At 44.1% G+C, this 144,179-nt stretch overlaps 3 protein-coding genes across 11 annotated transcripts; 1 reads left to right on the top strand and 2 right to left on the bottom strand.

Annotated features, from left to right (window-relative positions):
- Positions 1-27,858: 27,858 nt before the first annotated feature.
- alad (aminolevulinate dehydratase) lies at positions 27,859-55,686 on the bottom strand. Of its 2 annotated transcripts, none has more exons than XM_063073875.1 (12): positions 55,620-55,686; positions 51,209-51,380; positions 50,935-50,985; positions 45,937-46,033; positions 44,625-44,760; positions 41,492-41,575; positions 38,844-38,932; positions 37,669-37,724; positions 36,864-36,951; positions 35,256-35,342; positions 34,523-34,652; positions 27,859-29,149 (listed from the first exon to the last, which is right to left on the bottom strand). In XM_063073875.1, the coding sequence occupies exons 2-12, from the start codon at positions 51,319-51,321 to the stop codon at positions 29,088-29,090; spliced, it is 993 nt and encodes a 330-aa protein (XP_062929945.1). In that variant the 5' UTR covers positions 51,322-51,380; positions 55,620-55,686; the 3' UTR covers positions 27,859-29,087. The 2 variants fall into 2 exon arrangements, with proteins under 2 accessions (XP_062929945.1, XP_062929946.1); XM_063073876.1 differs by having other exon boundaries at positions 51,209-51,351; positions 55,620-55,680.
- Positions 55,687-60,616: 4,930 nt separating this feature from the next.
- Positions 60,617-116,099, bottom strand: ndor1 (NADPH dependent diflavin oxidoreductase 1). 8 transcript variants are annotated; one of them, XM_063073870.1, is made up of 17 exons: positions 115,189-115,264; positions 114,214-114,326; positions 110,802-110,852; positions 103,270-103,404; positions 100,076-100,153; positions 98,854-98,951; positions 96,164-96,262; positions 95,063-95,164; positions 87,097-87,306; positions 85,288-85,409; positions 82,344-82,564; positions 81,091-81,198; positions 78,188-78,302; positions 72,842-72,988; positions 70,903-71,021; positions 67,400-67,494; positions 60,617-65,853 (listed from the first exon to the last, which is right to left on the bottom strand). In XM_063073870.1, the coding sequence occupies exons 3-17, from the start codon at positions 110,802-110,804 to the stop codon at positions 65,709-65,711; spliced, it is 1,797 nt and encodes a 598-aa protein (XP_062929940.1). In that variant the 5' UTR covers positions 110,805-110,852; positions 114,214-114,326; positions 115,189-115,264; the 3' UTR covers positions 60,617-65,708. The 8 variants fall into 8 exon arrangements, with proteins under 8 accessions (XP_062929940.1, XP_062929942.1, XP_062929941.1 ...); XM_063073872.1 differs by having other exon boundaries at positions 110,802-110,848; XM_063073871.1 differs by lacking the exon at positions 114,214-114,326 and having other exon boundaries at positions 115,189-115,993.
- A 49-nt stretch (positions 116,100-116,148) lies between these two features.
- On the top strand, positions 116,149-133,349 carry tmem203 (transmembrane protein 203). The gene is made up of 2 exons (XM_063073189.1): positions 116,149-116,301; positions 130,189-133,349. The coding sequence occupies exon 2, from the start codon at positions 130,302-130,304 to the stop codon at positions 130,710-130,712; it is 411 nt and encodes a 136-aa protein (XP_062929259.1). The 5' UTR covers positions 116,149-116,301; positions 130,189-130,301; the 3' UTR covers positions 130,713-133,349.
- Positions 133,350-144,179: the final 10,830 nt, after the last annotated feature.

Below are 144,179 nucleotides of genomic sequence, written 5' to 3'. Positions count from 1 at the left end.
TGCTTAAAAGAGACGGGGGAGCCCTAATATTGAAGAATGCGATGAGGACAGGAGAGGAGAATCTTAGCTCAAAAACTCAAAGTAGAGGCAGAATGGATAGAGTTAGGAACTAATTTGCTGGAGATACAGTATTACAAAGCTATCGATATTAATTTTAAATGACACTGTGGAAGTTGCAGTGAGGGCTAAGATAATTATATTCATTTGTTTTTATTTTTATTTTGGGATACATAGCAGAACAGGCCCCTCCTGACCTTTGAGCCACAACACCCGGCAAGCCCTGACCATCTCGATTTAACCATAACCTAACCACGGGACAATTTTCACAGTGACTAATTAATCTACCCGGTTGGTCTTTGGACTGTGGGAGGAAACTGGAGCACCCGAGGAAGACCCACACATTTCACGGAGAGGGTGTACTAAGATTTCTTACAGAGGATGCTGGGATGGAACTCCAAACTCCGATGTCCTGAACTGTAATATGATGATTATGATTATGAGGATACGCAGTCATCTTTTATTGTCATTTAGTAATGCATGCATTAAGAAATGATACAATGTTTTTCCAGAATGATATCACAGAAACACATGACAAACCAACTTAAAAACTAACAAAAACCACATAATTATAACGTAGTTACAACAGTGCAAAGCAATACTGTAATTTGATAAGAACAGACCATGGCACAGTAATAGTCTCAAAGTCTCTCGAAAGTCCCATCATCTCAGGCAGACGGTGAACCTCCAGCGCCACCAACTTGCCTATGCAGCATACTGGAAGCATCTGACCACAGTCTTACTCCGAGTCCGTCCGAAAACTCCGAGCCTCCGACCAGCTCTCCGACACCGAGCACCGAACACCATCTCTGCCGAGCGCTTCGACTCTGGCCCCGGCAATAGGCAATAGGCAAAGCCGAGGATTTGGGGCCTTCCCCTCCAGAGATTCTCAATTGCACAGTAGCAGCGGCAACGAAGCGGGCATTTCAGAAGTTTCTCCAGATGTTCCTCCATGCTTCTCACGGCTGTCTCCATCAAATCCAGATTGTGCACAGCCCCCTAGTTATACATACGATATTCATTCAGAACGGCCGCGTGCGCTGTGTCGTGCCACCATCTTCTCCTCCAAGTTCTCCTCCTTTAGTTTATAGCGTTGAAGAAACTGTTACACTACCAAGGTGCCCAGGAAAAGGTTGCTTACAGTTCACGTGCAGTCAACCCAAGCAAGGGAGGCTTCTTCAGAAACATCTTTGAAGATCATAGCTTCTCTTTGTACAACAGGGGACCGGAGCCTTTGGGCATACCAAGACAACGGTGCGGATGAAGGGTTCTAGTGTTTACAATTTACAATTGGTTAGTTACTTCCCTGGAATATTACAGTATTGACTCCTAATGTGGAGATTCTATTGGCCGTTAATACCTGTAATATTGTAGTGTGATTGTTGATTGAAGATGCAAATAAGGAATTTGAACACACACAAATTTACCAATTAGTCAATATATGTAGGTAGCTGATCAATTTCTGTATAAAAATGGCATTTCTTTGTTCAAACATCAGAACAGTTTGGTGACAGGGCTCCTTGTGCGCAAGTAAAAAAGGTGAGATTGAGGAATGAGTGTGAGTTTTCAGAGTCTAGTTAATCAGTGATGACAATGCATCACTCCACAACATTGGGTGAATCAGTCAATCATAGATTTGATGATTTCACCAGGTGTACGCACATAAGAACAAAACAGGCTGCCTTTGCTCCATAAATATTGATGCATTTCTCAGAGACAAAATTCTGCAGGAGCTCAACAGGTCAGGAAGCATCTATGGAGAGGAATAAACAAACAACATTTCAGGCTGAGATCCTTTATCAGGACTGAAAAGGAAGGGAGAAGAAGCCAGAATAGGGAAGTGAGGTAGTTCAAGTTTATTGTTATCTGCCTGTACATACATACAACCAAATGAAACAGTGTTCCTCCACAATACATATATCACACAGAGCACATAAAATAAAACATTACCACATAAAATATAACTCAAAATGCAGGTAAAGTGTGCAGCACAGATAAACAGTAAACAGCTCCTTGCCCTAGTGACGAGACCTCAGTGACGGGAGGGTGTTCGTTGTTCTCACAGTCTGAGGGAAGAAGTTATTACCCAGTCTGGCAGTTCTGGTCCTAATGCTCCTGTACCTCCTTCCTGATGGTAGCGGGTCAAAGAGATTGTGGGAAGGGTGGTGGGAAACCTCAACAATGCTTTGTGAAAGTCACCAACAGAGGGGAGGGAGTCCATGTTGATCCTCTTGCCATTTTATTTCTATCCTCTGTTGGGTCCAGGGCCAGATTAACCTAGTAGCAAAAGTAGCGTATGCTACGGGCCCCGCACTAAATGATGGGGAGCTGCAGTGTGGTGAAATCGGCATTTCACCGAATCCTCCTGACGATCTGGCAACGCTGTTGTTTTCATGTCGTGGGAACTGCCTGCTGCATGGTATGTGTGTGCAGGCGTGTATTGGCTCCTTGCCGTGTCGTGGTGACCCTTGCGCTATCTCCCACGCTCCCAAGCCGCTGCAGCGTGCACTGTTAGGCCGCTGGGAGGCGCGCCACTGACTTTGACTGTGCGCTATGTTTTGCCGTCTGGACTAGTTGAAAGATTTGTTAAGTTTTTGGATATGGAAGATCATAGTGCTGAACAGCTCGCTCAAAGTTTACATGACTTTTTAAAGGAAAGTTACATTGATATAAAAGACTGCCGTGGTCAAAGGTATGACAATGCCAGCAACATGAGTGGCAAGTATTGTGATTTACAAGCACGAATTAAAGAGCTGAATGAGTTTGCGGATTACATTCCATGTTTTGCATATTCACTACATTTGGCTGGAAAATGTGCTGCTGAATGTTGTCAAGAAGCATTAATTTTCTTTCGATTTGTAGAAAGCCTGTACACATTTTTTTTCTGCTTCTGCTTATCGGTGGGATCTCCTTTCTGCTGCGTTATCTGATGGTGGTGCTCATTTGCCCATTGTGAAAAGAATGTCAGATTCCGGTGGTCAGCTCATGCAGATGCAGCAAAAGCACTTTTACACAGCTTTTCTGCAATAAAACAAGTCTTGGATGACACTTCAAATAACAATGATTAGAAGGCAGAGTGTCGACAACAGGCTCGTGGACTACTTTCAACCATGATGAAGTTGGAAACAGGAATAATGGTCATATTGTGGGATCATGTATTACAGCGTTTTCAAATGACCAGTGCTTCTTTGCAATCTTCTAGCCAAGACTTGAACACAGCTAGTGCACTCTATGAATCCTTGCATGGATCTATTCCAGCTATGCGGTCTACTTTTTCCAGACATTGAGCAAAAAGCCAAGAATATGACTAAGTGTAGTAAATTTGTAAGTAAAGCTACTAGAACTTGATGTTTCAGTCCCTATGGTAAGTTGGCACTCTCGATGTTGGCAGTGGGCTTGGAGTGGTGACAAGGAGGGAGGGTAGGTACGTCATTGGGGTCATCAGGTGGGCACCCTCCTTCTTTGACGTTTCGTTGATAAGCCCACGACGTCTCCAGAGGGCTCAATGGTGCTACCTGGCGTCCCAGATACACCCCCCTCAGTTCCATACCCTCCTATCTTCATCTTGCAGCCCAGTTGTTGTCTTTCCTTTTAATCCAAATCCAATTGCTGCTTTCTTCTGCTGCATTTGACAAGGACTTGATTGCTTGTTGGAGGGAGTGACCCCTCACCCCCATCTTCTTCAATAGACTGGTCGTAGATGTAGCAACGAATTCCCTGCATCCCACTTCTACAGGGAAAATCTTAGTCTTCCAGCCATTCTGGGCAGCTTCAGTTGCCAGTTCAGAGTACTGTGAAGATTATCAACAGCAAACTCGAAGAAAACACAAGCAAAATCGCGCGTATGATGATTTCAGTGGTTCCAGCCCTCTTGATCCACTTGTTGAATCTCAAACGCCTTCTCAGAAGTTTAAAAGCCGAACATTTCTTGCCATTATTGACAGCTTGCTTTCTGCCCTGTCAAAAAGGCAGAAAGCTTATCTAAAGGTGAATGGTGTTTTTGGATTCCTTCATCAGTTACAGTCGTTTACACCTGAAGAGATCGTAAAGAGGTCATCAATCTTATTAAATCATATCCGGAAGATCTGGAAGAGAGTCTTGATGAAGAATTTGTGCAGTTTACTGAAGGCCCAAGAGGCCTGTTTCTGTGCTGTAATGTTCTATGGTTCTAACTGTTGAAGACTGATTTTGCTTCTCATATTGGCACCAAACAAGACCTTGTAGAGTTACAGTTGTACCGTTTGATAACTGACAATTCTTTGGAGTCATGTTTTCCAAATGTAGAAAATGCCTTACGCATCTATTTGTCACTCATGGTTACCAACTGCAGTGGAGAACGCTCATTTTCAAAACTGAAAAGGATTAAAAATAAACCAAGGAGCACCATGGGTCAAAACAGATTGAACAATCTCACTCTAATGAGCATCGAACATGAACTTCGGCGTGAAATAGACATTTCCAGTATCAACAAATTTGCTCATGCTAAATCTAGAAAATGTAACTTTTGTAGTTTTGTTACTTTTGACATTTGATACCTACATGTAAGTAATACTATTACTGAAGTGTCAGACATTTGTCGTATTATCTGGCTGTATAGCAAATGAAAACATTGAATTACTTTACTATGCAAGTAAATAATTTATGTTTTAATACTTATGTGCATTTTTTAAAAATTTAGGGCCCCTTTATAACATATGCTACAGGCCCTACACTAGCTTAATCTGGCCCTGACTGGGTCTGATGCCTTGCAGCTTCCGTACCACGCAATGATGCAGCCAGGTAAGGCACTCTCACTGGTGCTCCTGTAGAATGTTGCTAGAATAAGGGTGGGGAGCCTTGCGTGTCTCAACTGCCCCAGAAAGAGCAGTGAGGTGGTGTTGTGTGTCCAGGGTAGATCATCCGCTGTGTGCACTCCAAGGAACTTCGTGCTCTTCGCTCTCCACGGCTACGCCATCGATCTGCATGGAGAGCGGGCGACCTGCATCTTGATGAAGTCCACCATCATCTCTTTTCCGCGCTGAGACTCAGGTTGTTGATCTCACACCATTCGGCAAGCCTCTCTACCTCCTCTCTGCAGGCCGACTCGTCATTGTCGCTGATGAGGCCAACCAGTATTGTATCATCAGCGAGCTTGATGATGCGGTTTGAGTGGGATCTGGCAGTGCGGTCGTGAGTCAGCAGCGGACTGAGCACACGGTCCTGGGCGGGGGTCACCAGTGCTCTGTGTAATGGAGCTTGAGGTATTCCTGCCAACTAGGACTGACTGGGATCTTTCTGTCAAGAAGTCCAAGATCCAGTTACAGAGCGGGAGGTTGAGTCCCTACGAGGACAGTTTCCCCACCAGCCTCGAGGGATAGTTGTGTTGAACACCATCTGAAGTTCATGAACAGCACCCTGGTGTACGAGGTATCATTTTCTAAGTGGGACAGGGCGGAGTTGGAGCCCAAAGCTGTGACGTCATCAGTGGAGCAGTTTGAGTGGCGGGCGAACTGGAAAGGATCTCCCCACCCTTATTCTAGCTGGAAAGTGGGATTTTATACGATCCATTACCAGCTGTCAAAACACCTCCTTCAGTTAGTCCTGACGAAAGGTCTCGGCCTGAAACGTCGACTGCACCTCTTCCTAGAGATGCTGCCTGGCCTGCTGCGTTCACCAGCAACTTTGATGTGTGTTGTTTCATGATTGTTGGAGTCAGTGCCGCTGGGTGGTTATCATTTAGGCCAGTTACCACCGCTCTTCTGGGCACCGGAATGATGGGTTCTGCCTTGAAGCCAGCAGGGGACAGTGGATTGTTGCAAAGAGATGTTAAAGATGTCCATTAAAGACTTCTGTTAGCTGGGCCACACAGTCCCTCAACTCCTAACCAGGAATGCTGTCTGGCTCGCGGCTTTGTGTCAGTTTATCCTGGCTGGGAACCTCTTCACCTCGGCTGTGACCAGACAGAGTGCCTGCTCCTCTGGGGGAGAGAGGGGGCTTTCCTCGATGTCACATCATTCATTGCGTCAAATCGTACACAGAAGTGGGCGGGGGGGGTCGCTGTTGTCGACACACAGAGTGGACTTGTAATCTACTATGGTTTATACACCTTGCCACATGTTCTGTGTGTCCCTGGAGCCCCAAAAGTGGCTGCGAGTTTTCTGTTTTGTCCTCCTGATGGCATACGAGAGCTTCTTGGAGTTGCCTTACCTCCCACCCCCCGCGATCTGAAGGGCTGAAGGGAGCGTGCTGATCCCTAAGCAGTGCACGACCTTCTGCAGCCAGCCATGGTTGCTGATTCACCCTGGCAGTGCAGTGTTTAATCATGGTGACCAGTCACCCATCCCTCAGGTAGCTCAATGCCGGCGCAACGATTGTAGCTCGCCGCCTCCCTGAACCGCTCCAGTCCGTGCTTCAGAAACCGAGCAGAGGTCAGGTCCTGATCAAGTTGTCACGCTGGTAAAACGTTGGCAGGGCTGTTCTTAAGTTGGCACGACTGAAGTCGCCAGCAACAATAAAAAAAACATTGGGGTAAGTGACTTGGAGGTAGTAGAGCTCTTACAGCGCTTCTCCAGCACTAGCGCGGGGTGGGGGGGGCGCGGGGAGGTAAAAAAAAAGCAACAACCACAATGGCAGTGAGCTCCCTTGGTAAGTAGAGGACCCGCACTTCACCATTCACAACTCTACCTGTGGTGAGCAATGGGCCGATACTACCGAGGCGTCCGCACGCCAGGGGCAAATACCAAGGGGAAGAACAAGCTGGCAGGTGATAGATGGAGCCAGGCAGGGGGTAGGTGAGAAACTGCCAGGTGATAGGAGGGACACACACACAAGACGCTGGAGGAACTCAGCAGGCCAGGCAGCATCGATGGAAAAGCATACAATCGATGTTTCGGGCCGAAACCCTTTGGTAGAAACATGAGGAGCTGAAGAAGGGTGGACCATGGGAGAGAGAGAAGGAGGAGGGCCACCAGAGGGAGAGAATGGGCAGGTGAGAAGGGAAGATGGAACATAGAACATGGAAATCTACAGCACATTACAGGCCCTTCAATGTTGTGCTGACCATGTAATCTACTCTAGAGACTGCCTAGAATTTCCCTACCACATAGCCCTCTAAGCTCCATGTATCTATCTGAGAGTCTCTTAAAGACCCTGTTGTATCCACCTCTACCACTGTCACTGGCAGTGCATTCCATGCACCCGCCACTCTCTGTGTGGAAAACTTACCTCTGACATCCCCCTTGTACCTACTTCCAAGCACCTTAAAACTATGCCCCCTTGTGTCAGCCATTTCAGTCCTGGGAAAAAGCCTCTGGCTATCCACAAGATCAATGCCTCTCATCAAACTATACACCTCTATCAGGTCACCTCTCATCCCCCGAGGCTCTGAGGAGAAAAGGCCAAGTTGACTCTACCTATTCTCATAAGGCATGCTCTCCAATCCAGGCAACATCCTTGTAAATCTCCTCTGCACGCTCTCTATAGCTTCCACATCCACATCTTCCTGTAGTGAGGCGACCAGAGCTGAACACAGTACTCCAAGTGGGGTCTAACTAAGGTCGTATATAGCTGTAACATTACCTCACAGCTCCTGAACTCAATCCCATGGTTGATGAAGGCCAACACACCATATGCCTTCTTAGCAACACTGTCAAGATGTACAGCAGCATTGAGTGTCTTATGGACACGGACCCCAAGATCTCTCTGATCTTCCACACTGCCAAGAGTCTTACCATTAATATTATATTCTGTCTTCAAATTTGATCTACTGAAATGAACCACTTTACAGGTATCTGGGTTGAACTCCATCTGCCACTTCTCAGCCCAGTTCTGCATCCTATCGATGTCCTGCTGTAACTCCTGACAACCCTCCAGACTATCCACAACACCCCCAACTTTTGTGTCATCAGTAAACTTATTAACCAACCCTTCTACTTCCTCATCCAGGTCATTTATAAAAATCACAAAGAGGAGGGGTTCCAGGACAGATCGTTGTGGAACACCACTGGTCACCGACCTCCATGAAGAATATAAATCATCTACAACCACCCTTTTCCTTCTGTGGTCAAGCCAATTCTGGATCCACAAAGCAAGGTCTCCTTGGATCTTTCCTGAATGAGCCTCGCACAGGGAACCTTATCAAATGCCTTACTGAAATCCATATACACTACATCCACTGATCTACCTTCATCGATGTGTTTTGTTATATCCTCAAAGAATTCTATCAGGTTCGTAAGGCATGACCTGCACTTGACAAATCCATGCTGACTATCTCTAATCAGATTATATCTCTGTAACGGCCTTTGCCCCACTGACTCCTGTTGCCTAGGGTGAATAGCCGTCGACCCCGCCAAACAGTGCAATTGCTTTGGTGCGGATAAGGTGTGAGTCACCCAATGATCAGCCACGACACAAATATGAAACAATATACAAAGTGCGAGTAAAGAATTATACTTTATTGCAAATTTTGGTGATGGGTTAGTAGCAACAACTAAAAGAAAAGGTGCCACATAAGTAACTTATCAGTCTTGTGCACATAATATTTTAATACGTTGGAGCTCACACCTCCGATTCCATCCACAACGACCTTCCGAGACTCCGGCCACCCTCCGAACCCCCGAGGTCCGGTGTCCGCTGTCCTGGAACTGCCGTCCGTTCCTCACACGTCTGTCCTCTCTGCTCACCTCCCGAAAAGCCCGCGCTCCTCAACTCAGCACACATATACAAGATAACAGAACATGACTTCCGTTGGCTAACAAATGAATACAGTTTCCATTATCACATTGTATAACCCAAACATCGCTGTTACAGAGAACCCCTTGCTCAGCAGTTAACAGTACGAGAAGCCATTTTAATATAACACCTCAGAGAAGCCATTTTGGTAATAAGTGATTAACAGTTAGCAGTCCATCTAGTATTACTGAGAGCCCCACATCTCTCCAAATGCTCATAAATCTTGCCTTTCAGGATCTTCTCCGACAACTTGCCACCACTGAAGTAAGACTCACTGGTCTATAATTTCCTGGGTTATCTTTACTCCCTTTCTTGAACAAGGGAACAACGTTTGCAACCCTCCAATCCTCTGGCACCTCTCCTGTCCGTATTGATGATGCAAAGATCATCGCCAGAGGCTCAGCAATCTCCTCCCTCACTTCCCACAGTAGCCTGGGATATATCTTGGCCGGTCCCATGACTTATCTAACTCAATACCTTTCAAAAGTTCCAGCACATCCTCTTTTGTAATGTCTATACACTCAAATGTTTCAGTCTGCTGTAAGTCATCCCCACAATTGCCAAGGTCCTTTTCACTAGTGAATACTGAAGTAAAGTATTCATTAAGTACCTCTGCTACCTCCTCCGACTCCACGCACGTTTCCAATATCATTCCTGATTGGTCCTATTCTCACAAGGCTCATCCTCTTGCTCTTCACATACTTGCAGAATACCTTTGGGTTTTCCTTAATCCTATTTGCCATGGCCTTCTCATGTCCCCTTCTGGCTCTCCTAATTCCATTCTTGAGATGTTTCTTGACACCTTTGTAATTTTCTAGAGTTCTAACAATACCTAGTTTCTTGACCTTTTGTAAGCTTTTCTTTTCTTCTTAACTAGATTTTCTACATACATCGTACACCATGGTTCTTTTACCCTAAAATCCTTTCCCTGCCTCAATGAAACATACCTATGTAGAATGCCATGCAAATGTTCCCTGAACATTTGCCATATTTCTGCCATGCATTTCCCTAAGAATATTTGCTCCCAATTTATTTTCCCAAGTCCCTGCCTAATAGCATCTTATTTCCCCCACCCCAATTATTTTTTTCCCCAAATTGTCTGCTCCTATCCCTCTCCAGCACTATGGTAAAGGAGATACGAGTTGTGATCACTACCTCCCAAATGGTCTCCCAGTGAGAGATCTGACACCTGACCAGGTTCATTTTCCAATACCAGATCAAGTACAGCCTCTCCTCCAGTTGGTTTAGCTACATATTGTATCTGAACACCTTCCTGAACACACCTAACAGACTCCACCCCATCTAAACCCCTTGCTCTGAGAAGATACCAGTCAATATTAGGAAAGTTTAAATCTCCCATCACAACAACCCTATTATTATTGCACCGTTCCAGAATGTGCCTCCCTATCTGCTCCTCGATGTCTCTGCTACTACTGGGGGGTCTATAAAAAAACAGTAGAGCTATTGACCCCTTCCTGTTTCTGACTTCCACCCACATTGACTCAGTAGCCAATCCCTCCATGACTTCCTTCTTTTCTGCAGCTGTGACACTAACAGCAGTGCTATGCCCCCACTTCTTTTATCTCCCTCCCTGACCTTTTTGAAAAATCTAAATCCTGGCACGCTCAGCAGCCATTCCTGCCCCTGAGACATCCAAGTCTCTGTAATGGCTGCAACATCATAGTTCCACGTATTGATCCACACTCTAAGTTCATCTGCCTTGCTTATGATACTCCTTGCATTAAAATAGACATATCTCAAACCATCAGGCTGAGAGCTTCTTTGCTCAATCATCTGCCGATCCTTCCTCATAAACTCCCTACAAGCTGTCACTACTTGTGCGCCAACCCCCCCATCCTCTGCCTCTTCACTTCGGTTCCCACCCCCTGCAAATCTAGTTAAACCCTCTCCAACAGCATTAGCAAACATTCCTCCCAGGATATTGGTTCCCCTCTGGTTCAGGTGCAACCTGTCCCACTTGTACAGATCACCCCTTCCGCAGAAAAGGTCCCAATGATCCAAGAACTTGAAACCCTGTCCCTGTACCATCTCCTCAGCCACTCACTTACCTGTGCTATCTTCCTGTTCTGACCTTGCCTAGCTCGTGGCACTGGGAGTAATCTGGAGATTACTACTTTGAAGGTCCCGCCCTTCAGCCTCTTTCCTAACTCCCTAAACTTACAGCGCAGGACCTCTACCCCTCTCCTGCCTATGTTACTGGTACCAACATCTACCATGACCTCCAGCTGCTCACCCTCCCCTTCAAGGATATTCTGCAACCGCTCAGAGATATCCTAGCACCCAGGAGGCAACACACAATCCTGGTGTTTTGTTTGCTGCAACACAATCTCCAGTCTGTCTCCCTATTAAGTCCCCTATGACTGTTGCTCTGCCTGACTTCACCCTACCCTTCTGAGGCTCAGAGCTGACCACAGTGCTATTGGCCAGGCTGCTGCTGCCTTGCCCAGTTAGTGAATTGAATTGAATCGAATTGAATGATCTTTATTGTCATTACACATAGGTACAATGAAACGCTGGCTTCCTCGCAGGCAATTAAATAAAGCAGTAGATAAAAACAAGGCAGTAATAGAAAAACAGTATTAAATAGATAAGTAGCAGAAAATAAGTTGCAGCAGCACCAGAATATCACAGTAATGCACAAAGTGCCGGTAGTGCAAGTATTTTAGTCCCTGTGTGTTCTCACAGTTTCAGTCATTGTTCTGTGGGAGTGGTGTGATGGAGGTCACAGCTCTGGGACAGAAGCTGTTCCTCAGTCTATTTGTTCTGGCTTTTAGTGTCCTGAACCTTTTGCTGGAACGCAGCGGGTCAAACAGGGAGTGGCCGGGGTGTGTGGTGTCTCTGGTTATGCTGATTGCTTTCCTCCTGAGTCTGCTGGAGTAGATGGTGTCCAGTCCTGGGAGCTTAGGTCATCCCCCACAGCAGTATCCAAAGGGATTATACCTGTTGCTGAGGGGAATGGCCACAGGGGGACCCTGTACAGACTTCCTTCTCCCTTTACCTCTCTCGGTGTTCACCCATCTACTCCCCGAAATCTGCACTATGGGTGTAACCACCTGCTCAAAAGTCGTATCTATCAATTACTCGGCCTCCTGGGATGAGGGGTAAGAGGGGAGCCAGAATGAGGAATTGAAAAAGAGAGAAGGGGAGGGGGAAGAAGTTACCAGAGGTTTGGGAGATCGATGTTCATACCATCAGGGTGGAGGCTACCCAGACAGAATATGAGCTGTTGCTCCTCCAACCTGAGTGTGGCCTCATCGTGCCAGTAGAGGAAGCCATGGACTGACATGTCAGAATGAGAGTGGGAAGTAGAATTAAAATGGGTGGCCACCGGGAAATCCTGCCTGTTGTGGCAGACAGAGTGAAGGTGGTTGATGAAATGGACCCCTGATCGGGGACTTCCGGGTCATTAAGGGAATGGCGGCGTAAGGAAAAGGTCTCTCGACAAAAAAGAAGGGAAACTGCCCCAAAATCGAATTTAGACAAATACTTAATATTGCATAACTATATTAATAAAAGGGGCAAGGATGATGTCTAAGAACAAGAATAAAAAGTCCGCTTCGAAGGCTGATAAACACAAAGAGACGCAGCAAGGCAACGGGCCTAGCTCCCCCACGGCAAGCCAGGACGGAGATAATGAGGGGGAATCGGTGACTCTGTCTTTGATTCTCAAAGAGATTCGCGAGTTCCGACAAGATAACAGCAAACAGCTGGAAGATATTAAAGGAGAAATAGTAAAAACTAACTCGCGGATAGATGAAGCCGAAGCGAGGATTGTTGGAATTGAAGAGAAGCTACAAAATGCTGAGGAAGTGATAGCAGAAATGCTGAAGCTACAAGACCAGCTCCAGTGGAAACTAATAGATCAAGAAGGCCGCTCGAGAAGGGAAAATGTGAGGATCTACGGAGTTCCCGAAGGAACCGAAGGTAAACCCGGATTGATGATTCCCTTCGTGGAGAAGCTGCTTAGAGAGAACCTTGATATACCGGCCGCAAAAGACCTACAGATAGAAAGGGCTCACCGCGCGTTGGCACCACAGCCTCCGGCAGGCGCCCAGCCCAGATCGATTCTGATCAGATTTCTCAGTTACAGAACGAAGGAAGAGGTGCTTAAAAGAGCATGGCAAAAGAAAGGTTTCATGTGGAACAACTGCAAAATCAGTTTACACCACGACTACGCACCGGGGATTCTTGCCAGACGGAAGGAATATACGGAAACACGGAGAGTCCTGAAGGAAAACAACATCAGATTCCAGACCTTGTATCCAGCTCGGCTGAAAGTCTTTTACGACGAAGGGACAAAAACTTACGCTACGATGGAGGAGGCAACGTTGGACCTGGCGGACCGGGGACTACCTATTAAAGTTATCACCCAACCGGAGTCGCTACTGGAGAGGATTCGGCAGAAGTCGTGGCAGTTAGTGGGGCGAGGACGCTCCACTCGAACCAGAGTGTCAAACTACAAGGAAAAGCTGCAAATATTCAGACGCGAATGTACAGAGAATACAGATTAATTAAGAGAAATGACTGAAAAGAGTAAATCGGACTTAAAAGTAAAATGAAAACTGGTAACTGAAAATAAACTAGGCGGAATAACTTGAATGATAGCAATATGGTCGAGACATAAATAGGAGAAAATTCTCTATGATTATTCAAACTGCTGAGGGCCCTCTAACACAGGGTGAAGATAGAGGATATCCCTCTGAACTGAGGCGGGTCGGTGCTCAGGCCTCACTGTGGGAAGTCGGGAAAAATTTTCAAATGTTATACGTTCAGAAATGTCTAGGGTGTGGTTATATGTCTTGGTTTACTGTTGAGAAGGGATTGCTTACTGTTTGGTTAGAAAAGGAGAGTGCTTTTTTTCTACTAGAGAAAAATGCAAACTGAATTGGTAAAAATAATTTCCTATAATGTTAATGGGGTTTTGAATCCAATTAAAAGAAATAAGATTATGTCTAAATTGAAAAAAGAGAGGGCACAAATAGCTTTCCTCCAGGAAACACATATGAGCCAATCTGAACATGGAAAATTAAAAAGAATGGGCTTTAAGCATATATTTTATTCATCATATAAATTGAGTCACAAAAGAGGGGTAGCTACTTTAATATCAAGTACTCTTAATTATGAACATATTTCAGAGACTAGAGACAAAGAAGGACGGTTTGTAAAAATCACAGGAAGAATAGAAGGTACAGAAATAACATTGCTGAATGTTTATGCTCCTCCAGGTAGTGAATGGTCATTTTATAGACACATTTTTGACCTAATGGTCAGTTCTCGAGGGGTAGTAATTTGTGGAGGGGATTTTAATATTAGATTAAATCCTATATTAGATTCTTCAAGAATAGTTACTCAGAATAAACCTCTGACTCGGAAAGTGAATTCATTGATGGAGGAGTTGGGAATTATAGATGTCTGGAGGGAATTACACCCTACTAGTAAAGATTATACATATTACTCTTTCCCTCATTCAGCCTATTCAAGGATAGACTATTTCTTTATCTTTAATACAGATAGACTCAGGATAAAAAACTGTAATATTGCAACAATTGATCTGTCGGATCATAGCCCAGTCTCTATGTCTCTAATCCTGGAAAGGAAAATGAGGAAAACACTATGGAGGCTAAACTCACATATACTCAATAACCCGAAAGTAATGGAGAGATTAAGGGGAGAAATCAAAGAATATCTAGACCTTAATGACACGGGAGAAACATCACCAGTGATTTTATGGGATACATTGAAAGCTGTACTGAGAGGGAAAATTATTTCCATTACTACTCACATGAAAAAAATCAATGCACAAAAATTAGCAGACCTTCAAGGAAAATTAAAACAACTTCAAGTTGTAGATAGCAACAAAAGTAATTCAAATCGAAAACAGGAAATTAGGAAATTGCAAAGTGAAATTGATGATATTTATACGTTGGAAACTCAAAGAAATTTTCTTTACCTGAGACAAAAGAATTATGAAGTGGGAGGTAAATCAGCTAGATTATTAGCATATAAATTACGAAAACAACAAGCAGACAATACAATTCATAAAATAAAGAATCCAAAGACAAAGCTTGTGGAGAGTACAATAGGGAAAATTCAAGAGAGTTTTGAAACATATTATCGAGAGCTGTACTCCCAACCCCGGGCCCCCAATGAGCCCTATGTAGACAGTGTATTGAATTTTTTAGATCTACCTAAACTTACAGATTTACAAAATGAAAGTTTATTAGAACCAGTAACTGTCAAAGAACTGAATGTGGCCATCTCTAGGTTAAAGGCTGGAAAGTCCCCGGGTTCTGATGGGTTTACCTCAGAGTGGTACAAGTCCCTGAAGACACAGTTAGCCCCATTACTACTTAACACCTTTAATTGGATCTTGCAGAGAGGAGAAACTCCACCTTCCTGGAGAGAAGCGATTATTTCAGTTATTCCTAAAGAGGGTAAAGAAAAACTAGAATGTGGCAATTATCGGCCAATTAGTGTTCTTAATTTAGATTACAAACTATTTACATCTATATTAGCGCGCAGATTGGAAAAGCTTTTACCTGGCCTAATCCATTTAGACCAGACTGGATTTATTCAACAAAGACAAACACAGGACAACATAAGGAGAACTCTGCACATATTAGAACAGGTTAATAAGAACGAGACAGAGACAATGGTAGTAGGATTGGACGCTGAGAAAGCTTTTGATTCGGTTAGTTGGGCATTCCTATACAGAGTGTTAGGAAGATTCGACTTTCAAGAAAGGTTTACTAAAGTAATTCAGACTCTATATGACAGCCCTACAGCCCGAATTAAGATAAATGGGGACCTCTCTGACTCCTTCATTTTAGAGAGAGGCACTAGACAGGGATGCCCAATTTCTCCTCTCCTTTTTGCGCTATATATTGAACCACTTGCCCAACTAATAAGACAGAGCGAAATCGTAAAAGGTATCAAGGTGGCAGGGATTGAACAGAAAGTGGCGTTATTCGCAGATGATGTTTTGGTCTATCTGAGTGAACCAGAAAAATCATTTATAGGATTGTTTACACTGTTGGATGACTTTGGGAAAATATCAGGTTATAAAATAAATGTAAAGAAAATGCAGGTTATGTCCCTAAATTATACACCATCCAAAAAAATTGCAGGATACATACGATCTTAAGTGGGAAGCTAAATCATTAAAATATTTAGGAATAATCCTGCCGAAGGATCTTTCAACACTGTCACAGGTAAATTATGGGCCATTAATCTCAGAGATAAAAGCAGATATGCATAGATGGAATCTTATCCCCTTTTTAAGTTTAAATTCAAGGATAAATACTATAAAAATGAATATTCTTCCTCGGTTATTATATCTTTTCCGTACTTTACCAGTGGAGGTGGATGATAATCAATTCAGGGAATGGGACAAATGGATTTCCCACTTCATTTGGCAAGGAAGGAAACCTAGAGTTCGATATAACACCTTACAGTTAGGGAAGGAAGGAGGAGGTATGGTTCTTCCTTGCCTGAGAAATTATTTTTATGCCTCACAGATAACCCCTCTGTTATATTGGTGTAATAGGGAATATAAGGCTAGATGGAAGGAAATAGAATTTGGATTAGTTGACAGTTTTCCTCTTCAGGCCTCAATAGCTGACAAAGGATTGATGGCCCAGTTGGAAAAATTTAATAATGCTTGGATAAATCTTACATTAAAAGTATGGCAGAAGGTGGTTAATTCATGTGGAATTAATAACATGTTAAAACTCTTTAGATGGTGTGCATATGATACCGAATTCCTTCCCAACAGAGGAGATAAAAGATTTGAGCTATGGATAAAGAAAGGTCTTACAACCTACCTCTCATTTATAGATAAAAGAGTATTACAAAGTTTCCAAATCCTGCAGGACAAACATGGCCTAGAACATAATGACTTTGTTAGGTACCTTCAAATACGAAACTATGTTAACCAGAGTTGTAGATATACAGACCTATCAACAGTAGAATTAGAATTTTTCAAGATTCTGAATTCGGCTTGCAGTTCAATACCTAGTAAATCAGTTTCTCGCCTATATAATGCACTCTCCTATGCTAAAAATGTAAATACGCTGTATATTAAAGAGAAGTGGGAGAAAGAAGCGGGGTTGGTACTTTCAGAGGAGGCTTGGGGGAAAATCTGCAGCTTTCAATGGTCCTCAACTAATTCTTAGACTTGGAGAGAACATTGTTGGAAAAATATTATAAGATACTTCAAGACCCCATATCAGGAAAAATATAAAGATACAAATGTGATGTGTTGGAGAAGGTGCGGCTCCAAGGAGGCAAATCATTTTCATATTTTCTGGGATTGCCCTAAATTAAGTCTATTTTGGGAAGGTATTCATAGAATATTAGTTAAGGTACTTAGGTCCCAGATACCTCTGAACTTTGAGACGCTCTATTTGGGGCATGTATTGTTTCTTGAACAGAAGGAAGATATAAAGTTGCTGCAGGCCCTCTTAGCGGCAAGTAAGAAATCAATCACTAGAAAATGGCTAAATCCAATACCACCTACATTAGAAGATTGGTACGAAATTATCTTGGAAATATTTAAAATGGAAAAGTTGACTTACTCCCTGAGAACTCAGAAAGAAACATTTTATCAAATCTGGAATAAATGGATTGAATATATAACCCCAATGCGAGCAGACTTTAGATGACTCTCCTAATGATTTATATTGCTCTTCTCATCAACACAGTAATATTGCTAACGTAAGCACCCCTAGTCTAAATATTTGTTTTTTTTTTGGAAAATAGAGAATTAACACAAGTAAAGGGAAAGATTTGGGAAAGGGATAAAAAAAAATGAAAAAATTAAGTAAATAAGTACATAGGGATTGGATGATTATGTCTGCGGGCAGGAACAAGCACGAACAAATTGGGATATAAACACCTACAATGGTTGGTATATAGGCTTGTATGCAACATTTTGGACCAGTGGAAATGGTCCAGAAGGGTTGTAATGGAAACTATTATTACCATTTTTCTTAACAACTAATTTCATTACTTAGCCTAATAGGTTAGATTTACCACAGTACATAATTATCTATTTAAATGCTTATTTTCCTTTTATATCATCTCAATGTGTACTTAAGAATGTATAAATAATTGTAGTTTTATACATATAAAAAAATGGAAAAGGTTATATGTGTGAAAAAAGTACATGATAATAGTGAATTCCTTATCCAAATAAAAATAAAATAAAAAAAAAAGAAATGGACCCCAATCTATGTCGGGATTAACCAATGCACCAGAGCACCAGATACAGTAGATGACCATGACAGACTTGCGGAGGTGCAGTGTTGCCTCATGTGGAAAGGCTGTTTGGTGGTGAGGAGGGAGGTGTAGCACTTCTCCCACTTGCAGGGATAAGTGCCAGGAGGGAGATCAGTGCAGAGGGGTGGACGGACAAGGGAGTCACAGAGAAAGCGAAGGAAAAGCTAGGTTTAGTGGGAGGATCCTGTTGAAGATGGTGAAAGCTGCGGAGAATGGTGTGCTGGATGTGGAGGCTTCTACAGTGGAAGGTAAGGACAAGGGGAACTTTATCCTTGTCACGGTGACAGGAAGATGGGGTGAGGGTGGTAAATAAAGGGGAGCAAAGTTCAAAGTAAACTTATTATCAAAGTACACGTACTGTATATCGTGGGCACGTGGCCAAGTGGTTAAGGCATCGGACTAGCGACCTGAAGGTTGTGCGTTCGAGCCCCAGCCGAAGCAACATGTGTTGTGTCCTTGAGCAAGGGACTTAACCACACATTGCTCTGCGACGACACCGGTGCTAATGCCCTTCCCTTGGACAACATCGGTAGCATGGAGAGGGGAGACTTGTAGCATAGGCAACTGCTGGTCTTCCATACAACCTTGCCCAGGCCTGCGCCCTAAAGAGTGAAGACTTTCCAGGTGCAGATCCATGGTCTCGCAAGACTAACGGATGCCTTTAAAATTTAATTTAATTTAATACTGTATGTCACTATATACTACCTTGAGGTTCATTTTCTTAGAGGCATTCAGTAGCACACAATGAAACAATAAAAAAACTACACACACGACTGACAAACAACCAATGTGTAAAGGAAGACTGCGAAAATACAAACAAACAAATATATAAATAAATAATACAGAGAACATGAGTTGTAGACTCCTTGAAAATGAGTTCGCAGGTTGCGGAATCAGTTCAAAGTTGAGGTGAGTGAAGTTATCCTTGCTGGTGCAGGAGCCCGAGCTGAGGGGTAAAAACTGTTCCTGAACGTGGTGGTGTGGGACCTCAGACTCTTGTAGCTCCTTTCTGATGGCAGCAGTGAGAAGAGAGCATGGCCTGGGTGGTAGGGGTCCTGAGTGATGAATGCTGCTTGTCGACGAGCTCGGTGATGGGAAGGGGTTGCTGGTGATGAACTGGGTTGTGTCCACCAGATTCTGTAGGCTTTTCCATTCTTTGAGATTGTTGTTTCCATACCAGGTCATGATGCAACTGGTCAGAATATTTTCCACTGTGCACCTATGGAAGTCTGTCAGAGTTTTAGATGACATGCTGAATCTGTGCAAACTTGTAAGAAAGCAGAGGCTCTGCCGTGTGATGGCACTCACATGCTGGTCCCAGGACAGATCCTCTGACAACGCTAAGGGATTCAGAATTACTGACCCTCGCCACCTTCGATCCCCTGGGGGAGGCTCCCTGGCATCCAGTTTCTTCCTCCTGTGGTGAATGACGTTGAGTGAGAAGCTGGCGTGCACCATTCCACCAGGTTTTCAATCGCTCTCCTTTGATGTCATCACCACCTTTGATGAGGCTGATGACGGTGGTGGTGTCAGCAACCTTAAATATGGCATATATGGCATCGGAGCTGTGCGTAGCTTCACAGTCATAAGTATAAAGTGAGTAGAGCAGGGGGATAAGCACACAACCCTGTGCTGTTGGAAATTGTGGAGATGTCGTTGCCAATCCGAACTGACTGGGGTCTTCTAGTGAGGGAATTGAGGATCCGGCTGCACAAGGAGGTATTGATGCCAAGGTCTTTAAGATTAGCAATTAGTTTTGAGGGAATGATAGTGTTGAATGATGAGCTACAGAAAATGCAGAGCATCCTGATGTGTGCATCTTCACTGTCCAGATGTTCGAGAGCTGAGTGAAGAGCCAATGAGATGGCATCTGCTGTCGACCTGTTGTGACGGTAAGCAAACTGAAGCAGATCCAAGTCACTCCTCAGGCAGGAGTTGATATGATTCATGGCCAACCTCCCAGATCACTTTGTCACAGTGGATGTAAATGCTACTCGACAATAATCGGAGGTACTTTCCTCTTGGGCACTGGTAAAATTGAAGCCTGCTTGAAACAAGTGGGTACCCTCAGTTGATTAGCGTGGGTCTTCAGTACTTGGCCAGACATGCCATCTGGGCCAGATGCTTTCTGTGGGTTCACCCTCCTGAAGGAAGCTCTCATGCGGACTCAGCGGCTGAAATCACAGGGTTGTGGGAATTTGTGAAGGTGCCTCCCCGTGTCCTGTCAATCAAAACCAGCACAAAAGGCACTGACTCCATCTGGGAGTGAACCCTTGTTGTCATTTCCGTTACTTGGTTTTGCTTTGTAGGTGTTGATGGAATTCAAGCCCTGCCACACCTGCTGAGCATCCTTCTATGATTTAAGTTTAGTCTGGAATTGCCACTTCGCACGTAAGGTTTCTTTCTGGAGGTAATACTTGGATCTCTTGCACTCTCCTGAGTCGCCAGTCCTGAGCACCACCGATCTGGCCCTCAGCACATTAGTGCTTCTGTTTAGGGAAGACTGAACGATTTTGTGGGGTCACACTCTTCCACGAGTGACTTTATAAAGTCCATGACAACCATGGCGTATTCATTCAGTCCTCTGATGACTCTTTAAACATGGACCAGTCCACGGACTCAAAGTGATCCCAAAGCTGCTCCTCTGCCTTCTGTGATCACCTCTTCAGTGTCCTAACCTCTAGTGCCTTCCTCTTTAGCCCTGTTTGTATGCAGGTCAAAGGTGGACAGCCAGATGGTCAGAATTCCCAAATTGCGGTATCGGGATTCAATAGTAGGCATCCTTAATGGTAGTGTAGCAGTGGTCTAGTGTGTTGGGTCCTCTGGTGCTGTAGGTGATGTGCTGATGGTAATTAGGCAGAGATTTCTTCAAGTTAACCTAATTAAAGTCCTCGGCAAGATGTCATGGTAGGCTGTTTCTTGTTTGTTTATGTAATGAGCTTGCTTGACACCTGCCTTTGGTGGTATGTAAACTGTGGTCAGGATCACAGTAAAGGACTCTCTCAATAAATAGAACGGATGGTAGTTAATTATTAGATGTGCCAGGTCCGGTGAACAAGAGCACGATGTCTGAGCACCACAATGAGTTTATCTTGAAGCAGAGCCCTCCACCTCTCCCCTTCCTGTTAATGCAATTTGGTCCACTCGGTGGCTTGAGAACCCCTCTGGATGGAGCACCATGTCTGGAGTGTCGGGTATGAGCCATGTCTCCGTGAAACAGAGAACAGAGTAATGCCTCATTTCCCTCTGATAAAGCAATCTTGCCCTTAGGTTCTCTGTCTTGCTCGCCAGTACATTAGCCAGCAAAATGCTGGGGAGAGGTAGTCACGTACCCCATCCCTTTAGTCTGGTTGGAAGTCCGCGCTGGTACCTTCCATCGATGGCCGTCCATCGTCTGCTTCAGGGTGCTGTACCTGCATTGCTAAAAGTCAAGTTTTCCGAGTCCTTCAGGAGATTGCAAAAATGCTAGTATGTTCAAATGGTTCAAAGGTAAGTTTCTTAAAGAGAAATTACAAGCTGCAGATTGCAGCCATAGCAGTTCAAAGGATATGAAAATTTTGTGAGCTGCCTGGTAAATGTATATCGCCAGCGCCATCTCGAGGTTGATAAGTAGAATTGAAGTAGTGGTTCTTGAGATGCTGATGATGTTGGCACTGATGGCAGAGGAAGGGAAACTCTGTTTAAGAGATGATGCTTCCCAATGATTTCTGGCAGAATGTTGTACCCAAACTCTCCAAGTTTATTATAAGGGAAATAATGGCAACAAATAAGGGCAGAAAATTAAATTCCATTGTACCCAATTATATAGGAGGTTCTCTTCTAACTCAGAATTCAGTTATTTTGCCCAAAGAGTAACAAACTTCTTCCATACTTTCCCTCAATTCATTAGCATATGGACTATTTCATAACATTCCGAAATTATATTTCTTCTGTTCCCTCATCATTAACCATATAACAATTACAGCACGGAAACAGGCCATCTTGGCCCTTCTAGTCCGTGCCGACCACTTACTCTCACCTAGTCCCACCGACCTGCACTCAGCCCATAACCCTCCATTCCTTTCCTGTCCATATAGCTATCCAATTTAACTTTAAATGACAACATCGAACCTGCCTCAACCACTTCTGCTGGAAGCTCGTTCCACAGAGTTACCACTCTCTGAGTAAAGAAGTTCCCCCTCATATTACCCCTAAACCTTTGCCCTTTAACTCTCAACTCATGTCCTCTTGTTTGAATCTCCCCCACTCTCAATGGAAAAAGCCTATCTATGTCAACTCTATCTATCCCCCTCATAATTTTAAATACCTCTATCAAGTCCCCCCCTGTCAACCTTCTACGCTCCAAAGAATAAAGACCCAACTTGTTCAACCTTTCTCTGTAACTTAGGAGATGAAACCCAGGTAACATTCTAGCAAGTCTTCTCTGTACTCTCTCTATTTTGTTGACATCTTTCCTATAATTCGGTGACCAGAACTGTACACAATACTCCAAATTTGGCCTTACCAATGCCTTGTACAATTTCAACGTTACATCCCAACTCCTATACTCAATGCTCTGATTTATAAAGGCCAGCATACCAAAAGCTTTCTTCACCACCCTATCCACATGAGATTCCACCTTCAGGGAACTATGCACCATTATTCCTAGACCCCTCTGTTCTACTGCATTCTTCAATGCCCTACCATTTACCATGTATGTCCTATTTTGATTAGTCCTACTAAAATGTAGCACCTCACATTTATCAGCATTAAACTCCATCTGCCATCTTTCAGCCCACTGCTAACTGGCCTAAATCTCTCTGCAAGCTTTGAAAACCTACTTCATTATCCACAACTCCACCTATCTTAGTATCATCTGCATACTTACTAATCCAATTTACCACCCCATCATCCAGATCATTAATATATATGACAAACAACATTGGACCCAGTACAGATCCCTGAGGCACACCACTAGTCACTGGCCTCCAATCTGACAAATAGTTATCCACCACCACTCTCTGGTGTCTCCCATCCAGCCACTGCTGAATCCATTTTACTACTTCAATATTAATACCTAATGATTGAAAGTTCCCATCTAACCTTCCATGTGGAAACTTGTCAAAGGCCTTACTGAAGTCCATATAGGCAACATCCACCATTTTACCCTCGTCAATTTTCCGAGTAACCTCTTCAAAAAATTCAATATTTGTCAAACATGACTTTCCACGCACAAATCCATGTTGACTGTTCCTAATCAGACCCAGTCTATCCAGATACTTATTTATACCATCTCTAAGAATACTTTCCATCAATTTACCCACCACTGATTCAAACTCACAGGCCGATAATTGCTAGGTTTACTCTTAGAACCCTTTTTAAACAATGGAACAACATGAGCAATACGCCAATCCTCCGGCACCATCCCCGTTTCTAGTGACATTTGAAATATTTCTGTCAGAGCCCCTGCTATTTTCACACTAACTTCTCTCAAGGTCCTAGAGAATATCCTGTCAGGACCCAGAGACTTATCCACTTTTATATTCCTTAAAAACGCCAGTACTTGCTCTTCTTTAATCATCATAGTCTCCATAACTTCCCTATCTGTTTCCCTTACCTTACACAATTCAATATCCTTCTCCTTAATGAATACCGAAGAAATTGTTTAAAATCTCCCCCATCTCTTTTGGCTCCACACATAGCTGTCCACTCTGATTCTCTAAGGGACCAATTTGATCCCTCACTATCCTTTTGCTATTAATATAACTGTAGAAACCCTTTGCATTTATTTTCACCTTACTTGCCAAAGCAAACTCGTATCTTCTTTTAGCTTTTCTAATTTATTTCTTAAGATTCTTTTTACATTCTTTATATTCCTTGAGCACCTCATTTAGATTATGAAGACACGTAGTCCTCTTTTATTGTCATTTAGTAATGCATGCATTAAGAAATGATACATTATTTCCTCTGGTGTGATATCACAAAACACAGGACAGACCAAAACTGCAAAAAACTGACAAAACCACATAATTATAACATATAGTTACAACAGTGCACAATACCATAACTTGATGAAGAAGTCCATGAGCACAGTAAAGTTCAAAGTTTCTCAAATGTCCCACATCTCACGCAGACGGGAGAAGGAAAGAAAAACTCTCCCTGCCATGCCGACCACAATCCGACTCTGAGTCATCCGAAAACTTCGAGCTCTGATCAGCTCTCCGACACCGAGTACTGAGCGCCATCTTTGCCCGAGCGATTCGACCTCTTTCTCGGTTGTCAAAAGCAGGCAAGGCCAGGGATTTTGAGCCTACCCTCCGAAAGATTCCCGACCGCGCAGTAACGACAGCAATGAACCAGCATTTCAGAAATTTCTCCAGCTGTTCCTCTGTGCTTTCACATCCATTCTCCATCAAATCAGAATTGCCCACGGCCCCTATTTAACAGATACAACATCATTTTTCACCGGAGAGCTGCGCACGCATGGCGCGCTGCCATCTTCTCCTCCCGGCTAACTGTTCATTTACTCCATGCTGCCTATATTTATTGTAGATATCTCTCTTTTTCCGAACCAAATTTCCAATATCCCTTGAAAACCATGGCTCTCTCAAACTTTTAACCTCTCCCTTCAACCTAACAGGAACATAAAGATTCTATGCCCTCAAAATTTCACCTTTAAATGTCCTCCATATCTCTATTACATCCTTCCCATAAAACAGATTGTCCCAATCCACTCCTTCTAAATCCTTTTGCATCTCCTTAAAGTTAGCCTTTCTCCAATCAAAAATCTCAACCCTGGGTCCAGACCTATCCTTCTCCATAATTATATTGAAACTAATAGCATTGTGATCACTGGACCTGAAGTGCTCCCCAACACAAACCTCCGTCACCTGACCTATCTCATTCCCTAACAGGAGATCCAACACTGCCCCTTCTCTAGTTGGTACCTCTATGTATTGCTGCAAAAAAACTATCCTGCACACATTTTACAAACTCCAAACCATCCAGCCCTTTTATGGTATGGGCTTCCCAGTCTAAGTATGGAAAAATAAAATCTCCCACAATCACAACCTTGTGCTTACAACAAATATCTGCTATCTCCTTACAAATTTGCTCCTCCAATTCTCGCTCCCCATTTGGTGGTCTATAATACACCCCTATAAGTGTTACTACATCTTTCCCATTCTTCAATTCCACCCAAATAGCCTCCCTAGATGAGCCCTCTAAGCAATCCCGCCAGAGCACCACTGTAATATTTTCTCTGACAAGCAATGCAACACCTCCCCCTCTTGCCCCCCCCCCGATTCTATCACACCTGAAGAAATGAAGTCCAGGAATACTTAGTTGCCAATCACACCCCTCCTGCATCCATGTTTCACTAATAGCTACAACATCGTACTTCCAGGTGTCAATCCATGCTCTAAGCTCATCCACTTTTCTTACAATGCTCCTGGCATTGAAATAAATGCATTTAACAAATTTTCCAGCTCTTACTCTCTGTTTATCACTAATGGTGCAAGCAACTTTACCATCTCCTTTTTCTTCCTTCTCCCCTACATCTGTTTCTACACTCTGGTTCCCCTCCCCCCTTACACATGAGAAAAAGGACCAATAACCAAACCTGTGTCCCCACTGGTTGAAGTTCTGCCTCAATTCCACCATCTCACATTCCAAAATCCTTTGTACTTCTGCCTGGAAAATACTCAAGGCCACGACGTCTTGTGGCAGAGTGCTGCAGCTGGTGGAACCAGAACCTCACAGCACTGGAGATCCAGATTCAGCCCTGATCTTGGAAACAACCTGTCTGGTGTTTACACATTCTCTGTGACTGCACGGGTTACCTCTGTGTTCTCTGTTTACCTCCTACATCCCAAAGAACACAGGTTAGTATGTCAATTGCCAGTATAAATTGCCCCTAGAGTGTAGGTAAATGGCAGTTTCTATGGGAGAGTTGAAGAGAATGTAGGGTGAATAAAACGGGATGGACGCAGGATTAGTGTAAATGGGGAGTTGATGTTCAGAGTGGATTCAAAGGGTCAAAGGACCTGTTTCAGTCTACAACTCTAGGTGTAGAGACTTAAATGACAGAGAATGTCATGGTCTCAGCTGTCCCTCCCGTTTATTCCTCATGTTTTCCTAATTCCCTTTTCCCTGAGTTTTTCCTGCTCCCGGACTTCCTGATTGCGGCACACCTGAATCTCATCAAACCTGCAGCATAAATACCCCGGCTTTCCATCCACTCATCGCCAGTGTGGTAGTTCACGTTCTAGGCCGCTTCGAGCTGTGTATTCTAAGTTTTGTTTCGGCGCTGTTGTTTGCCTGTGTTAACTCTGTCTCTCCCGTGTCAACAGGAGCATTGCAGGCCGCCAGCCTTCCCGTTCATCCTCCTGCTGGTCGTTCTCCTCCAGCCACGCTCACACCCTTGTCTGCATCCCTGCTCTGCCTCGTTCCACCGCCCACCTACACTCTCCGCTGGCTCAGTGATTAAACGCCGCGCTCTCACCGCAGCGACCCGGGTTCATCCCCTGGTCAAGCCTTGCTCACTCCTGGGCTTTCCTCTGCCTAATCCTCACTCCCCTGCCTTCCCTGCAACCATTAATAAACACTCATCAGATTACTCTCCCTCCGTATCAGTGTCTTGCGTTTGGGTTCACCCGTTCCTCGCAATATAGAATCCTTCAAGTAAAAACATTTCTCAGTACGTTGACCATTCATCAATGGAACTAGGTTAGGAAACTCACTACGCAACTTTGCAGTTTGTCTTCTTTCGCTCATTGAATTGAATTGACATCCATCATATACATGAGGAGTAAAAATCTTTGATTGTTTGTCAGTCTTTGTAATTTTTCATTGTTTCTATTGTATTTCTTTGTTATACTGTGAATCCTGTGAGATAATGTATCTCAGGATAGTATATGGTGATATACAAGTACTTTGATAATAAATTCATTTTGAACTTTGATTTTACACTGAAACTTTAATTGCCAGTTCCGGTCCCAGCAGGTACAAAACACTGCCTCTGTGCTTAAGGTGTAGGAAGACACGAGACTTGCTACATCGTCTCTGGGATTACTCAGTATTCACTGTGAAACGATAGATCTGAGATTAGTGGTTTGTTTGCAGGAATTCACTGTAATGCACCTAGCTTGTGATGCAGCACCTCCGATCTGAGCACTCTCCTGCCCAGAGTCTGTCGTTGCCGCAGTGGCCTCATTACTCACCTCGGAAATCCACAAACTGAAGTGGAGTCGAGTCATCCCTGACCGCGGGGGAGACGCCCGAGGATCAATTGGAAGAGACTCTACAGGGATGCTGTCCAAGTTGCATGCCATCTTGGTCAATGTCTCCCATCCACTACATAATGTACTGGGTGGGCACAGGAGTACATTCAGCCAAAGACTGATTCCACCGAGATGCAACACAGAGCGTCATAGGAAGTCATTCCTGCCTGTGGCCATCAAACTTTACAACTCCTCCCTTGGAGGGTCAGATACCCTGAGCCAATAGGCTGGTCCTGGACTTATTTCCTGGCATAATTTACATATTACTATTTAATTATTTATGATTTTATTACTATTTAATTATTTATGGTGCAACTGTAACGAAAACCAATTTCCCCCGGGATCAATAAAGATGACTATGACTACTATGAGAGTGATCCATGATACAGCTGGCCTTCAGGTAGACATTGAGCAGCTGATAAAACCGAGTAAAAACAAAACAAATTTCACAGTATATATCAGTAATAACAAACCTGACTTTGATTCTGACTTGGTACACATCAATGGACACAAAATACACCAGCTAGCCAGAATGAGTGTTTAATCTATCATTTGTTATACCAGTTTATGAAACACTATACAATTTAAAGGAACAATTCTCTCTTGAGCTCCAAACAGAACATAATTTTTAGTGTTTGTTTTATTAAAACAGAGGATTCCATTTCATTCATTCACAGGGTTTCATGTACAGATTGTACTTCTAAGGCATGTACCCACAGAAGGGTCAAGTTCAGAAAGGCACCTGGGCAGCCGTTACACAGTACATTAACATGTCAGCCACATGATTTACTGACAAAACCTTCATACTTGTTCATTTTACAATCCCTGAGGTTCTGTATATTGAAATAATCACAGATCGTTTGCAAAATCAGATACCTGCAGTCTTTCAGACATCGCAACGCACACAAAATGCTGGAGGAACTCAGCAGGTCAGGCAGCATCTATGGAAATGATGAAAAAGTCGATGTTTCAGGCTGAGACCCTTCGTCAGTACCTGCTGAGAAACGTCGACTGTTTACTCATTTCCACAGATGCTGCCAGACCTGCTGAGTTACTCCAGCATTGTCCGTTGCTTTCTGACCTGTTGAGATCCTCCAGCATTTTGTGTCCGTTGCTTTCTGACCTGCTGAGTTCCTCCAGCATTTTGTATGTGTTGCTTTCTGACCTGCTGAGTTCCTCCAGCATTTTGTGTGTGTTGCTTTCTGACCTGCTGAGTTCCTCCAGCATTTTGTGTGTGTTGCTTTCTGACCTGCTGAGTTCCTCCAGCATTTTGTATGTGTTGCTTTCTGACCTGCTGAGTTCCTCCAGCATTTTGTGTGTGTTGCTTTCTGACCTGCTGAGTTCCTCCAGCATTTTGTGTGTGTTGCTTTGTGACCTGCTGAGTTCCTCCAGCATTTTGTGTGTTGCTTTCTGACCTGCTGAGTTCCTCCAGCATTTTGTGTGTGTTGCTTTGGATTTGCAGCATCTGCAGATTTTCTTGTGTCTGTAGGTTTTCAGACTTCAGTACTTGGCCCTTTTATATTTTCTCTCAGTTGGATTCACTCCAAAACATGATGCAAAGATCTGATAGGTGCTAAACATCTGTGAAAATATACCTTTGGTGAACACAAACGTTACAGTTTAAAAGTTGCCCCTCTCACTGTCAGGCAGAGGATCAGATAGACATTGGACCAGGTTAGCAGCTGTGGGATGAGGGTGAGTGAAAGAGCAGAGTAATATTTCTTCAAAACCCAGTCTGTTCTGTGCTCAGGAGGAGCAGCATCAAATGTCCTTCAGCCAGCTCAGGATTTGTGGCACGTAGTACGTGATGATGATGTCCGCACCTGCAAAATCCACACAGAAGAAACCACACATCAGAGAGAAAGCTACACCCAGCAGGAGCTGTTGTCCGTGCACACTTCCAGTGGACAGAGGGTGGGGTACCAATGGGACCATCTTTGGGTGAATGACCAGCGAACGTACACTGGAATCAGGGTAGCTTAATATGGACTTGCATTTAATTATGCACCAACACTTCAAGAACATTCAGGGCAGTCTCCACAGAGCCCCTTAACCAAAGCCAATCTCTCCCCTCAAACACCCAAGTTAAGGCAGCCCCCTACATGGAGTGCCCCACAACCCAGGGCTGTACTGCCCATAGGAAACCCATTCCAGGTGCAGCCTGGGGCAGTCCCCACTGAAAACCAATAGGAGACTGTTCCGTCAGGGCTTCCTACCGAATGAAGGTGGCCAATACCCAACATCAGCGGGGCCAATCATATTCAGACTGCTCCTCATACAGACCTCCAGATCGGTTCACCTTCAATCCACACCAGAATGTCCGATTGTAGCCATCCCTGACAAGTCACGCAGTCACCATAACAACCTGGAACGTCCGGATTGGGATGATCCCTACTGCAACGCTCTGACTAGAATGGCCTTTACAACAATGCAACACACACAAATGGCTTGGGGAACTCAGCAGGCCAGGCAGCACCTATGGAAAAGAGGACACAGTCGAGGTTTCAGGCCGAGACCTGTCCATCATCAGGACTGGAAAGAAACAGACGACTTCTCTTTCTTTCCAGTTCCGAAGAAGTCTCGTTTACTCTTTTCCACAGATGCTTCCTGGCCTGCTGACTTCCCCTAGCATTTTGTGTGTGTTGCTTTGGATTTCCAGCATCTGCAGACTTGCTCGTGTTTGGAGTCCACATCAATGGTCCACTGCACCAGTCCCCAGAAACCAGCAGAGGCGATAAGAGTGAAATAATTGATAAGGGTGACCAGCTTACGCCTTTGCACTGTTGGCGCAAAACAACAAATTTCACATCATACAGGACAGTAATTACAACCTGATTGTGTTTTAGTGCTTTCAGTCAGCAGTCACATCAGAGGAAGAAGTAGGATGGGGTGAATAGAGTTGGTTAACAATGGGGAACAGTGACTAACGGTGCACTGCTAGGGCACACGATCTGTCGAGGTGGTCGGCTGAGGTTTGAGAAGGATGCAGAGTGACTGGTGTGAAGTTGAGGTAGAGTTGGTGTAGATAGATAAACTGAACGGGCAAGCAGATAGTGAGGGATTGAAAGATGTTGATGTACAGGGGGACTTCAGTGTGTTAGTTTGCCCATGACTGAAAGTCTCACCAAGGAACAATCACCAGTAGACTGGTACACAAACAACTGAAAATTGGGTATCCCCACACAAAGAATAGAGACTGAAGTAAAATTTAAACAGAGTGATTCTGAAATGGCAGATAATTGCTGACAGGATGACCCATTTGAGGCATTCCCCAGACATAAGCCCAACTCAGGGCAATTCCCAGTAAAAAAAAACTCCACCTGGGGTAATCCCTATGGAATTCCCTTCTCACACATAGTGTAAGGCTCATACACTCCCCCACACACAGCGTCAGACTCGTCCCCTCCCCTCACACAGTGTCAGACTGGTCCCCTCCCCACACACACTGTCAGACTCGTCCCCTCCCCTCACACACAGTGTCAGACTGGTCCCCTCCCCTCACACAGTGTCAGACTGGTCCCCTCCCCACACACACTGTCAGACACGTCCCCTCCCCTCACACAGCGTCAGACACGTCCCCTCCCCCCACACACAGTGTCAGCCACATCCCCTCCCCTCACACACAGTGTCAGACACGTCCCCTCCCCCCACACACAGTGTCAGCCACGTCCCCTCCCCTCACATAGCGTCAGACACGTCCCCTCCCCTCACAGTGTCAGACTCGTCCCCTCCCCTCACACATTGTGAGACACGTCCCCTCCCCTCAGTGTCAGACACGTCCCCTCCCCTCACACTGTCAAACACATCCCCTCACCCACACAGTGTCAGACTCGTTCCCTCCCCCCACAAACTGTCAGACACATCCCCTCCCCACACACACTATCAGACACGTCCCTCCCCTCACATAGCATCAGACTCGTCCCCTCACACAGCGTCAGACTGTCAGACTCGTCCCCTCCCCCACACACGGTCAGATTTACCCCCTTCCCCACACACACTGTCAGACTCGTCCCCTCCCCACACACACGGTCAGCCACATCCCCTCCCCACACACTGCGTCAGACACGTCCCCTCCCCCACACACACTTTCAGACTCGTCCCCTCCCCCACACACAGTGTCAGACACGTCCCCTCCCCCACACACAGGGTCAGACTCGTCCCCTCCCCACACACAGTGTCAGACTCGTCCCCTCCCCCACACACAGTGTCAGACATGTCCCCTCTCCTCACACAGCGTCAGACTGGTCCCCTCCCCACACACACTGTCAGACACGTCCCCTCCCCTCACACAGCGTCAGACTCGTCCCCTCCCCCACACACAGTGTCAGACATGTCCCCTCTCCTCACACAGCGTCAGACAGTCCCCTCCCCTCAGTGTCAGACACGTCCCCTCCCCACACAGAGTGTGACTCGTGCCACAGAAGTGACAATTGACGAAGGTGTATAGGAAATCCAAAACCTTTCAATCACATTCCCACTACCCAGTCACCCACCATCAACAGAGGTTAATCATCAAATATGCTGGAAACATTTAGCAAGTCAGATTACAGCCGTACATGGACCAAAATAGTTTGTTTTGAGTCGAAGACTTTTCTCTCATATTTAAAACTAACTTGCTTTCTCTCTCTTTCCCAGTTCTGAATGGACTCAGAGCTGTAAGCCTAACTCTGTTTCTGTTCCCACTGATGCTTCCAGCATTTTTATTTTTTGTTTCAGACTGCAATCTGCAATCCTCTGATCTTCAGTCAACATCCTGGAGTTCACCACAAATGCAACTGGGCCAGCCACAGTGGTTACACTAGCAGATCAAAGGCTGGGTAGTCACCAGGCAGAAGGCGGTAGAGAACACTGCCACCTTGCCTGCATGGGAGCAGCTTCAGCAGTACAACTCGATGCCCATCCAGGACAAGGGCAGCTGGTGCACTGAACCATGCCCAGGGTGACACCCACAAAGCACCATCACCATCTGGAAATACGTGCGTGCCCTCCATTGTTGTTGGCTCTAAATCCAGAACTCTGTGCAACAGTGTCACAGGAGCCCCTTCATCACATGGACCAAAATCATGGCAACAGCTCACTGCCACTCTTCTGGGGGTGGGCCATAAATGCAGGCAACCTCCCGCCCCTGAAATGACTAAGGAAAGCACCCCTGAGGGGGTGACCTCCTGCAGAAGATGGTCACACCCAGGGTCAACCGCAGTGAAACAGTCTCCCTTGTTCCTTGGGGAAATCCAATGTTTGCTTCCTCCCCTGACCCTGCCAAATCATTCACCAAGTCTCTTCCCAAATCCCAGGACCATCCCTGCTCCCCTTCTGGGGTGAACACCCACAGAATTCTCCACAGCAAAATAAAGAGATTGAAAAGCTGCCCGGTGGAGATGGAGTGAGAGTTGCTTCTGTCTCCAAAAGCATCGAGCGTGTGATCGGGAAGAGGGCAGAGCTGCCCTGGCTCCTGATCTGGGTATAATTTCTCAGGCTATGGTTCAGTTTCATACACACTTGGCAAATCTCAGTTTCAAGAATCTGATTGGGAGTGTCTTCTTTCCAAATCATGTCCACGAACCTTGGTCATGAAATTGCCATCAGTGGTGGGTGTGGGCAGATTGGCCGTGTGTGTGTGATGACCCCATATCTATGTAACCAGTCACCACTGTTGTCCAAGTTCTCAGACAGAGTGACTGCTTTTCCTTTTCAGAGACACCAGACCGTGATCCAACAGCATTTGGTGTCTTCAGAGAGGGAACTGGAGATTTACATCAGTGGTGTGCAAGTGGAACAGGTCAAAAGCTTTAAGTTCCTCGGGGTCACTATCACAAATGATCTGACCTGGTCCAACCAAGCAGAGTTCACTGCCAAGAAGGCCCACCAGCACCTTTACTTCCTGAGAAAACTAAAGAAATTTGGCCTGTCCCCTAAAACCCTCACTAATTTTTATAGATGCACCGTAGAAAGCATTCTTCTAGGGTGCATCACAACCTGGTATGGAAGTTGTCCTGTCCAAGACCGAAAGAAGCTGCAGAAGATTGTGAACACAGCCCAGCACATCACACAAACCAATCTTCCGTCCTTGGACTCACTTTACACCGCACGCTGTCGGAGCAGTGCTGCCAGGATAATCAAGGACACGGCCCACCCAGCCAACGCACTTTTCGTCCCTCTTCCCGCCAGGAGAAGGCTCAGGAGCTTGAAGACTCGTACGGCCAGATTTGGGAACAGCTTCGTTCCAACTGTGATAAGGCTGTTGAACGGATCCTGACCCGGATCTGGGCCGTACCCTCCAAATATCCGGACCTGCCCCTCGGTTGTTTTGCACTACCTTACTTTCCCGTTTCTATTTTCTATTTATGATTTATAATTTAAATTTTTAATATTTACTATCGATTGGTACTCCAGGGAGCGCTAAGCGCAGAATCAAATATTGCTGTGATGATTGTACGCTCTAGTATCAATTGTTTGGCGACAATAAAGTAAAGATCTCAGGGCCACCCACCCAGAACTGTCCACCGTACAGCAGACAACTTTTACTTTGCACTGGAAAGTTAGTCTGACATCTACAGAAACGGTGCAGTAGGAACACCTCTGCCGTCGGATTTCTGAATGGTTCATGATTCGCTACCTCACTATTCCTTCTTCACACAATTTAGTTATTTTTTAAATCATAATTTATATAAATTTTTAATGTCTTGAACTGTACTGCCACCACAAAATAACAACTTTCATGAAATATGAGTGATTTTGAACCTGATTTCTGATTGTCCTTTTTAAAGAGCTACAGGTAATTAAAAAAAAAATCATTTCCAGTACAACCACAAGCAGCCAAGTAGCCTCCTGCATCACAAGTGATGTTGTTGTTCATCGAATACCCAGTCCCTCACACACCTCAGCAGACACCGAGCTTTCTCTCTCCAATGCCCTAGTTCACACACTGATGCAGAGTAGAGAAGGGGACCACATTGACTGCCCCACTACTGAAATGCTCCGTGTAAACTCACAACATGGTCAGATCCAGCAGCACACGTGTACAAATGGTGTCTGACCCGCCTGCCCAGGATTATCAAAGACAGGCTATTCTTGGGTATAATGGGCTTCATCATGATCACCGGTTGGTGCACGACATACTGATGCATTGCTGGGACCCTGCCTGGTGCCAGGTGCGAGACAATGGAAGAAGAGCTTAGTTAGGTGAAGAGTACTACCTGCCCTCCTGAAGCTGGTCAGCGCCTCCATCACGGCTGTCTTTAGATTGAAAGCTCCAGCTTGGGCACCATGCCACAGCATTGCAAACTCTCCAGAGACGTGGTAAATCGCTAGCGGGTGACAGGGGTACTGAAGGGAAGGTAGGAGAGAGAACAAGTGAGTGAGTGAGAGAGAGGATGAATAAATCATTGACAAGGGTTGCTCAGTTCAAACAAAAGTTATGTTCTAATACAAACTGCTATCAAACAAATGTTACATTCTAATACAACCTGCTATCTTCCCTCAGACTTTGTCTCACTAAGTTTCAGCTCTCTGCAGGCAACAAATAGACTATCAGAATGTACTTATTGTCAGTACCTGTAATAATTCTCAAGTGCAAAGATGGAACAAGTGGAAACAGCCGATGGGAACCTGGAATGAAAGTTGTGATGAATCTTCACAGTGATGGGGTGAATGAGCTGATATGACAGCCTACCTTTAAACCTACCTCCAGTGCTCCCACAACAGAGAGGAGAGGATTGCTCTGCACCAGTAGGAAAGCACACACGATCTCTCCGTCAACACAGTCACTTAGATCAAAGTCAGGTCTGCACACCTTATTCCAACTCAGTCATAAAGAGCTCACTGGCAGCAGCCACCCTCAGCTGCTTACTTTTTGCACAAAATTGCTCCCCCCCCCTCCCCCCCCACCTCTTCAAGCTCCATGGGTAGAGGGAACCTGAACCCACTTACTTTGTTCTTCACCTCTCGGACAACGTCCAGGTAAGGCATACCAGGCTTGACCATCAGCATGTCCGCTCCCTCACGCACATCACGGTCCTGCAGCAGGGTGGCAAAGTGTCACTTCAAGTCATCGTTTACAAGGAGCAGTCACACTTGTGACTATCAGCAGGCATTTGCTGTGCGCAATCTCCTGACTCTGAGAGCAAAAGAAGAACATGTCCTAGTCTGCACCAGAGATTACTGAGTATGATGAAATGGACCCTCAATCTCACAATGTGTCCCCTTATGACCTTGTTGCCTATTGTTTACCTGCACTGTACTTTCTGTGTAACACCGTTATTACTTTACCCTGTCCAACCTCAGTGCACTGTCGTAATGAATTGATTTGCATGGACGGAATTGCAAGGTAAGTTTTTCCACTGTGCCTTGCTAAGTGTGACAGTAATAACCAATTTACAATCCCAATCTGCCGGCAGGGAGAGGGAGTGCACCAGGCAATCAGAGCTGCCCTGAAAGACATGGTGGGCTCCTTGCCAGCTCAACTCATTATCATCATGGTCTTTCCACGACCAGGATGGTTCTTGGCAAATTTTTCTACAGAAGTGGTTTGCCATTGTCTTCTTCTGGGCAGTGTCTTTACAAGATGGGTGACCCCAGCCATTATCAATACTCTTCAGAGATTGTCTGCCTGGCATCATTGTCACTTAACCAGGGCTTGTGATACACACCAGTTGCTCATACGACCATCCACCACCTGATCCCATGGCTTCGCGTGACCCTGACTGGGGAGCTAAGCAGGTGCTACACCTAGCCCAAGGGTGACCTATAGGGTAGCAGAGGGAAGAAGCGCCTTACACCTCCTTTGGCAGAGAAGTATGTCCACCCCTCACCAACTACATTTGTGCAACGGAATAGTTAACCCACACCACATGGCAGCACAGTTCCTTCACTGGGGAAGGATGTACCCTGCACCTGACAACCCTCCCTACCGAAGCATACTACCGTACTCTGCAGTTAATTGTGACCGAGACCGGCACGGGCTGCGGTTTATTGCCTAACCTGTCATGAAGATGCTCCCAGTGTTTGCAGGATGCAGCAGATCTAAGTCTACATACTGTGGCTGTGGAAGAACTTAAGGCTATTTGGATATGTAGGGGTTAACCCAAGAGCTTGTGAATGCTCTTAAAATTCAGCTAAGGTCCTTGCTTTTAGAATTTAGCTGAAAGACCTTGATAATGTCTAAAGAAAAATGTTATAGCGCCGCATTTATACAATGCTGTTGTTTGTTGAAATTTAGGCCAAGTTCAAAGTCATGCTGTTTGTTACATTCTAGGCCCAAGTTTACAGTCAAGCAATATTATTGTTAAGTGCTTTTAGTCACGTACGCTGTGTCTATATAATGAAGCGTGTCTGAAAGCTAACCAGAGCCTCTGAACACCGCTTTTAGGAAAGGAGGCTCTCCGTGATATCGCATATAAATAAAGTCCTTTAGTGGGAAACAGTTCTCTGAGTCGGCCTAGTTTGTTCTGTCTGCTGCTCCCGAGATGCTTCCGCAACAGCGGCTCAGTGGAGGGTCCCAGCGTGCTGACTGCTCACACACTGCAGGCTTTCACTTACCACAGCTCGGATAGCGAGTCCCCTGGCGCCCGGAGGCAGCTGGTAGCACTTGCGATCTCCAAAAGCTGGCTTTGACTGGGCAGCGTCTCTGATGGGGGAAGGACACGAATCACACAACCACCAGTTCCAACCAGCACAAAAGGCCCATGTTCCTCTATCCTTTTTAATACATCCAGCTTACTTCACCCTCCGCTCCCCACCCCCCCAAAACGTGTCAAGCAATTGTTTCCCGCAGTCCCCATGGCACCAAACTCCACACCGATGGTTAAAGACAAGAACAGCCAACACTGGGAATTCGGGCAGCAGCTGTGCCAACATTCCTCACCTCATTGCTGCTGCTCAGTCTGCAGGGAGATTACTGCATTTCCTACTTTTGTTTCAGATTTGCAGAGTCTGCAGAATTTTTGGTCCAATTCCTCCTCAATTAGATCTTTGAACTGGCACCGTCCACCGTAACACTCACTCGCTCACCCTAAACACACAGGCTTTGCGGCATCGACACAGTTATCCACAGCACCACGTAAAACAGGGACAGGTTGGTGCTGAGTGGGCAAGTGTATCTATACTTTTTACGGAGGGTGGGGTTGGTGCAAGTGGGGGGGGAGGGTCGATGCCTCTGCTACTGCTTGCATGTGGGAGGGGTTGCATTGGGGATCTGATGCTTCTGACATTCATTCTTTGGGGCTTTTTTTGTTTTGTGGATGTCTGTGAAGAGTAAGAATTTCAGGTTGCATACTGTATACAGATTCCTGACATTAAATTGATGAATCTGGCTGATCAACCCTGTGCCAGTCAGTGAACTCACCGGAAAGGTCCATAAAAACAGGAAGCAAACTTTGCACTGTAGCTCATCACTGAAACCTGGTGGAAAGATTAAACTCAGGTTGAAAATCTGACAAAATTCAAGCACATTTTATTTCAAACTCCCATCACCTAGTTCCCAGCCCCACCCACCCCAATATAAAATCTCCACATTCCAATCACCACTTCCCCGTATCACCAGGGCAGCAAGGTTGGGCCCTCAATCTGTGTGGAACAATGTTGTTGCCTGGAATTGTCGGAGGGGTGTAGGCTGAGCTAGGCTGAGTACGTGAGAGTGGGGACAAACTAACAGGAAGTGCAGTTTCCAGTCGCTGAGTTAACTACTGTGGCAGGTCAACAGTGCAAGCTGTTGATTGTAAGGTGCAGCTCGGAGAGACGAGCCCCACGAATCTCCTGGCGACCGGCTGAGAACCCACAGCCAACTCGGTGAAGCAGTGCTGAATCTCGTATCTCAGCTCGATACAAGAGAGATTGCAGATGCTGGAAGTCTGGAGCAACACACACAAAAAACGGGGGAGCTCAGTGGGTCAGGCAGAACGCGTGGAGGGAAACGGACAGTTGATGTTTCGGGTTAAGAAACGCTGACGGTCCATTCCCCCCCCCCCATAGGTGCTGCCTAGCCCGCTAACCAGCAGGATGTGTGTTGTATCTCACTGACATGTTCAGAGCAGGTGGAGAGAGGAATCAACATTTCAGACCAACCAGTTTATACTCTAACGTTTGAATATTGCAAGAAAACAACTGCAGGAGGAAGTCAGTGGATCAAGTAACATCTGTAGAAGGAAGTGAACAGTCAACATTTCTATATTTTCCACTTGAAACACTGACTGTCTACTTCCCTCAAGAGGCGCTGTCTGACCCAGAGTTCCTCCACAGAGTTTGTTTTCATCCCAGACTCCAGCACCTGTGGTTTCATTTTAAGATTGTACCACCTGGACAGAGCTCTCAGAATGGCAGCTAGCCGTAAAGTGAACAAACAATTCAGGAAGTACCAGTATTCTGATGAAGGCCCTTTAACCTGTTTCCCCTTCCATAGCTGCTGCCTCAGCTGCTGAGCGTTTCCAGTACTGCCTACTTTTAGATCAGCTTTCCTGCACTGATCTTCATTGATAACTCTACACCAAGCTCCGAGCTGGCTCCAAAGTAAAACAGCTTTACCTTGTTTCCCAGATCATTGGAGGCGAGAGCCTGCTTTATGGATCCAACTCTGCCATCCATCATATCCGAGGGAGCTACAATATGGCATCCTGAAACGAGAGTGGCCATCATTTCTTAGAAACCCCTCGGGCATTTGGCAAAAAGGTTTTCCACACATCTAGGAATTTCACTGCTGCCTCCCCCACCCTCCCACAAGTTTGCTCTAACAGACAAAGGAATTCCTTCTGAGCATCGTGGTGAAATAACATAAAGTGCTCAAAGCTGCCTGGGCACTGAGGAAGGAATGTACATAGAGTCAGTGGATTAAATTCTAATCCAAGCTCATTCAATTAATTAACATGAGTGTTGCTGACTACGCATCTCTAAGCAACAGTTTAGTTAACACATTCCATAAATGATAGTACAATAGTTTTATTCTCATTGAGAATTGGATTAAGGCTGTCCAATTTCATGACATTTACTTGTCCAGTCTGGGTGAATTCATACCTGGCCCCGAGGACACTGTGTCAGCTTCCTGTGACAACTGGGAGACTTTTGGTCTCAAGTTGCCAGGGGTCAAGGCAGGGTTCTAGATGTATCAATCCTAATGCAAGAGGAGGAACTGAAATTCCATGAGCTGGTTGGATTGTTACAGGTGGATCTTTTATTTTCCTGTAACTTCCAACCATTTTCTCTACAATTTAAAGTTAAGGATATAATTACCACCAAACCCTTTTAACTGAATTACCAAATGACCACTGAATTTGGATGACTAATGTCAGAGTAGATTTCACACCGTGACAAGCAGTAATCTCCTTTACAAATTCAGTCCTAAATCTCCCATCAGTAATGTCTCAGAACTCACAATCTGTCACACACTATTTTTCTATAACCTATGGGGGGGGGGGGGGGTAAATTCTGAAACCGCCCCCCCCCTTACATCCTCTAATATGCTCTTTAAAAGCTCTCTCTGGATCTGGTTCTAATACAGTATCTCACTTCTCTTGTTGTCATATTGTGTTTGACCACATTCCTAGGGAGCAGCCAGTGGTGTTTCAGCTCGTGCAGGTATTTCTGCCCCTCCCAGTAACATCCCCACCCCACCCCAAGTTATTGGAAATATATGGCAGGTCAAGGCCTCTTTTTCAAAATAAGGGAGAGTTTCTTCCCCCGAGGCCAGTGAATATTTTGAATTTTCTACTCAAGGCAGCTGAACTGCTGTGATTAAGTAAATTCAGGGCCGAGACAGATTTTTGGTTAACTGACACAGAGAAAGGAAAAATAGGTAATTTTCAGGTTGGCAGATTGTAATCAGGACTGGAACATCAATTATTTACAATCTATATTAACAATTTAGACAGATGTACAATATTTCAGATGATACAGAATTAGGTAACAAAGGGAAGGATAAGGATACAGAACATGAACAAATTAATTGGGGAAAGCAATGTCAGATTTTATATAACAGAGAACATGTGAAGTTATCTATTGGAAATTATTAGGGAGGAACAGAACACATTGGGAGGAACTCTGGTGCAGGGTTCCCGACTGACCACCCTTGGAATCCCCTGGGATATAGCTGCTGTCAAGACAGAACAGGAAAGGTCACGGTTGATCTCTGGGATGAGGGGATTGTTTTAGGGTTGATCTAACATGCTCTGGAGTTTTGAAGAAAACAAAGGGGAGTTGGAAGGGTAGATGCTCTGACAGAGTTTTCCTCACTGGGGTCCTAGAACTTGGGACACAGTCTCATGATACAAAATTGGCTACTCATCTTGGCAATACGGGCGAATTTCTTCTCAGAGGTCAGTAAATCTTTGGAATTTGCTACCCCAGATGGTGGCTGAGACTAAGTACATTCAAGGCTGGGGTTGACTTTTGGGTTCCAGATGAATGAGGGATAATGGGGGCCAAACAGGATAGCAGAGATGTGACCAACTATCAGATCAGTCACAATCAGTAGAACAGACTTGAAGGGCTGAATGGCCTCCTGCTCCCGTCGCTTATGTTCGTGTATCAGGGAGCATCTGTGGACAGTGAACAACCATTAAGTGTCAAAATTGTTTCACCAGACCACATTGTTCTGACGAAACATTATTCATAACTTAGTCAGGGATTTAAGACTCAGATTACTGCTTGTTCAGCAGCTGTGACTGCACAGAATTAACCACAAAGTAAATGACTTGTACCCTCAAAACCAATCTCACCACCTCACTGGGTCAACCCGTTGCAAGGTCAAGCAACACACATCAAAGTTGCTGGTGAACGCAGCAGGCCAGGCAGCATCTATAGGAAGAGGCGCAGTCGACGTTTCAGGCCGAGACCCTTCGTCAGGACCAAGGGTCTCGGCCTGAAACGTCGACTGCGCCTCTTCCTATAGATGCTGCCTGGCTTGCTGCGTTCACCAGCAACTTTGATGTGTGTTGAATTTCCAGCATCTGCAGAATTCCTGTTGTTTCCGTTGCAAGGTCACTTTGCATTCTGACTATGTAGCTGAACACCACTGCACGCTGGGTTACACAGTTGATTTCAGGTTGATTTTTGGACTGCTACTGGATCAAAACTGAACAACAATGGAAGACGTTTCCAGGTCCCCTAGATCCATCAGCCTTTGTCACTTTAAATATATAGCTTTTGGAAAAGTTCCAGCTCCTGAATTTTGTGCTCACCTGCCTTGGCGTAAGCCAGTGCCACCTCCGCCAGCCGATGGCAGCTGGCTTCATTGTTCAGTGTCCCATCCTCTCGGAGGATCCCTAGAGAGAAGAAGACCAACAGCCATTATCCCCTGGCATTGTGCCCTTTACCTCCATTGCCGGAGATGTATCCCTCAACAGCTGGCTGCCAGGGAAATACTGGTGTGAGGGAGAGCACCACTGAGGCAACAGGAACCTTGTGGAAGGAGATGACTGCAGTTGTGCCTATCACAGGCGGTCCCTGACCCCAGTGCCTCCCAGCACTGTCTCTGAGCCTGATACCCCAACCCCAGCACATCAGCCAAGATTAATGATCAGCATCAGAGCATCGCGGGCAAGACTGGCATTTATTGCCCACGCCGAACTGCCCTGAAAAGCTAACGGTGAGGCCCCCGCTTGACCTGGACGATGCGCCCGTGCCATCGTTGGGATGGACATTCCAGGATTTACACCCGGCGATAATTCAGGAGCTGTGACATATTTCCAGGTCAAATGGACGTTCAGCGGTAGGATTGGATTTGATGGGCCAGTTTCTACACCGTGATCTCAATGATGGCGCGTGAACTGGAGGAACCCGTATGTGGTGGCGCTTCCTTGATCTGCTGCCCTTGCCCTTCTTGGGGGTAGAGGCTCCCTGTTTGGGAGGTGCTGGTGGAATGCCCCGGGCAAGTTAACCACAATGCATTTTGTGGGTGAAGTGGTGGAGGGATAAACGTCCAGAACAAATGAGCACTGATGGGTGTCACCGTCAACCAGGTCACTTTATCCAAGATGGCATCAAGCTTCTCGATAGGTGTTGGCACTGCAATCTTCGAGGAAAGTGGAAAGTCTTTCATCACACACCTTTCAGGTGATGGAAAGGCGATGGGATGTCAGGAGGTGAGTCACTCACTGCACGATACCAGCCCGTGACCTACACTTACAGCCATGATAACCATGTGGCTGGTCTAGTTGGCTCCTGGTCAATGGATGTTAATGGTGGGTTTCTCAGTAACGGTACTGCCATGGAAGGTCAAGGGGAGGTGATTAAGATTCCTTGTTGGAAGCAGACATTGCCTGATATCTTGTAAAGATCCAGTGGAAGTTCTGGACCCGAGTTGGGTCTCTTCCTCCTCAAAACATTTCAACTCACTACTCCAGCTGTCACTTACATGTGGTTTGGCTCAGACACAGTTCCAACTCCGGTTATTGGAGTCAGACTGACACACCCTGTGCGTTATGACTGGTTGCATTGTGGTCTGGTATGGCAATTTGAATATGCATGAACATAAAAAGCTGCAGAGAACACAGTGTTTTCCAGTTAATTAGGACACATTGGGACCAGTACATTTTGGTCCAATTAAGCAGTTGCTCCAATTAACTGAAGTTTCATGGAAATAATTAAAAAGGTATTAAAAAACTACCATTTAAAAGAGTAACAAATTATGTATTGAAATGAAATGTGCAATAAATCAAAACACTACCAAAGCTACTACAGTACTATAAAACTGTGTATTACTTTCTAATAGTTACCAGCAGAGAAATTCTGCTGTGTAAGGGGTGTCCATGAAGGGGTAGCACTTTTATTGAAGGGGCTTGTCCAGTCCATTCTGTCAGCTCACTCACCTCTGTTTCTCACCAGACACCCGCCTCTCACACGTGGCTCCAAGTGGCTGCTTGCTCGTGACGGCGGCCACCCCCCGCTGCACGGCCTCAACAGGTGGGTTAAACCAAGTGAGGGTAGCCAGCTGATCTCATACCCCGGTGAGACGGGGACATGCCTGTCCTAGCCCCTGAAGTCAGCTCTGGTGGACTGGGTGGATAAGATTAACAGTGAGATCCAACAACCAGGAAGGCGGCTCCACAATGCTTTGTGGAGAGCGAAGGGCACGACAAGGCACAGAAGGAGTCACGGTCATCCACTGCAGCGAAAGAAGACCTCAGTTTGGGATGACTACATGTACTTCCAAGGTTGCCCCAGGTTAACGGCTTCTCCACTTTAACAACTGCCCCACACAGGTTTCACTGTCGTCAGATAAGACAGACAGCCAATGTGCTGCCGTGTTCTTTTGATTGATGGCAAATGAACTAAATTAGTGCAGACACTGAGTGCCTTCATACAATGCTCTCGACGACTGCATCCTCCAAATCTTCATTTCCATTTTACTGATCAAGATGATTGTCAATACCTTCAAATTCTCCATAGTTCCTAACTTGTTGAAGAAGTGAAATCATTTTCTTTTCACTCTTGGTGTTTTTGGCATCTCCGAGCCTGAATGCTTGAAACTGCAGTGAGGAAAACAGTTCTGAATTGTCTTACTGCTTACTTATCGACCACTATCAGTGACTAAAATCACTGCTTTTTGAACACAAATGCACATGACTGACACAATTTAAGAATTATTTGTTCTGAGTGCAGTGTAGTGTCTAACAGCCACACAAGTTCACCCGACTGACACTAGCTAGAAACTGTTTGGCAACAGTCTCCTGTCCCAATTAAGTGGCATAGTATCCAAAATAAACGAAGAGAATCCAGGCTATTTTCTCGATGAACTTTTATTCTTTAAGAGTCATTCCAAATCAGCAGCTGCCCCGATGAACTGGTTGACCAATTAACCCGAATCGGCTATAGTTCACTCAGCCCAATACGTCGTGGCAAATTGCTCCCCGCTATTGGCAGTATCTACAGGAGGCACTGCAGAAGGCAATATCTATCACCAAAGATCCCCACCATCTGGGCCATGCCATCTTCTCACAGCCACCATCAGGAAAGAATGTCAGGAAGCTGGAGACACATAACACCATTCAAGAACAGCTACTTCCCTTCAATCAGTCAGTTCCTGAACCAACTGAAACAAGCCTAACCACTACAGGTTTAGCAATGTTACACTTGGATCACTCTGCACTAAAGTGAACTTTGCTTTTTATTGCTCTAATGGTGTTCTTTCTTGTGAAATGTGCACATAATTTATATGTAATTACGTTTTTGTTACGATGCTACATCCCACGATGCTGCTTCACATAGGGTTTGCATTGCACCTGTGGACAGGACAATATTCGACCTTCACTTTGTTACTAAGAATCGGAGAGGTGGAGGGATCTGAGAAAGGAATCCCAGCTGTTTACTCACCACAGTGCCCATGATCAGTGTATGGACAGAGGCAGACATCACAGGCAATCACCAGACCCGGGAACGTGCTGCGCAGCTTTTTAACAGCCAGGATGGCTGGGGTCTCCTGCTGGTCTGCTCCGGACCCTCTTTCATCCTGTCCGAGGAAACACAGCTCAATTAAAGGCAGCGGTGGCATTCAAGAGTGACTGGCTTTAGTGTGTTGTTATCACCCGATGGAACACTTAAGCAATGTAGAATACACTTGCAGCCACGTTCAGTGAAGCTCCCTCTACACTGTCCCATCATTTACTCCTGGGATAGGAGCAGTAGTAATATAGAGAACAAAGCTCGCTCTACACTGTCCCGTTGTTTACTCCTGGGATAGGAGCAGTACAGTTATCTTGAGAACAAAGTTCCCTCTACACTGTCCTGTCGTTTACTCCCAGGACAGGGACAGCACAGGCAGAGATGGGATACAACTCTTTCTGTACTGTTCCATCTCACAATCTCTGAGACAGGGACAGCACAGGCTAAACAGAGGCAGATTATACTTTTTCCAGACTCCCGCAAAGTGCACTGTAATACGTCAGTGAAACAGATTGTGAGCACCAAGGAGAATGTAGCAGGCAGGCAATTAAAATGAAAAGCTATGTTGTACCAAAATCAGACTGAGGCCGGCTTTAGACCACCACCCAATGGTTTGGTGCTGCCTCAGGAAGTGACCGAGGTAACCAGCCATCACGTGACGGCACGTGAGAAAAATCATTCGGGACAGAGTCTTCATCTGACATCTTCTATCCAAAACCTCCGTGCAGCAACAAGCAGGGACAGTAGATCAGTCTGATGCATTCAATTCTCCATCATCAAGAAGTTGTGACAGATTCCTTGTGAAACCTTTCAGAAAATTCAAACAATCAATTTATGTGAAGATCTCAATGCCTGACCAATGTCTGAGGAAGAGATAATCTGGCTCCCTGCTCTTCCTGGGTTTGCTTCAGTGGTGTCTGACATCGTGATTGGGCTGACTGGCGATGAAGATACCTGGGATGCCCAAGGGCTGAAGGTAAATCACCCAACCCTGATTTTGGAAAAATTGTGGCTGGGTCTAAATCGTGAAACTCCGTCCCCAGCAGCACTGCAATTCACCAGAAGGACTGCAGTGATCGAAGGAGGTGCCTCACACCCACCTCAATTAGGGACATGCAATATAGATACTGGCCTTGCAACTGATATCCAGATCTGTAAAACTGCACGCTAAAAAGAACAGTGATGAAGAGTGTAAAGACAGAGCCTGACTCCTGGAAAGGCAGCTCACCACTTTGAATCCTACCTTGGCAAGTTTAGCTGGAACACCAAAGATCAATACACAAGCCAGACCCTGGTCAACGAGGGGTCGCAGCATCCCTTCCAGCTTATTGACACCATACCTGGAGAGGCAGACAAGACAAACAGCCTCTGTTTACACCACATCGTCACCGTACAACCATCACGCCCCAGGGAAAATGATGGAGGAAGTTGTGTAGTGTACCTGAAACGTTATAATGACCAAAAGCACAAGGCAACCCGGTTTTCCAAACAGAACTATTTCAACTTTCTCCTTGAGAGATTCTCTCTCACACACGCACGCACACAGACACACACACTGTATTGAGGTACAGTGTCAGGGAAACCAGACACGTCAGGTGTGGGGCAGCACAATAGTACAGAGGTTAGCGTAACACGTTACAGCACCAGTGATCGCAGTTCAATTCTCACCGTCCTCTGCAGGAATTCTCCCCGTGACCGACACTTCAAAGACAAACGGGCTGTGGAACTCAGACCACAAGGGCCTCTAAGCCTGCCCACCATTTAATATCATGGCTGTTCTGAGCTCGTCCAACTGTGCCATTTCTCCCTGATCTGTCAGATGCTTTAAATACTTCTAATGACCCCCCACCCACTGGGGCAGAGAATCCCACAGGTTCACCACTGTCTGCAGGGGAGAGTTTCACCTCACTTTTAAATGACTGTCCTCTTACCCTGTTTAAAACTCTCACAGTAGTGAAAACATCCCGAGGTTCACCCCATCAGGCCTCCTATCAGTTTAGAAAATGTCTCCCCTCATCCGTCTAAACGCCAAGGAACACAAGCTCAAAAGTCGACCTTGCTCAAACTGTCTCAGCCTCAATTCCAGCTCCCATCCGTCAATTCTCCCCCAAAAGCACCGAGGTAGCCTGATCGCATAACTGTAACTCTCCATCCTCCGAACTCTCCATCTGACCCCTACTCCACTGCTTCTCCGGCATTCTCACCAAAATTACGTGCAGAGTCCCAAACGCGGGTGTAACCAGTACTTTACACATGACCCCGAACCTTGTGCACTCTGTGGCTTGGTTAATTAAACCAATTTGACTAATGTCCTCTGAACTAACTTACCTGACTATCCTGTGACCTGTGTCTCCAGGATCCCTTCGTTCCTCACTCCCATTGTACTTGTTCTCCCCTGTTGGAAACCACTAGTTTTTTTTAAATAATACTTTCTAATAAGATTTGTACTTTTTAAATAAGCTCATGTATCTTACACACTCACTGGCAGAAAGTGGTGCAGCAGCTAAACAGTTTATCATCTTTTTCATTTTTCATCGGCTAAGGATTAGCACGTTACCCACGAGATGTAATTGTTTTAATTATGTAGCCTATTATCTAGTTTATTCCTATCTGAGGAACTTCTGATCTGATTTATAAAAGTGATTGATTTTTCCATCTTTGTTCCTTTTATCTTTGCATTCGTTCTACCTCAACATCGTTTCTCAGCTCTTTATTTAGTTTGCTTAGTATCTGTATGTTTGTTTGTAATCTAAAATAAATGATCATTAGAATTACTGCTGCTCCCCATTTTTGACTCCCGGAAGAACCCTAATAGAGATCCAACAGTCCTATTGCAATGTCTCACACTTTGGCAAACTGAATTCCATTTTCCACTCCAGTGCCCCTCCACCAGTCTGTCAATATCTTGCTGCAGCCCTGAACTTATCACTGTCAACCACAGTTTGGTTTCATCAGCAAAGTTCCTTATCACACCATTCCATGCATGTGGAAGATCTTGATATGTACTGCAGGGGACCAGGAACAGACCCTGTGGCATCCCACTGCACACAGCCTTCGATTCACTATAATTCCCATCTGCCATATCTTTCCTTTTCTCACAACAAAGCTAACTTGCTGGAAACTGCAGGGTGGAGGATTCTGCCTGAAACAGGGGGCCATCCAGGAACTGTGTAAAATGAGAGTTAATTTTGTAGCTCAGCTTGGAATAGCAGAAATACTTAAAACATATTTATTAAATATGTTTACATAATAAGCTTCCTTGCTGCAGATTTCAGTTTCTCTCTCACACCAGACTGGTGAACTAATCCAAGCATTTTTAATTTTGGACAAAGATCAGTTTGCCAGGCTTGAGTTCTGTGTAATGGGACCCTGTATCACACTGGGAGTGAACCACATGTACAACCTAGAGTCGTGCAGCTCGATAAGACCGCTCAGCCACACGGTTTCTTTGTCTGAAGGGAAGGACACCCGACTGCTTCAGCGTCCACGCCTCTGTGCGGAGAGAGACAAACCGAGAAGCCGCATCCTCACCTCCCCCACCCCCCAGCCCCAGCCCCAGTGCTGTATCAGCTTCCACACAGGCAGACACTTCAGCTGATGGGGCAGGTGTGGTACAGAATCTTCAATGTGCTGCTTACTTTCCTCAACAATGTTGTTAATTCATTTGTTTTAAAAAACACTATCTACAGCAGCAATTCCTGTCAGGGTGGGTTGACTCCCTCCTGATTCGTGTCACTACCATGAGTACAGATCGCCCAGCCGCCTGGGAGAGACCGTGTGCAAAGGGGAGCAGCCTCTATTCACATATGTGGGGTCTGCTCCTTGCCTTCTGGCTGCATTTTAGCCCCACTCTCCTTATCTCTGGTCATCCAGCACGGAGGGGGGCAGATGCCCGAATAAGCCTGCCCCTGGGGCAGGCTAAGACAGCTATCCATGGATCGTTGAGACGGGCAGTGGAGGACTCCACGAGGGCTGACTGCCTGGTAATGTTCAGGGGGCAAGTCGGTGCCTGGGTAGCTGTGGAAAAAGAACATACCTCCATGGTTAACAGAGGTATTTCATCACAGGGGATAAATCTGTCCTCACTGAGGATGGGAATGTGCTAGCTTAGAGTGTGCTAGTTATGATTTGTCTGCTTTTTGCCTGCAACGTGATTGTACAATCGTACTGTTAGGGTTTGAATTTAAAACAAATGCAGTTTTTGTAATAGTGGCCGTCACTCTTAAAACTAACAAGTTAACATCACATTTATTCACAGCAAGGATGCAAATCCCAACGTTGTCCAGTTCGTAAAAAGTGACACGGTGCGGGGCCAACGCAATTGATTAGAACGCAAATGGCAAATGGAATGCCCAGATGACGTGTCTCGGACTGAAACAGTGACTGATTATTCCTTCCCATAGATGCTGCCTGACCTGCTGAGTTCCTCCAGCACTGTGTGTGTGTGTTAAGTGAGCTAGAAAGCTGCTGGAATAGAAAGCGAGTGAGGTTTAGTTATAGCTGTACAAAGCCAGGGACTGGCACATCTGGAGCTCTCTGGGCACCGCACATTAGAGAATACACAGGTCTCAAAGTGAGGGCAGCACAGATTCACCAAAACGCTGAAAGTGCTCCCCATGTTAAAATGTGAGAAGTTACAGAAAATATGCGAAATAGACATCTATTGTTTGGAATTATATAAAATGCTGAATAATTTCAGCATTTTTAAACGAATCAGCAAGGGGGGAGAGAGAGAAACTTTATCCTCTAATAAAGGAGTGATGGAACTTTCGGAGCCAGGGGCACAGCACTGAGGAGAAGGTTAGAGAACACTGCTGCGCAGAGGGTGGAGCTCAGTCCCATGAAACGCTGCACATGCTCACAGCCACTGACCCAAGCCTGATGGATACCTGCTAGACAAGGGCACTCAGGAGGCTCGAAGACAAGGTGAGTGAATGTAGCTGGAAATCCCACCTTACTGAACAGCAGAATATGTTCAAAGGGTACATTTAATGTCAGGGAAATGTATACAATATATATCCTGAAACTCTTTTTCACGTTGGAGAGTCTGAATGAAAAGGGGAACAGGTCGTGCTGAATGACTGGAGTGGTTGTGAAGTCAGGGCTGGTACTTTGCTCTGCCTGTTCCTCAGAACTCAGCTCTACTCCTGACCAAAATTCTGTCAATTTTCACAGCTATTGGGGGCAGAGAATTCAGCCCCTCTTTTAGAGAAGAAATTTCTCCACATTTCTATCTGAAATTGCCCGCATCTTTTTTTAAACAAAACTACACCTGTGATTCCAGATACCTCCATGAGATGGGTCCAGCATATTCTGAGCACTGATCCTGCTAATCTTCCTCAGAATCTTCCCTGTCTCAATAGATCGCCCTTCTTTCTCCTAAACCCCAATGAGTACAGTTCCAAGCTGCCAAACTTTTCTTTGGAACTCAAACCATTAATTTCAGGAACAGACTCTGTGAACTACCTCTCCAATGCCTCATGAAAGCTCTCCCTTCAGAAACAAGGTGACTGAAACCACCAGCAGTGCTCCAGATCGACCCTGCAGTATCCCGAGTTCCTCAGCCCCATTACAATCGTCCTAGTTGCAGGGCCACTATTAAACAGCTGTTTCAAAATGCCGCTGGCTGTTCTAATAGTTGTTCAGACGCGTGGCTACAAATGTGCAGGATGAGAGGACAGGGTGTTTGGAGGGGTTGGGCAGTTTAAAGTATTGAACAAGAGACAGTAGGGAGAAAGTGGCCTGACTACATCAGAGAGGAAGAGCTTCCCTACCCATTTTCTTGCAAACAATTAGTAATAATTTTCATCATTTGAACAGGCAGAGGGCACCACGGGGCCAAGAAACACGAGCCGGGTCCTCCTGGCTTATACATGCCTGACTTACAGCCTGCCTGATGAACGGTGTCGGTGAGACCGGCGGGATGGACACTGGGTGTGGTGGGGCTGTAGACCCCATCACGGACAATAAATCTGCCACCTGCAACTTCGCTTGCGGGCGCACGTCAGACCCGTGAAACAGTTCATGGGAAGGGAGCCCCGCTGTAACCCAGGGCCAACCTGCACTGACCGTGCAAAGATCAGTGAGGGAGAGTCCTCCTCCCCGTTCCCCCCCACCCCCCACAACCTCCCCTTCCCATTACTGTACTCTTCTTCCTCACTCCTGCCTACTACTCCTCCTTCCTCTCCCGCCCTCTCCTCTGCCCAGCTCCCTGCAGGGACTGGTCATCGGGCTTGCCTACCTGGCGATCCCTGGGAGGCTCGGGATAGGCTCCACGGCGTCAGCGTCGTCACTGAAAGAGCAGAGAGAGAGGGTGTCAGCTCCACGGTTCCCAGGGCAACAAGTTCTGTCCTGGGTCTCAGCATCCTTCAACCTCCCAGTCCCAATCGCGTTCTCAATGGGACAGCAGTGTCAGTCAAACGCTGGTCTGGATATTTATCGCACCCTCCACTTTAGGTTAAGTACAAAATTCCCTTGTGGGACAGCGCTCCCCCCTCTCCCCCGCCAGCACTTACGTTACGAAGATGGGGTAGACCAGGTTGCTTGCGGTGAAGGTGGCGGCACAGGTCTGCCAGGCTCGGAGCAGGGGGTGCGAGTAGCCACTGTGCAAGAGCGATTCTGTCTGCATTGTCCTTTCCCCGGTGGGCACGCGAGAGACCTAAAGCCCAACAGAGCAGGGAGAAAGTTCTGAGGAGAGAACAGAACTCGAACAGTTGAATGTTTCAGCTAAAAGTTCAGGGAGGGTATCTTGTCTCTGAGCTGCAGACTGGACTGCAATGAAACTCCACCTCTCAGATCACACCCTCCCCGTCCCCACCCACACATTCCAACCTCCTCTGCAGATGAACACCGGGTCAGAACGGATCCAAACACTCCAGGGAGAGGGGAGGGTTCACCCCTTGGACAGCAATACATTAAAGGGGTTGCTACTTCTAACTGGCCCCAGATCTGTGGATTCAAATACCACCACTAAAAGATCTTACCATCAATGGGCAGGCGGCAAAAAAAAAAAGTGCTGTTGTAAAACGGGGACACAAGACCGCAGGTGCCGGAAATCTGGAGCAGCTGCACACAAAGTTCTTGAGGAACTCCGCAGGTTGGGAAGCGTTCGTGGAGGAGAATGAACAGTTATCATTTTGGGCAGAGAGCCTCGATCGGGACTGGAAAGGAGGAGGACAGAAACCATAATTAAAAAGTTGGGGGCGGGGGTAAGGGAGGAGGATCCCAAGCTGTCGGGTGATAGGCGAGTCCAGGGGAGGAGGTGAAGGTAGGTAGGTGGGATTGATGAGAGGAGCTGGGGGGTGAAAGGTGGAATGTGGCGGCAGAATAAAGGGAGGAAGGTGAAGGAGTTGCAGGGGCTCACGGCTGTTCCACAGGGACACTGGTGTTGGATGAATCAAAGGTGGGGATGAGTCAGTTTATGGGATCGACACAGGGCACCTCATCATCAGCCTCTCACTCAACGCCAGTAAAACTAAAGATCTGATTGCTGACTCGGGGAAGGGGACGAAGGGCGAACATATATCAGTCTACAACTGGCGGATCGCATTGGGGAGGGTCAGCAGCTTTATATTCCTGGGCATTAACATAACGGATGGGTGCAATCAACGGCTTTATATTCCTGGGCATTAACGTATTGCATGGACGTAATAAACAGCTTTATATTCCTGGGCATTAACGCATTGCATGGACGTAATCAGCAGCTTTATATTCCTGGGCATTAACATAACGTATGGATGCAATCAACGGCTTTATATTCCTGGGCATTAACGTAACGTATGGATGCAATCAACGGCTTTATATTCCTGGGCATTAACATAACGTATGGACGTAATCAGCAACTTTATATTCCTGGGCATTAACATAACGTATGGATGCAATCAACAGCTTTATATTCCTGGGCATTAACGTAACGTATGGATGCAATCAACGGCTTTATATTCCTGGGCATTAACATAACGTATGGATGCAATCAACGGCTTTATATTCCTGGGCATTATCGTAACGTATGGATGCAATCAACGGCTTTATATTCCTGGGCATTAACGTATTGCATGGACGTAATCAGCAGCTTTATATTCCTGGGCATTAACATAATGGATGGATGCTCGTCAGGAGGGCGCACCAGCGTTTTTACTTTCTTAGAAGGTTGAGGAGGCTCGGCACAGCAAAATGCTACAGATCTACCCTGACTGGCTGCACCTTGGTCTGGTATAGCAGTCTGAGTGCACAAGAATGCAAGCTGCAGGGGGAAGTGCCCTCGCCCCAATACATCACTGGAACATCCCTCGTTACCACTGGAAGCAGCCACCCGAGGTACGGCCTCAAGGGGGCAACATCCACCATCAAAGACCCCCACTATCCAGGGGTCATGCCATCTTCTCACAGGTATCACGGGCAGGAGGTAGAGAAGCCTCAAGCCGCACACCAGCAGGCTCGAGAACAGCTACTTGGCCAGACCCTGGAGTGTGTAATAAAGCCAAACTCAGTTGTCCTACCCTGCAGATATTAGCATCACTGATTATATGCCAATTAATTACTGTCAATGTACTCAGCTCTCTATTGTACACAGCAACTTCAGTAGAGTTCAATGCGGGCTACAGACATGAAAATATCAAATACTGTCTCCTATTTGGCTCCCAAATGCCTTTTCTACAATCGCAATGTTTCAACTCTCAAGGTCAAAAGGTGGTTAAGGCGGCTTACGGAATGCTTACTTTTATTAGTCAAGTCGAGTCAGGAGGTTACGTTGCAACTTTATAAAACTCTGGTAGGGCCACAGTTCTGGTCGTCCCACTGTAGGAAGGAAGTTGAGGCTTTGGAGAGGGTGCAGAAGAGGTTCACCAAGACGCTGCTTGGTTTAGAGAGTAGGTGCTATCACGAGAGGCTGGATAAACTTGAGGTGTTCTCTCTGGAGTGCAGGAGGCTGAGGGGAGATCTGATAGAGATCTGAGAGGCACAGATAGAGTGGACAGAGAGTATCTGTTTCCCAGGGTTTAAATGTCTAAAACCAGAGGGCATGCATTGAAAATGAGAGGAGGTAGGTTCAAGGGGGAGGTGAGGGGTATTATTTTACTCAGAGTGGTGGATGACTGGAATGCACTGCCTGGGATGGTGGTAGAGGCAAACACATTACAGGCTTTTAAGAGACATTTGGATAGGCACGTGGATGTGAGGAGGATGGAGGAATATGGACATGGTGTAGGTAGGAGGGATTAGTGTTTGGGTGGTTTTAATTTGCTTTTTAGCTGGGTCGGCACAACACTGTGGGCCGAATGGCCTGTTCCTGTATTGTACTGTTCTATCCATTGGTTACACTAGACCCATTACCCATTTGTTGCAGGTACAAAACCAACTTTTTACTGGCCGCACGGCAATCGCAGTATTTGTTCGACTCCCCATTGGTTCCCCAGCAGCATCACTTTCGGCACTAGGCCCTGTTAACTTTCTGTGCAGTTCCCAACGGGTTAGAGCGCAGCTACCTTTCCCGTAACACACACTGCAACCAGTTTCCATACAAACTTACTGAGTAAGTCACAGCATCTGTGGCAGCCCCCTGGTGGTTGCATTCTGATTACCGAAGCCCAGACTGGCTGCACTGCAGTGATGCTCTCTCTGTGTCACTTCCCAGCCAATCTGCAGGTACAGTATCTGTAATTGACCCCCCACCATTTAGCAGTGATCGCGCCGGTGGTACCTCTGCAGTGCTTTGGGGTATCAGCCGAGGTTGTCATAGGGATCACCACTGTCCGGTAACAATGGGCTTTTTGTTGGCCTGAGGTCCCGAATTCAAACACCCTTTTTCCCCTCAGCTGCTGAAAGGAGAGCTGGTGCACTGAAAGTGGCGGCGAATTCCTGCCTTCATTCACAGGTGGCTCCCGAGATAAGGAGAACAATCCCCATGTCTGATCTTTATCTACTGTAGTTAGGAACCCACGTTGGTTGAGAGAGTGCCGCCAAAAAAGAAACTAATTTGTTATCCTTTCACCTGGAACTATACCTGTGACCTAATTCCATCCAGATCTCCTACTCCAAACAGCCAGCTCATAAACATTGTGAATTGCTAGATAATGACAGTTATAGTTTGGATTAGGTCATTCGACGGGTCAAATCTACCGGCAGGATAAACAGATCTACATCAATTAATTTTCCCACTCCCAAGCCCAGAAACACTTCTCCTCCTCTTCAGCCTACACACACCCAATCTTTCACATTAACTTTCCATGACCTAGTTTCTTTCCCCTTGCTGACCTGCTCAGATGACACGACTGCCTCGTCCCTCCCCACTGATCTCCCTCCTGGCATGCGGAACAAGAGCTTCACCTGCCCCTACACCTCCTCCCTTGACTCATACATTGCTTCCAATCTGCTCACTTCATCCCCACTTCTCCCGTCTGCTCTCCCCACCTCCCTTTAGTTTTGTTGCATTCACCCATCAACTCCCAGCCTCTATTACTATTGCCACCCTTCTCTCCCCCACTGTTATCTCGGTCTACCTGGCTCTTTCCCCATCTCTTCCGTTCACCTCGTTAAACTGGCTACTGCCCTCTGCTCTTTCAGTCCCAGTGAAGGATCTTGACCCGACATTTTTTCCTCCACAGATGCTGCTAAATCCAGTTCGTATTTTGCCCTGTGACTCCCGAAACAGTAATTTCCCTTTCCGTACACGCTGTCTGACCCGCACCCTATCCCCGACCGCTTCCAGCATTTTGTTGTCAGTTCAGAATCAACTGACCCTCTTACAACATTCACATTCCCTCGCACACTTTACATATGTACAGCACATACATCTCTAACGATGAAGTTTACCCTCACCTTCAGTACCCTGGCACAACTAGTAGCCACGTTAAGTGTTTGACATTCAAAATATTAAAACTGGCACAAATTATCTTCAGAAAAGAGTAAATAATTACAACTACTTCTCACCTCTGCGCCCGTTTTCAATGAGGGGAACACCACATAACCCGGAAGCAAAGGCAAGCCCCGCCCATTGCCTTTCCTGATTGGCTTTTAATTCCTACGTCGCGGGGCGGGTGTCCACAGCCTGTGGGCAAGAGTGGAGATGGTGGCATGTGATTGGTCAGCGGAGCATCCAATCCGTGACAAGGATGTGTGTGCGCGGGGGAACCCGAGTTCGTGATACATGGTGAAGGACGGGGAAGGGTCGCTTCGGCTCCTCTGTGGTTGCTGATGATTTAGAAAACCCCCAGTTCCTCCAAAGCTCGGCTTTCCAAACACAAGAGGGGAATTGAAAGTTATTGTCTACCTTCTGAGTGATAAAACATCGCCAAAGGCGCTTTCATCGGACCCTTTGATTAGCGAGTCTCCTGGCGCTGGAAACTTTTCAATCCTTTAACCTTAGTCCATCGCAGGAAAACCTGGCGAGTTTTGTTCGCCTCTTCACCGACTGAAGGATAGTATTCCTGCTCCCGTTTCAGCAAATCCCCTCTGCGTTCTCTGTCATTTATTTCTATTGCTGGTCTTGAGGCTTCCATGCAAAGTGGCCTTAGTGTTAACCATCCCCAACGGGATCTCACATCTCCCCCCACCCCACCCTACTTTCTGCTTTCCGAAGGGATCGCTCCCCACACGACTGCCTTGCCCATTCATTCGTCCATCTGCTCTCCCTCCTGGCACTTATCCTTACAAGCAGAACAAGTGCTACGCCTGCCCCTACACCTCCCTCACTACCATTCAGAGCCCCAAACAGGTCTTCCAGCTGAGGCAAAACTTCATCTACTGTGTCTGGTGCTCCCGGTGTGACCTCCCGTATATCGGTGAGACCTGGTGTAGATTGAAAGAGCACTTCGCCGAGCACCTGCATTCCGTCCGCCAGAAAAAGAGGAATCTCCCAGTGGCCGCCCATTTTAATTCCACTTCCCATTCCCATATGTCCATCCATGGCCTCCTTTACTGTCGCGCTGAGGCCACACTGAGGTTGGAGGTGCAACACCTTACGGCCTACAACCTGATGGCATGTGCATCGATTTCTCAAACCCAGTAACGCCCCCTCCCTTTCTCTATTCCCCATCCCCATTTCCCTCTCTCTGTCATGGTCCGGTCCGTGAAGTCTGCATTCCGGTTCACGGTCCGGTTCGTTGATTCCTTATTCTGGGGTTTCCTGTTTTCCCTTGTTCCATTGGGTGCCTTAATTGAGGCACCTGATTCTCATTTTGGGCTGGCACATAAATACCTCTCAAACCAAGGATTCTCTGCTGGACTGTTCCCTTCCCCTTCCTTCTGAAGCCTTGCCTGCCTCCCCATCAAGTTCAACTGCTGGAGTGAGACCGGAGCCTTGCCACGCCAAGATAAGGAACTATTTATAGTTGAGTTTGGAACTATCTCTTTGTGTCCCCGTGTTTAGTGTCTCTGTCAAAGAAGAGTCCCATCCCTACGTCCTGTTCCCAAGGAGGAGTCCTGACTCGGTGTAAAGCTCCGGCCCCGAGTCCTGTTCCCTAGGAGGGGTCCCTGTTCTGTGTTCTGTGTTCCCAGTTCCAGGTGCCATGTTCCAGTCCTGTCCAAGTCAAGGCTTCGTGTTCTTGTCCAGTCCAGGAGTCCCTGAGCAGTTTACCTCGGCAGTTCCCTCGACAAGTGTTCTCGGCAGTCATCCCGGCCCTGCGTTCTAGAAAGGGTCCTGGCCCTACACTCCAATGAGGAGCCCTGGCTCCGTACCCAAGAGCCTAACCAAGCTGAGTCCAAGAGCCGAGCCAAACCTAGTCCAAGATCCTCGTCCTGCCCTGGAGTACCTTGTCCAGTCCACGTCCAAGGTTCTGGGCGTCCAGTCTACGTCCATGGCTCTGTGCATCCAGTCCAAGTCCAAGGCTCTGTGTTGCAAGGCCAAGTCCAGGCGCCGTGTTCCAGCCCCGTCCAAATCTGAGCTTCGTGTCCTCATCTAGTTCTGGTTCCTCGCCTAGCCCAGGAGTTCCTTGCTCAGCCTGGTGCTGGAGATTTCTTGTCCTTTGCTGGGGTACCTCATCCTGTCCTGCAGCCACGTCCTGTCCTTGCCAAGATCCTAGTCCCGAGTCCTAGTCTAGACCTGGGTTCCGGTTCCGAGTCAAGACCCAGGTTCCGGATCCTTGTCCAGGCTCTGGTTTCGGAGTTCCGTGTTCCTAGTCCAGGCTCCTTATTTCTAGTCCAAGTCCTTGCCCAGGCCCTGAATCCTAGTCTCGTCCAGGGCCTGTGTCAATGTCCAATGTCGTTTCTTCCTTACTCACCTTGCTATCTCAATAAACCTAGTCCTATTCCTCGTACTTCAGTGTATGTGTCTTGCATTTGGGTCCACCATCAACACCCACTTATGATACTCAGCTTATCTCCTTGCCTGCCCATCACCTCCCTCTGGTGCTCCTTCCCCTTTTTCTTTCTCCCATGGCCTTCCGTCCTCTTCTGTCAGATTCCCCCTTCTCCAGCCCTTTACCTCTTTCACCAATCGACTTCCCAGCTCTTTACTTCATCCCTTCCCCCCTCCCGGTTTCGCCTATCACCTTCTGCTTCTCCCTTCCCTCACCCCAGCCTTTTACTCAGACCTCTCCAGTCCTGTTGAAGGGTCTCATTCTTGTTTTGCATGGATTTTAGGCCAAAAGACAAAAAAAGTCTTCACAACTTTTAGGTCAAAAGATAAAAAAGTCTGCATGGTGAGACTGTGAATCAATTAAACTCCCAATCAGTGCCTTCAAACTTCACAATCAGTTTCTTTTCTATTTTGAGTGAACATGCAGCAGGGATTCCCATGGTGAGGATGTTAATATTTTTCAAGGAAACCTGTCGTCTATCCTCCTGGAAACTGGAAATGTTTACTATGGCGGAATGACAATCTTGTACACCTTAAACACAAGAGATTCTGCAATGTTGGAAATCCAAAGCAAGACACACAAAATGCTGGAGGAACTCAGCAGGTCAGGCAGCATCTATGGAAATGAATAACCTTCCAGGCGAAGACCCTTCTTCAGGACCGGTACATCTTGTACATCTGTCCCATGGATCAAAAGGAGTCACTCTTACTGTAACTGATGAATCACTGGGCTGGTGGTATTCAAACCCCAGTACTCAAACATATGGCTAACATGCCGGTTCCAGTGTTAATCCTTTACACATTTCCCACTTTGATCATTTGAGCCATTTATCAACCTGATTATGTAAATGCCAGGGAACATGCTGCTGCTTCAAGAATGCATTCTCATCAGTCCTCCTGTTTAAAATATTCCATAAAGACTGTTCTTGGTTCAATACAGCCAGCAGTTTTACACTCAAGAGCCTACCATGAATTCATGAGACCCCTCTGCTAATTCCTAACCTGTCTCTGAATGTGAACAAAACAAAAGAGATGGCTGTTGACTTCAGGAGGACACGGAATGACCACTCTGTGCTGAACATCAACGACTCCTCCATAGAGGTCGTTAAGAGCACCAAATTTCTTGGTATTCACCTGGCGGAGAATCTCATCTGGTCCCTCAACACCAGCTCCATAGCAAAGAAAGCCCAGCAGCATCTCTACTTTCTGCGAAGGCTGAGAAAAGTCCATCTCCCACCCCCCATCCTCACCACATCCTACAGAGGTTGTATTGAGAGCATCCTGAGCAGCTGCATCATTGCCTGGTTCGGAAATTGCACCATCTCGGCTGGCAAGACCCTGCAGTGGATAGTGAGGTCAGCTGAGAAGATCATCAGGGTCTGTCTTCCCGCCATTAGAGACATTTACACCACACGCCACACCGCAAAGCAAACAGCATTACGAAGGGCCCCACGCACCCCTCATATAAACTCTTCTCCCTCCTGTCATCTGGCAAAAGGCACCGAAGCATTCGGGCTCTCACGACCAGACTATGTAACAGTTTCTTCCCTCAAGCCATCAGACTCCTCAATACCCAGAGCCTGGACTGACACCAACCTACTGCCCTCTATTGTGCTTATTGTCTTGTTTATTATTTATTGTAATGCCTGCACTGTTTTGTGCACTTTATGCAGTCCTGGGTAGGTCAGTAGTCTAGTTTTTGTATTGTTTTATGTAGTTCAATGTAGTTTTTGTATTGTTTCATGTAGCACCATGGTCCTGAAAAACGTTGTCTCATTTTTACTGTGTACTGTACCAGCAGTTATGGTCAAAATTACAATAAAAAGTGACGACTTAATATTTTGTCTTTACAGGATTGAATTGAGCCATTAATAACCTGACCTTCTCATGCCTGTAATCAAGTTGACTCTCTTCAGATGTTCCATCCTGCCTTCATTTCTTAAAAAAAACTTTTCCTCTTCCAAACAACCTTTGCAATCCTCACTACTACTCTGTAGTTGATTAATTCAGCCTGCTGAAGCTTTCAAAGTTCAAAGTAAATTTATTATCAAAGTACATACACACCATATACAAGCCTGAGATTCATTTTCTTGCAGGCATACACAGTAAATACAATAACCATAATAGAATCAATGAAAGACCACACCAGCAGGGCGCATAACCAGTGGACAAAAGACAACAAACTGCAAATACAAAAAGAAAGAAGAAAAGGAAATAACAACAAATAAGTGCACAATAAATGTATAGAACATGAGGTAAAGAGTGCTTGAAAGTGAGTCCATAGGTTCTGGGAACAGTTTTGTGATGGGTCAAGTGAAGTTATTCCCCTCTGGTTCTAGAGCCTAATGGCTGAGGGTAATAACTGTTCCTAAAGCTGTTGGTGAGAGTCCTGAGGCTCCTGTGCCTTCTTCTAGATGGCAGCAGTGAAGAGAGCACAACTTGGGTGGAAGGGGAGACTCTGATGATGTATGCTGCTTTCTCCAACAACACTCTGTGTAGATGTTCTCATTGGTGGGCAGGGCTTTCCCTGTGATGGACTGGGCCATATCCACTACTTTTTGTAGGATTTTCAGTCAAGGCCATTGGTGTTTCCATACCAGGCTGTGATGCAGCCAGTCAATATACCCTCCACTACATATCTATAGAAATTTGTCAAAGTTTTAGATGTCACGCTGAACCTTCACGAACTCCTAAGGAAGAAGAGGCACTGCCACTCTCTCTTCGTAATTGCACTGGCGTGCTGGGCCCAGGACAGGTCCCCTGAAATGATAACGCAGAGGAAATTAAGGTTGCTGACCCTACGAGGACTGGCTCATGGACCACCGGTTTTCTCCTCCTGAACACAATAATCACCTCGTTGGTCTTGCTGACATTAAGAGGTTGTTGTGGCATCACTCAGCCAGATTTTCAATCTCCCTCCTATATGCTGATTCATCACCACCTTAGATTCAACTGAAGACAGTGGTGTCTTCAGCAAACTTAAAAATAGCACTGGAGCTGTGCTTAACCAGACAGTCATAAGTGTAAAACGAGTAGAGCAGGGGTCTAAGTACACAGCCTTGTGGTGTATCTGTGTTAATGGAGACTGTGGAGGAGATGTTGCCAATCTGAACTGACTAGTGTCTGCAAGTGAGGAAATTGAGGATCCAATTGCACAAGAAAGTATTACGGGCAAGGTCTTGAAGCTTATTGATTAGTTTTGAGGGGATGGTGGTATTGAATGCCGAGCTGTAGTCGATAAAGAACATCCTGATGTCTGCATCTTTGCTGTCCTGATGTTCCAGGGTTGAGCAAAGGGCCAATGATATGGCATCTGTTGCGGACTTGTTGCTCCATAGACAAATTGGAGGATTCAAGTCGCTTCTCAGACAGTTGATATGTTTCAAAATACTTCATCTCAGTGAATGCAAGTGCTACCGGATGATAGTCATTGTGGCAGGTTACCACGTTCTTCTTAGGCACCGGTATAATTGAAGCCTGCTTGAAACACATGGGTACCTCAGTCTTCCAAAGTGAGAGGTTAAAGATCTGTGAACACTCTGGCCAGTTGATCAGCACAGGTCTTTAATACTTGGCCAAGTAACTCATCTGGCCCAGGTGCTTGTCATGAGTTCACTCTCCTCAAGAACACTCTCATATCAGCCTCGGAGACTTGAGATCACAGGATCATAGGGGGCTGTGGGAGTTCATGAAAGTTCCTCCATATTTTGACAGTTAAAGTGAGCAAAGAAGGCATTGAGATAATTTAAAAACAAAGCCCCGTTGTCACCTATGTTGTTTGGTTTCACTTTGTAAGAGGTGATAGCAATCACGCTTTGCCACAGCTGCCGAGCATCATTCAGTAATTCAAGTTTAGTCTGGAAATGCCACTTTGTCCACCAAGAAGTGTAGACTTCAGGAGAAGGAAACCAGAGGTCCATGAGCCAGTAATCATTGGAGGAACAGAGATGGAGAGGGCCAGTAATTTGGAATTCCTGTGTGTCACTATCTCAGACGACCTGCCCTGGAAATATAATAGCAAAGAAAGGACAACAGCATCTCTACTTCCTCAGGAGTCTGCGGAGATTCAGTATGTCATCAAAAACCTTGGCAAACTTCTATAGGTGTGTGGTGGAAAGTGTGCTGCTGCATTATGGCCTGGTACGGGAACACCAATGTCTTTCACTGGAAAATCCTACAAAAGGCAGTGGATTCAGCCCAGTACATCACAGATAAAACCCTCTCAACCATTGAAGACATCTACACGAAACACTGTCGTAGAAAAGCAGCATCCATCATCAAAGATCCTCATCACCCAGGCCATGCTCTTTTCTTGCTGCTGCCATCAGGTAGAAGGTACAGGTGCCTCAGGACTCGCACCACCAGCTTCAAGAACAGTTACTACCCCTCAACCATCAGGCTCTTGAACAAAAGGGGATAACTACACTCATTTAAGGATTCTTTTATCTTGTGATTTCATGCTTGTTATTTATTGCTATTTATTTATATCTGCATTTGCACAATTTGTTGTCCATTGATTCTGTTTACAGAATATAGATTTGCTAAGTATGCCTACAGATAAAGAATTTCAGGGTTGTATGTGGTGACATGTATGAACTCATGATAAATTTTACATTGAACTTTGAAGATGGCTTTACAGAGATCATGCCTTGACCTCTTGTAATTTCCTTGGTTGCCAGACTTGAATGCCTCTGACCAGATTGAGAATCTCATGGTTCATCCGGGGCTTCTGATTTGGGAAGACTTTGAATGATTTTGTGGGGTCACACTTAGCTATGACTGTTTTTATAAGGTCCGTGACATCCGAGTGCTTTTACCAAATCTCCACCTCTCATTCATGTGGTTACTCATCATGTTGCATTTTTAATAATTAAACTTCCTCTTCTGGAAATGTTTAAAACAGATTTCAGTTGATGCAAGTTCCTGCATTCCCTAGCAACATAAGAAAACAAATCCTGTGCTGCCTCCATTTCATCAATTTCAATCAATCTCACATATGACAGTTTCTCAAAGTGCCTTATGACATCAATAGCAGCCTCACCCTCCTCAGCCACATTAACCATCCCACGTTGTGCTGTTGTCTAGTGAGTAAGTGTGTCTGTGATCTGCCGTTCAATTAAGATTTATCATCCATTTCAATTACTATGTTCAGTACATCTACAAAACACACACCCATCTCCCAATATCATGCAACCTGCACCGTATCATTCAAAGATTTTTTCATCTTAGTTTGGGGAGGTGGATGGAGGTTTTGTTTTCCTCCTTTACAATGGTCCTTGTGCCTTTGTCACAAGGCTGGCAATTAAATGTTATTTCATCAAGTTAGGGAAGCAAGGATACAGCTTCCCCTAGAGACAGCAACCAACTATCTTATTTTAATTTATTAATTTCACTAGTTTGATTATATACACCAGATTCTTAAGGTTTGTTGAATGGATCCCAGACTCGCACAGGAAATGAGTATAGAGAAGAGAAACATTTCTGGAGTGATTTTGCTCTCTCTGTTCTCATCTTTTTCTTTAATTCAAGTTTACATGGATCCTGATATATTGCAGCAATTCCCAGAATGAGGAGATATGGAACAAGATGGGCCTGTATAAACTGGAGGTTAGATCAACACGAGCTAACGCCATTGAGACATGCACAATTCTGGGATAGTTATTGAGCCGTTACTTCCACTAGAATCTGGAACTTGGGGTTAGGTTTGGGTACCGCTAAGGCCATTTAAACTGAGATGAGGAGGAGAAATATTTTTGTATGGTGCCTGTGAGTAATTCATAATTTTCTATTTGGCAACTGGTGTTCAGTTACCAAACAGTCATATATAGTTTCAAAAGGAATATAGGCCCTTCAGCCCATTGAGTCCATACCAACCACCCATTTACATCTCACAACTATCACCAGGCAGGAGGTACAGAAGCCTGAGGTCACACACCATCCGATTCAAGAACAGCTACTTCCCTTCAACAATTGGGTACTTGAATCAACTTGCACAACAGTAATCACTACAGTTTAGCAATACTGAAATCTCTTTAAACACTTTGTACTAAAATGGACTTCAAGTTTTCTTGATTTTGTGTTCTTTCTTGTAAAAAGTGTATAATTTGTGTTTAGTTTGTTTTTCTTGTGAATGCTGCTTATAAGATGTTATGTACCTGTGATGCTGCAGTAAGTTTTCATTGCGTTAGTGCATATGACAATGAACTTGACTTTGACATCAATGCTACATTAATCCCATTTTATTTTCAATATCTACCCCTAGGTTCAAACCTAGGGGCAATTACATCCAGGGCAATTAACCTTCCAACCTGCTTGCCTTTGGGCTGTGGAGGAAAACGGAGTACCTGGGCAAAATCCATGTAGTCACCAGGAGAACGTGCAAAGAGCAGCCCAAGTCAGGTCTGAACAGAGGTCTCTAGAGCTGTGAAACAGCTGCTCCATCAGCCATGTCACTGTGACAGCCTCAAATCTATTCCAGGCAGGACAACAAAGTGGTTATGGAGAAGATAAGCCACGGTCTAACTCCATTCTCACCTGAAGTAATGTCATATTGTGAGATGGGGAAGACTGGGAGGTAGAGGACTAGAGGGAAGACCAGTAAGCAAGGACAGTAACGCTATTGCAGCTTATACAACACCTGTATGACATCCTTGCTTGCTCTCATTGGTCGGGATATTGATTCCAGGAGTTGGGACATCATGTTACATCTGTACAAGATGTTATTGACACCGCACTTGGAATACTGCAGTTTGGTCACCGTGCAAGATGAAGGTTGTTATTAAGCAAGAAAGGGTGCAGGAAAGATTCACTAGGATGTTGCCAGGACAGGACAGCTTGAGTGATAAGGAGAGATTGGATAGGCTGAGGCTGTTCTCCCTGGAGCTCCCTGAAGCGAAGGAGACTGAGGGGTGACCTTTTCAGGGCTTACAAAATTACGGGGCACAGAGAAAGGATAAATAATCACAGTCCTTTCCCCAGTGGGGAGAGTGTAAAACTGGAAGGCATAGGTTTAAGGTGAGAGGGGAAAGATTTGAAAGGGGACCTGAGGGGTATATTTTTCACACAGAGGGTGGTGGGCATGTGGAAGAAGAGGCAGAAGCAGGTATAATTACAATGAAATGAGTGGATCTACTGAGAGCAGCTCACCTCAGTCACCACTCTCAAGCACCATCTTGAGAAGGGAATCATGTTTAAAAGGCATTGAGACAGGCACATGGATGGAAAAGATTTAGAGGCAAATGGGCTAAGAACAGGCAAATGGGACTAGCTCAGGAAGTCACCTTGGACAGCACGGATGAATTGGGCTGAAGGCCTGCTTCCCTCAATGACCCCTGTGAAGTATGAGCGGGGCGCAAAAGTTCTCAGCTCCATCAGGTTACTTCACGCAGCTGTGGCCTCAGAGCCTGTGATCATGCTCAGCACAACATCACAAGCAAGGCAGAGACTGTTCAGCAGCCTATTGCTGCCTTTATCCAAGTTATTTCACTGAACAGTCACATTTAGTGTGTTCTGACGGACCAGTCATCTCATGGGAAATGCTTCTGTTTGATAAATTATATCGCAACGTGCAATCTCTTTCACTTCAGCAGTGAGCGATCGGGTGGAAGAAGCAGGGAAGAGCTCCTAACCCACAGTTGAGTGATCCGTGATCAGACAGCACTCACTGACACCCCATTGCAGAAGGCACGTCCTGCGGTCTGGGCTCCGAGCCCGGGTACGTGACTTCACGACCAGGTCTCCGTCTGGAACCTTTTGCCTTGTTCCAGTTCCACAAGGAGGTGCTCAGATTCAGCGTCAGAAAGGCCTCCCTCTGACTGGAAAACAGACTTCAAGGAATCGGTGACCTGTGCTGGCATCATCTTGGCATTGCTGTGAAGTGAGAAGACAGGATGAGACGAAGGAATCACAGAAAAGTATCAATGTTGTTGATAGCGAGGAAGGTATTGACGAATTGGAAAGAATGGCAGAGTAAAAGAGTCAGAATTTAATCCTGAAAAACGTGAGGTGTTGCACCTACAAAGGGGGTGATTAACTGTAGATGGTGGAGAGGAGATTCACCAGGATGGGATGAAATAAACACAGAAAATGCTGGAAATGCTCAGTGGGTCATGCTGCATGGGTGGGAAGAGAAACAGGGTTAACGGTTCAGGTCAAAGTCGCTTCATCAGAACCTAGGATGGATCGTTCCAGGTATCAGGAGAGATATAGGCTGGATTTCTCTTCCCCAGAGAAGAGTGAAGGGCAACCTAATTTAAACACACAAAGTTATGAAGGATGTAGATTATTTAGGTAATTAGCCGAAGAGTCCATGAACAAAGTTTTAAGGTGAGGGGTTGGAGATTCAGAGGGGATATGGGGAAGCATTTTGTTTTGGTGGCTGAAATCTAGAATGAACTGCTTGGTGGGTGTAATAGAGCAGAGATTCCCACAACATTTAGGTGACCACTTGAATTGCCAAGGTGGAGACCGAATACTAGTAAATAGGATTAGTACAGTCAGTCAGCTGGAACACAGTATGCTAAAGGGCCCATTTCCATCTGTATGATTTTTATCAGTAAAATCCCCTTAGCCATAGAGTTGCAACAGTTGAGTAATGGAAGCGGGAAGAGAAGGGCATCAAGAAAGTTGTAGCTTAACTCCCAGCAAACAGGAAACAGAGGAAAGAATTATTACATTCCTACTTCCGAAAATTCTCATCTCCATATTATGAAAAGGACACCTCAAGCCTAGAGAAAAAGATTTCCTGCATGGTACCAGAAAATATATTATCAGAGAACTCTGAAACATGGACTATTTCTACTAGAAATGAGAAGACTAAGATATGATCTGACAGAGTTTCAACATTGTAAAATGACTTCCAGATAAGCTGTAAACAATACATTTTCAGAGGATGAAGTGTAAAACTAAAGGCTAGAAATACAAGGCAGTCACCAATAAATCCAGTGAGGAATCGAGACATTGTCTACTCAAAGAACAGACAGTATTTGAAACTTGTTTCTCTCTTTACAGATGTTGCCTTACCTACTGAACAACTCCAGCACTTGGTTTTATTTCAGATTTCCAGAGAATTAATTCTATTGCTTTTCGTGACTAAAAATAATGGTTGCAAGAGGCGTACAAATCCCTTCAAGGGCAAGCTAAATGGAAGAAAGTTAGAAGAGAATGTGCTGCTCTGAGGTGGGAGGGTGTCCATGTGGCATTCACACACTGGCAAGATTCAGTAGGCCAAATGGCCTGCTTCTGAGGGACAACACGGTTGAAACAGGAATATGAAACATGTAATGGGAGAACAATACAATGTGGAATATCTTTACTGTTCAGAGATGAGTATCCATACGGGGAGTCTGTCACCCACTCAGCCTGCTGCACTGGGATAGGGAAGTTTGTCAGTGAGGTTACTCTCTGGCCCACTTACCCTGCAATGTAGAAGCATGCCTTTTTGCTCCCGATCAAGTCCCAAACCACAGCTCCATTCTCCTTTATACGATGCTGGACGTATATTTTATGATCCTACATTGAAACCACACAAAGCAAACGTTATATTAGAAGAAGTAAAATTCATATGAAAGAAATAAAGAACATGTTAATGTAATAGCAGTTCAGCCTGCCATTCCTTCCAGAGGTTCAAGTTCTCACAACTGATAATTACCTCTTTCTTCAGCTGGCTCTTTTTGGCAGTTTTGGTTGGCCAGGAATCTTCACACTCGAGATACATGGTTATACGCTCATGTTGGGGCTAAAAACATGAACCATAACTCAGGCTGATACTCGTTTAAATGGAACAAATGCTACTGCATTTTGGAAACTATAGATGAAAGGCCTCGTATAGCCTCCCAGTGGATATAAAAGATTTTGAGGGCATTATTTTCTAGAGGAGAAGGACTTTCTCCCAAGTATTTATAAATTAGTATTTAATCACTGATCTTACAGGTGTGTAAACAGACCTCCTTCTTTTCAATGTGATCTCTAAAAATAACTTCAAAAGCCTCATTGCGAGGCCTGTAGCTCACCAATATTTTCTTGTGCGTTTATATGCATATGCTGTAATCTTACTTAGTTCTCCACATACCCATCCATCAATCTGGTCCTATCTAAAACTTCATTCTTATCCCAGTAGTGTTTATTTCTGTGCACCTTCTCTCTTCTCATCAGTGCATCATACCAAAAACCAATCTCTTGCCAAGATAGTTTAAATCCACATTCCAGCCACTCTCATCCATTATCATCATGTTCCATCTTCTAGTCAAGATGGGGCCGAGCTGCAGTCTCTGTCGAGATTGTAGCTCAGAGTTTGTTGCTTTTTTAGATTTGTAAAGGTGGTTTTGGGGGACAGAGAGGGGAGTTAGGGGTCAGGTTAGGGTTGAAGGATAGGAACGAAGGGAATTAAAGGTCAGGATGGAGTCCAGGTCTTCGCTCCACTTTCAAGGCTGGTGACATGGACGTGTGACAAAGGACATTCGTCAATGGATGTCAGGCCAGCAGACCAGCAAGGTTGAGGGCTGATGCCTCCTAGGTCAGCAAATTGCCAATGGGTTCTGGGATCGGAGTTCCATGCAGGCGGGAGGCATGAGGGTACATGAGAATACTCCAAGGTATGTGAATCGGTGAGTCTGGAATTCAAACTTAGTGTTTAGGGTTCTATCATTGGCGAGTCCAGAGTTGGAGGCCTGGAGTTCAGGGTCTGCGTTTGTCATTGGCGAATCCTGAGGTTGAAGCCTGAGGGTTGGTCGGAAGTCCGGAGGTCAAGGTCTGATGGCTGAAACCCTGGGTCTGAGTCCACTGGGCAAGTCGAAGGCCCAGAGTCTGTGAGTCTATGTGTCCACTGGAGGGTGGAAGCTTGGAGATGGCCGGTCCTGTGGTCAGAGGATTATCTGTGTGTGTATGTGGGAGGGAGGTAAGGGTCTTGTTTTGCTGTAGATGGTGTTGCTCTGCTGGAATGTAGGGCAACATTTGTGGGCTGTCCCCAGCACACCATTAGGTTGTGTTGGTTGTCAATGCAATGAGGCATTTCACTGTGTTTCCATGTACATGTGATAAATAAATTACATCAAATCTGAACTCGCCCAGCTTCTGAAGGTCCCACTTTCATCTGATCTTGTCCTGATGTCCCAGGAATCTAAAGCTCCCGCACAATCACTCCAGCCACACATTCATCTGCACTGTATTCTTGCCTCTGCATTCACTAGTGTATGGCCGTTGTTGTAGGTCACATCTGGAATTTCCAGTCGGCAGACGATTCCCCTCCACGCCGCTCTGACATATTGGGAAATCACTTACGTGGCAGGTTACAGGAGCGGTTTGCCTTTGCCTTCTGCCGGGTGAGTTTAAAGAGGTTACCACCTCTTGCAGTGGATGACCAGGACGTCGAAGTGCCTTGTCATGCTCTTAGCCCTCCACCACGCCTGCTGGCCTGCCTTCTTGACCGTTGGACCATTAATTGGTCTCTTCCACTCAATCTGTCATGGCCAGATTTCACACACTGGGAGAGGCTCAATCCCCTACATCACCGAGGGTCGAAGAGTCGTCGGGTACCCTCACCTGGTTTAGCCTGTCTGCCGAGATGGTTTATCGGGGTGTGGTTGCTGCGCGTGTTACAGCTACTTGGAGCCACAGGTGAGAGTTGAGCGCCAGGTGGGGACCAAAGGTGGACGAGCTACCCTGAAAAAGGCATGGCAGGCCCCGCACCAAAGATGCTACCCCTCCCTAGACACCCCAGACATCCTAGTGTATGGCACTGGGATATAAACCTGCATCTTAGTCTTTCCCAGCTCCTAGTCCACCTGCAGCTCATCTCTTGATCTTCCTGTCTCACTGGTATGGTGACCTTTGACTGCTCCCCTCCCTCCAGGATATCCTGTAGCATCTCAGTGATATCCTTGAACCCGGCAGTAAGGGGGGACGGCCAGATACATCTAAAAAACAAAGAGCAGGTGGTCCATTCAATGCTCCCCTGAGGCTATTTTGCAGGAATCTGCAGCCACAGTGACTCTCATTTGTCCCCATTTCCTCTAACCAGAGCTCTCTGGCTCTTCCTCCTTCCCCTTGCACAGCTCAGATAACCAGGGTGCTATTGCCTTGGCTCTGACTTCTCTCCTCAGGGAAGCCTTTGCCCCCATCACTTAGAAATCAATACAGTACAGGTAAGAGAGTAAAATAGTCTGAGAGGAGCAGTGACCAACTCACCTGCTCTGTTTTATCTGTCTGGCAGACCCTTAGTCCCCTTCTGCTTGCACCCTCTCAGGTACTAGGATGACCACCTCCCACCCATGGGACATTCAGCCTCGTGAACAGTGACAGCGGCTGACTCCAGAATCCATGCCCTCCAAGTTTCCTGCACCTAAAATTGTCCACAGCAAGCATCCCGGAGATCCTGTGGTACAGGATAGACATTCCATGATCTTGAGTTGCCCTACCAGGCAACTCTAAATTAACTTCATATAGTACGAGTGGACATAGACTGATTTAAGAAACTTTCTAATAGATTTCCCAATCATTAAAATTGCTCACTGCTCTCCCATGGATATTTTAGACTCACGGAGTCATACTTTCTTACGACTGTTTTGTGTCTCTTTGAGAATAAATCTCTTCATCACTTCCAATTTCCTCTGATGCTTCACAATTAGAATCCTTTCTTTTCATCCAGCTCTCAGCTTCCTGGGTTAACGCAGGTTTTGGTAATAATCCCTGTCTAATTCTGCATGGCATATTTAGGTAAGCCTCAATGGCTCAAAAATACTGGGAAACTGATCATAAACTACTGAACCACGGCATAGGTGAGAAATCAGTTAATTCTAGTAACAAAAGATTTCTAGGAAAAAAAGTTGGATGAAATCTACATTTAAACGTTTGTCAGATGAATTACAGTTTCAGTCACAAAGTATCAGGCCCAGGCCAATCTCATACACTCCCCATCCTCACCTGATCCCGAGAGAAAGCTGTGAAGAGGCTCAGCAAGCCCTTGTGCTGCAGATCCTCCCACTCAGCTTGACAGAAGAAATCCTTTGATTTCCCACGGCAGCCAAAGAACAGGTAGTTGCCTTATGATGGAAAGAACAATGTCACAATGTGGAATTTTGTGGGATTTTCCATTCCCTCCTTACACAAGTGATATTAGAGTTGCTTTGCCCACCCAGTTCTCATTACTAGGTGGTCATTGATGGACGAGAGGACGTTTAAATATTGAGTGACGGGTCTTTTTTTTTAGGAAACAATGGGGGCCTTACTGTTGAGCCCTTTCATTAATCTCTGCAAGATTCTGTTCAGCTAGCTTTTAAGAATCAACAGAAAAGCCCTGATGATTTAGGAAACAAGCAGAGAGAGGCTAAGGAGATATTGAAGTAGACATGGCAATGTGAACAGAGTTGAACTGTTTGTTATAAAATTATGTTTCATCACAATGCCGAAACTGTTATAGAAAGCAACTTAATTGATCAACCTAATCAAATTGCTGCAGGTATTAAATCAGGGAATGAAGGAACATGCACGGGTGAGACAGAGATTTATCCCAAAAGTAGGGGCAGCTGTCTTGCAAAGTACCCAGTTCTGGCTGCTGTGCCAGCAAAAGGTACCTGGTGCCCATAGTCAAAGGTCAAGTCTCCAACTCCAGAGATGTGAACGTAGTGTTTAGGTTAACGTTGCAGCATAGCATAAAGAAACTGCAGCACTGTCTGAGATGCATGCTTTCATTATGATGTTAAATGAGGCCTTGCTTTCTCTCTCTTGGATATAAAATATCCAAAGAAATATTTTGAGATAGTGAGGGTTTTCTCCAGGCCCTAATCAATTTGAAGATTTAAAAGAACCTTATGGTATCTGGCATTGTCTTGGATCATGCTGTCAGAAACCAGAATTAAAATGAGGAATGAAACAGAGAGGGGAAAGACGTAAAGGGAAACTCAGAGGAAAGTCCCCACACAGAGAGTGGAAGTTACATTGAACAAGCTGCCAGAAGAAGCGATACACATGGGTAAACTGCAACATTTAAAGGGCATTTATACAGGTCCATGGATAGGGAAGTTTTACAGGGATATGGGCTACATGCAGGCATATGGGACTAGCTCATGTAGTACCATGGTCAGCATGGATGAATCGGGACCAAGGCTTTGTTTCCATGCCTTATCACTCCAATCTACATCCCTCAAGTGGCATCACTTTATACTGTCTGGTCAATGAAATAAATGGTACTAGGCATGGCACCTGGCTCCAAAATCTATAGCTAGAGTTCAGCCATTCAGACTATAGATCCCAGGACACTACACATATGCAGGAAAATGTACAGATGTCCAGGACTTTCTTACTTGTGTGGAAACTTGCGTCTGTCTGTTCACCTTCCTTCAGAACCTGCAATATTCTGGGGGTGGGTGGAAGTGATTGCCTCTTGGATTCTATACCAAATCAGTCTGGACACAGAATCATTAACACCCTCAATGTAGAATCTTGCCACACGGAATAGGAGGCATAAGGAATGGAGCTACTTTTTACTAAAATTACTTCAATTATTCTCAAGTAGTTACTTTTAAAGGTGCTTAATACATCCTTAACCTGCTCTGGGGCAGGGCCTCTGCGCCGTGCCACTCTCAGCCCAATTAGTCTGTAGACTTTGATCATGGAATCTGGGACTAGAGGGTCAGAGAGACAGGCTCTGTTTCAGGCACAAGTCAGTGCATGTTGCATGTGGCACCACCAGAGGTGCTGCAGGAAACAGACCCGGGACACCTGGATATATCCCAAGTAGGTGGAAATTCTTATTTTATATTCCAATAAAAAGGTAGAAGCTGGATCCCATTAAAGGTGCTAAAAGTCTGTGGAACATAAACTCTAAAGGAATAAACATTAATTTGAGCTAGTAATCTCTGACCTTTTCTCCCTTTTGCAACACGTTCTTGTATTGCTGCTCGGAATGGTGCCACCCCTGTGCCTGGTCCGACCATGATAATGGGTGTTTCAGTATCTGTAGGAAACTGCAGCATCCCCTTCTTCACCCACAGTGGCACATACACATCACCTGTAGGAGGAGAACAAGGAGATTTAGTCAGAGCAAATGACCTTTACAAAGTAGGTCAGTGACTAAGGAAGATAATGTGAAATTGCACCAGCAAACTCACTCTCCTAAAGAATTCATCAATGCCATCATATTATGGACTATCTGCCTCCTCTAATCTCTCCTTGTGAAGGCTGCATGTTTAAGATATATGTTATTTTTCCAGAACATTTCTAAAATAGAGATGGAAGGGTTACTGGAAGATTTTTGGGGAAGATATAGATGAGTAGATTGGTAAAATTGTGAACGGGACTGAGCCTCTCTGAAGCCCATAACTCCAGATTTAAAAAAAGCTTCTGCCCCTTCACTATTAGATTTCTGAATTGTCCACTACCTCATTATTTCTTTTTGTTTTGCACTATTTAATTTTGTAGTTGATAGTAATGTTATGTCTTTGCACTGTACTACAGCCATAAAACAACAAATTTCACATCATCTAAGTCAGTAATAATAAACCTGATTGATTCTGATTTTGATAGAGGAAGCAGTAGTTTTATCATGTTAAACATCTCACTCTACAACCGACAGATATAGGAAGGAAGTTCACAATTGCTGTTCAAGTAGATTGAAAAATATTGAAAAAGATGTTAATTTTAGACATAGATCTTGATAATGATCAAAAATAGAAAACTCTGGAAGCACTCAGCAGGTTAGACAGCAGTAGGGCGAGAGAGAATTAAGTTTTCAGGACAACTACCTTTCATCAGAACAGGCGCAGCCTGACATGCCGAGTATTTCAGGCATTTTCTTTTTTATTTCAGATTTCCAGCGTCTGGTGCTTTTTGTCTTAATCTTGGCAAGGATACTCCTTGTTCCTGTGTGAGTTTAACAATTTGTTCGATGAACTGATGTAATAAGGTGACTCTTTTGGTGACAAGGATCCCAAACTAAAGCTCAGCAGAACCTTAAAAATTGCAACTTTAATAATATATGGTTACTGAAATAACTACACAGTGGCAAAACTGTTGCTACTGTCTATCTGTCACTGGGGAAATGAGATAAAGTCTAAACCCAGTCAAGTATACAATCATCTATTTAATCATTGCCTGTAACTGGTGCACTTAATGACTGATAAAGTAATGTCTCATTAAGTTCAAGGATTTTGGCTAAAAATTAAAATGCTGCAGGAATATTTGAGTTAATTAGTACCTGACATTTTCTAACCATAAAGCCTTAGGCAGCTGTACTGACTGAATCACCCTTCACTTGTTCTACTCTCTGCTACAATTAATGGGACACAGTTCACGTTCAGTAGAAACCTAACAGACCACCGCTGTGAAGTGACTCATGAGTATTTTAACAAAGAAGGTGCTCAAAGGATAATTCTCCACTATCACAAAACATTAAACTGTCTTAATTTGTTACAGAGAGGCGCTATGCATAAAATAGGGGTAACCATCCGTTTGGTCCACTGAACCCCGCTCTGCCACTCAGTGCAACCGTGCCTGATCCTCTGTCCAATGACATATTCTTGGTGTCTCCACAAATCCACTTGTCTCTGGAGATCTGTCTGCTTCTTTCTTTATTACTGTCAGTGAATGGGCCTCCATCTTTTTCTTTCTTTATTAATCTTTTTATTGATTTAAAAGGAGCATAAATACAACCAGGAGAATTATTTCAAATATATATATCAGTAACAACATAAACCAAGATTAAGATAGACATTGTCAAAATCATAGATATTGTTAAACTAGTATAAAATATATAATAAAAAAATGAAAATAACAATTCTCCTCTTATCTGTTTATGAAGAAAAGAAAAAACATTGGATTTTAAATGAAAAGAAAAAAACCCCACTACACTATAGAAAAAAAACAAAAAAGGGGGACTGGGCAGTCCATTTTGAGAATATGACCAAAAAAAGAAAGAAAGACTTTCTGATCAAATCTAAAACTTCGAAAAAAAAAGATTGAAAGGGCCCTCCATCATCTTCATTGGTAAAGATTTCCACAGGTTTACCACCTTCAAAGTAGTCAATGTTCTACCCTCTACTCTGAGATCTTGATTCCTTTGTTCTAGAAAGCCTGGCCAGGGGAACCATTCTTGCTCAATCATTTGCTTAACCCTGTTAAAATTTTAAAATATTTCAATGAGATCTTCTCTCATTCTTATAAACTCCAGCACAGACAGGCTTATTCAACCAAATCTCTTCTCATACAATAGTCCTACCAGCCTTGCAATAAGTCTAGTCAGCCTTTGCTGAGAACAACGCCCATTCTGAAAGGTAAGGAGATCATATCTCTACCCAGTGCTCTAGGTATGGTAGAACACAAGCACAAGAAAATCTGCAGATGCTGAAAATCCAAAGCAACACACACAAAATGCTGGAGGAACTCAGCAGGCATCTATGGAAAAGAGTAAACAGTCGACATATTGGGCCGAGACCCTTCATCAGGCAAGTGGGGCTCATCAGCCTTGGACGGTAGCCCACTAGCAGAAGGGAAACTCTGATACTCACTGAAATTCAAAAGACTTTTGCATCATTCTTTATAGTGGAAGACATCTGCAGTGTACCAGACATTCAAGACTTTTCAGGGAAGTGAAAATTACCCTAATATCAAAGAAGGTACTAAAAGCTTTCTTAAGTGTATAAAGGGTAAAAAAAGAGTCAAGGGTAGTTACAGGACCAATATAAAATGACACTGGAGATATTGTAATGAGAGATGGCAGAGGAACTGAATGCGTATTTTGCATCGGTCTTCACAGTGGAAGACATCTTCAGTATACTGGACATTCAAGAGTGTCAGGGAAATGAAGTTTGTGCAGTGAAAATTACAACTGAGAAGGTGCTTAGGAAGCTTAACGGTCTGAAAGTGGATAAATCTCCTGGACCTGATAGAATGCACCCTCGGGTTCTGAAGGAAGTAGTTGGAGAGATTGTGGAGGCGTTAACGATGATCTTTCAAGAATCGATAGATTCTGGCATTGTACCGGATGACTGGAAAATTGCAAATGTTACTCTGGTATTTAAGAAGGGTGGGAGGCAGCAGAAAGGAAACTATAGACCTGTTAGCTTGACATCAGAGGTTGGGAAGTTGTTGTAATCGATTGTTAGAAATGAGATTATGGAATACCTGAAGCACATGACAAGATAGGCCAAAGCCAGCATGGTTTCCTGAAAGGAAAATCCTGCCTGACAAACCTACTGCAATTCTCTGAGGATATTACTAGCAGGGTAGACAAAGGAGATGCAGCAGACGTGGTGCACTTGGATTTTCAGAAGGCCTTTGACAAAGTGCCACACATGAGGCTGCTTAGCAAGACAAGAGCCCATGTAATTTCAAGGAAGCTACTAGCGTGGGTGGAGCATTGGCTGGTCAGCAGAAAACAGAGAGTGGGAATAAAGGGATTCTATTCTGGCTGGCTGCCGGTTACCAGTGGAATTCCACAGAGGTCGGTGTTGGGACCGCTGCTTTTTACAATATATGTCAATGATTTGTACTGTGGGATTAATGGATTTGTGGCTAAATTTGCCAATGATACAAAGATAGATGGAGGAGCAGGTAGTGTTGAGGAAACAGAGAGCCTGCAGAGAGACTTAGATATTTTAGGGGAATGAGCGAAGAAGTGGCAAATGAAATACAATGTTGTAAAGTGTATAGTCATACACTTCGGTGGAGAAATAAATGGGCAGACTATTATATAGATGGGGAGAGAATTTAAAATGCAGAGATGCAAAGGGATTTGGGAGTCCTTGTGCAGGATACCCTAATGGTTAACCTCCAGGTTGAGTCAGTGGTGAAGAAGGCAAATGCAATGTTGGCATTCACTTCCAGAGGTATAGAATATAAGAGCAGGGATGTGACATTGAGGCTCTATAAAGCACTCGTGAGACCACACTTGCAGTATTGTGTGTAGTTTTGGGCTCCTTATTTTAGAAAGGATATACTGACATTGGAGAGGTTCAGAGAAGATTCACGTGAATGATTTCAGGAATGAAAGGGTTATACTAGGAGGAACGTCTGGCAGCTCTTGGGCTGTATTCCCTGGAGTTCAGGAGAATGGGGGGGGGGGGGTCTCATAGAAACATTCCGAATGTTAAAAGGCCTGAACAGATTAGATCTGGCAAAGTTATTTCCCATGGTAGGGGAGTCTAGGACAAAAGGGCACTTCAGGATTGAAGGACGTCCATTTAGAACAGAGATGTGGAGAAATTACTTTAGTCAGAGGGTGGTAAATCTGTGGAATTTGTTGCCACGAGTGGCTGTGGAGGCCAAGTCATTGGGTGCATTTAAGGCAGAGATAGATAGGTTCTTGATTAGCCAGGGTATCAAAGGGTATGGGGTGAAAGCAGGGGAGTGGGGATAACTGGAAGAATTGCATCAGCCCATGATTGAATGGCAGAGTGGACTTGATGGGGCAAATGGCCTACTTCTGCTCCTATATCTTATGGTTTTATGGTCCAATGAGGGGGGACCTAATTGAAACCTATTGAATGTTGAAAGGCCTGAATAGAGTAGATTGGGCGGGATTTTTCTTATGGTGGGAGAATCTAAGACCAGAGGGCACAGCCTCAGAATAGAGGTACATCCGTTTAGAATGGAGATGAGGAGGAACTTCTTTCTCCAGAGACTGGTGAATCTGTGGAATTTATTGCCACAGGCGGCTGTGGAGGCCAAGACATTGGGTATATTTAAGGCAGGGGTTGATAGATTATTGATCAGTCAGGGCATGAAGGGATATGGGGAGAAGGCACGAAATTGGGGCTGAGAGGGAAATGGATCAGCCATGGTGAAATGGCAGAGCAGACTCAATGGGCCAATGAGTCTGCCTGCCTTATAGTGGAACTGATGCCCAGTAAAGAGTGAGATACACAGCTAGGGCAGAGGAATGGGCTTCGATGGAGTTTTAGAAGTGGAGAGAAAGAGGAAGAATGAGGTTGGGAGGAATTTGCTGAGTGAGATCGAGACAGTTGAGCCAAAATGAAAAAACTGAGAACCTTATGATCAAGGTTCATAAAAATCAAAGATCATATGGGGAACAATCAATAAAGGATCAAAAGTTAAGGTTTTTTTTGGTTCTGGGCACCAACATTGAATGGGGAATGGAGGGGGCTAGCCAGTAGGATCAACATACAGCAATAGAACAAGGAAGAGCCAAAGCCTTTCTCGACGGAGAATCACTGGCCAAAGCACATCACGGGGAGCACAAGGTGAGGCTTACCCTGCTGTGGGTTCTGGGATGCCAGCCAACTGGAACACACACCACGGCGAGGCTTCTTCAACTTGGTCTTGTACTGAACAACTGCCATCAGAATCTGAATCTGTCCGGGGTGAGCCTGGGAACCAGGAAAAAGACTGAGAATATGAAATGCACATTGATTTCCATTCAAATATGATTTTCACAGTGTTTGCTACTAAATGAGGCAGAAGCTCCCCCCAGTCCTTTGGCTTGAGGCCTGGGTGATTGAAGTGCGCATGTTCTGACTAACCACCACGATCTCCTACAAGGGATTCTCATTTTCACCAACACTGCATTTCACAGGTTACAGTCTGCTACATAACATTACATCATTAACTGGAAATTGTCTGCATGAAGGAAAACTCGAGAGAGATGGGTTTCTGTAGCGAGTGAGGGGAGGTTCAGAGACACACAACCTACCAGTCAGAGAAGGCCACCTGGCACCAATGTCATTGAAGGGTGTCCAAGCACTCAAGAGTCATAGAGGTACAGTAACAGGCTCTTCAGCACATCCAGTCCATGCCAACCTGATCTTCTGCCAAGTCCCATCTACCCGCAACCTGACCATATCTCTACAAACCCTTCCCATTCATGTACTTATCCAAATTTCTTTTAAATGTTACAATAAAATTGGAAGCTACCAGTTCTGCTGGCAGCTTGTTCCACACTTGCACCAGCCCCTGAGGAAAAAGTGAAGGGTAAGAGTGGTCTTAGCCTGGAAATCCATCAAGGAATAGAAACCCATACAAATGAACTATTGGATGTCTCACAGGTTCATGCATAAATAAAAGACACTGTCTGGGGTCACACGATGTTCTAAAACCACCAGATACAGTCTGTTTATGGTTGCACAAGGGATGACCTATATTCTGCCAGCACAGTCTGGGGGTATACAAGAGGAACAGCCCAACAGTCAAAATTCTGGAGTATTTCTATCAGCTTTGGAAGCAAGCACCAGAAAGTCATTGCCTGAAACATGGCACATTCTTATAGCTCACAGGTCCACTCAACATCTTGCAGCCAGACAATGGTAGCATAGCGATAATGTACAAACCAATGTGAGAGACTAGAACTGGCTGCAATGTTGGCAGCACTTCACCAGCAGGTCATTGATAGAATGCAAAACCGGGCTGAGAAGTGGCAGGTAGAGATAAGTATGAAGTGGTTTATTTTGGTAGGTCAAATATGATGGCAGAATATAGTATTAATGGTCAGATTCTTGGCAGCGTGGAGGATCAGAGGGATCTTGAGGTCCGAGACCATAGGACACTCAAAGCTGCTGTGCAGGTTGACTCTGTGGTTAAGAAGGCATACGGTGCATTTGCCTTCATCAACCGCGGGGTTGAGTTTAAGAGCAGAGGGGTAATGTTGCAGCTATATAGGACCCTGGCCAGACCCTACTTGGAGTACTGTGCTCAGTTCTGGTTGCCTCACTACAGGAAGGATGTAGAAACCACAGAAAGGGTGCAGAGGAGATTTACAAGGATCTTGCCTGGATTGGGGAGCACGCCTTATGAGAATAGGTTGAGTGAACTTGGCCTTTTCTCCTTGGAGCAACGGAGGATGAGAAGTGACCTGATCGAGGTGTACAAGATGATGAGGGGCATTGATCATGTGGATAGTCAGAGGCTTTTTCCCAGGGCTGAGATGGCTAGCAAGACGGCACAAGTTTAAGGTGCTTGGTAGTAGGTACAGAGGAGATGTCAGGGCTAAGTTTTTTACGCAGAGAGTGGTGAGTGCATAGAATGGGGTGCCGGCAACGGTGGTGGAGGCGATAGGGTCTTTTAAGAGACTCCTGTATAGGTACATGGAGCTTAAAAAAAATAGAGGGCTGTGGGTAACTCAAGGTAATTTCTAAGGTAAGGACATGTTCGGCACAGCTTTGTGGGTCGAAGGGCCTGTATTGTGCTGTAGGTTTTATATGTTTCTGTGCTGCTGTGGAGGATGCCTGGCACTAACAACATCTGGAGATCAAAATGCTCTGTTTGTAAGAGGGGAGAAGAAGTAAAAGTGGGAAGATACTATTTGTAAATTTTACTCCCTTAATACTTAGCATTTTGGTTCCTGGAGGTCATTATGAAGACTGTCATTTGTTGGCCCTGAAATGTGAGACACAGGCTAGACCATCCCTCACACCAGCTTCACTATTCAATTGCAGCTTGGTGAATCTTCACCGTAAGCCGCAGTCTCCCGACTCATCCCCACAGCCCAAGGACAAGAAGTTTCATTCCTACAGGGCACTCCATACCAACAAGCTCCTTTCCAGAGTTTGACAACTTAATGTGGTTGCTCTTTGAGTCCTGGAGGGATACAGCTCAGAACCAGGCTCTTTGATCCACTTGCATGTCGACATCACCTACCCGTTTACATTAATCCCATTTTATTCTCCCCAATTTCTCATCAACTCTCCCCAGATTCTGCCACTCACCTACACATTAGCAGCAATTTATAGCAGCCAATTCACCTATCAACCTGCGCACCTTTGGGATGTGGGAGGAAACTGGAACACCTGGAGGAAACCTCTGCAATCACAAACTCCATACAGACAGCACTGAACCCAGGTCTCTGGCACTGTGAGGCAGCAGCTCTACTAGCTGAGACACTGTACTGCCTGCTCTAATTTTAAAGATTTATTAAACTGAACTAAAAGTATGAAATTCCACTGGTGGGATTCAAACTTACATAGTCTGAATTATGAATCTAGTAACAGAATCAAACCCTGCCCGTCCCCAGGCTCTCCACGCCATGTGATCATGTGCTTGTTACAGACAGCCTCAGGTGTGACAGTGTCATTGACAGCTTCGACGCTGCATCAGCAAATTGAAAATCTATCCCATTTTGGGCAAAACGGCTCCCAAATAAATCCAATGCGGAGGGGTCCTTACCAACTGGGAAGAAGCGATGGAAAAAGCCCGTGGTCGAATTTCAGGAATGAGGTCAAGGAGATAATCAACTGGGACGGCAGTTGTCGTCTTCGAGAAATCGAACAGAACCTAGGAAAAATCCCAAACAACTAAAATTTTTTACAGTGTTCAACACTTGCTTAGTAACCAGAAACAAGTACAGTGGAGTAAAATAAAATCATGCTAGCTTTCTAAGATTCCAGGATGTGGCCAGTGACCTGAAGCTACAGCAAAGGATTGACATAGTTTTCAGTGATGCCTCCACCATGTTGGCCACCCTAGGGAGAACAACCTCTCCTCCACCCTTGGGTAAGGTTGCTGCAAATCCAGAGGAACTCAGCAGGCCAGGCAGCATTTTGGGTGAGACGCTTCATCTTCTCTCACGCTTCCCTTTGCTTCACTATACTGGCTTCTGTGCTGTTGAAAGAATTATCACCTCATCTCTCAACTTGGGGCAGCTTCACCCTCCTCATCAGTACAGACAGCACTTCCAATGAACAAATACATTGCCTCACACCCGATGCAGCATGGCTTGTCGGTGCACAAGGATCTTCTGACTGAGCACATTAATCTTCAGTATGATCCCAGTTCCCATTGCCCATCCCACAACCCTCCACGACCACTGAACCCTTCCAATTTTAATTGCCATTGACAACCATAACTTCACCTGCCTGGGCTCCAAGGTTCCCAGGTTTCTGTCTTAACCTCCCATTCTTTAAGAGTGTTTAATGACATTTACACAAATGTAAAGGAGAACAAAATAATTGTTACTTCAGATCCAATGCAGCACAAAAAACACACAGAAAAATAAAGAACACAATAACAAAAGAAGGTAATAAATATAAATACATAAGGTAGCCTATATATATATAGATAGATTGTGTGTCTATAATGTGACACTAGGCACATAAATGACTGACAGGAAATGATAAAGTAATGGTGGTTAGTGGGTGGACTTGTTGATCAGTCTTGGAGAAAGTAACTGTTTTTGAGTCTGGTGGTCTTGGTGCGTAGTTTCAAACTCCTAGGAGTGCACATCTTGCATAAACTCTCACAATCCCAGAACACATTCTACATAATCAGGAAAGCTCACCAACACCTTCAAGATGTTCCTTAAACTTGCCTGCTTTATCTTTTCATGCTGTCCTAATATATTCTGAAAGGTGTTAAATTCAGTAGCTGCCGAAAGATGTTGTGGGACATTTTTTCATATGAAGAGCTATTATCTGGCCTACCTCCAAAGTGGTCCTCCGAAGTCTGTTGCAGTAGCTGTACAACTCTTCCTGGCCCTCGGCTGAGCTGAATTCCTTCAGCTTCTCCTGCTCTAACTCATCAGGAGAGAAGTACGATAGAAGCTCGAAGAAGGAGCGTCGGGGGACGCAGTTAATGTCCAGATATCGCTCAACTAGGTACTGAATTGTGCACGGCTGTGGCAATCGAGCGGGAAGCGGTGTTGCTGGAGAGACAGAGTGGGATATTAGTCACAGCAGGATAAAGGAAATCTGAAGGCAGCAACAAAGGAATTGAGGAAAAGGGGACCAGTTAGCTCTTTCAGTTGCTCGCTGTTCTGTGGCACAACGCCATATACACACTCCCATCCCACATTCTGGTGCCGTTCTGTAAGGCGTCTCTGTACGTTCTTCCTATGGAAAGCGAGGACTTTCCCTGGGTGCCCCAGTTTCCTCCCACTGTCCAAAGACATACATTTTAAATTGTCCCGTAATTGGATTAGAATTAATTGGGTTTGTGGGGTTGCTGAGGCAGCGTAGGTCGAAGGGTCAGAAGAGCCTACTCTGTGCTCTTATTGCTAAATATAAAATAAATAACTAATTCTTCAAGGGTCAGCAGCCAGTGGCTGACTTTAACAGAGTGATCAACATGTTGGATAGAACACAAAATGTGGCAAAATGAAATACAAGTGTCATCTGAGCAACACACACAAAATGCTGGAGGAACTCCGCACCTATGGAAAAGAGTAAACTGTCAACCCTTTCTGATGAAGGGTCTTGGCCCGAAATGTCGACTGTTTACTCTTTTCCATAGATGCTACCTGAGCTGCTGAGCTCCTCCAGCATTTTGTGTGTGTTGCTTGGGTTTCCGGCACCTGCAGATTTCCTCGAGTTTTTGATTCTACAGGTGTCTACCACTTACTTCCATAACTTGAAGCCGGACTTATTTCCGTTCCTTCCGGGAAACACGAGACCTGCTGAGGGAGGGATGGGAAACCACCCAATATACAGCAGCTCTGTGCAACTGGGACAGCACATCCTATTTACTCCCTGCATACAGGACAATGGAGCATGTGCATCATTCTCCTGTCGGTGGAAGGATCAGCATGATCACCAAGCATTATCAGTAACACAAAAGGCCAGAAGAAGACATACATCTCCAGAATTACACCAATGACACGTGACTGGGTGTTCCATTTCCCTATCTTCCCAGACCAGTCTCAGAGATCGGAAATTGTTTCACTGGAGCTGAAATCTTACCGAACAGTTGGGCAGTGCCAGGGATCACATTATGCCCGTTATCATATTACTGTGTAACTTACAAGCTGCTTGCAATGATAGGAGAACTGATGCACTGTTCTGGTGCCGTATTGCTACAGTCAAAGAAACATTAGGGCTCATATGTATAGATTTTTAAAATACTGTAGAGAGAAAATCAAAAGGCTAAAGGAACACCAGCCTTTGAATGGGGACAGTTGTAACGCTACAGCTAATGCAGTGCTTTGCTTTGATCACATTTGGAGCATTACGAGCATTTCTGGCACTACACATTAAAAATGTAAGAAGCAGAAACAGGGGGAGAGCATGAGCTGTTCCACCACTCAGTGTGATGAAGGCTGATCCTGTCTCAAACCCACTTCTTTGCCTTACTTTTCATTTCCCTGGGATAATTCAGCACAGCTCTCGGCCTTGTAAGGAAGTTAAGTGTATGTTTATATGAACTCCATGGCTGAGGTTCAAGGAAGGATTATAGCTTGTATAAAGCTAACTGGAATTTAAGAGGTGCAGGGATACGAGGCAACCATTGAACCACTAGATGACAGATTTGCCAAGAGGCAAATAAATATGAGGTTTGTTGTTGTTGTTGTTGAGTGTCATCGAGTCATCGTCGACTCTCGGTGACCCTATGGAGTGCAGTCGTTCATAGGGTTTTCGTGGCAAGATACGAAAGAAGATTGCCAGGCTTCTCTTCTGCATAGATACTGCTGCTGTCCAGGTTGGGACCTGGCTGGATTCGAACTCAGAACTATGTGCCTTGAACTCCAGTGCTGATGCCACTATACCACCGGCTGGCCCAAAATATTAGGTTATAAACATATTATGGGGAGCAAATACAAGACTTCCAAGAAAATGCACAAAATGTAGGACTTTAAACATATTTAGGTAAAGTAAAAGATGTTAGCGCATTAATTAATTTGAAACAATTAGCTACTAGAGCTGTGCATAATTATCCACACTTGCAAGAAGTGCATTTAAAGCTATCTGGAACTATTTTGGCTTTTATGGAAACAACACTTAGAAAAGGACAGGAATAGCCTATTGATCCTACTTACAGGAGAGAGCAATTAAAGAAAGGTGGGTGGTAATATTGGTAAAAGAATCAAGCATGACTGTGAGAAGGAAATACTGAAAGGATCATCAAATGCTGTGACATATGTTGAACAAGAACAAGGAGGGGAGAATCACTGTTGACAGTACTGCCAAACAATCTGACGGAGATGGGAGAATAAAGCCGTGGCCAGATTTCAGGCAATAGAACACTAATAATGGGGAATTCACTGAATCTAATATGAACGAGGATAGAACTTTAAAATTTAATCTATAATGAAAAGAATTTGTAGGCTCAGATTATTTTTTTTAGAACAGAGAAGATCAAGGAGAGATTTAATTGAGGTACATAAAATAATGAGCAGCATAGACAGGGACGAGATGAAGGACCAATTTCTCTTAGTTGAGGTGTTAAAAAGAAGAGAGCAGATTTAAAGTAATTAAGTTAGAAAAGAGGTAAAGGAAATGATTTAAAGAAAAGATGGCAGGGGTCTGCAACTCACTGCCCAAGCAGCACAGACAGAGTGGGTAGAATGATCTTCTGTGTCATAAACTCTCTAGAATTCTATGAATAAATGCTCTTTTTAACAAATGCTCAATCACATGCAAAAGAAGAGCCAACCTGCATCATTGGGCTTCAGGATAAAACTTTTACATGGATCCAGACCAAAGAGTTGACAGAACTGCTCCACGCTGTCTGGTGAATTTCGAGGCTCAATCATTGCCACGTCCCCTGCTGAGTACCTGCAGCTCAGAGGGAAAAATTAAATCAGAGAGAAGGATCACAGCTTCAGCGCTTGCCACAATAAACCTGCTTTGAAAACAAAGGTCACTGCTTAGGCCTCGGCTGGAGTAATGTGGTCAATTCCAGCAGCACTATTCAAGAAGGACATCAAGAGCTCAGAGAAGTGTACAGGAGTTCAGCCAAACTGGTATCGGGGTGAGGATTTCAGTCATGTAAACTCGGTAAGAAAGATCGGCTGGAACAGAAAATCTCAAAGGCAAATTAATGAAGTTTAGAACCACAAAAGGGCTTTGACAGAAAAAAGATAAGAAACTGTTTATATATTGATTGTTCAGTAAAGAAGGCCACACGTGAGAGGAAATTTCCAAATGAACCAGAGGTGAAGTAAAGAGTAGTTTTATTTTATATCATAAATTGTTATAATCTGAATTGCAATGCTTGAAGCTATAGTCGATTCAGATTTATAATAACCAGAATAAGACAGTTGTTTGAAGGGGAAGATTTTGATGATGTCTGGGTAAAGGTCAGAGCTGTTGAACTATCATTGAAAGACAACAGGTGTAGTATGGGCTGAATGGCCTCCTTCTATAGCACCTCATTTACATTTCCATGAGCAGATCCTCTCAAACAAAACCCTGTATTTAGCCATAAGTATATGTTACAAAAATCACTGTCACCAACTGAGTTTTAAATATACAGAAATTTCAGGAAATGTATGAATCATTCAGCAACAAACAATCTGCTGGAGAAACTAAGTGTGTCGAAAAGTATCTGTGGGAGGAAAGGAATTGTCAACGTTTCAGATCAAAACCCTTCAACATGATCTAAAACATTGGCAATTCCTTTATGGTTTTGACCTGAAATGTCAGGAACTCCTTTCCTCCCACAAATACTGATTGACCTGCTGAATTCTTCCAGCAAAAGTTTTTGTTGTTCCAGATTCCAGCACCTGCAGTCTCTTGTGTCTCCATGTGAATCATTGATCCCATTATCATATTTATAGGCTGTGAGTGCAAATTTCTTACTAGGATTTTCTGAACACTGAAAGTTCAGTGCAGTACTGAGAGATGCTGCACTCCTGGAACTACTTTCTTTCGGGAGGTGATATCACACCATGTGAAAAGCATACCAGTTTCCCTTGTGCTTTGGCCAATATTTGCCCATCAAATGTGATTAATAGATGATCTGGCCATTTACCACACCGAATGGTTCAATTTAATATCAGAGAATGTACATAGTATACAACGTGAAATTCTTACTCTTCGCAGAGACAGCCACAAAACAAGAAATCCCAAGGAATGGAAAACAATATCAGAACCTCACATCAGGGATCTTGTTTTTTTCTTTTTAAGTTCGCCACCACTGCCAAAGCTTCACTACACTTCAAAAGCTTTTCACTGGGATGTTCTGACATCATAAAAAGTAAAAAATAAATGCAAATCTGCATTTCTAATCACAAGTGGATCAGAAATAGGTGAGTTCTCACCCACAACTGACAAAATGGAAAGATGGAAAGCAAAAGGGATAGTATTGGGTAACTTGTCTGATTAACTGGGAGAATTAATATTCATCAGCCACCCCACAAAGACATTACTGACAAGCTAGAGGTCTGATGCTGGGGTCTCTGCACAGTTTAAACATAGCAGGCTATTTGAAATTTAAGTTACAGATTCAGACATTTCTTACTCGATGCCGGAGTCAGTGATATCAAAGGTGATCAGTCGCACATCCTGGAAGTGGTCGTCATCTGTGACCCTTTTGTTGCCGATCATCCGGGCAGAGAATGGGTGGAGCTGTGAGGATGGACCTGGAACTTGTCTGCTGGTGTCAAAAGGTCTGACTAATAAGCCATTGGTGGCATCCTCCTCGAACTGAAAGCGGTACTTTGATGGCAATCTACACGTGGAATCAGATGAAGTTTGTCACATTCAGAAAGTTTTTAGATCTGAAACACAGAGTGCCCATATTGCCAAGGAAATGAAAGCAGAAGTGCTGGAACTTTTCAATCTAGGCAAATGTCACTGACCTGAAATATTAATAATTTAATTCTACAGATGTTGCCTCATTTGCTCTTTCCATAGTTTCCTGTGTTCATTAGATATTTACAGCATTCGTAGTATTGTGCATTAGAACCAACAAAGTGAATCCCACCAATACTGGCAATCACTGAAACAATCTGCTGAAAACTGTCATTTGTGCAGTTTGATACATCAGTCTGCAGTATAATGGCTGAACAAGTTCAGTGCTCGTCCCTGAGACGAACATCACTGGGTTCAAGCCCTACTCCAGAGACTTAAAACATTGAACAGTATAATACAGGAACAGGGTCTTCAGCCTTCAATGTTGTGCTAAACCAAAAAAAAAGTAATCAAATGCCCAGCAAAACTAATCCCTTCTGCCTGCACAATGTCCATATCCAATGACTTCCTGCATGTTCACATGTCCATCCAACAGCCTCTTGAACTTCTCTATCGTATTTGCCTCCAGCACCACCCCAGGCAATACATTTCAGGCACCCACCATCTTCTGCCCTGCATACCTTCTTTGAAAACTCTAGTTTTCGCTCACATCCCAAAAATGTGTAGGTTGCTAGGTTGATTGGCCATTGTCAATTGGTTCTTGAGTTTGTTTGTTTGTTTATCTATTGAGACATAGCACAGAACAGGCCCTTCCAGCCCTTCAAGCCACGGTGCCCTGCAATCCCCCAATTTAATCCTGGTCTAATCACAGGGCAGTTTACAATGACCAATTGACCAGTACGTCTTTGGACTGTGGGAGGAAATCCACGCGTTCACGGGGAGAAAGTACAAACCCTTTACAGACAGTGGCGGGAATTAAACCCAGGTCACCTGTACTGTACCATGCCGCCCCTGGGTAAAATCTGGGGAAGATATCAGGTATTTGGGAAGAATAATTATAATATTAATATACGATTAGTGTAAAATGGGTAGTGTGGATTCAATGATCTGAATGTCCTGTTTCTGTATGATTATTTCTGAGGAGAAATCCCTATTCAGATTAGCGCTGTGCTATCTCTTATGTTCACTTTTGATGGCTTATGTGTGGGTTTCATTCATCTGTTACCCTGGACTTTGTCGTCAAGCACTCACTTGGACAAGCATGAATTGATTAGAAGAAGCCAACATAGATTAGTTAAAAGCACATTAAGTTTAACTAACTTGATAAAAGTTTTTGTGAAAAAATGGAATTGCATTTTTGTGGTAGCTATGGAATTCCAAAATGTGCTTCATAATCTGTCATCCAGATTGAAAGGTGTGGGAAAGAAGGCTGTAGCAGCACAGGGGTTAAGTAACAAGAAACAGAGCTTTGAAAAGAGTGGTGATGGATAACTTTCTTTGGACTGGGGAAAATGTTAAGTGGGTGTGGTACTAGGTTTAATGCATCATTAATGATGAGGAATGAAAAAGGGGAAAGATTGGGGCACAATACCAAAGGTGACACCATTAAGTAGAAAATCAAGAGCCCAGTCCTGGGAAGCAGGAATAACTTGGTAAATGATAGAGCTGGAGAAGAAGGTGGAGACAGGGAGTGCAGCTTCCTATGAATGATTTCAAAACAAGGGCTGTAATTTTAAAGTCAAAGTATTGCTTAACCAGGAAACACTGTAGGTTAGTAAGAATGGAGCGGGGTGAACAGCTTTTGGTGTGAGTTAAGACGCAGGCAGCAGGTTTTTGGAAGACAACATACAGTAGAATGAGGGAGATAATACTTGCAAAATATTCATCTCAAACTAACACAAACAAGACATCGGCATCAGTTTTCAATAGTGCTGGTTCACGGCTCACTTCTGGGTAAAATGTGACACCGGGACAGATTCAATGTCAGGCAGAGATGAAATTGCTGGATACAAATTAAATTTGTTACAGAGACTGAAGGCTTACTGTTCACAATATTTTGTTGGAAGATATTTCTAAGCATCCAGAACTGCACATCAGGCAAAAAAAAAGTCTTGCAATTCAGAAAAATTTTGAACTGGGAGACATGGTAGTGAAACAAAATTGTATATCATTGACTCACAAGGAACCAGCAGAGATAGAGGTTGTGAAATTATGCCAGGTATTGTCAACATACGAGTGGTCAGTAGAGAAGGTGGAGATTTAAAAAAAAAATCTGGATGATTTTAGAGCATTCATACAAAAACAAATGCAGTGTTTTTAGGTGACAGTGCCAGGGAGCAGATGGGAATTTAGAAACAGGAGGGAGCTGTGGACTGATCCTTGATGAAAACCAAGAGTAGCTCCAGCAGCTGCGATGATGATTGTCGTGCTGTAACTGGAGCGCTACGAATGGAACCTGGGGTGTGTATTTTTCTCCAGCTGAGTATAGTTGGAGATATACAGGAAGAGAAAGATGCTTTCAAAGGCTGCAGACATATTAGAAAGGAGTGGAAGAATTCGGGTAGAAAAAGTCGTTTTTTTTTTCTTAAACACTGCTTGGGGAGAAGGGTCTGCACTGCGCAGGCACGTGACGTAGCGCGCCAAGGTTTAAAAAGAGAAAATTTCAACGGTTCTTGTTTCAGTCGAAGCAAGCAGCTGAAGAAGGGAGTGGAAGAATTCGGGCAGAAAAAGTCATTTTTTTCTTAAACACTGCTCGGGGAGAAGGGTCTGCACTGCGCAGGCGTGTGATGTAGTACGCCAAGGTTTAAAAGCAGATCACCATATACAGTGGCCATCGTTGGAGTGGACTGAGTCAGAGTGGGACGGCTTTGGCTCACAGGCTTCGGTAAGAACAGGCAGAAGCCAGGGTAGGTTCCGGTATGTTTTTTATTCAGATTGTCTAGCGTAGAGAGAATGCCAGGCAGGATGTTGGAATGCTCCTCTTGCAGGATGTGGGAAGTCAGGGAGCCCTCCGGTGTCCCTGACAACGACACCTGCAAGAAGTGCATCCAGCTGCAGCTCCTAACAAACCGCGTTAGGGAACTGGAGCAGGAGCTGGATGACCTGCGGATCATTCGGGAGAATGAGGAGATTATAGATAGTAGCTAAAGGGAGGTAGTTACGCCAAAGGAGCAGAGGACAGGAAATTGGGTCACTGTCAGGCGAGGGACGAGGAAAGGGCAGGCAGAGCAGGGTTCCCCTGTGGCCATTCCCCTCAACAACAAGTATACCGCATTGGATGCTGTTTGGGGGGGATGACTTACCTGGGACTAGCTGCAGTAGCCGGATCACTGGCACTGAGTCTGGCTCTGCAATGCAGAAGGGAGGGGGGAAAGAGGAGAGCCGTAGTGATAGGGGACTCGATAGTTAGAGGTGCAGATAGGAGGTTCTGTGGTCATGACAGAGAATCTAGGATGGTTTGTTGCCTCCCGGGTGCCAGGGTCAAGGATGTCTCTGATTGACTGCATGACATTCTGAAGTGGGAGGGTGACCAGCCAGATGTCGTGGCAGTCATCGGTACCAATGACATAGCAAGGAAGAGTGAGGAGGTCCTGGAGAGTGAGTATAGAGAGCTTGGTAGGAAGTTGAAAAGCAGGACCTTGAGGGTGGTAATCTCAGGATTGCTACCTGTGCTACATGCCAGTGAGGGTAGGAATAGGATGCTCTGGAGGATGAACAAGTGGCTGAGGAACTGGTGTAGGGAGCAGGGTTTCAGATTTCAGGATAATTGGGACCTCTTCTGGGGCAGGTGGGACCTGTACAAGAGAGACGGGTTACACTTGAACTACAAGGGGACCAATATCCTTTCAGGGAGGTTTGTTAATGCTATTGGGGAGGCTTTAAACTAGATTTGCAGGGGGATGGGAACCAGAGTGCCAGAGCTGACAGTGTGGCTGGGGTGAAAATAAATGATGTTAAAAGTTCAAGCAAATCCGCTAATAGAAAGGTTGTGAGTGGTGGTAAAAATCTTCTGAGGTGTATATATTTCAATGCTAGGAGTATTGCGGGGAAGGCGGATGAGTTGAGGGCGTGGATTGACACGTGGAATTATGACGTTATAGCAATTAGTGAAACTTGGCTACAGGAAGGGCAGGACTGGCAGCTTAATATTCCAGGGTTCCGATGTTTTAGATGTGATCGAGGCAAAGGAATGAAAGGTGGGGGAGTAGCATTGCTTGTTAGGGAAAATATTACAGAAGTGCTCAGGCTGGACAGATTAGAGGGCTTGTCTACTGAGTCCTTATGGGTGGAGCTGAGAAACAGGAAAGGTATGGCCACATTAGTGGGATTGTATTACAGACCACCCAATAGTCAACGCGAATTGGAAGAGCAAATCTGCAGAGAGATAGCAGGCAACTGCAGGAAACATAAAGTCGTGGTAGTAGGGGATTTTAATTTTCCATATATTGATTGGGACTCCCATACTGTTAGGGGTCTAGATGGTTTAGAGTTTGTAAAATGTGTTTAGGAAAGTTTTCTAAATTAATATATAGAGGGACCAAATACAGAGGATGCAATATTGGATCTCCTGTTAGGAAACGAGTTAGGACAAGTGACAGAAGTCTGTGTAGGGGAGCACTTTGGTTCCAGTGATCATAACACCATTAGTTTCAACTTGATCATGGACAAGGATAGATCTGGTCCTAGGGTTGAGGTTCTTAACTGGAAGAAGGCCAAGTTTGAAGAAATGAGAAAGGATCTAAAAAGCGTGGATTGGGACAGGTTGTTCTCCAGCAAGGATGTGATCGGTAGGTGGGAAGTCTTCAAAGGAGAAATTTTGAGAGTGCAGAATTTGTATGTTCCTGTCAGGATTAAAGGCAAAGTGAATAGGAATAAGGAACCTTGGTTCTCAAGGGATATTGCAACTCTGATAAAGAAGAAGAGGGAGTTGTATGACATGTATAGGAAGCAGGGAGTAAATAAGGTGCTTGAAGAGTATAAGAAGTGCAAGAAAATACTTAAGAAAGAAATCAGGAGGGCTAAAAGACATGAGGTTGCCTTGGCAATCAAAGTGAAGGATAATCCAAAGAGCTTTTACAGGTATATTAGAGCAAAAGGATTGTAAGGGATAAAATTGGTCCTCTTGAAGATCAGAATGGTCGGCTATGTGCGGAACCAAAGGAAATGGGGGAGATCTTAAATAGGTTTTTTGCGTCTGTATTTACTAAGGAAACTGGCATGAAGTCTATGGAATTAAGGGAAACAAGTAGTGAGATCATGGAAACTGTACAGATCGAAAAAGAGGAGGTCCTTGCTGTCTTGAGGAAAATTAAAATGGATATATCCCCGGGACCTGACAGGGTGTTCCCTCGGACCTTGAAGGAGACTAGTGTTGAAATTGCAGGGGCCCTGGCAGAAATATTTAAAATGTCGCTGTCTACAGATGAGGTGCCGGAGGATTGGAGAGTGGCTCATGTTGTTCCGTTGTTTAAAAAAAGATTGAAAAGTAATCCAGGAAATTATAGGCCAGTAAGTTTAACGTCAGTAGTAGGCAAGTTATTGGAGGGAGTACTAAGAGACAGAATCTACAAGCATTTGGATAGACAGGCACTTATTAGGGAGAGTCAACATGGCTTTGTGCGTGGTAGGTCATGTTTGACCAATCTATTGGAGTTTTTCGAGGAGGTTACCAGGAAAGTGGATGAAGGGAAGGTAGTGGATATTGTCTACATGGACTTGAGTAAGGCCTTTGACAAGGTCCCGCATGGGAGGTTAGTTAGGAAAATTCAGTCACTAGGTATACATGGAGAGGTGGTAAATTGGATTAGACATTGGCTCGATGGAAGAAGCCAAAGAGTGGTGGTAGAGAATTGTTTCTCCGAGTGGAGGCCTGTGACTAGTGGTGTGCCACGGGGATCAGTGCTCGGTCCATTGTTATTTGTCATCTATATCAATGATCTGGATGATAATGTGGTAAATTGGATCAGCAAATTTGCTGATGATACAAAGATTGGAGGTGTAGTAGACAGTAAGGAAGGTTTTCAGAGCCTGCAGAGGGACTTGGACCAGCTGGAAAAATGGGCTGAAAAATCGCAGATGGAGTTTAATACAGACAAGCGTGAGGTATTGCACGTTGGAAGGACAAACCAAGGTAGAACATACAGGGTTAATGGTAAGGCACTGAGGAGTGCAGTAGAACAGAGGGACCTGGGAATACAGGTACAAAATTCCCTAAAAGTGGCGTCACAGGTAGATAGGGTCGTAAAGAGAGCTTTTGGTACATTGGCCTTTATTAATCAAAGTATTGAGTATAAGAGCTGGAATGTTATGTTGAGGTTGTATAAGGCATTGGTGAGGCCGAATCTGGAGTATTGTGTTCAGTTTTGGTCACCAAATTACAGGAAGGATATAAATAAGGTTGAAAGAGTGCAGAGAAGGTTTACAAGGATGTTGCCAGGACTTGAGAAACTCAGTTACAGAGAAGGTTGAATAGGTTAGGACTTTATTCCCTGGAGCGTAGAAGAATGAGGGGAGATTTGATAGAGGTATATAAAATTATGATGGGTATAGATAGAGTGAATGCAAGCAGGCTTTTTCCACTGAGGCAAGGGGAGAAAAAAACCAGAGGACATGGGTTAAGGGTGAGGGGGGAAAGTTTAAAGGGAACATTAGTGGGGGGCTTCTTCACACAGAGAGTGGTGGGAGTATGGAATGAGCTGCGATACGAGGTGGTAAATGCGGGTTCTTTTTTAACATTTAAGAATAAATTGGACAGATACATGGATGGGAGGTGTATGGAGGGATATGGTCCGTGTGCAGGTCAGTGGGACTAGGCAGAAAATGGTTCAGCAAAGCCAAGAAGGGCCAAAAGGCCTGTTTCTGTGCTGTAGTTTCTATGGTTCTATGACAAGGAGAGTTAGATTCCCTTAATCCTATTCAAACAGACTGCTAAGAACGACAGGAGAAGTTTCAGGACTGCAGAGAGTTAGAAACCTAATTGGAGGGATTCAACATTCTGACGAAGATAAGCATGGATCTGGGGAAACTTGACCATCTGCAATGTTTTTGGACCGGTGATGGAGCAGCAATTTGCAAGGATTGAGAGGTGAAAGGTATATTAGAAACTGGTAGTGATGGCAGGCACAAAGTAGAGTGAGATAGAGAACCATTAACAGAATCAGCTTACATATTGGAACCAAGAAAAGAACTTGAATTGTCATTGCTGGGTGAGAATAGGGTCCTGAGCTAAAACAAGGTGGATCAAGGGAAAGGAGGAAACAGCAGGCTAAATTCCAATGCCAAAGACCATGAATTTCTCACACTTATTAGTGGAGATGAAGATTAAGTTAAGGGAGACCCTATTCACACTCTTGCTAACCAGAGAACTCAGATTTTTTTCTCCTACCAAATGTATCACCTTGCACGTCTGAATCAAAATGAATTTGATTGAAAAGATGAACGACAGCTCCCACAAATCCATTATCCCAAGCCATGATGGTAAAAATCTGAGAATCCACAGGAGGTGTTTTTGAAGCATCCCTTGGTGTCCAACATAGTGCAAGATAAACCACCATGCCAGAACCAGTGCTTACTGTCCAACAGATCAGATGTGCAGCAGATGTCCAGGTCTCCTTTACCCACATCCACAGGGCAATAATGGCTAGTTCTACATAATCACAATCCATCTTGCACAGTGCTTGATTCTTGGTCCAATCATTCACTCCTCCATTAGGAACCAATTTTACTTTGCAACACAGAAACCTAAAAATAGGGCACATACCTCCCTCCCGAGTTGCTTGCTGTTCTGTACTTACATGACTTCATCACCAAGCATGGTTAACCCTGGCGGAAGAGGATAGATTCTTAAAGCGTGTTCCCAGAATTCTTTTAGCCATGGATCAATTACAGCATCTGGTCTGGACGGGAAAGAGCATTTACATTAGTTCTGAAGCATCACTCAGAAGAAAACTACTTTATATGTTAGTGGCAGATGATGTGATGATTCCATCAGAAAACACAAAATACATAGACAATAATGTGTGGCAGCTGAAATCCGCAGTCAGCAAGTAGCTGCAATATAAATATTTTGTGACTAGAATAAAAATTTCAGAAAATTCACATGTAATAATGGCTGCTTTGAGATTAACCCGCAGCAAACTTGGCCAAGGGTGTGAAATATGAGTGTAGATTATAGGCTAAAGGTCAGATGAAGTGTGATATCATTAGCTAGGAGGTCCAAGATCAAATATGGAGAAGATGGGATATAGTATATTAACTTTGTTATTTGTCAATAACCTACACATTCTTTGTTTTGAGATCAGTGGTATATCTGTATGATATAGACAACACTGCAGAAGGATTCCTGCAGAAATAAAAACTGTTGACAAGTTCTACATTTCTGAAGAACCAAGCTAGCTCTGGTATTGCACCTTCTCTACCTTAAAAGTAGCTTGACATTTACAGAACTCCAGGTTCCACATTGTACGTAGACAGCTGTGCTTGCATTCCACATCCAGACAAAAATTGTCCTCAGAGTAAAAGACCCCTCAAAAAGCCACAAGGAAGTGTTATAAAACATGGCTATCAACTGCGTTAAAGCAAAGTTTGCCTGTGATCACTGGTGAGGCAATTGCAACAGGAAGGCCAGTACTGAACACAGTTATTGCTAAGCTCACAGGTTTTAAACCACGCAAGCATCATTAGTTACACTCATAAAAACAGTTACCTTCTAACAGAACTATAAGGAATAGTATCAGGGCTTAGCAGAAGTGGATCAGTGTTGAGTCAGTTTGAGAAACAACACAAGCTTGAAGTCAACAGCTACCTTTTTTATGTACATGAATATTGTATGGTTCTGTTAATCAACCAAAGCATTCAAGAGAAATTTTCAAGAGAATTACAGAGAGCTCTCTTACCCCAGATCATGTTGGTCATCACCCAATCCCACTGGTAGTAGTTTATTGGATCCTAATTGCATCAAACGCTTACTCAGCTTCTTGGCAATAAAGTTGAACCTTTAATTAGAAAGAACATGAAAACAAAAGGCCTTCATTTTGGAAACTCGCCATTTAAATGTATTCATATCCACAGTCCCTAACTGAACACATTCATTCCATTTCTCTTCCCACAGATGAGGTCTGACTAGCTGAGTATTTTCAGCATTTTCTGCTTTTTATTTTTAAGTTCCAAACTGAATCTATCCACATTTTATCTGAATAATTTTGGATCAATCAGGAATGATCAAACAAAGCTGATAAATTTCTTTCACTCAAGATTCTCTTTTGTTAAATGCTGCACACATACTCACAGTTGTATCTGCATATTGACTACTACACACAGACTCCAGTTCTATCCACACATCCAAGTTGAATATATCAGCTTGATTTGGCTTAAGAAGAAAGCAACTACTAGAGTTCGCAAGATTAGATCATTTGCAAGGAGTAGATTGGACTAGTTTCAGTACTCTTCAATGAACACAAGAAAATCAGAGTAGGCCACTCAGCCCCTCAAGATTATCCATTTCTATATTACCACGGGTGTTCTATGTCTCCTCTTCTGCGTCAGTTCTGATAAACTTCAATTCCTCAAACTTTTAAATATTTATAAATCTCTACCTTAAATACCTCTAATGATCTAGCCTCCACCACCCTCAAGGAAAGAGAGTATCAGCAATTCACTATTTTTTAGTTTAGCATTACTTATATAAACTATTTTATATATTTTTTTAAACTGTAATTCATGTTTTTTTCTATTATGTATTGCATTGTACTGCAGCCGCAAAGACAACAAATTTCGCAACATATTCCGGTGATATTAAACCTGATTCTGATTCTCTGAGAGAAGTGGTGTCTATGCAATGGATGAGATTGCTTATGATCAGACCATGTCATGAATGTGTAATCCAGGCTGATAGTCCAACGTTTAACTGTGGGAGAACATCATTGGCCCATACAGTTTTTAGATTGGATATTAAATCAAGAGCTGGTGTCCCAAACTGGAAAATATGAAGACTGGGAACCGATGGGAGAATAAGATAAAATGGGCCAAAAACTAAGTGTATTGCAACAGTCTTCACTATACGGGATACAAGTAATACCCCAAAAATTGCAGTAAATTGGGAGCTGGGAGGGTGGAACTGGGGAAAATTACAATCACAATGTTCCTGAGCAAATTGTTGGAGCTACAGTCACACAAGTCAGTGGATTCTGATGTAACAACAAACGGTCGTACATTTAGAACAGTGGAGGAGAATTTTCTCCTTGGTGAGTCACAAATCTTTAGACCGTTTCTTGAAAAAGCAATGAAAGCAAAATCTTTGAATATTTTTAAGGTGGATACTTATTAGGCAAAGGTTATCAGGGGTAGATGAGAAGGCAGTGTTCAGATTACAATCAGATCAGATTAATTAAATGCTTCTAATTTATAGATTCTCACATAGGTTGATCATCTTTCATTACATTTGTGGGCAGTCAGTCAGGTGATCAAAACAGAGTAACATAGAAAACCTACAGCACAATACAGGCCCTTCAGCCCACAAAGTTGTGCTGAACATGTCCTTACCTTAGAACTACCTAGGCTTTACCCATAGCCCTCTATTTTTCTAAGCTCCATGCAGCCATCCAGGAGTCTCTTAAAAAACCCTATCATATCCACCTCTACCACCACCGCTGGCAGCCCATTCCATGCACTCACCACTCTCTGCGTAAAAAAACTTACCTGACATCTCCTCTGTACCTACTTCCAAGCACCTTAAAGCTATGCCCTCTCGTGCTAGCCACTTCAGTCCTGGGGAAAAGCCTCTGACTATCCACACAATCAATGCCTCTCATTATCTTGTTCACCTCTATCAAGTCACCTCTCATCCTCCATCGCTCCAAGGAGAAAAGGCCGAGTTCACTCAACGTATTCTCATAAGGCATGCTCCCCAATCCAGGCAACATCGTTGTAAACCTCCTCTGCACCCTTTCTATGGTTTCCAGTCCAACCTATAGTGAGGTGATCAGAAATGAGCAGAGCACTCCAAGTGGGGTCTGACCAGGGTCCTACATAGCTGCAACATTACCCCTCAGCTCTTAAACTCAATCCCACGATTGATGAAGGCCAATGCATCATATGCCTTCTAAAGGTAGGAGCACAAAAGAAAAAAACATTGAATAACTTAAAGGAGAGTCCAGCTTGAAGATGTTGCAAGTCTTGCACTCCCCACCTTCCAACCTTTAATGAATGCTAAACCGCACCTCAGCAATCCGGTTAAGGCACACCACGTCAGCAGCTACTGCAGAGCCAATAAGCTGTGCACAAGTTACATCAAAGCAGGCCTGAATCACTGTTTGACACAACCACATGGAGCCAGGGGGTAGGGTGGAGGGGGTCACTGTGTGTGCATGCCATATTCACAGAGCACATAAAACAATTGTTTAGACGTGCTGCCACTAGTGCATTATTGATCACTGAACACTGAGCAACAGTATTTTTGATAACATTCAATATGCTGCAAGGATAAATATTAAACAACACTATAAAATCTCTAGCTCACTCATCATCATGATCCATGGAAACAACCACTGATTAAACCCTCTGTTTGCAGATTCATTACTCCACTTACTTGGGGTAGGAAGAATCTCCAAGACCAAGGACAGCACTATTCACCATGGAGAGAGAGGCAGCAGGAAGATTCCGTCGGAAGATAAACCGCCAGAATTTCTACAGGCAAAATGAGAGTCAGCGTTTATCAGGGAAGGGAGAGCTTTAGGAAGCACTTAGACAGAACGATTTGATTTAACTATAATTATACAGACTCTGTGTACATGAACGTTGTAGGGAAGAATGTGGGGATGCAGAAAAAATGGTTAGAGTGCATGATCAACGAGGAACCTTTGACACTGACAGTCTGGTTGTCCACCAACGAGAAAATACTTCATTGCTGCTGTCTTACCACCATGAGGCTGACAGCTGTAGGTAGGAGCTTGACAGGTTTGAGGGAATAAGGGCAAGAGGGGTTTGAGGGAATAAGGGCAAGAGGGGTTTGAGGGAATAAGGGCAAGAGGGGTTTGCAGGAATAAGGTCAAAAGGGGTTTGAGGGAATAAGGTCAAAAGGGGTTTGAGGGAATAAAGGCAAAAGAGGCTTGGGGGATAAGGGTTCGGGGGATAAGGGTTCAGGAGATTAGGGCAAAGCCAAGAAAGGTCAGATGGGGGTGAGAGAGCCATGAGAGGTCAGATGGGGAACCAGAATAGAAGTGGGGGCACTATAGGGCGTAGCAGAGTGAGCAGGACCTTTGCTCAACAGTGGATAACATGCCAACATCGGCTGAGGAAAGACTAAAGGCAGAAAGAACAGGCAAATACTCTTTCTCTCAGAGAAGAACTTGTGTTCCTCATGGTCAAACAAGCAGTGGTACAAAAATCACTTAGCTTGTTTGCTTGTTCACAGAGGCCTGGAAAAATAGACCACTGCTGTTACACTTAACTCAGGTTCCTCACTGCACTTGTGCTGATATGAATGATTTTGTCCCTCTCTCTCACTGTGATAAAGTACTGTGCAGCTCTGTAACCCAATTCACTATACTGCACTTGTATCAGATTGCATCAGGAGAACAGTCTAACTACAGAACACTTCCTGCTAGACCATTCACATTCTACACTGTGCAAAAATTATTCATGTTTCACTTTATCCAAACAATGAAGTAACTTTCAGTGCTGTAAATTCTTCATTAGCAGGATTTTAATAAAATCTGTACTTTTATGTTCGTAGGGATCCGCTTCCCAGCCCCCAAAGAAAACAGGGACAGCATACCGGCATGAGGAGACTTTAGCAAATGATACTTTACCTTCATATTGTCTGGAGGTTCACCCTGGCCTGTGGTGGAACACACAAACACCACCAGAGGCTCCTGGATCAGGTCAGCCTGAGAGGGTAGAGAAAAGCGCTGTCAGAATATCAGCATAAAAGGTACAGCATAGCATGAGAGTTTCTAACATGCAAAGCAATTCATTTTCATCTACTGTAACACAGGAGAGCTCTGTGAACCTGTACCTCGAACCTTGTCTACTACATTTAAAATATTGTTGAAAACAATGATAATGATTTTTATATCGAGTGCCCTTAACTCTTTCACAGGCACTCCCAGATGCAGGATCAGAAATTTCTTTTAAATTTTATTCACTTATTTAGGACTACAGCACTGTAACGGGTCCTCCTGGCCCAGCAAGCCAGCATTACCCAAATACAGCACATCCATACATCCAATTAACCTACTAACCTGTATGTCTTTGGGATGTGTGAGGAAAGTGCAACACCTGCAGGAAGCTCACATGGAAATGGACAGAACACACAAACTCCTTACAGACAGCAGCAGGATATATATGATACTGAGATACACTGGTAACTTTATTTAAGTGGCAAGAAACTTGATCAAGGTAATTGAATCAGGGATTACATACAGCCGGAGAGAGAAGTAGAAAGGAAAGGATTTAGAGAGTGCTAGAGGTTTGGGCTCAAGCAGCGGAAGGAAAGGCTGTCAATGGTGAGGCACACGAAGCCAGAAACGGAGGGTTCAAGCAGAAGATGAGAAAAAATGTAGGGCTAAACTGAGAATTTTAAATTACAACCACTGCTGTAGGTTATGATAAAATTGGTCAGAAAGCATTGGGCTGATGAATGGCAATTAGTGTGCTAGGGCACAACAGAACATTTGGTGATACACAAGAAACTGCAGGTGCTCAAATCTGAAGCATCACACAGTCTACTGGAAGAACTCAGGGATCAACCTTTCTTCCTTCCCAGAGATGCTGCTGGACCTGCTGAGTTTGCCCAGCAATGTGTTGTTGTTGACGATATAGTGAAGTAGAAGTGACAAGGGCTAGGAATTGAAAACTGCTGAGTTTCTCCAGCAGCGTGTGTGTGTTGAAGATTTAGCGAAGTGGAACTGACAAGGGCTGGAAGATGGCAGGATAGTTACGGAATAGTGAGAGAGAAGCAAATGAAGTGCAGGCACTGGGAATTGAAAACTGCTGGATACACCCTATCCTCCTTATATGTGTCTTCAGACTATGTGGATTCACAGTTATGCGAGGAGCACTGCTTTCCTGCCAACACAAGTCAGGTGCGTGCACTTCACAATCTCTCTCCCACCATTCTTGCATTGGTTTTGGCAAGGTGTGGATGCGCAATCTTAAACTTTCAATGGTTTTACTTATGGTGCAGTGATTTTGTGCTTGAAATATTTAACTATGCCTCCTAAGCGTCCGATGTCATGTCTTGGGCTGTCAGCCGAGTGGCAGAGAACTGCTTTAACACTTGAAAAAAAGTTAGAAATTATAAACAGTGCGGCATCAGCTGAAGGTAACACAGGTCTGGGACGCTACTGCCGGAAACAGAATCTTGCCTTTAAAGTTCTTTTGTTGCTTGACAATGCGCCAGCCCATCCTAAACATTTAGACAGCATGCATCCTAACATAATAGTGCGTTTCCTGCCGCCTAACATAACATCGCTGATTCAACCACTCGACCAAGGTGTAATCCACATTCAAGGCGAAAGTATTTTTTTACAGCAAACTATCTCTCAGATGCTGCAAGCAACAGACGATTTTGAAAATCCCGGGAGTTTACCAACGGTGAGGGAATGGTGGAAGTCGGAACACTTGGCACAAATGGCGATGGACATGGACCCAAGTTTAGAACGGAGTCAGCGCTTCAGTCGTTCCCTGCCGTCACCCCTTCTTCCCTACAAGCAAATTTATGCTGAAAAACAAAATGCTGCCAAGCAAACAACCCTCACCACTTTATTTAAATCGGTGTAATCTTCTGCTGCAGGCAGTTCTAAGAGTTCTGTGAGTCTTCCTTCACCCCTTGCTGTGCTTGATATGATCCTGGCGAACACACCCGCCACTGTTGGTGAGTACTGTACACCCTCGGATGTTAACTTTGTGATTTATTACATTGAATATTACCTTAAATTGATTAAATATAATACAAATGCTGTCTTGTAGTACTGCTTTTGTGTCATATTGGTATGAAAATGTGAATAAATTACAGATAAAACATATTTAGGAAGCCCTCTGGAACACATCCCTATTTTCTCCATTTAAATAATTATTCACATGATGCGATTTCACATTATGCGTCAACTTTGAGGAACGTATCCCCCACATATAATGAGGATAGGTTGTATATGGAAATAGAGATAACGCTTAAGGTCACTGACCCACAAAGATACTGCTTTATGTGGGATATATCTTAGGCAATTTCTGTTTTTATAGAGCACCTGAAGATAACAGAAATTTTGTTGTGCATTTCAGCAGAAATTCACCTGAGACAAAGGCAGAGAGTTAGGAAATATTTACAGAGGTGAAAGCTGGAGGGCTTAACGATGGTGTGGATATGTAGTTAGAAGCCTAGAAAAAGGGCAAACGTGAACTACTTCAGGAGAGGGAGAGGGATGAAGGATGAAGCCAATGAGCTGGCAATGGAACTTCTAGCAGGAAACAAATTCAATGGCTTCCAAATTCCCAATACTTAACTGGGGTAAATCCAACACTTGACGTCACACAAGCAAAAGGACAAATTCGACTGTTAAGATGAGGTCAATATTCTAAAATATTAACTCTATTTCTCTCTCCACAGATGCAGCCTGATCCTGGTTAGTTTTGCGTTGTTTAAATTATGTTTTTTCCATTTTTGATTACCATCTTTTTTATTAGCTCATTGCTGTGTGTGGGGTTTTGCTATGTATTATGTACCATGTGAACACTGTGCTTCCTATGTTACAAAAAAGGCTACAGTCCAACAGTAACACTCTTGGGACTAATTTAGGTGGCAAGATGCATTCTTTGTTGCTGTGCCTACATCCCCAGGGTCCCAAAGTATTTCACACACAACAGAGGCAGACTTATTTTTTGAGGAAGTATGCCTCTGATAAACCATGCCACTGTTAGCACTTAGCAGTAACAGCAGAAAAAGAAAACACAAATTTTATATCACTTGAAGTCAAGGTCAGTACGGTCACCACTCACTGGTACTTACTATTGTGTAACTATCCAAAGGCAAAACCCGGCATACAAAATGGCGACGTACTCCTTCTCTGCCAATCCGCTCGGCCACATCCTGTGCCGTGCCAGTCTGGCTACCGAACAACACCAACAGCTTCCGCTCCTCCATCTGCAAGAGAAGAGTGAAGCATGGTATTCCAGGCTGGGAGATGACGAGGCAAAACTGACATAGCCCCAAGCTATCAACCGATGTCAGCTATTTTCAATAACCAAAATATACATCACACTTGATGCAAGTACAGGGGGCACCATCTCACAAGTTGCAAGTTTCAACACAACGTTCTTTAACCACACACTTTGTTTTCTTAAATCCAATGAATGATGATATGCCAATAAAAGTGACTATCATCAGAATTATCAGAATCAGGTTTAGTATCACTGGCATATGTTGTGAAATTTGTTAACTTAGTGGCAGCAGTACATGTGATGAGAATACACATAGATTAAGATGTAGCTGTCCTGTGCTGGCACCAGTGGGATCAGCAGTTGGTCTGCCACCTGTCTTCAGGAGAGAGAGAGAGAGATAAGGAAAATAATGGAGCAGCATTTGGAGATGTTAATGAAGGGAAGGAGAGCTGTCAAGATCGGCTCCCCCTTTGAACCCTGAACTGTTTGAAGTGATGGACAGGCGATACCCCAGCAGGGGGATAAAAAGGGACAGGTTCACTAAGGCAGGACACACACACGACACTCGAGGTAACAAGACCCTGGAAGCGGTGCGTCTCTCACAAGTCGGTGGGAAGTACCGGGCCATAGACACACAAGGTGGAAAGGCACGATCGGCGGGATCCTGGTGTGTGTCCACCCTTGCCTGGGTGCCAGGTTCACCGCAGAGAAACGATCTCATCTGGAAATGGAGAGGTCACGGTCGGTGACCTCAGATGACATCACAAAGGGCTTGCCCGAAAGCTGACTGCGAAGGTCTGTTTGGAAGCCGTTTTGAATATTCATTCGTTTTGATTTCTCTCCTTCCCCCCACTGTTCATTGCCATGGCAGCGATTACTGCGAACTAAACTGAACTAAATTGAACTGAACTTTGCGTCACTTTGAAACTGGTCATTTACCCCTAGACAACGATAGAGCTTGATTGATCCTGTTATCTTAATTCTGTGTACATGTATGTTTATCATTGCTGAACTGTTGCATTCATTATCCTTTTGATTAGAGTACTGTGTTGCTTGTTTCTTTAATAAAACCTTCTTAGTTCTAGTAATCCAGACTCCAACTGAGTGATCCATTTCTGCTGGTTTGGCAACCCAGTTACGAAATACGTAACATAAGTGGGGGCTCGTCCGGGATTTTGAACGCTAAATTTGGGACGGAGTAAATTGATTGGGTCAAAATTCCCGAAAGAAAGAAAAGACAAACAGCAGAAATGGAGGCTGAGGAAATTATAAAGGCGCCGACCTTGGAGGCATTAGAGGATGTCAGGAAATCGGAATTGGTAGCTGTGGCCAAACGGTTGAATCTTGCTAAGGGGAAGTCGACAATGAGGAGAGAGGAGATACACAGAGCTATCGTAGAGCACTATGTATCTAAAGGTGTGTTTCCCCAAGGCGAGCTGGAGGTAGTGTCTATTGAAAAACCTGCTGGAGACGCGGTACAGGTGCAGCTTGAAAAACTGAGATTCCAGCACGAGTTCCGGGTATGGCAGTTGGAGCGAGAAGAGAACGAGAGAGAGTTAGAAAGGCGAGAAGAAGAGAAAGAGAAAGAGTTAGAAAGGCAGGAGAGAGAGAGGGAGAGACAGTTGGAGAGAGAAGAGAAAGAGAGGCAATGGGAGCGAGAAGAGAGAGAGAGGCAGAGGGAAAGGGAATTCGAACTGGAGAAATTAAGGATAAGGGCAGAGCAGGGGCCCGTGCCGAACCAAGGTGGAGGGTTCCGGGCGACCCAGGAGGTTAGGCTGGTTCCCCCATTTGACAATACCAACGTGGATCAGTACTTTCTCCATTTCGAAAAAGTTGCTACAAGTCAGGACTGGCCGAGGGATAAGTGGGCTGTTTTGCTTCAGAGTGTACTGAAAGGGAACGCCCAAGAAGCTTACTCAGTTTTGTCTGCAGAAGATGCCCAGAGGTATGAGGTGGTGAAAGAGGCCATCCTCAGGATTTATGAGTTGGTCCCGGAGGCATACCGGCAGAGGTTCCGGAATGCGAGGAAGCAGTGAGACCGCACGTATTTAGAGTTTGCCCGTGAGATGCAGACATATTGTGAGCGTTGGTGGTCCTCGAAGGGGGTAGAGGGGGATTATGACAGACTGCTACAGCTGATCCTGATTGAGCAGTTTAAAGGTTGTGTCCCTGAGGGTATGAGACCCTACCTAGATGAGAAAGAGGCAGCCACGTTAGCCGCAACTGCTAAGTTAGTGGATGAGTATGCGTTGATGCACAAAATGAAGTTTGCCCCGAGTAAAGGCTACCAGAAGGGTAGTCAGGACGGCGGGGAGAGTCCGCCAGAAAAGTCAGAAAGTAAGCCGGGGACTAGTGAGAAGGATAAGGTAGACTGGGAGCAGTCTGGTAGGAAGTCTTCTGGGGTCATCTGTTATAATTGCGGGAAAGTCGGACACTTTGCGTCCAGGTGCTTTGCCCCAAAGAAGGAGACGGGAAAAGGAAAAACAGCGATTTTGACTGGCTGTATCGAGCTGGTAAACGAACCGCTAGGGAAGAACAGGTCTGCCAAAGTTCAGGAAGGGCGCGAGAGGCTTATCTCGGCCGGATTGGTGTCAGTGAAGGAGGGGTTAAAACCAGTTCCAGTGCGGATCTGGAGAGATACGGGAGCATGTCAGTCACTAACACTGAAGAGTGTATTAGAGTTTAGCTCAGAGACCGAGACTGGGGAGGTCAAGGTCAAAGGTGTTGGGGGAGGGACAGAGGTCGACCCTTTGCACCAGATACACTTACAAAGCAACCTGGTCTCTGGACTAGTCATGATCGGGGTGAGGTCCGAACTACCGATGAAAGGCGTGGAAGTCTTGCTTGGTAATGACCTCGCCGGGGGAATCGTGTTCGAAGCTGTGAGATTGACAGGTCAGCCTGCCAGCATTGAGGCCCCGCCCATGGACTCACAGGTTCATCATGGGGCTGCGGTAGTAAATTTAGCTGAGACGTTTCTGCCAGCCTTGTACGAGAAGGGGGTAGAAAGTGAAAAGAAGGAGTGTAGTGAAACAAGAGGTAGGGAGGGAGCTGAGACAGACTTAGCATTAGCCAGGAAGGAATTTGTGCAGGCGCAGGAGCGGGACGAGGGGCTGATGGTTTTGGCAGAGACAGCTCTCTCTGACACAGAATTAACAAGGGAACTGGTAGGCTATTGTGTGGAGGAGGAAGTGCTAAGGAAGCCAGGGAGATCAAGTACCGGGCCCGCAGATGAGGAATGGGGGGTGGTGCAAAAGAGGTATGGGGATGAGGTTTTTAACCTGGCCCACAAGGTACCCCCCGGTGGACATTTTGCGGTGCTGGAGGAAACAGTTGGTGGAATCATGAAAGAGGTTTACCGGCTGCCCAGGAGGAAGGATGTTATTGATTATGACCGACGCGAACTGAGACGGTCACAGGCTTTTGATATGCTAACAAACCTAGTCGGTGTTAGCGCGGAAATCAATGAAGCTAGGGTCCCCCTGATAAGAGAAAAAAACCATTTTGAAAAGATGAGTATGGTATCGACCAGATGGGAGAAGGCTATTGTTTTGGCCAGCTCTGCTGATAAGGTCTCTCCCTTAATCCCCGAACAAAGCGACTCTTTAGGAGAAGTAATTAAATGACTCGCACACCTGTGTTTGATTGTACCGAGGCGATGCAAAGAACTGGGACGTTGGGTGGTGCTTGTTATACTAGGTCAGCCTAGCGAGCAACATCCCTATAGAATGAGTAATTCAGTGACTAAAGGGCTGACGAACACAGAGGTGTGTATTGGCGATGTAATACGGCTGTCTGAAGCCAGCTTGATAGTGAACCTTGAAAAAAATGAGTTCGGCCACACGAAGGTCACTTACCTGGGAATTGTGGTGACACGGGCAGCTGGCAGTGATGCAAGCTAAAGTGCGGGCTATCTCTGACATCCCAACCCCGACAGACAAGAGGGCCCTCAGAAGGCTCTTGGAGATGGTGGGGTACTGTAGGAAGTTTTGCAATAATTCTGCGATTACTACCCCTCCCCCTCCTACTAAGCCCTTGCGAGAGAAAACTAAGTCGGAATGGGATGACCCTTGTTATTGTGGTCCGGGACGAAACCCAATGAGAGGTTACATTGATCGCAATTCATCAGTGTTTTTGGCCACTATGAAGTTTGCTAAATTGGAGCCTGGTCTAAGGGATTATTAATAACACATATAAAAGGAACAGAAAATGTGATGGCTGACTGTCTGTCAGCTGTTGACAACTTCAAACTTGCTGTATTAGCCAAATAGCTGATAAAGATGTATATTTGTGTGTATCAAATAATGTATTCATGTTTGTAATTTTTACCCCCCGGTAAAAATCCTTAAAGGGGGCAAGTGTGACGAGAATACACATACACTAAGATGTAGCTGTCCTGTGCTGGCAACAGTGGGATCAGTAGTTGGTCTGCCACCTGTCTTCAGGAGAGAGAGAGAGATAAGGAAAATAATGAAGCAGCATTTGGAGATGTTAATGAAGGGAAGGAGAGCTGTCAAGATCGGCTCCCCCTTTGAACCTTGATCTGTTTGAAGTGATGGACAGGCGATACCCCAGCAGGGAGATAAAAAGGGACAGGTTCGCTAAGGCAGGACACACACACGACACCCGAGGTAACAAGACCCTGGAAGTGGTGCGTCTCTCACAAGTCGGTGGGAAGTACCGGGCCATAGACGCACAGGGTGGAAAGGCACGATCGGCGGGAACCTGGTGCGTGTCCACCCTTGCCTGGGTGCCAGGTTCACCGCAGAGAAACGATCGTATCTGGAAACGGAGGGGTCACGGTCGGTGACCTCAGATGACATCACAAAGGACTCGCCCGAAAGCTGACTGCGAAGGTCTGTGTGGAAGCTGTGTCGAATATTCATTCGTTTTGCTCTTTCTCCTGCCCCCCGCAACTGTCCATCGCCATGGCAACGATTACTGCGAACTGAACTGAACTAAATTGAACTGAACTTTGCGTCTCTTTGAAACTGGTCATTTACCCCTAGACAACGATAGAGCTTGATTGATCCTGTTATCTGAATTCTGTGTACATGTATGTTTATCATTGCTGAACTGTTGCATTCATTATCCTTTTGATTAGAGTACTGCGTGGCTTGTTTCTTTAATAAAACCTTCTTAGTTCTAGTAATCCAGACTCCAACTGAATGATCCATTTCTGCTGGTTTGGCAACCCAGTTACGGGGTACGTAACATACAATGCAGTACTAAAGTAAATCAATTACAGTAAGTATATATATGTATATTAAATACTTGAATTAAAAATAGTGCAAATAGAGAAATAATAAAAGTGACGTAGTCTTCATAGGTTTAATATCCATTTAGGAATCGGATGGCAAAGGGGAAAAAGCTCTTCCAGAATCACTGTGTGTGCCTCAAGCTTCTATATCCTCTTCCTAACAGTAACAATGAAAAGAGGGCATATCCTGTATAATGGGGGTCCGTCAAAATGGATGTCACCTTTCTGAGGCACCACTCCTTGAGTATGTCTTGGGTACTACGGAAGCTACAAGATGGAGCTGACTAATTTTAAAACTCACTGTTGCTTCTTTCGATCCTGTGCAGTAACCTTCCCGCCCAGCATACCAGACAGTGATGCAGCCTGTCAGAATGCTCTCCACAGTACATCTGTAGAGGTTTGAGTACTGCAGTGGACTTCACTGACCTCTCAAAGCATTTCATCACCATAGATGTGAGTGCTACTGGATGACAGTCATTAAGGCAGGTCACACTACTCTTCTTGGGCACTCTTGCCCTTTTGAAGCAGGTGGGAACTTCCGACCGTATCAATGAGAGGTTGAAAATGTCCTTGAATACACTCGCCAGTTGGTTGGCACAAATTTTCAGAGCCTTACCAGGTACTCCATCAGGGCTTGCCGCCTTGTGAGGGTTTACCCACTTGAAAGACAGCCTGAGTTCGACCTCTGAGACAGAGATCACATTACATTGGGTGCAGCAGGGACCTTCACAGCTACAGTTATACTCTCCCTTTGAAAGTGGACATAGAAGGCGTTGAGCTCATCTGGTGGTGAGGCATCGCTGTCATTCATGCTATTGGGTTTCGCTTTGTAGGAAGTAATGTCCTGCAAACCCCGCCAGAGCTGACGCGTTTCCAATGTCACCTCCACCCTTGCTCGGAATTTTCTCCTCGCTCTTGAAATGGCCCTCTGCAAGTCATATCTGGTTTTCTTGTACAGCCCTGGCCCACCAGACTTAAATGCCACAGATCTAGCCCTCAGCAGGTGACAAACTTCCGGGTTCATTCACAGCTTTTAGTTTGGGATTGTACAGCAAGTCTTTGTAGGCACACACTCATCCACACAGGTTTTAATGAAGCTGGTAACAACTGCAGCATGCTCATCCAGATTCAAAGATGAATCCCTGAATACAGTCCAGTTCACTGATTCAAAGCAGTCCTGTAAATGCTCCTGTGTTTCCCTTGTCCAAACTTTCTTGGTCCTCACTACTGGTGCTGCAGTCTTCAGTCTCTGCCTATACTCAGGGAGTAGAAGTACAGACTTTCCAAAGTATAGACGTGGAATAGAACAGCAAGCACTCATGATCTTAGTGTAACAGTGGTCCAGTGTGTTGTTTCCTCTGGTACTAAGTGGTTTGTTGATGATAATTATTTAGTGACTTTTTCAAGCTGGCTTGGTTAACTCCCCCCCCCCCCCAAATGATGGGGGAAGCGTCAGGGTGTGCTGTTTCGTGCAGGTTGACTTCATCGCACAGATCATTTAGAGCCTCTTTAATGAGGTGGAACGTACACTGCTACTGAAAAGATCGCTGAAATCTCCTGCAGCAGGCAAAATGGATGGCACTTAATTGCAAAATATTCCAGGTCTGGTTAGCAATATTGGGATGTCTCTGACACATCAGTGCACAAGGAGTTGATCATGAGACATACACCACCACCTCTGCTTTTGAGAGACTCGACAGCATGGATTACTGAAAAATTTCCCCTAGTAATGTGTCATCATAGTGAGGGTTAAACAGCGCGGAAACACAGGACAAGTCTGCACGGCCTGACACATCTACACAACGCAGTGTTCCCCTCATATCCCCATCAACTCCACCTACCCCACTCCCAATTTTCCCCATCTACTCTACAAGCAATTTACAGTATCCATTTGGCCTCCAAACAAACATTATCAGCCCGTGGTGTGAAATCAGAGATGTGTTGTTACAGGGAGAACAAGCCAAGTCCATACCAGACTGTGCTGAAGGTCAGCATTGAACTTGGATGCTCAAAGCCATGAGGCAGCTGCTCTAACCAGTGAGTAGCTGTGCTGCCATTCTGTGAATAGTGTACAGGTTTAAATATAGCTACAGAACGTGACAGTCTAATGAAACACTTACCATACATCACCACAGTATCAGCTTCAGAATACAATTTGAACAAAGTCCTGTCTGAGCAAGCAATAAAACAGTAAATGAATTGTTAGTAGCAGAGAAATTACTTGTTCAATAAATAAACAACAATCTACAGATACTCTTTAGCTCAGGTAGCATTTGTAGAGAGACAGCAACACCATCAAAATGTGCTGCAGTAGAAAATGGGCTGAAGCAAGAGGGGAAAGTAGGCAGCTTTTAGATGGAGATAATTCGGCACTGGAAGTCCATCCACATGCAAAGAGAATGCTACTTTGCAAATGATCAGATTCAGTCTGACACAGTAAAAAGAGGTAGAAGGGAGTAGCAAGGGAACAGAGTCTGTGCCAGGGACTGATGATCACAGTGTCGATTTCATCAATGTTTACCTGAAGGAGACCGAGGTACAAGAGGAATGCAAAATGACCGAGTGCTAAGCATAGTTGTGAAAAACTGGCACTGTTGTTTGATGAGGCTGTCAGGCAGTAAAGGAGATCGCAAAGGTAATAGTGAAGGAATATTGCATTTGAAGCTCTGGCAACAAACAGCAAGCATAGGACTTGGTGGATGTGTTCCCACCGATCCAGCTGTACAATGCAAGAGAATGGCATGATCGATCGTGTCAGATGTTGAACGAAGTCAAAGGCAAGGACAGAAGGACTGAGCGAAGTTTACAAAGACACTGTTAAAGCAAATATCAATGTGACTTTGTTAGCAGTCACTCAGACAGACTGAGGAATCAAACTGTAGCAAGAAGGGGTGAGGGGTGAGGGGGATATAAGGGTTAAAATGTAGAGTTGTTGGAAAATTAGGCCCCAATCAGGTGAAGTTGTTCAAGTAATTTGAAGACAGACTAGAGATTTTGGAAAGAAAAAGAAGAGGGAGTCACGTCCAGTATTAGTCAGTATGGGGGTAGGAGCTTGCATTAGATAAAAGCATGGAGTAGATCTCATTGGTGTTCCAAGCTAGGAGGAGAGAAGAGTAACACAGAAACACATGGTGTATCTGACAGAGAAAGGTTTGCCATTCAAGACGGAGTTTGTAATTGTTCTTGAATTTATGATATAAGTGCATGAGCTCCTCAGACTTCGTGATGATCAAAGGGAAAGAGCTGATGGTGGCAGGGAAAAGGAACAAGGGTAATCAGGGCAACTCTGGAGGACTGGGCAGTTCTGAGAGAGGACTGTGCACTTCAACAGCAAATGACACATAACAATAATCAGACTACAGCCAATTGCTTCATCCTGTACTTGTGTTTTAAACCACTCGAGCGTGCAACCATTAGGATTCAGGGAGTGAAGGCAGAGAAATTCCAGGGAAAACACCAGAAAAGGAGACAGCTATAAACAAGAGAAGATCTGCAGATGCTGGAAATCCAAGCAACCCACACAAAATGGTGGAGGAACTCAGCAAGCCAGACAGCATCTAGGGAAAGAGTACTGCCAACTTTTCAGGCCAAAACCCTTTGGCAGGACAGCTATAGCTGTCAGGGTCAAGGAATCTGAAAATCAGCTGAGAATGTGATTAAACAAACAGATTATGTAGTATTAGAAAATGTCAAAAAACTGCGGTGCTAAAAGTTTTAAATTTTAAAAAAAGGTATCAAAATGCTGGAAGCACTCAGCAGGTAAGGCTGTATCTGTGGCAACAGAAACAGGGCTAAGATTTAGAGTTGGGTGTAATATTTAGATGGATCATCCACCAGACTGATACTGCTGGTGGTCAACACTTCCCCTCTGGAGAATGGACCAGTAGCTGTATTGGGTATTCATGTATGGTTGAATGACAATCAAACTTGAACTTGCTTTCCACGTGCCATGCCAGTGACCTTTCCCAATGGCTTATCAGCCCCTGGTTGCTGAGAGGGAGGAATTGCCCAGCCATTGTACAAATGAGAGAGCTGTGGGTTCTGCCATCGCATCTGAAGTTAGCTGAGTGGCCAGGTCTCAGACTGCGTGAAGCCATGGGAAGGACAGGTCCCTGGCTCAGAACGGGCTTCCAGAAGGGAAACTTCATCTGTTTGATTTTTCATCATAGACACCGACAATGGGCAGAAAGGTGAGAACTCTACAATAACGCTGGCCTGTGCTTGCCTCTCCTACTCTGGAGTGCTGTCAGTCTGTTGTGGGTAGAAACTGTACAAACCAGAAGCAACACCCAGGAGTCAGTATATTTTCACTCAACCAGGCCCTGTCCGTTTTGTACACGTCAGTTTGCTGAATCCTTGCATGAGAGTTTAGTAACAGCTTATAAAAATAACTAAGTCTGCAGATATTGGAAATTTAAAGCAACACACACAGAATGCTGGAGGAACTCAGCAAGCCAGGCAGCTTCTATGGAGGGGAGTGTCTGAGAGTGGGAGAGGAGCCTATGGTGTCAACGTTTCGGGCCGAGACCCTTCATCAGTACTGAGAATGAAGGGGGAAGATGCCAGAATAAAAAGGTGGGAGGAGGGTGAGGGGAAGGAGGCTAACTGGAAGGTGTAAGGTGAAGCCAAGTGGGTGGGCAAGGTTGGCAGGAGAAGAAAGAATCTGATAGGAGAGAAGAGTGGACAATAGGAGGAAGGGAAGGAGGAGGGGACCCAGGGGGAAATAGTAGGCAGCTGAGAAGAATTGAAAGGTCAGAGTGGAGAATGAGTTGGTGGGGAGGGGGAATATTTGTTCACTGGAATGAGAACAGATCGATATTCATGCCCTCAGTTTGGAGGTTACCCAGACAGAATAAGAGTTGTTGTTCCTCCAAGTTATATGAAAATAACTCCCACCGTTTTGCATCAATGCTCCATAATCTTTGATACCACTGTACATCATAAAGTCATTTCACCTCTCAACATGCAAAGCCAACAGTTAACAGAAACACCTGAATAAGTAACATTGTGATAGTACTCTGAACAGCTTTGGACCCCTGATCAAAGAAAGGATGTGCTGGCATTGGAGCGGGTCCAGGGGAGGTTCACAAGAATGATCTCAGGAATGAAAGGGTTAACTATGAGGAGCATGGGCCTGTACTGGCTGGAGTTTGGAAGAATTGGGGAGGGGACTCTCATTGAAACCTATCGAATAATGAAAAGCCACAACAAGAGTGGGCATGGAGAGGATGTTTCCTATAGTGGGGGGGGGGAATCCAGACCCATCACAACACAAGGATGTCCCTTTAGAACCGAGATGAGGAAGAATTTCTTTCACCAAAGAGTGGTGAGTACGTGCAAATCATTGCCACAGACAGGGGTAGAGGCCACGTCACTTGTTATATTTAAAATGGAGGTTGATAAGTTGTTTATTAGTCAGAGGTTCATAAGAGAAGGCAGGAGAATGGTATAGATAGGGAAGATAGTGGAATGGTGGAGTAGACTCGATGGGCCAAATGGCCCAATTTTGCTCAGATGTCTTATGGACAAGACCTGAATATCTGATGCAGAAATGGTCAGGATTACTCAGCCACGTTTACACCATTCACCATCACTGAACTGGTTACACCAACTGCTTGAAGAATGGCCGCCATTAACGAAAACATCTGCAAAAATTACATCTTAGTATAATTGAGCACAGGAATATAAAGTACTTAACTGGATGCACATTTAGTTGGATTGTTGATCATAAAAACAACACCATGTCCTTTGCTGAAGACCCGTTATATCTTGCTACAAATTTCCAGACACTACCACATGTTGGTCAACATCACATCTCAGTATTGCTACTTGGAATTTATTTTATATATTGATAATATACAACAGTTTTGCGCAGGAACAGGCCCTTCAGTCCAGGATGTTGTGCTGAATGAACGAAACTGGTAATCAGCTGCTGAACTAAATGCATCTGAGGACTACCCTTGAGACTGGCTAAAAGAGTTCACGAGGGAGAGGACAGAAGGGTGATGATCGAGAGCAAAAGAAAGTGAAGTTGAGATGCAAGTTTCAATCACTAAGGACAAGTTGTTTGGTGCATATAGTGAAGAAAAACATATTATCTTGGTGTACAGCAACTCCAGGCTGTGTATACCAAACCATAAATGTACACGTTGGCTGATACAGTCATACAACACAGAAATGGACTCTTCAGTTCATTATGTCCTTGAGCTGAAGGCAAATATAGATTGTAACAATTACAAAGCACAATTGTTAAAATAGCCCCATAATATCACATGCAGTGTTGAAAGAATGTGTTATTGACATCAGTAACACATAGTCCAGCAAATATTAGAACATCCCCCATCCTTCACTAAATGCAAGCCCTTTATTTCGACCTTCCACACTCTACTATTTAACTCATGAGTACTTCTGTCTGTAAAATTCACTCACTTCAACTCCACAGTGCACATTGCCCTGAAAGGGCATCTACCAACCACGACACTTTAACTGTTTACATCAATTGCTTACAGCATAGTAGATGTAACACCTCTTGCTTCCCATTATGTGCACAAGATTACAGTTCTTCACAATTGGTCACTTTTTCATTTGGTGTTCATGGACAAAATAGGTTTGCAATATTATCTCGTCACACTTTCCAGATTACATGAACAGGTGTCTTCCCCCCCCCCCCCCACCCTCCATGCTCCCTTTCTCTCCCCATATCATTTTCACTTGCCAAACCATCCTAAACCTCCCTACTCTCCCTGACCACTTTCAATATGCTAGGGCTGTTTTACTCTCTCTACCTCCCTTTGACTCTCATCACCAACCAACTCCAGAACCTCATCCCTCTATCACCCTCGACCCTTCCAAGACACTCATCTCTCTTCTTGGCAGCCCCTTTACTTATCTCAACAGTCCCACATCCAAGCCCCTTACTATCCTCACCTACCCGAGATCTCCCTCACTCGAGAACCCATCAACGTTCATCTTCACTCACCCGTCCAGACATCCCTCACTCATCTCGGTCACCTCAGCCACTCTCACTCAACTGACCCACACACGGGCATGTCCCACCTACCTTCAAATAAACCTCACACACCTTAGATACTCCTCACTTACCTCCCCAACCATCATCCCTCCCTTCCCCTTCCTCACCCACAACTCCCTCAGACAGCCCTCACTCCTCTCCTACTCTCAGATACTCATTCCCTATCATCACCCTCAGACACCCCTCACTCTCCTACTCTCACTCATTCCCTATCGTCACCCTCAGACAGCCCTCACTCCTCTCAGATACTCATTCCCTATCGTCACCCTCAGACACCCCTCACTCCTCTCCTACTCTCACTCATTCCCTATCGTCACCCTCAGACAGCCCTCACTCCTTTCCCATACTTACGATTCCCGACGCTTTGCGACACCGCCGCCGCCGGACTCTCGCGCGCAGTCTCGCGAGAGGAGGGACCAATCGTGCGGCTGCGCAGTGGGAGCTGTTGCTGGGGAGAGTGAGTGGGACCATCGGCGGGGCGGAGCGCTGGTCGGCGGGGACGCCATCTCCGCCTGGCGCGGTACCGAGAGTCGGGGAAAGACTCGGCGCCCGAGCGAGGAATCGGATACCGGGAAAGACGCTATTCGTAGGTAAGGTCGCGGGCCTGGGAGAGGCCGGGCAGACACGGCCGTAAGGGCCGAGCGGAGTTGCTAATGCTCGGCTCCACATTCAACAACAGCCACGGCTAATCTACCTCCAGCGCCGCTTCCCTGCCCCGACCCCAGATAGTTTTTTATTGCTCCAATATCCGTCCATCTGAGCTTTGCAGAAACTCTGACAGAGCCTCCTCACCGCTGGGGTCGGGAACTCCCAACGATCTGAATCTGGAAATTTCTCCACACGTCAGTCATACCCCAGAATCATACCTGTAAGAATTATTTCCACGAAATGATTTCAAGTTCTAAAAGCTAGAGAATGCAGGACTAGTCTACCCCATGTTTGGTCTCTTGAAAGATCCGTCATTCTTGGTGAATCTTTGATGCAGAATCTAGAGCAAGTACATCTTATTTTTTGGGGTAGGAAGATGAAACCTGTACACAATCGGCTCTGTGATATTATCAAGATCCTATATAATTATAGCAATACATTACTTTTACCTTTGTATTCAAATTCTATTGCTGTAAAGGACAGCATACCATTGGCACCTTAACTGGTTGATGTATTGACATATCAGACTTCAGTGTTTTGTGTACCAGGTCCCTTTGAATACAACAATGGGCTGTCACCATTTTTCAAAGTGGAAGTATTTGACCTTTCTGCTAAAGTGGATAATGTCACGTTTTTCCAGATTGCTCATTCACTTTACCAATCTAAATCTTCCACACACGTAGTAGCCACAAGCTGGGAAATACTGCTCCCGACCCCAGTATCTAGACCTGTGCCCATTTGTTGGGGACCAGAGCATTGGTTCTGCTCTGTGGAAAGAAGCCTAGTATTGGGTAACAAGGTAACTGGAGGGAGTTCTACTTTTCAATCTTCAGCTGCAGGCACCATGCTCCTTCCAAATCCTATGCACTACTGTCTGATTATCTTACAGGTAGCTCCCTTTCAGCTGTTGGGGCTGTCCTGAGGATTCCTGGCTCTACAATTGTATGGGGAAATTGAAATCTGTTATTAACACCAAGCTGCAAATTCAATATCCCTTTCACAAGCGAGACTGTTGGTAATCCGAGATGGTGGGAAAGCAGTCATTTGAGCTCGAAACGAAGTTGCTGAGATTGTGAGGATGGTGAATGCAGCAGTGATGGGTCCAATTCATGGGCTGGGTGTACATCACAGGTTTTGGTCTCTCTGGCCAGTGAGTTAATTCCTCTTTGAGTTAAACGTTTCATTAATATAATTTCTCATTCTTTGGAACTCCATTCATTTCATTTCTGCTATTCAGCAAATCCTGCACACCAGGATTCATGAGAACTTTTGTGTTACTTCTCAGGAAGTGTATCCTCCCGAGGTCCTTGTAACTGCATTTGGCTCTTGAAGCAACCCTAATCACCACCTTAGTATAGCAACACCGTGGTCACTTTGACCTACAATGGACTTTGTTTTATTTTGTTCTAATTGTGTCCTTTCTTGTATAATTTATGTTTTTCATGTGAACGTTATGTTTCTGATGCGGTGTGCCTGTGATGCTGCAGCAAATAAGTTTTTCATTGCAGCTGTGCAAATGACAATGAACTTTACTTTGACTTTGATCAGAGCTAAGGCTGCTGTGGCAGAGTGGTGCTGCAGTCAATACAACTCTTCCTACAGATTTGGTGTTGATTTTGAAATCTGTGCCTGACTGTATGGGATTCCGTCATGCCCTGAAAACCTGCCCTATGGTCTGTTAATGGAAGAACAAATCAAGGGATGGGAATTGTAATTTGCAAGGGCACAGGATAAATAGGAGAGCTATTAGGATTGCACGCCTGGGACTTAACATGCTGATGGGTTGAATGGCCATCCTATATACTATGGCTCTAGTACTTCAATTCCCTCATAACAAAAATGAACATACCACTTACTTTCCAGATTGCAAACTTATAACTTATGTTTGCTTTGTATTTTATTTATAAGAACACTTCGAATCTCCCTTTGAAAACCGTGTTAATATTTTATCACCATTTAAATGTATTTTTATTTTCTACCCTTTACTTTCCATCTACTACTCTTATCCACTTACTTAGTCTGTCAATAAGCCTGTTCTGCCACCTTCTTAAAATTTATTTTGCCATCCAACTCTGTACTGTCAGCCAACTTGAGCCATTCCATCTGTGCTATTAACATTGATTGTAACACTGATCCTTGGTTTGCTGATTGAGTATCAGCTTACTCTTCTGAAAATTTCTACCTTCCTCTGTCTTTTGACCTACATGTGAATATATCCAATGTGTCCCTATTTTGGGGGCCATTGATCTGTTAAATAACACTAGACAACAAAAATTTGGCTTTCTGAATATTTTTGGGTGTATCTTATTGATTTTGGGCTACCATGCACCATTTTTTAAAATTGCCCATATTTGTTATTTCAATTCATATTTTAAGTCAATTAAGATGTTCCCCACATGTAAGCTGAAACGTTTTCTGTCTTGTCCAGGCATGCTTATGGTGGATGCTGCGTGGCAGGACAGGCTTTAGAAAGGCTATAAATTTCTGTAAAGGGTTTCGATATTTGAAACAGATGTTTCCCAGACTAACTGATGTCAAGATTAAGGAAGGCATTTTTGTTGGTCCACAAACCAAACAGGTCATCGATGATAGGCAGGTCAAAGAACTTCTCGTGGGATCAGAGAAAACCGCATGGAAGGCATTCAAGGATGTTGTTGAAAATTTTCTTGGCAAACTACATGCAGTTGAATGACAACATGTTTCAAGCATACAAAACCATGAAGTGCAACATGTCACTAAAGATTAATTTTCAGCATTCCCATTTAGACTTCTTCCCTGCAAATCTTGGTGCTGTCAGTGACAAGCATGGTGAAAGGTTTCACCAGGACATTGCGGTCAAGGAGAAATGGATGTGTTGACACTGGAGAGAGTTCAAAGGAGATGCACAAAAATGATTTCAGGATTGAACAGCTTGTCATATAAGGAGCATTTGATGGGTCTGGGCCTGGACTCACTGGCATTCAGTATGTTGAAAAGCCTCTATAGAGTGGATGTGCTGAGAATATCTCCTCTGGTGGGGCACTCTGGGACCCGATGACACAGCCTCAGAATAGAGGGACATCCTTTTAGAACGGAGATGAGGAGGAACTTCTTTCACCAGAGAGTGGCGAATCTGTGGAATTTATTGCCACAGATGGCTGTGGAAGCCAAGTTGTTACATATTTAAGGCAGAGGTTGGTAGGTTCTTGATTGATCGGGGTATGAAGGGATACAGGGAGAAGGCAGAAGATTGTGGCTGAGATGGAACACAGATAAGCCATGATGAAGTGGTGGAGCAGACTCGATGGGCCAAATGGCTTAATTCAGCTCCTACGTATATCTTGAGGTCTTATCAATGCTGGCTGATTATTGTTGGACACTTAAGCGAGAAGCCTCAAGACACTGAGTACAAATGAAAATCATCAACAAAATATTTTAGCTTAGTTGAAGCATTATGCAATTAAATACATTATATTCAATAAAAGTTAGTTTCTTGTTTTTCCAAATTCCATCATGATACAAGTAGTCTGAAAATGTATTCGTGTTCAGCTTCAAGCGGTCTGTCAAACAAAACAAAAAATTCTGGGGAAGCAACACTTTTGAAAAAACTTCTTATTCAGTGTAATCCGATGTTGTCTTAAAAACCACTGCTTCTGCTTCTCTTTTTGTTAAAGCTTCAAGAAATAAATTCTTAGCTTCAATTTCAGTGTATCATATTGCAGCTTACCTCTACAATGTGGCAAGTATAGGTTATGATGGATTTCTGTACTGTTAGTGGTTAATAGTGTTTCATGGTGTAGCTTTAAGCTGTTTTTTTTTATCTCATCAATAAGTGGCATTGCGTGATGAAGGGGGTCCTTGCTGTACAGGTGGGATGGGACCTTGTGCACTAGGAGTCATTGTTAATACTGCAAATGTATCGCCTGTTCAGCTGCCAATTTCATGGATAGGTGTGTTTCTCCTTCCTGTGGCTTCTTTCCTCACCTGCTGTAAGCCAATGATATCCTTGGGTATTTTGTTGGAGGAGGTGCTGAAGAGCTATTCTGGACAGTGAAATCTCCCACTCTGAAAATGTTCTCTGTTCTAGCTACTCTGTGCATTAAGTGCTTTAAATTCAATCACCAAGGGAAGACTATAGGCGCCAATCAGCAGATTTCCTGGGTTTGTTTGATCAGATGCCATACGACATCATGAAATTGATGTTGAGTACTTCCAGAATCTCTATATCACTGTATCATTGCATCCTGGTTTGTCTGTACTGCTGATGTGACATGATTTAACCAGGCAAGCTCACTGAAAGAAATCGTTACTTCAGATTATTGCTTGATTGATCTGTGGGCAGCTGTCCTAATTAATATGTTTGGATTTGATCCATCTGAATAGCTTGCTCAGCAGTTGAGATTTTGCCGCATGATGTGGGTTGAAAGCCACATAAATGAATGCATCTTAGACTGGTATTTAATGGTTACTGTGTTTCCATTTAATTGAATATAAATGGCCCAGATCCATGGTGTTATTGGAATTCTTAGGAACAGAACTTATAATTAGTTCCTATTTTGATGACCAAGCAAGAGAATTCTCCTTCATACAGAGCAGAAACAGGCCCTTTGGCCCACAGTATTGTGCTGAACCAGCTCCACAGTAAATCAAAAAAAACCAAAATCTAATCCCTCCTAGTATATAATGTCCATATCCCTCCGTCTTCTACATATTCATGTGGCTATCTAAACATCTCTTAAAAGCCTCGAAGGTATTTGCTTCTACTACTATACCAGGCAGCACATTCTAGACATCCACCACTCTGGTAAAAGTCTACCCTTTGAACCTACCCTCGCTCACCTTCAATGCATGCCCTCTGGTATTAGACATTTCTATCCTGGGAAACGGATAGTCCTTGTCTACCTTGTCTGTGCCTGTCATAATTTTTCAGCCTCTATCAGATCTCCCCTCAGCCTCCGCCACTCCAGAGAAAACAACCCAAGTTTCTCCAGCCTCCCGTGACAGCACATGCCCTCTAAACCAGGTAGCATCCTGGTGAATCTCTTCTACAGCCTCTCCAAAGCCTCAACATCCTTCCTTTTTTTTATTTTATTTTTATTTGGATAAGGAATTCACAAGTATCATGTACTTTTTCCACACTTATAGCCTTTTCCACTTTTTTATATGTATAAAACTATAATTATTTATACATTCTTAAGTACACATTGAGATGATATAAAAGGAAATTAGACACTTAAATATATAATTATGTACAGTGGTAATTCTAATCTATTAGGCTAAGTAATGGTATTAGTTGTTAAGAAACATAGTAACAATAGTTTCCATAAATCTCTTCTGGACCATTTCTTTTGGTCCAAAATGTTGTATGTAAGCCTATGTAACAACCATTGTAGGTGTTTATATCCTAACTTGTTCATGCTTGTTCCTGCCCCCAGACATAATTATCCAATCCCTATGTACTTATTTACTTAATTTTATCATTTTTTATCCCTTTCCCAAATCTTTTCCTTTACTTGTATTAATTCTCTATTTTCCAAAAGAAAACAAAAACAGTAAACATTTAGACTAGGGGTGCTTATGTTAGCAATATTACTGTGTTGATGAGAAGAGCAGTATAAATCATGAAGAGAGTCATCTAAAGTCTGCTCGCATTGGGGTTATATATTCAATCCATTTATTCTAGATTTGTTAAAATTTTTTCTTTTTGAATTCTCAGGGAGTAAGTCAACTTTTCCATTTTAAATATTTCCAAGATAATTTCATGCCAGTCTGCTAATGTAGGTGGTATTGGATTTAGCCACTTTCTAGTGATTGATTTCTTACTTGCTGCTAAGAGGGCCTGTAGCAACTTTATATCTTCCTTCTGTTCAAGAAACAATACATGCCCCAAATAGAGCGTCTCAAAGTTCAGAGGTATCTGGGACCTAAGTACCTTAACTAATGTTCTATGAATACTTTCCCAATATATACTTAATTTAGGGCAATCCCAGAAAATAGGAAAATGATTTGCCTCCTTGGAGCCGCACCTTCTCCAACACATCACGTTTGTATCTTTATATTTTTCCTGATATGGGGTCTTGAAGTATCTTATAATATTTTTCCAACAATGTTCTCTCCAAGTCAAAGAATTAGTCGAGGACCGCTGAAAGCTGCATATTTTCCCCCATGCCTCCTCTGAAAGTACCAACCCCGCTTCTTTCTCCCACTTCTCTTTAATATACAATGTGTTTACCTTTTTAGCATGGGAGAGTGCATTATATAATCGAGAAACTGATTTACTAGGTATTGAACTGCAAGCCGAATTCAGGATCTTGAAAAATTCTAATTCTACTGTTGATAGGTCTGTATATCTACAACTCTGGTTAACATAGTTTCGTACTTGAAGGTACCTAAAAAAGTCATTGTGTTCTAGGCCATGTTTGTCCTGCAGGATTTGGAAACTTTGTAATACTCTTTTATCTATAAATGAGAGGTAGGTTGTAAGACCTTTCTTTATCCAAAATTTAAATCTTTTATCTCCTCTGTTGGGAAGGAATTCTGTATCATATGCACACCATCTGAAGAGTTTTAACATGTTATTAATTCCACACGAATTAATCACCTTCTGCCATACTTTTAATGTAAGGTTTATCCAACTGTTTTTAAATTTTTCCAATTGGGCCATCAATCCTTTGTCAGCTATTGAGGCCTGTAGAGGAAAACTGTCAACTAATCCAAATTCTATTTCCTTCCATCTAGCCTTATATTCCCTATTACACCAATATAATAGAGGGGTTATCTGTGAGGCATAAAAATAATTTCTCAGGCAAGGAAGAACCATACCTCCTTCCTTCCTTCCCTAACTGTAAGGTGTTATATCGAATTCTAGATTTCTTTCCTTGCCAAATGAAGCGGGAAATCCATTTGCCCTATTCCCTGAATTGATTATCATCCACCTCCACAGGTAAAGTACGAAAAAGATACAGTAACCGAGGAAGAATATTCATTTTTATAGTATTTATCCTTGAATTTAAACTTAAAAAGGGGATAAGATTCCATCTATGCATATCTGCTTTTATCGCTGAGATTAATGGCCCATAATTTACCTGTGACAGCGTTGAAGGATCCTTCGGCAGGGTTATTCCTAAATATTTTAATGATTTAGCTTCCCACTTAAGATCGTATGTATCCTGCAATTTTTTGGATGGTGTATAATTTAGGGACATAACCTGCGTTTTCTTTACATTTATTTTATAACCTGATATTTTCCCAAAGTCGTCCAACAGTGTAAACAATCCTATAAATGATTTTTCTGGTTCACTCAGATAGACCAAAACATCATCTGCGAATAACGCCACTTTCTGTTCAATCCCTGCCACCTTGATACCTTTTACGATTTCGCTCTGTCTTATTAGTTGGGCAAGCAGTTCAATATATACCGCAAAAAGGAGCGGAGAAATTGGGCATCCCTGTCTAGTGCCTCTCTCTAAGATGAAAGAGTCAGAGAGGTCCCCATTTATCTTAATTCGGGCTGTAGGGCTGTCATATAGAGTCTGAATTACTTTAATAAACTTTTCTTGAAAGCCGAATCTTCCTAACACTCTGTATAGGAATGCCCAACTAACCGAAACAAAAGCATTCTCAGCATGTAATCCTACTACCATTGTCTCTGTCTCGTTCTTATTAACCTGTTCTAATATGTGTAGAGTTCTCCTTATGTTGTCCTGTGTTTGTCTTTGTTGAATAAATCCAGTCTGGTCTAAGTGGATTAGGCCAGGTAAAAGCTTTTCCAATCTGCGCACTAATATAGATGTAAATAGTTTGTAATCTAAATTAAGAACACTAATTGGCCCATAATTGCCACATTCTAGTTTATCTTTACCCTCTTTAGGAATAACTGAAATAATCGCTTCTCTCCAGGAAGGTGGAGTTTCTCCTCTCTGTAAGATCCAATTAAAGGTGTTAAGTAGTAATGGGGCTAACTGTGACTTCAGGGACTTGTACCACTCTGAGGTAAACCCATCAGAACCCGGGGACTTTCCAGCCTTTAACCTAGAGATGGCCACGTTCAGTTCTTTGGCAGTTACTGGTTCTAATAAACTTTCATTTTGTAAATCTGTAAGTTTAGATAGATCTAAAGAATTCAATAAACTGTCTATATAGGGCTCATTGGGGGCCTGGGGTTGGAAGTACAGCTCTCGATAATATGTTTCAAAACTCTCTTGAATTTTCCGTATTGTACTCTCCACAAGCTTTGTCCTTGGATTCTTTATTTTATGAATTGTATTGTCTGATGTTGTTTTCGTAATTTATATGCTAATAATCTAGCTGATTTACCTCCTACTTCATAATTCTTTTGTCTCAGGTAAAGAAAATTTCTTTGAGTTTCCAATGTATAAATATCGTCAATTTCACTTTGCAATTTCCTAATTTCCTGTTTTAGATTTGAATTACTTTTGTTGCTATCTACAACTTGAAGTTGTTTTAATTTTCCTTGAAGGTCTGCTAATTTTTGTGCATTGATTTTTTTTCATGTGAGTGGTAATGGAAATAATTTTCCCTCTGAGTACAGCTTGCAATGTATCCCATAAGATCACTGGTGATGTTTCTCCTGTGTCATTAAGGTCTAGATATTCTTTGATTTTTCCCCTTAATCTCTCCATTACTTTCGGGTTATTGAGTATATGTGAGTTTAGCCGCCATAATGTTTTCCTCATTTTCCTTTCCAGGATTAGAGACCTAGAGACTGGGCTATGATCCGACAGATCAATTGTTGCAATATTACAGTTTTTTATCCTGAGTCTATCTGTATTAAAGATAAAGAAATAGTCTATCCTTGAATAGGCTGAATGAGGGAAAGAGTAATGTGTATAATCTTTACTAGTAGGGTGTAATTCCCTCCACACATCTATAATTCCCAACTCCTCCATCAATAAATTCATTTTCCGAGTCAGAGGTTTATTCTGAGTAACTATTCTTGAAGAATCTAATACAGGATTTAATCTAGTATTAAAATCCCCTCCACAAATTACTACCCCTTGAGAACTGACCATTACGTCAAAAATGTGTCTATAAAATGACCATTCACAACCTGGAGGAGCGTAAACATTCAGCAGTGTTATTTCTGTACCTTCTATTCTTCCTGTAATTTTTACAAACCGTCCATCTTTGTCTTTAGTCTCTGAAATATGTTTATAATTAAGAGTACTTGATATTAAAGTAGCTACCCCTCTTTTGTGACTCAATTTATATGATGAAAAAAATACATGCTTAAAGCCCATTCTTTTTAATTTTCCATGTTCAGATTGGCTCATACGTGTTTCCTGGAAGAAAGCTATTTGTGCCCTCTCTTTTTTCAATTTAGACATAATCTTATTTCTTTTAATTGGATTCAAAACCCCATTAACATTATAGGAAATTATTTTTACCAATTCAGTTTGCATTTTTCTCTAGTAGAAAAAAACTCTCCTTTTCTAACCAAAAAATAAGCAATCCCTTCTCAACAGTAAACCAAGACATATAACCACACCTTAGACATTTTTGAATGTATAACATTTGAAAATTTTTCCCGACTTCCCACAGTGAGGCCTGAGCACCGACTCGCCTCAGTTCAGAGGGATAACCTCTATCTTCACCCTGTGTTAGAGGGCCCTCAGCAGTTTGAATAATCATAGAGAATTTTCTCCTATTTATGTCTCGACCATATTGCTATCATTCAAGTTATTCCGTCTAGTTTATTTTCAGATACCAACTTTCATTTTACCTTTAAGTCCGAATTGCTCTTTTCGGTCATTTCTCTTAATTACTCTGTATTCTCTGTACATTGGCGTCTGAATATTTGCAGCTTTTCCTTGCAGTTTGACACTCTGGTTCGTGTGGAGCGTCCACGCCACACTGGCTTCCACGACTTCTGCCGAATCCTCTCCAGTAGCGACTCCGGTTGGGTGATAACTTTAATAGGTAGTCCCCGGTCTGCCAGGTCCAACGTTGCCTCCTCCACCGTAGCGTAAGTTTTTGTCCCTTCGTCGTAAAAGACTCTCAGCCGAGCTGGATACAGGGTCTGAAATCTGATGTTGTTTTCCTTCAGGACCCTCCGAGTGACATAGTTAATTCAGAAACAAAGGTTCTGAACTTAAAGAGGGGTAACTTTGAAGGTATGAGACGTGAATTAGCTAAGATAGACTGGCAAATGACACTTAAAGGATTGACGGTGGATATGCAATGGCAAGCATTTAAAGGTTGCATGGATGAACTACAACAATTGTTCATCCCAGTTTGGCAAAAGAATAAATCAAGGAAGGTAGTGCACCCGTGGCTGACAAGAGAAATTAGGGATAGTATCAATTCCAAAGAAGAAGCATACAAATTAGCCAGAGAAAGTGGCTCACCTGAGGACTGGGAGAAATTCAGAGTTCAGCAGAGGAGGACAAAGGGCTTAATTAGGAAGGGGAAAAAAGATTATGAGAGAAAACTGGCAGGGAACATAAAAACGGACTGTAAAAGCTTTTATAGATATGTAAAAAGGAAAAGACTGGTAAAGACAAATGTAGGTCCCCTGCAGACAGAAACAGGTGAATTGATTATGGGGACCAAGGACATGGCAGACCAATTGAATAATTACTTTGGTTCTGTCTTCACTAAGGAGGACATAAATAATCTTCCAGAAATAGTAAGGGACAGAGGGTCCAATGAGATGGAGGAACTGAGTGAAGTACATGTTAGTAGGGAAGTGGTGTTAGGTAAATTGAAGGGATTGAAGGCAGATAAATCCCCAGGGCGAGATGGTCTGCATCCTAGAGTGCTTAAAGAAGTAGCCCAAGAAATAGTGGATGCATTAGTGATAATTTTTCAAAACTCGTTAGATTCTGGACTAGTTCCTGAGGATTGGAGGGTGGCTAATGTAACCCCACTTTTTAAAAAAGGAGGGAGAGAGAAACCGGGGAATTATAGACCGGTTAGCCTAACGTCGGTGGTGGGGAAACTGCTGGAGTCAGTTATCAAGGATGTGATAACAGCACATTTGGAAAGCGGTGAAATCATCGGACAAAGTCAGCATGGATTTGTGAAAGGAAAATCATGTCTGACGAATCTCATAGAATTTTTTGAGGATGTAACTAGTAGAGTGGATAGGGGAGAACCAGTGGATGTGGTATATTTGGATTTTCAAAAGGCTTTTGACAAGGTCCCACACAGGAGATTAGTGTGCAAACTTAAAGCACACGGTATTGGGGGTAAGGTATTGGTGTAGGTGGAGAATTGGTTAGCAGACAGGAAGCAAAGAGTGGGAATAAACGGGACCTTTTCAGAATGGCAGGCGGTGACTAGTGGGGTACCGCAAGGCTCAGTGCTGGGACCCCAGTTGTTTACAATATATATTAATGACTTGGATGAGGGAATTAAGTGCAGCATCTCCAAGTTTGCGGATGACACGAAGCTGGGTGGCAGTGTTAGCTGTGAGGAGGATGCTAAGAGGATGCAGGGTGACTTGGATAGGTTGGGTGAGTGGACAAATTCATGGCAGATGCAATTTAATGTGGATAAATGTGAAGTTATCCACTTTGGTGGCAAAAATATGAAAACAGATTATTATCTGAATGGTGGCCGATTAGGAAAAGGGGAGGTGCAACGAGACCTGGGTGTCATTATACACCAGTCATTGAAAGTGGGCATGCAGGTACAGCAGGCGGTGAAAAAGGCGAATGGTATGCTGGCATTTATAGCGAGAGGATTCGAGTACAGGAGCAGGGAGGTACTACTGCAGTTGTACAAGGCCTTGGTGAGACCACACCTGGAGTATTGTGTGCAGTTTTGGTCCCCTAATCTGAGGAAAGACATCCTTGCCTTAGAGGGAGTACAAAGAAGGTTCACCAGATTGATTCCTGGGATGGCAGGACTTTCATATGAAGAAAGACTGGATGAACTGGGCTTGTACTCGTTGGAATTTAGAAGATTGATGGGGGATCTGATTGAAACGTATAAGATCCTAAAGGGATTGGACAGGCTAGATGCAGGAAGATTGTTCCTGATGTTGGGGAAGTCCAGAACGAGGGGCCACAGTTTGAGGATAGAGGGGAAGCCTTTTAGGACCGAGATTAGGAAAAACTTCTTCACACAGAGAGTGGTGAATCTGTGGAATTCTCTGCCACAGGAAACAGTTGAGGCCAGTTCATTGGCGTTATTTAAGAGGGAGTTAGATATGGCCCTTGTGGCTACGGGGGTCAGGGGGTATGGAGGGAAGGCTGGGGCGGGGTTCTGAGTTGGATGATCAGCCATGATCATAATAAATGGCAGTGCAGGCTCGAAGGGCCGAATGGCCTACTCCTGCACCTATTTTCTATGTTTCTATGTTTCCGCATATTCCTTCCGCCTGGCAAGGATCCCCGGTGCGTAGTTGTGGTCTAAACTGATTTTCCAGTTGCTCCACATGAAACCTTTCTTTTGCCATGCCTGTTTAAGCACCTCTTCCTTCGTTCTGTAACTGAGAAATCTGACCAGAATCGATCTGGACTGGGCGCCTGCCGGAGGCTGTGGTGCCAACGCGCGGTGAGCCCTTTCTATCTATAGGTCTTTTGCGGCCGGTATATCAAGGTTCTCTCTAAGCAGCTTCTCCACGAAGGGAATCATCAATCCGGGTTTACCTTCAGTTCCTTCGGGAACTCGGTAGATCCTCACATTTTCCCTTCTTGAGCGGCCTACTTGATCTATTATTTTCCACTGGAGCTGGTCTTGTAGCTTCAGCATTTCTGCTATCACTTCCTCTGCGTTTTGTAACTTCTCTTCAATTCCAACAATCCTCGCTTCGGCTTCATCTATCCGCGAGTTAGTTTTTACTATTTCTTCTTTAATATCTTCCAGCTGTTTGCTGTTATCTTGTCGGAACTCGCGAATCTCTCTGAGAATCAAAGACAGAGTCACCGATTCCGCCTCATTCTTTCCGTCCTGGCTTGCCGTGGGGGAGCTAGGCCCGTTGCCTTGCTGCGTCTCTTTGTGTTTATCAGCCTTCGGAGCGGACTTTTTAATCTTGTTCTTAGACATCATCCTTGCCCCTTTTATTAATAATTATGCAATATTAAGTATTTGTCTAAATTCGATTCTGGGGCAGTTTACCTTCTTTTTTGTCGAGAGACCTTTTCCTTACGCCGCCATTACCTTGATGACCCGGAAATCCGACCTCCTCAACATCCTTTCTATAGTGGGGTGACCAGAACTGAATGCAATACTCCTGCTGTGGCCTAACAGTTCCATAAAGTTGTAACATAACCCCTTGACTTTGAACTCAATGCCTCGACTAATATTTACCCCTCAAGCCTGTTCCGTCAATAGCTCTTTGCCACATTTCTGTTTTCAGGAGTTTGCTTTGCATATGTTGACTGCTCTGTTTCTTTCTAAATTAGAACATTGACTGGACTTCAGGCTGTTCAATTGGCTGTAATGTGCTGTGTGACAGTAGAGTCATGGAGCGGTACTGAATGGAAAATGTCTTTTTGGCCCACAGAGTCCCTGCCGATCTTCAACTACCCATTTATATTAATCTGGCATTATCCCACTCTGTTTGTTCTTCCCACATTTCCCCCAGATTCTACACCACGCACTAGGGGCAACTTACAACAGCCAGTTCACCCACCAACCCACGTCGTTGTGATGTGGGAGAAAATTGGAGCGTTCATTGGAAACACGAGGTCAGAGGGAGAGGGATGCAAACTCCCCTCATACAGCGCCTGGTGTTGGGATTAAACCAGGTCTTTAGCGCTGTGAGGTTACAAAAGTTTGTTACAGAAAGTACAATATTTTTCTGTAAAAATGCTATAGTTTTGTGCCGTTACTGAGAGTAATGATCCCTGTTAAAACAAAATGTTTCTGTTCTTTTTCAGAGAAGTTTATTTACTGCAAGTCGACACCAGGAGCTGCTGCTGTACCGATGTGAGCTGTTGGTTCCTGTTGACTGATACGGCCTCTCTGGGGCCCAGGCAACGCTGGCACCAAGATGCTGTTCTCGCTGCGTGAGTTGGTACAGTGGTTGGGCTTTGCCACATTTGAAATGCTGCTGCATCTGACAGCTTTCCTGGTGTTCTCAGTGCTGCTGGCTGTGAAGGTGGACAACTTTGTGGGACAGCTGGACTGGTGGTATGTCTTCATCCCACTTTTCACTGCCGATGGGCTCAGTACCTACTTCACCATGATCGTCTCTGTCCGCCTGTTCCAGGACGGGGAGAAACGCCTGGCCATCATGCGCCTTTTCTGGATCCTGACTGTCCTTAGCCTCAAGTTTGTCTTTGAGATGCTGCTGTGCCAAAAGCTGGTAGAACAAAGCACTCACCTATGGTATGGCCTCATCATGTCACCAGTCTTCATTCTCCTCCAGTTGTTGATGATACGAGCCTGCCGGGTCAACTGAGCCCTGAAACCATCCATTCTGCCTTTCACTTTCAAACCAATGGACTCCCAGATGTACAAGTCCCAGGCATGTTGGATGATGGCTGCGAGGAGGGGAAACTTGAGTTAAATGATGGTTCTTGTCTCAGTGATGTCATGGTGGTTGCTTTATTACGCAGCGGCTATTGAGCACAGTACACCAGACAGTGAGCCTGGTGGCTGGCCCCTGTGAGGAGAAACACAAAGAGTGTGTTCACGACTAACCTTCAGCTCCAGAGGCCAGGACAACCCTCAGGTGGTTGTGGGATCTTGCCCCATTGCTCTTTAATCAGAGTCAACAGTGAGAAAGGGTGCGGTGATTGCTTAGGACCAAGATACCCTCCTCTGAATGTGTTAACATTTTGGTGAAACTTTAATCAATAGATGACTCCACAGGTTTACCTTCACTAGGTTTATGTTTGGGAACTCATTCAAGTTTTCCAAAGGTTGAAGATACAGTGGAGTTCTATGTCCTGTCCTTCTTACAGAGATTTAGCTGATATATTCATTGGACCAGAAGTGATAGAAGTAATCAAAGATATTGTTAAATTAAATTTTAAAATTAATCCAATTCCTCCTTTCTTTGTTTCTCCCTCTCCTAAATGACCTAACAACACCTGACAGCTCCCTATGCTATCTTGTATTACCAAGTCACCTGGCTGGACTCCAGGAGAGTGTAATAAAGATTTTGTATGCAAACAACCTTTTGTAGATTGAGTTTCAAAATTTTCATTTGTAAACTACTTTTGATTTCAAGTCGCTGTGACTGATGTCCTGAGTGATTGGCTCGTAATTTATTTACCTCTTTACAGAACTCACAGTTGTATATCAACAATGGAGGCATTTGAGGTTAATTGTATTAATAACTCATGCTGCTAGTGTCAAAAGACCATTCCAATTGTTTTCAGGTTCAATACAGGCAATCAGTTTGTTGCTGCATACATGATCAGCTTCCTGTACTCAGATGAGCTGAATGTTTTAATGTTGTGTGTTCAAGCTTCTTTGTGTGTTGTGCATTCATTTACCGTGGAAGGTGACCACCCTGAGGGGAAGCTGTGTTAATTCTAGTTTACACCCTGAGATGGGTTCTTTCAGAAAGCTGCCACTTCTATCGTTTTGATTTTTGTTTTTATCTTTCTAACACCTTTTAAGGAATTTCAGGAATGGTTTATTATTTTCCATGCTATCTGGAGATTGAATAAGATCCCTGTTTGAAAGCTGGTAAGAGGTAGTTCAGTTAGCAGCAATAGTATTGCAATGTTGAGACAAGGCCCAGGTAACATTGTGTTATAGCAATTTCCTGAACGAAACTAACCTAACCTATAGGAAGGAGACTGGTAAGTTATTTACATTTATGTTTACATGTACAGAGGGCTCCTTTCACCTGATCTTGTGTACCTTCCACTCATTGGATGGAGGTTAGTATTTACAGAGTGGAGAGCACCCTTCATAGATGTTCTAAATGGGAAAAATTAACAATTCAGTAGGCTGCAAAACTATTATAAGTCCAGGTGAAGAGAATATTTGACAGTTATGAACAACCTAGCATTTGGTAGCACTATGTCTTTCACATTTGGGTGTGAAGACTAAGTTCAAGATGCATTGCACCTGATCCTGATCCACCCTTTATATATCAGAGGAGTGTTGCAAGGTTGAAGGTGATGTTACAGGTGCAGTGTTTAAACCCAAGTCTTGTACGTATTTCCAGGTGAGGTGTAAAGAGCAGTAGGCTTGCTTTTCCATATGCAAAGTACCTTCCTCGATCAACAACGGCTCAAAGAGTCATTCATTTTGTTGTTAATTGTCTGACCTGTTTCCTAAGGAACAGCAGTAACCAGTCAATAGTAATTCGTGGTGCATTGCTTCAGCTCTTACTGAGAGGTCTGATCAAATATTCTGTAATTATAATTTCAAAGTCCCTAATTTTCTGTGATAATGGGTTTGTGCTGGACTCGCAAAATAAATGCTTGCCGTGTACTGCAGTCAACCTGATAGGATTAGACTGCAGCGAGAAGAGAATGCAACATCCTCTACAATTACTGTGGACGCAGGACCAGCATTAAAAAAATCACAATGCCACCTGATACATTCTCCCAGTCCGGTCACAGTTACCTTGCTGAAGGTAACTTTTCTCTTCGTGACGCCATTCATTCAGCTCACTGGCAGTGGTGCGATTGACTGCTTGGAAGTTACACAGTTCCTTTCATACCTGTTCCAGTTAAATACTGCAGTCAGAGAAAGTTAATGTGTGTTGTGACAGGAATTTTATAGAGATGATAAGGTTCAATTGGAAATAGATGATCTTATAGACATTTAATCATGGTTATCACATGCCATTGTATTCTAGTTTACCGTCTAACTTTAAGTAATAAAGATTTGTTCCTCATTATTTTCTAGATATACATCAACAAAATTAAAAATTAACAAATGTAACAATATAGTAAAAGAGATACAATCCATCATGCCTATCTTGCCAGTCAATACAATTGTGCAGAATCATTTAACTTCAATTCCACTGTCCCTTCATTGTTCATTAGCATAGTGCTCAAAAATCAATGTATTCTCAGTCTTGGATACCTTCATTAAGCTTAATGGAGGAATATTCACCTATTTAACTATTAAACGATGACTAAACATCCACAGCCATATGAAGTGGATTTTCTTTTCTAACCTGCCCAAAAGGATGATCTACTTCAAATTCATTGTCATCGGACTATACATATATGCAACCAAACAAAATAGCGTTCCTCCACACACCCACGAAAGATTCAGCGCATAAAACAAAATATTCCCTCCAATAAGTTCATAAATGCACTTAGTGCACAGCACAGGTAAACAGTAAACAGCTCGCTCTCCCGAGTGATGAGACCTCAGTGGTGGCAGGGTATTCATTAGTCTCACAGCCTGAGGGAAGAAGCTGTTACCCAGTCTGGCAGTTCTAGTTGTGAAGCTCCTGTCCATTATTCCTGATGGCAGTGGGTCAAAGAGATTGTGGGATGGGTGGTAGGGATCCTCAACAGTTCTTCATGCCCTTCATCTACAACGTTCCCAGTAAATGTCACAAATAGAGGAAGGGAGACCCAGGTGATCCTCTTGCTGGTTTTTACAATCCTCTGTAGGGCTTTGCAGTCCAATGGCTTGCAGTGTCCATAGCACAAAATGATCCCACCAGACAGGATACTGCTCCTGTAGAAAGTTGTTAGCATGGGGGCGGTTGTGCTGATTCTGAGCTCTCCAGCCATGAAAGCCCCTTTCTTGTTTTATCCTCTTAATCCATGGAAGAAAATCTTGGTAAGGTAACATCTGCCATTCCAAACTGCAGTGGGTATAAAGCACTTTCCGATCATGGGACAATTTTCTTATCCTAGGGTGAATCATTGTTGCTTTCTCACTTAAAATGAATTCCTTAAGTACTAAGGCCAAAAATGGCAAATAGTACTCAAGATGTAAGCTCACCAACACTCACATCTTGTTTATGCTGCTATAAAAGCCTGTGTATTCAACAACCAGAGGACAACTGATGCAAAATCTTAAAAGAATGAAAGTGATAGACTATATAACCACTGTACACACAGACTAATGACAGCTATGTGAAAATAATCGAAGAGGATTAAACAAATGTAGTGATTCAGGTACATTTGAAGAGGCATCAGTTAATCAATAGGGACTAGTGTATGTTTGTTCAGTGGTACGTCTATTCGGATTGAATTTTTCATTAGTAGATCCATCAGGTTAGCCAGTATGATGTAGAATGCATGGATCTACCGAAGTGTGACAAAGTTCTATGTGACACACTGATCAAGAAATTAAAGCACACAGGAGCTAAGGAAAAAAAATTGAGAAAACATGAAGGGTAATGGCTATGACTTTGTAGTGACTGAAGATATTCATTGTGATTTATAGTTGCAAGAAAAAATTTGTCAACCCTTTGCAATTAGTTTTCTGCATAAAATGTGGTCTGATCTTCATCTAAGTCACAATAATAGACAAATTCAATCTGCCTAAACTAATAACACACAATCAATTGTACTTTTCATGTCTTTATTATTTAATCATTCACAGCCCAGGCTGGGAAAAGAATGTGAACCCTTGTATTTAATAACTGGTAGAACTTCTTTTAGCAGCAATAACTTTCACTAAATATTTCCCGTAGCTACTGATCAGACTTATACAGTGGTGAGGAAGAATTTAATACTATTCCTCCATACAAAACTGTTTCAGTTCATCAATATTTCTGTGATACCTTACGCAAGCAGCCACATGCCACAGCATCTCAATTCTGTTTAGGTCTGGACTTTGACTCGGCCATTCCAAAACACAAACCTTCTTTTGTTTAAACCATTCTATTGTTGATTTACTCTTGCGTTTTGGATCATTGTCTTATTCCATCATCCAACTTCCATTTAGCTTCTACCTTGGCATTCTCCTGTAAAATGTTGATACAACTTTGAATTCATTGTTCCCTCTATGATTGCAAGCTGTCCAGGCCCTGAGGTAGCAAAGCAGCCACAAACGATGATGCTCCTTCCACCATGCTTCACAGTTGGGATGAGGTTTTGGTGTTGGTGTGCAGTGCTCTTTTCCCCCAAAACATAGCAATGTGCATTTCTGGCAAAAAAAAGAGTTCAGCTTTCGTCTCGTCAGTCCACAGAATGTTGTCCCAGAAGCATTGTAGAGTATCCAAATGGTCTTTTGCAAACTTGAGATGTGCAGCAATTTTTTTTTTGGAGAGCAGTGGTTTCCTCTGTGGCATCCTTCCAAGAACACCACTCTTGTTCAGTGTTTTTCTTATAGTGGACACATGAACAGAGATCTTTGTAAGTTGCAGGGATTTCTGCAGGTCTTTTGCTGTTAACCTTGGGTTCTTTTTCACCTCCTTCAGCATTGCATGTTGTGCTCTTAGTGTGATCTTTGCAGGATGCTCACTCCTAGGGAGAGTAGCAATGGTACTGAGTTTCCCCCATTTGTAGACAATTTCTCTCACTGTGCACTAAAAAACATTCAGGTCTTCAGAAATGCTTTCGTTGCGTTTTCCAGCTTCATGCATCTCTACAATTCTTTCATGGTCCTCTGAAAGTTGTTTTAATCGAGGCATGGTGCACATAAACAGGTCTTTCTTGAAAAAAGCAGGCTCTGTCAGTAACCTGTCTGTCTGTATCTTGTTTTACAGCGGTTGGCATCCAGCTTAATGGTGCATTACCACCACCCTCTGCTCCAGAATGTGCACTAGACATACATTCTAAATCCCCTGTCAGTAACCTGATTTTGTGTGTCACTTTTATAGGGCAGGGCACCTCTACAACCCACACCTCCAATCTCATTTCTTTAATTGGAACACCTGACTCCAAATAGCTTTTGTAGAAGGCATTACCCCAGAGGTTCACATACTTTTTTGAACCTAGACTGTGGTTATTTAAATGGTGTACTCAGTATTGATGAGAAGAAGTACAAATGTTTGTGTGTTATTATTTCAGGCAGATTGTGTTAGTCTATTATTGAGACTTAGATGAAGATCAGACTACATTTTATGAGTATTTAATGCAGAAAATCATGCAATTGCAAAGGGTTCATGAACTTTTTTCTTGCAACTGTATATCTCTCAATTTTTGTGGTATGTACTACCACAAGGCTCTCCTTCCCTCTACTAGCCTACAGGTCTCTCTTGAGCAAGGTATAACACCTGCTTAGACCCTCGATCAAGATTATGTGAAGCCGTGGGGGCAGGTGGTCAGTTGTATAAGCAGCTGGTGCATATCACAAGTCCTGGATATGCAACCCCTGACACCAGGCAGACAACCTCTGAAGAGTATTGATAATAGCTGGGGTCACCTGTCTTGTAAAGACATAGCCTAGAAGAAGGCAATGGCGAACCACTCTGTAGAAAAATTTGCCAAGAACAGTCACGGTCATGGAAAGACTACGATTGCCCATGACATACGACACAACAGACAAACTACTAATATAGATTTAAATGTAGGGGCAAGTATTAAGAGGTTTGCCAATTATGGTTAATATGTAGGCTTAAGAGCACACAAAGAAAAAACACAATCCTAATGTAAAACTATTAGTCGATGCATCTAAGGAATGCAAACAATGCAAGAAACTATATTAATTGGTAGGATACTAAATGAGGAGAAACAGTGATCTTGCTGCTTATGTCCATAGATTCCTAAAAGAAGCAGAACCACTTATTAGGGTGATGAAGGTGACATGCAGTTAACATTTTTATGGATCAAAGCCTAGAAATCCAGAGCAGAAAGGTGATGATGAAACTGTAAAACACTAGCGAGAGTATTGCACCATTTTAGTTACTACAGGGTATTGAGAGAGCATTAGAGGGCTGTGGAGATTTAAAGTACGTAGCATGTCGACAGGTATGAAGAATTTTACTTGTGAGGAGACAAATTGCAGGGCTGGGATTACTTTCTTAAGGAGAAAGGTGAAAGGGAAAGCTCTTGAGGTTTATAGGACCTGTCAACATGAACACTACAGGGAAATGTCAATAACAATGGGACAGAGAAGCTACAAGAAATCGATGAAAGAATAATGGTAGTGGCAGGTCAAGAACTTAAATTTTCATTCATTTTCACACTACCTGTGAAAATATCTCTCAAGGTCCAGCTAAAAGCTCAGCACATTTTTAGGATGAGGCCCTTTGAAGACTTTAGTGATGTTAACAAAACTGTGATAATTGTTGTTGCATTTGTGTGCCTCAATGACCTGGAGAGCTACGCTGGCTGGAGTCAAGGCTTTATGCTTTGGGTCTTGGTAGGGTCACCCATACCAAACAGGTCAAAGAGTAGAGGGCATAATAAGAGTTGTCCACTGGGTCCTCCAGGTTCAGGGGTTCGGCTTGGGGCTAACAAACCTGACTGGTAAAGCAAATTTGTTACAGAAACAGCAATGAAGAATCCTTCTACATATGAGTGCAATGGTATCCCTGAGTCTGCACCCAGGACTTGCATGACTGCCAGTAAACTGGGAGGAAGCTACTGACATGATGAAGGAAGCCCTGAACACCTCCAGAGATGGGGAACCTTCATTCCTGCCTTAAACACCAGTGGTATAATGGGCAGTGAGTAAGTAAGTTAACAGTAGAAACAGAAATAAAGGAAAAAAAATAAGGAAGTGCTCAAGAAATTGAACAATTATTTTGTGGTGTATTCTCTGTCATTGTACTAAATATATTCTGAAAATAACAGGTAACCAAGTGACAAAAGGATTGAGGAAATTAGAAGTATTTTTAAAATATTAAATCTTTTAGAATAAGGGCAACAGCAGTTGAGTACCTTTTGCTTTTTATTTTACAGAGCACTTATTGCTCATCTCAAATTGCTTTTGAGAGGTGGCAATCAGACACCATCACCAACCACTGCAGTCCTTCTAGGAAAGGTGGTCCCATTGTAGTAGTGTTGGGCAGTAGTTCCAGAGATGAAGTTACTGTGATTGAGACTATTTCCAGGTCCAGCTGGTGTGTAATTTGGAGAGGAATCTGTAAGTGGCAATGTTTTCATGCATACATGCTGCCCTTCTTCTTGGGTCTTTCAGAGCAACTGAGGTGCTGGTGGAGGAAATGAATTGTAGGATGTAGGATGGTGTACCAGTCATATGAATGGGATGGTTTTGATTTGAATGAAATATTTTTTATTAAATATATTTTCATTTATAAAGATATGGGTTCAATTTGCCAGGTCAGCTTTTATCACATGAACCTAATTCCCTTTGATAAGGATATGTTGAGCCACCTTCAGAACTGCTGGACTTCTTGTCAAAGTATCCAACAGTGCAGGTGAATCAAGACTTCTAGGACTGAGGACTGAAGGCGTGGTGATATATAATTTGAATCCACAGGAATACAAGAAGCTGGAGCGAATAGTGGATTCAGCCTAGTATATCATGGTCACATCCCACTCCATCATTGGTAGCATCTACATGAGGCGCTGCCTTGAGAAGGAAACATCCATCACCAAAGATCTCCACAATCCAGGCCATGCCATCTCCTTGCAGCTACCATCAGGCAGGAGTTACAGAAGCCAACCACAGTTCTTGAACCAACCTGCACAACTCTAATCACCACCTCAGTTCAACAACACTATGACCACTTTGGTCATTTTGCACTACAGTGGATATTTATGTTCTAATTATGTTATTTCTTGTAAAATTTGTGCATAGTTTGTGTTTTCATTATTTTCTCTTGAATGCTGCTTATCTGATGCAATATTGCCTAAGATGCATATCATAAGGAAGTTTTTTTATTGCACCTGCACATACAAAGAAGCAACTGTAGGTGGCAGCACATTGTAAATTTTTTTACTGTGTTACGAGATAGACCACTGTAACCAAAGACTGACCTAGACTTGAAGGCCGACATCCTAGGGTGCAGATGTAACAGGGAGATTAGACATGATTAGAAAGTGCATCATCATCTAATATGGGGGGAGAAGGGTGGCATTGCACAGGTTCAAAATAAGCTGAAGAGATTTGTAAGCTCAGTCAGATCCATCATGGGCACGAGCCTCCCCAGCGTCCAGGACATCTTCAAGGAGAGATGCTTCAAAAGACAAATTAAGGACCCCCATCACCCAGGACTTGCCCCGTTCCCATTGCTACCAACAGGGAGGAGGTGCAAGAGCCTGAAGGCACACACTGAACGATTCAGAAACACCTTCTTCCCCTCTGCCTTTAGGTTTCTGAATGGCTATTGAACCCATGAACACTACCTCACTACTTTCTTCCCCTCTCTTTTTGCACTACTTACTGAATATAACTTTTAAAAACTATATGCATACTACTTAGTAGGTAAGTTATTGGAAGGAGTACTAAGAGACAGAATCTACAAGCATTTGGATAGACAGGGACTTATTAGGGAGAGTCAACATGGCTTTGTGCGTGGTAGGTCATGTTTGACCAATCTATTGGAGTTTTTCGAGGAGGTTACCAGGAAAGTGGATGAAGGGAAGGCAGTAGATATTGTCTACATGGATTTCAGTAAAGCTTTTGACAATGTCCCGCATGGGAGGTTAGTTAGGAAAATTCAGTCGCTAGGTATACATGGAGAGGTAGTAAATTGGATTAGACATTGGCTCAATGGAAGAAGCCAAAGAGTGGTGGTAGGGAATTGCTTCTCTGAGTGGAGGCCTGTGACTAGTGGTGTGCCACGGGGATCAGTGCTGGGTCCATTGTTATTTGTCATCTATATCAATGATCTGGATGATAATGTGGTAAATTGGATCAGCAAATTTGCTGATGATACAAAGATTGGAGGTGTAGTAGACAGTGAGGAAGGTTTTCAGAACCTGCAGAGGGACTTGGACCAGCTGGAAAAATGGGCTGAAAAATCGCAGATGGAGTTTAATACAGACAAGTGTGAGGTATTGCACGTTGGAAGGACAAACCAAGGTAGAACATACAGGGTTAATGGTAAGGCACTGAGGAGTGCAGTAGAACAGAGGGATCTGGGAATACAGATACAAAATTCCCTAAAAGTGGCGTCACAAGTAGTTAGGGTCGTAAAGAGAGCTTTTGGTACATTGGCCTTTATTAATCAAAGTATTGAGTATAAGAGCTGGAATGTTATGATGAGGTTGTATAAGGCATTGGTGAGGCCGAATCTGGAGTATTGTGTTCAGTTTTGGTCACCAAATTACAGGAAGGATATAAATAAGGTTGAAAGAGTGCAGAGAAGGTTTACAAGGATGTTGCCAGGACTTGAGAAACTCAGTTACAGAGAAAGGTTGAATAGGTTAGGACTTTATTCCCTGGAGCATAGAAGAATGAGGGGAGATTTGATAGAGGTATATAAAATTATGATGGGTATAGATAGAGTGAATGCAAGCAGGCTTTTTCCACTGAGCGCAAGGGGAGAAAAAAACCAGAGGACATGGGTTAAGGGTGAGGGGGGAAAAGTTTAAAGGGAACATTAGGGGGGGCTTCTTCACACAGAGAGTGGTGGGAGTATGGAATGAGCTGCCAGATGAGGTGGTAAATGCGGGTTCTTTTTTAACATTTAAGAATAAATTGGACAGATACATGGATGGGAGGTGTATGGAGGGATATGGTCCGTGTGCAGGTCAGTGGGACTAGGCAGAAAATGGTTCGGCACAGCCAAGAAGGGCCAAAAGGCCTGTTTCTGTGCTGTAGTTTCTATGCTTTCTTACTTAGAGTAATTTACAGTTTTAATTATTTATTTATTGGGGTACAATGTGGAACAGGCTCTTTTGATCCTTCGAACCGCACTGCCCAGCAATCTTCCAATTTAATCCTTGCCTAATCATGGGACAAGTTACAATAATCTTTGGACTGTGGGAGGAAACTGGAGCACTTGGAGGAAACCCACATGGTCACGGGGAGAACTCCTTACAGGTAGTGATAGGAATTGATCCCGGGTTGCTTGTACTGTAAAGTATTGTGTTTACCACCACTCTGGTCTACACTCCCTTATATGTTGCACTGTACTGTTGCCGCAGAACAACAAATTTCATGATGTATGTAGGTGACATTAAACCTGATTCTAATTTTCCAAAATGTATTGAACATTAGAGAGATTCCAGCAGATTGGAAAATAAATATAATTCAGAAAAGGTGTTAGAGAGAAACGAGGAAACTATAGACCAGCCATCTGTCATCAGAAAAGTATAATTTTTGCAGCAGGATATTTGGAAAATCCATAAGCAGATCCAGCATGACTTTACCAAAGAAAAGTAATGTTTGATAATTGTATTAGAGTCCTTTAAGAATGTAATGGATGGGATGGATAAATGAGACTTTGGATATACAGTATGGTGCATTTGATTTTCTAATAAGGTGCCACATTAAAGGTTACTGCACTAAGTAAGAGCTTGTGGCATTGGAGTAACAGAATTGGAGAGAAAACATATTTAGGACATATTGACCATTTTCAGGTTGGAAGTCTGTAACTAAAGAATCGTTAATATTTAAAGGTTTCCCTTTTAAGTCTTCAGAAAGTTTCAGAAATGTTGAATAATATAACCAGAAGCTGAAAGGCAAAGCAGGATTAACATTTTGGGTGTAATGTATTTGCAGAAAACTGGAAAGGAAGAGTTACACCCAATGCATTAACTAAACTACATCATTGCATACCATGAAACTGAATTGGAATGCTGCATGTTCTCAGCATTTGCTGATTCTCGGGCAGTGCCATTGACGCAGGATGAAAGTGCACCTTGCAAAGGTCAGGAGTAGGACACTGACATACAGTTGAAATCAGAAGCTTACATACCCCTTAGTCCAATACACTTAAACTCAGTTTTTCACAATTCCTGACATTTAATTCTAGAAAACATACCCTGTCTTAGGTCAGTTAGCATTACTACTTTACTTTAAGAATGTGAAATGTCAGAATAATAGAGAGAATGATTTATTTTCAGCTTTTATTTCTTTCATCACTTTCCTAGTGGGTCAGAAGTTTATATACACTTTGTTAGTATTTGGTAGCATTGCCTCTAAATTGTTTAACTTGGGTCAAACACTTTGGGTAGCCTTCCACAAGCTTCTCACAATAAGTTGCTGGAATTTTGTTCCATTCCTCCAGACAGAACTGGTGTAACGAGTCGGGTTTGTAGGCCTCCTTGCTCGCTCACGCTTTTTCAGTTCTGCCTACAAATTTTCTATTGGATTGAGGTCAGGGCTTTGATAGCCACTCCAATACCTTGACTTTGTTGTCCTTAAGCAATTTTGCCACAACTTTGGAGGTATGCTTGGGGTCATTGTTCATTTGGAAGACCCATTTGCGACCGAGCTTTAACTTCCTGGCTGATGTCTTGAGATGTTGCTTCAATATATCCACATAATTTTCCTTCCTCATGATGCCATCTATTTTGTGAAGTGCACCAGTCCCTCCTGCAGCAAAACACCCCCACAACATGATGCTGCCACTCCTATGCTTCACGGTTGGGATGGTGTTCTTCGGCTTGCAAGCCTCACCCTTTTTCCTCCAAACGTAACGATGGTCATTATGGCCAAACAGTTCAATTTTTGTTTCATCAGACCAGCGGACATTTCTCCAAAAAGTAAGATCTTTGTCCCCATGTGCACTTGCAAACTGTAGTCTGGCTTTTTAATGGCGGTTTTGGAGCAGTAGCTCCTTCCTTTGCTGAGCAGCCTTTCAGGTTATGTCGATATAGGACTCGTTTTACTGTGGATATAGGTACTTGTCTACCTGTTTCCTCCAGCATCTTCACAAGGTTGTTCTGGAATTGATTTGCACTTTTCGTGCCAAAGTACACTCCTCTCTGGGAGACAGAATGCGTCTCCTTCTTGAGCAGTATGATGACTGCGTAGTCCCATGGTGTTTATACTTGCGTACTATTGTTTGTACAGACGAACGTGGTACCTTCAGGCGTTTGAAAATTGCTCCCAAGGATGAACCAGACTTGACATCATTTTCTGACCTCAATCCAATCGAAAATTTGTGGGCAGAACTGAAAAAGCAAGTGTGAGCGAGGAGGCCTACAAACCTGACTCAGATACACCAGTTCTGTCTGGAGGAATGGAACAAAATTCCAGCAACTTGCTGTGAGAAGCTTGTGGAAGGCTACTCAAAACGTTTGACCCAAGTTAAACAACTTAAAGGCAATGCTACCAAATACTAACAAAGTGTATGTAAACTTCTGACCCACTGGGAAAGTGATGAAAGAAATACAAGCTGAAATAAATCATTGTCTCTACTATTATTCTGATATTTCACATTCTTAAAATAAAGTAGTGATCCTAACTGACATAAGACAGGGAATGTTTTCTAGAATTAAATGTCAGGAATTATGAAAAACTGAGTTTAAATGTATTTGGCTAAGGTGTATGTAAACTTCTGACATCAACTGTATGTTCATCTGCACTTTAACCCTTTACCACAATAAGCAGAGCAAGGTTTTCAGTGACTGCTTGTCAGCCAAGTTTTCAAACTATAGTAGAGAAGCAGTTCTGTTAATGGAGTGGAGAATGTATTCAAGTTCTAACGAAGCATTTTGGAAAACTTGTATCAAAAACTGTTACGATGAAGATTAGTAAATTAATTGTTCAATAGTTCTATAGCAGCAGGATAGAAGCTGAACTTGCTTTCAGGCTTTCGTAGCTTCATCGCAGTGGGACGGGGAAAAGAGAGAAAGTCCAGGGTGGGTGAGGATTTAATGATAAGCATTTTATTGATCCCGAATGGGAAATTATTTTGTTACAGCAGCAACTTTTAAAAACACACTTAGCAATAATAATATAACCATATAACAATTACAACACGGAAACAGGCCTTCTCGGCCCTTCTAATCTGCGCCGAACGCTTACTCTCACCTTGTCCCATCTACCTGCACTCAGCCCATAACCCTCCATTCCTTTCCTGTACATATACCTATCCAATTTCTTTTTAAATGACAAAATCAAACCTGCCTCTACCACTTCTACTGGAAGCTCGTTCCACACAGCTACCACTCTCTGAGAA

Source organism: Mobula hypostoma, chromosome 21 (assembly GCF_963921235.1).
Source record: "Mobula hypostoma chromosome 21, sMobHyp1.1, whole genome shotgun sequence".
NCBI lineage: Eukaryota > Metazoa > Chordata > Chondrichthyes > Myliobatiformes > Myliobatidae > Mobula > Mobula hypostoma.
The sequence above is the reverse complement of the archived record's forward strand: the minus strand, read 5'-3'. Positions and strand labels throughout refer to the sequence as shown.

Coding starts and splice junctions, on each gene's coding strand:
- ndor1 (XM_063073867.1), bottom strand. CDS start 115,146: ATGCCCTTTCAGGGCAATGTGCACTGTGGAGTTGAA. Junction 82,565..85,287: donor CCTGAAGCCCAATGATGCAG/GTTGGCTCTTCT, acceptor CTGTCTCTCCAG/CAACACCGCTTCCCGCTCGA. Junction 65,854..67,399: donor GCATGCTTCTACATTGCAGG/GTAAGTGGGCCA, acceptor CTCACTTCACAG/CAATGCCAAGATGATGCCAG.
- alad (XM_063073875.1), bottom strand. CDS start 51,321: ATGCAGACAGAATCGCTCTTGCACAGTGGCTACTCGCACCCCCTGCTC. Junction 46,034..50,934: donor AGCCTCCCAGGGATCGCCAG/GTAGGCAAGCCC, acceptor CTGCCTCTCCAG/GTATGGTGTCAATAAGCTGG. Junction 37,725..38,843: donor CCAATGATCTGGGAAACAAG/GTAAAGCTGTTT, acceptor TCTTTCCACCAG/GTTTCAGTGATGAGCTACAG.
- tmem203 (XM_063073189.1), top strand. CDS start 130,302: ATGCTGTTCTCGCTGCGTGAGTTGGTACAGTGGTTGGGCTTTGCCACA.